The sequence below is a fragment of the Lepisosteus platostomus genome, chromosome 28, assembly GCF_059453375.1.
Source record: "Lepisosteus platostomus isolate fLepPlt1 chromosome 28, fLepPlt1.hap1, whole genome shotgun sequence".
Taxonomy (NCBI): Eukaryota; Metazoa; Chordata; class Actinopteri; order Semionotiformes; family Lepisosteidae; genus Lepisosteus; species Lepisosteus platostomus.
In genome coordinates this window covers 10,758,225-10,902,403 of record NC_142638.1, presented here as the reverse complement: position 1 = coordinate 10,902,403, position 144,179 = coordinate 10,758,225, and the positions used below count along the sequence as shown (strand labels likewise).

General features: G+C 40.3%; 1 protein-coding gene and 1 pseudogene across 6 annotated transcripts; one reads left to right on the top strand and one right to left on the bottom strand.

Moving 5' to 3' along the window:
* Positions 1 to 37,366: 37,366 nt before the first annotated feature.
* dnhd1 (dynein heavy chain domain 1) lies at positions 37,367 to 112,965 on the top strand. Of its 6 annotated transcripts, XM_088622599.1 has the most exons (44): positions 37,367 to 37,437; positions 38,482 to 38,981; positions 40,598 to 40,795; positions 40,897 to 41,100; positions 42,237 to 42,347; positions 43,826 to 43,982; positions 47,953 to 48,204; positions 51,843 to 51,986; positions 52,481 to 52,586; positions 53,258 to 53,496; positions 54,020 to 54,260; positions 54,358 to 54,515; positions 55,496 to 55,621; positions 56,049 to 56,325; positions 56,814 to 56,941; positions 57,145 to 57,343; positions 58,254 to 58,345; positions 59,121 to 59,337; positions 59,578 to 59,703; positions 62,279 to 62,376; positions 62,946 to 66,234; positions 66,711 to 66,834; positions 69,602 to 69,794; positions 70,258 to 70,543; positions 71,317 to 71,426; positions 72,639 to 73,270; positions 73,492 to 73,724; positions 75,094 to 75,283; positions 75,640 to 75,742; positions 77,619 to 77,768; positions 79,308 to 79,517; positions 80,260 to 80,691; positions 81,129 to 81,558; positions 82,315 to 82,401; positions 82,847 to 83,023; positions 86,547 to 86,725; positions 87,453 to 88,430; positions 89,778 to 89,955; positions 93,603 to 93,740; positions 94,689 to 94,887; positions 95,554 to 95,645; positions 105,751 to 105,879; positions 106,895 to 107,484; positions 111,716 to 112,965. In XM_088622599.1, exons 2-44 carry the CDS (start codon positions 38,569 to 38,571, stop codon positions 112,073 to 112,075), a joined length of 12,975 nt encoding a protein of 4,324 aa, XP_088478725.1. In that variant the 5' UTR covers positions 37,367 to 37,437; positions 38,482 to 38,568; the 3' UTR covers positions 112,076 to 112,965. The 6 variants fall into 6 exon arrangements, with proteins under 6 accessions (XP_088478725.1, XP_088478722.1, XP_088478721.1 ...); XM_088622596.1 differs by having other exon boundaries at positions 69,632 to 69,794; positions 71,317 to 73,270; XM_088622595.1 differs by having other exon boundaries at positions 71,317 to 73,270; positions 79,326 to 79,517.
* On the bottom strand, positions 112,636 to 126,406 carry LOC148638895 (ribosomal RNA-processing protein 8-like; annotated as a pseudogene).
* Between the last annotated feature and the right edge of the window lie 17,773 nt (positions 126,407 to 144,179).

Genomic DNA, 144,179 nt, shown 5'->3' with positions numbered 1-144,179 from the left:
GTAGAAAATACTTTCAGAGAAAACAATGTTTCAGGTGTGAAGAATACAGAGCCCCAATTCAATTGCAGCCTAAACCTTTCCCCACACACCCTGCCCCTGCTGCGATTGTTATATACACAAACAACACACTGAAATCTTTACAGTGAAGAAAGATGTGAAGACGGGGGTTTGAATTTAATCCTTTCTGTAGGGGGTTTAGACTTCTAAGTCACAACCTGGGGTTTATGGCAGAAAAGGGGGTTAACTGATAAGGAGTGCAGATGCAAGCTAGGAACCCCCCTGGGTGTAATCTTAAACTGACCATTTGTCCAGAACATCGTAAACTGGCCAAATACCATGAACCCCCCTCTTTACCATCAGACCGAGTGACGTCAGAAACGGAGAAGAAGACACTATATAACCCAAAAGTTTGTAACAGTACGGTGAACAATACTTCGGTTTTGTTGTTTCTTGCGGGAAACAAGACTTCGGCTTTATTGTTCCTTGCATGCAATAAACTCATCTGTTTTACTTCATCTCGGGATCAAGAACCTTATTCGTTCTGTTACAACAAATTTGGCGTAGTCGGCGGATGCTCCAGAAGGCACAGAACTTCCCATCGGTAGGAGAGACGGTCAGCGCTCACATTACTAAGAGGTAAGGACTCCTCTTTTATTTAAAAGTCCCGACTCTCTCTGACCGATTGGGAAATCTCTGCTCCCTGTGAGAATCGCCCGAGATGACGGAGTAAACGTGAGTTTCTGAATTCCTCTGGCCCGGGGAAGACACCGGTGTATGTAATGGGTTGTTTGCTGTAAGCCCAGAATTTGGTCTGGCAGGGGTTCCGCGGTATTGTGTACAGGCATTCGAAGCTGCTGTATGCCTTAATTGCGCGTGGAGTTTTTGAACGGGTTTTGGATCCTTACCGTGAAGTTCAGGACTGGTGTGGGCCTTAATTGCGCCCGGAGTTCTGAAGGTCAGAACTGGTTTGGGCCTTAATTGCGCCCGGAGTTCTGAGGCTCAGGATCGGTGTGGGCCTTAATTGCGCCCGGGGTTCTAGAGCAAGTGGTGCATTAAATGCACGTAGTTCAGGACTGGTGTGGGCCTTAATTGCGCCCGGAGTTCTGAAGGTCAGAACTGGTTTGGGCCTTAATTGCGCCCGGGGTTCTGGAGCTGAGTGGTGCATTAAATGCACGTATAATCCAGGATTGGTGTGGGCCTTAATTGCGCCCGGGGTCCTGAGATTAGCTACGCCTTGATCGTGCACGGATTGGCATGGCGTGGTTTTTTGTTTTAAAGGAAACAGGAGTAGAAGAGATATATATGTATGTATGTTTTTGGTGTTTTCCTTGTTTGTGAAATACATATACACACGCACAACACTAACATAAACACACCTCATAATAAAAGAGCAAAGCATTAAGTAGCAGGATTTAAAGGACGTTGAGACCCGAGAATCGCCCTGATTGAGCTCAGTGCGTAAATCCACCCCGGGGCAAAAGCAGCGATGCTGGCGTTCTGGGGATGGTGAATTTCTGATCAAGAAAGGGGGTTTTCGAGGCTTTGTTCCTTACCTGTGAACAGTGTGGTGTAAGTCCTCTAAAGTCTCTGAGAGGCATTTAGATCTGGAGGTAACAGACGCCCTTAGCTGAATGAGTGCAGTAATGCACAGGTTTTTCCAAGTGAAAACATCCCCCTACTGAATGAGCTGTTACCTCACACACGACAAAAGTAAATCTTAAAGAAACCAAACATGTGTGCTAATTGGGTGTTTGAGAAAGTGGTGGAAGTATCTGATTACATATCGGAAAAGTGTAAGTTGACTGAAAGGGAAGAGAAATATAGGAAGAAGCTGAGTCTGTCAGAAGGAGTTTGGGGAGAAGATGCCTGTAAAAAAGCGTATGAACATTGGAACAAAAACAAAGATTTAGTTGTAGCCCTGGTGATCGGCCGACACCTGAGGTGGCAGATTAGCATGAAGGAGAAATCAGAATGGGATAAAAAAGAGAAGGAGTTCACAGAAAAAATAAAAGCGTTAAATGAGAGGAAAGATAATTTATTCGCGGCAAAAGAGGAACTAGTAAAAAAGCTAAAAGAGGCAGTACAGGAGAAAGAGAAACTAAAGAAGGAATTAACTCCTGGTCACGCTGCACTGGTTAATGTGCTACAGCCGGCGACTAAGTTATATCCTGCTCTCCCATAGGGGAACAGACAGGCAGGAAATGAAAATAATTGGGATCAATTCCCACAGTGACCATATGGAGACGGGGGGTCTGAGTGGGATGACACCTGGTACAAGTGTGATAGAGACGGAACAGGAACTCCCTTAAACAGAGGGCGCCCGCAGACCTGTACTCTCACCCTAAGTGGGAGAGGGCCTGATGTAGCGGGGGCTGGCGCTGTTGATGACAGCGTCACTCTAAGTGTCTAGCACCCCGTCGAGGGGGGTCCGCACTCGCACCTACCTTCCCTGATTCCCCCATACGATCAAATCCAAAACCGGGAGATATTGACCGGTGGGCTAAAGTACCGCACCCAAAATTAGAAATGCAGCGAACGTGGAGTGCGCTTCAGGAATTAAAAGGATTATTGTAGAAGTAAAACAAGAATACAGCACATTGTAGTACGAAGAGAAAAATATATTCTCGATGTGTATGTGTGTTTTATGAATTTGTGTGCCGGCATGTATGTGTGTAACTGTGAGTTTTGGTATACTAAATGACGGTGTGAGTGTGTTTAGCCAGCGGGACTGGCTAGAGACGTAACTAAAGAGACTTGACGAAAATCAACTTAAGGAGATTGGAAAATATAAGAGCGTCTGAAACGTATAAGTACAGTACAGGTGGACGTAAAAGTAGTTAAACATTTTTTGTATTTTTATACAATTAGTTGCAATAGTGGAAACAATTTGGTTTTATTCGAATGTCTCGAAACCAGACATGCTGAAACGCTGTAGGTTTAGAATCGAGACTGGGGAGAATAACGTCTTGGGAGAAGATCTGTTTACCTAACGATTAGATCCTGTAAATCCCTTGTAGCCTCCCTAAGTCTGTCCCAGTCCAGTGGTTAAAAATGTACTGTTAATGGAGTGTTGGTTTCTCTGTTAGGGGATACTGGAGCACTACTGTCATGCTTCTTTCACTCCTCTGTTCAACAGTGTGCTATAGATTAATGTATATGGGAAGACGGCAGGAGGCCACAGGAGTATTGGGACAGCAAGTTTTACTTGCCGAGTACCAGATTTTAATGGGTGGTTTTATCCCAGATCTATTGGGTTGGAATATTATGCATTACAAAGAATGACTATCCAGAACAGGGTATCACGTGGCTTCAACTGACTGTGATCACTCAGTATGTTGATGGTATTCTGAGTGCTTCCCCTGACGAGGAAACCCACAAGTCTGAGTTGCTTCAGCTTTAGAGTGCCTAATAGAAGCAGTTATGATAAGGCCCTTTTGTGTCTAGCATTGTGAAATTTTAACAGGGCCTGGGTGCAATGTTTTTACAGGGTGAGCACAACTCTTAACAGATCTGCTTAAGGGGGGAGTGCAGTACAAGGACAAGATTGCCTTGGTTCACGCAGCAAAAGCCGCCTGTAATAATTTGAAACAAGCTCTCTTACAGGTGCTGAGACTGGGGTTTCCTCAGATGGATCAACCATTCCTTTGTATTATTGCAAGTTGCTGACAGAGGCCACCCAAGGAGCCCGCGAGCAGGTCCTGGAGGCGTGGGGACCACCACCTGAAGGAGGGCACAACCTCATCCCAGGAGAGTGGGTGTGGATCAGGAAATTTCCTTCACAGGTTCTCCAGCCCAGGTGGGACGGACCCTACCAGATCCTGTTGACAACCGAGTCTGCGGTTCGAGTGGAAGGAAAAGATCGCTGGATCCACGCGTCACACTGCGATGAGCCTCATCCCCAGTTACAGACTCAGAATGAAATCATTTCTGTTAATAACGATAATTGTTGCTGTAGGACTATAGTTGCTGTAGGGATTAATGATCATCTCACCCACAAAGGAGAACATGGAATGAATTCCTTTTTAGGCCTCTCCTATCTGACAGCTAAGAAAACCAACCAAAGTGCCTGCTGGGTGTGTGCCGCATTACCCAAATATGTACAGGGAGGACTTCCTATGGGGGCCATTCCTTGGCGTCTCGAGGAAGTCATAGGCATGATCATTTGGAGGGATAATTTAGGAGATTTTAATATGACAAACTATGGGGGTTGCCATAACACGACTTTAACCTGCACAACATTACAATATCTACAGGAGCGAGGCTTAGAGCCCACGAGTTTCACAGGCTCTTACGCTCCTAAATATAACAGAAGCCATACACCACCATACCTGACTCTAAATAAGGAACGTGAGGGAAACATATGTTTTCAGCACGCTAATGGTCTGCACTTGGTTGGATGGAGTCGTTGCAACCTTACCATCGCTGCAAATATATCCACCTCTACCTTCCAAATTCCAGGATGGGATCGGCACACCCCACAATTCGGTATAAGCTTCTTATTTTCAGAGGCATGGGGAGCGCCAAACGGAACATATTTCATTTGTGGAAAACGAGCCTACCCATGGTTGCCAGCCCAGTGGTCTGGCTCATGTTATTTAGGATATGTGGTTCCTCATATCTGTGTTCAAACCCACAGCCCCTTCGGACCTAACCACAGACCACAAAGAAAATTGGCTGATTGGGAATATTATTTAGGTATAATATTTCCACAAGCCGGCATGAACTTTCTGAGTCGAGAGTTAATTCAAATGGCCTCGACTTTAGAAGAATTAGCAAATTCTACCTCATCTAGTCTGAAGGCTGTTAATGATGAGATGGTAGCCCTCAGAACAGTGGCCATGCAGAACCGACTAGCTTTAGATTATGTACTGGCGGCCCAAGGAGGAACTTGTGCAGTAATTGGCACTGAATGCTGCACATATATTCCTGATAATTCTGAGCACATCTCAGATCTGGCCCAACACATTTACAATGAGGGACAGAAATATCAGGACTATTATACTGAAAATTGGGGAACTGGGTCTTGGGTAAAGTCTGTGTTTGGGGCCTGGGGTGGAACCTTTTTACAGTGTTTATTTGTAGGAATAGTATTGTTTATATGTATAATTGTAATCATCACGTGCACAAAAACATGTATCACATCTTGCTATAACCGTGGAACGTACAATGTCATGGCAATACATACCTGTTCGCCAAGAAAGGAAATATCTGCCCTGACATTGTATGTATAAAAATAGGCTACACTGACGTATGCCATATTTTATAAGGGGGGAATGAAGAAAGATGTGAAGACGGGGGTTTGAATTTAATCCTTTCTGTAGGGGGTTTAGACTTCTAAGTCACAACCTGGGGTTTATGGCAGGAAAGGGGGTTAACTGATAAAGAGTGCAGATGCAAGCTAGGAACCCCCCTGGGTGTAATGTTAAACTGACCATTTGTCCAGAACATCGTAAACTGGCCAAATACCATGAACCCCCCTCTTTACCATCAGACCGAGTGACGTCAGAAACGGAGAAGAAGACACTATATAACCCAAAAGTTTGTAACAGTACGGTGAACAATACTTCGGTTTTGTTGTTTCTTGCGGGAAACAAGACTTCGGCTTTATTGTTCTTTGCATGCAATAAACTCATCTGTTTTACTTCATCTCGGGATCAAGAACCTTATTCGTTCTGTTACAACAACAGTATATGGTCAGGTGTTTCGCAGACATAGGGATAGTACATAATTCTGACTTTATAAACTCACACCTGGGATTCGATTAAAAAAAATAAAATTGAAAAAAAACTGCACCAGGTACTAGATCTTTTATACTGTATCATTGTGCAGTGGTAGACTGTTAGTGGACAGTGCATTATTTTGTCAGCAACCTGCTAATCTGCTTAACACCTGTAGAAAACATGATTTATTTACTAAATAAAAGTGTTTCAAATGTTTAATTAAGAAGTGAAAGAACTTACAGCTTACACAAAGACTCAAAGACTCAATGTACATAAAAAGTGTTTTAAACTGATATATATATAAAGTCTTTTCATGTTGATTTAAGTGTCCTTCTTTCAGTTGGATTGCATTACTATTGTTATGATTTCTCTATTATTATTGAATCCATCAACTCATTCACTTGTGATTATTTTGGATATATTTTGACATGTTCCTTTTAACTCGGAGTTTGTAATGGTGCTGAGAACGAGTTAAGCTTTGATGCAGTACAAATAAATGTATTTCCCATAAGCTATACTGTAGTGGCTTTAAAACTACATTGCGCTGTTTGCATGCATCTTTGTTCAAGTTTTAAAACTACAATATGGAAAAATAAGTGTTATGGAAAAACAGGAAATTTGATTGCTGGTTACCTTATATTTATTTTTAAAAATGAAATAAAAAATAAAATACAATGACATGTTCCTGCCTAACAAACATTGCTTGAATTTAAAAGCTGTAAAAATGGTTTAGATAGCAGAAAGTCACCTTGCTCTTACAAGCGGCTCTGTTAAGCAGTTTGTGTCAACACTAGATTCGCTTTGAAAGAGTTTTAATCAACTTTGTCAGTCAAAAAATGACCACGGGAACTTTTCCTTCCACCCCGGTGCAAGTTGACAATGCGGGAAATGTTTTTTTTTTATTTTACTGGGAGAGTGAACATTGAGTGAGCACTGGGGTGTACGGTGACACTAACAGAGTGGGATTACTGAGATGGATAGTTTTAGTAAATATGTTGACAAATATCTGAATTTTTGCAAGATAAAATTGTATCCAGCTGTGAATCATCTACGTGACCTTGCCCCCGTGAAATTAAGGGAAAGAGGTTTAGTGGGCGGTGTAGTGACCATAGAGTGTTTTAACACACTGTGCAGTATAACACTAACAAGGAGTGTACCTTTAAAGCAGATAAGACTTCATCAAACTTTTTCGGCTCTGCCTCACCTGTTCCCATTTTTAACCATTCTGTGTCCGAATAGCTGCGAGTTCCAGGTTCTGTGTCATTTGTTCACAAAGTTATTGACATCTAAAACATTGTGTCTCATAAATAAATATTTTAATAAGCGAAGTTATTAAAACTGAAGAAAAAAATGACCCTGAAAAAGATACAAGAATCTTGAAATTATTATTAAATTAATACTGTTAATAATGACCAGACACATTATTTGCATCGTCCTTGGTTTAGATTCTCTTTGCATCCTCTCCCCTTTATAATTGTTGTCTCACTGTGCTTTCACAAACAAAGATGTCCATGGAAGCCAAATGCTGTACAATATCTCTTGTTGACATCCAGATTCTTTTCGTCTTTATTATTTGGTGTGAGAGAGTCTTCTTGATTTCGGCCATAGTCCGTCTCTTTACCAAAGCTATAGTGCAGTAAATTGTCTGTCCCGACAAATGGTACAGATAAATGTGTACTATACTGATGAGCTAATATCTGGGAAATGTTTCTTTCCTTGAGTTGAACACAATATAAAATACTGAGAATTACAAGAATAAGCCAGGAAATATGAAAGACGCATTAGCAAGTTAATGAAATTCTATTAAAAAGCACGGCGTGATTTTCTCTCCCAGCCTCAGCAGCAGACAGTAAGCACAAAGCAACCCATCAATCCAAAATCAACAGGTTCTGTTTTATTTTGGCGTCTTGTGTCAATTGTAAGTATTTTAGTCACAATATACATTCCCTGAAAGACTAACGACAAAACCTAGCACAAAGTAAGAACTCAAAGCGATTTATAAGTTCTGGGAGGAAAAGCTGTTAGAACAAATTTGCAACAATTTCATTAACAGGCTGTTTTATGTTCTTCCTAAGATTGTTGAGCACAGTGGGGGACATTCGGGAATGTGATTTCACAGATATTTTTGTTTTGTATTGCAATGTCAGATTGCGAATATGTTCCCAAAATATTTTAGCTGCTTGGTTACATGACTCCATATTAATATTACTATCAAGAGATATTAAGTCAGTACAACTTTTATGAAAATCAAGTATTTTAAACATTTAACTAAAAGTAGTTTTTAACTATCTAAACCATTTTTTACAGTTTTTAAAGTCACGCAATGTTTGAGTTAGACAGGAACACATTATTGTATCTTATTTTGTATTTCATTTTTAAAAATAAAAAAAATAGTTTGCCCATCGTGTTGATAGGCTGTTCTCCAATTAGTGCAATTGTAAAAAAAAAACATTCCCCCCTCCCTTGTTAAACTTAAAGATTTCCATTAAGAAATGCTTAAACACAAAACCATCACGTGTCGATTTAAGTGTCCTTCTTTCAGTTGGGTATGTATGATTAGCAACACGGGGTCATTGTTATGATTTCAATATTATTATCAAATCCCTCAACTCGTTTACTTGTGGTTATTTTGGAAACATTTTGACATGTTCCTTTTAACTACATTGCTACTGTAGCAAGAGACTAAATTAAATGCTTGGAGTTTGTAATGTAGGCTGCTCTGAACGAGTTTAACTTTGATGCAGGACAAATGATTTCCCACAAGCTATACTGTAGTGGCAGTACTGTTTGAAATGATTTGTTGTTATTAATAAATCACTTAGCTTCAAACATGTTGTGATATTTAGAAATATAAAAAATCCCAATATAGTGTCCATAATATTTGCTATTTTAGTTTTTCAAATAAATGTTTATTTGTTAAAAGAAAGCTCATGGTGACAGCTGGGTTCAAACCTCCGACCTCCAGCATGCAAGGCCACGACTAACCCATTACACCAATGCGCTGCTTGACAACTGTTGCTTAACAAAATGTTTTCATGTAACCATGGGTGAATGAGTCAAATTAATGCAAATGTTTACAAAGAAAGTGTACTACTGTGATCATTTGAGCTATATGAATATAATCATATCATTATTAATTTCTTTAGATACACGATTCCATATTATATTTCCTATTTATCAAATTGTAAAAAGTATGCCTTTTTTTACTGCGATAACGAGAGGAAATATTCATAGAAAAAGTTAAAGCATTATAACTTTTTATGAAGTATATTAACTTATTTTAGTCAGAAGGAGCACATAAAAACTTTTCCAAAATGAACAAAGTATGTAACCAAATGAAAGACTGATGCTTCAAATGTTTAGGAAGAAATTGGAATGCTGGTGTGTATTTTTTATTTAAACTACCAATACCAGCCATATACAGTTTACATACAGTAATATGTTTATGTTGCCAAAATTATATAGTTTATGACCTTCAGATGCATTATGCTCCTCTTCTTTTTATGCTCAGCTATTAAAATTTCCCTTTAGTTGTAAAATTCCATATTAATATTGAATATTAAACAGATTAAAACATGCACAGTAAAGAGATTAAATGATTAAATTGTTTCATCACTAACAACCAATGCACCACGAGTGCCCCTGTCAGTCATTTTTGCCATCCAATCATGTACTGCGGTACAACACGGTGAACTGTAGATAATTTTGCTTGGTACGGGGTTGTACCGTGCATTTTTAATGGCTGCATCTGTAGTTTAATGTAAAAATATGCATCCTCCTAACCTCTCTTGACTAATCTTTGAAGTTTCAACTAAATTTCAAGCACGATTAAGGTAATGTTGTGACCTGGACATGCATGACCATCTCTGAAACAGGTGACAGTGACGATAATACATCTTCAATGGCCCAATTTAAAAGTCACCTATAGTCAGTCTAATATACATTTAACATTTGAGCACATTCTTAGAATGATAAATTAACTCAAACTCGTTAAAAGGATATTGGGCATTTCTTCTTTGTTTCCAATCTGCACATTTTAAAAAAATGTAGTTGAATACATTTGCATACCTGTGGGCTCCTGGCTGACAGATTCAGTTCCCAGCACTGCTCACGATGCTGTTGTTGGACTTGTACCTTCTTCAACTGCTAAGCTCCTAGGAGCTGATACAAAGCTGCAGAACATTTTTATTACAGAGATTCACTTTCAATTTCCTACAACAGGTGCTGTATATTCACTTACATTTCCCATTACTTTTAATAATATTTTTACATTTAAATGGTGTGTACAAAAATGTAATGAGATTATTTTCTTCAGTACTAACCCAGCTAATGTGACAACACAATGCAACACTGTTCCACTACATTTCCTATAACTGTGCAGTGAAAACATACCCTGGACCCTGTGCGAGACTGGCGCAAGACTGACACAAGATAATATTCTATTACAACAGCCATGGAACAGTGTCACAATGTCGCCACAATGATATAAGATTAGCTTGGTTAGCACTGAAGAAATGTATCTCATTACATTTTTGCACAAATCATTTGAAGTAAAACGTACTGTTAAAAGTTTTTATATTTGTATGTTATTACAAAGTATGTTATTACCTCTTACAGGAAATTGAAAGTGAAAGTGAAAGTGAATCTCTGTAATATAAAAGCTCTGCAGCTTTTTATTGGCTCCTTGGAGTTTAGTAATTGAAAGAGGCATCCAACAACAGCATCGTGTGCAGTTCTGGGAACTGAGTCTGTCAGCCAGAAGCCCACAGAAGCACAAGAAGAAAATACTGATTACATTGCTCACAGAACTTAACACTGTAAATAAAGGTAAGCAAGAACAATTCAATTGTCAGGAAAACTATTTTTTGTTAATTTGTGAAATGTGCAGATTGTTAGTAAAAACACATACACTACACTTTGTTTATGAATTTGAATTGTTTTTGTAGTTTATAATTGTAAATTATTTCATTTAACTGACTATTTAGAATGCACTAATGGAACTGTGCAACAGATCTGTTATTGTGATTGTTGACACAATCCTGACACACCCCTGTGTACAAATCTGTGATTGTTGCAGCTGCACTTCAAAAACAAATTGTGAACATTAATGCAGTGTCACATAATGTAAAATAAGTCGTATTTTTGGCATTGTTGTCTGTAAACAATTTTGTTTATATTAATTGTGTCAGGGATATGAAGTGTTTAACTACACCTAAAAATAACTCTAATCTTAAAGGAAAAACAATGAATTACTCAAGTGTTGGTCGGGCTGGAACTCTACATGTATTCAATTTCTTGTCAATTGAAGCAGCTACAAATGTAACGGTATGGTCCAGGCTGCCTGGAAATTATTAAGATTCAACATGAATAAGAATCAAGCATTCTTTATTTACAAAAATGTAATTGCATTTTACACCAATAAAAATAAATATTGAAGAATTTACATATTGAATTGATGCTACAGAAACGATAAATTGTTGATACAATGTTTCATCTGGTGATTCGGTAATAAATGAAAAATGCAGAATTTCTAAACTCCTTCCCATGCCCCTGAAACCTTTCTTTACAAAAATAAAACTAAAGATTAGATGGACAAATAGAAGGCACGTAAGCAAAACAAAGAGTGGAAAGCCAATCCTACCAGGTTTCATCTGCATAACAGACTGAGGTCTAGCTTGTATAAGAGGGGCTCAGAGTTTCAAAATACTTCAGATGTGGTTGCCAAGCTTTAATAAGATGTAATGGTGGGCCCATTAAGTGTGTATCTAATTTGGCCCAATTTAAGGAATTGCATCACGTCTGAACTATTGAACAAATATGGATTGGGCAGTTTGCTTCTAATGAAAGATTATCAGTTGCAAAAGCCAGGCTGTCAGATTGTGTTTATAAGGTATTAGAAAGTAATAAAAATGGGATACCAGAAATGAACTGACCTAGGACAAGACTAAACATTTGTATGAGGGCAGCAGGAGTTTGTCCAATTCTGTCACATGTCAGGTCCAAGTTAGGAAAGACTTTGACAAGCTTAGAACTTGATAATTAAACTGCATGAGACCATGCCTGGCACAGATGGAGGAAGAGTGAACTTGAACTAAAATAGATTCCCACTGGCTTAATTGAATAACTGTGTCCAGTTCTTGTTCCCAAAAAGTTTATAAACTATGGACAAGACTGGGCAATCTAATGACAGAAAAAATGAATAAATCTCAGATATTAAATCTCTGTCAACAGGTGAGTTTTCAAGAAGATAATATGTCAGTTTAGGTGGCGAAGAGAGAGGTACTGGGTAAATTGGGTGTGTATGAAGAGTTCTACTTTAAATATCAATCAGAAGGCAAAGTGTATCTCAGCAGGCAACAGGTGCACAGAGCACCTAGAGGAAATTCACATGAACACAGGGAGGACTTGCCAACTCCAGCACCCCCAGTCCAGAATTGAACCCAGGGTTCCAGTGCTGCAAGACAGCAATACTGACCACTACACTAACACATCTCTCTTTAAGCTCTTTATATGACATAATCATGTTTTTTCAAACAGATCTTGACTTACTGTCACAATCTAGTATCTATGCAATTAAGAAATCTCTGGTCTTTCAGAGAATGGGGAAACTAATGACTGGTAAATGCAAAGACAGGGACAGTCTCAGGGAAAAAATATCTAGAGTGGTATTTATCTCTAAAAATATTTCAGTCTGGGAAATAATGAATTAGATAAAATCTGGATCAAAGATTAACAAAGGTTTAAATCTCCAAGGATTGCATGCAGGATCTTTAACTGATAGATTTAGCTCCACAATAAGAATTAATCTTTACTATTTGAAACTCACCATGAAATTACTGTTTGACCATTACATACTATTTTGGATAGTCATTGTTGAAAAAACAAAATGAGAAAATAAATTTATGATGAAGATAAAATATTTGAGAAAAGCTGTTTTGCATATTTGAGAAAAAGAGTAGTTATGAAGCTGAATGTAAGACTTGCCATGTGTCAGAGATAGTGTAGATAGAAGGATGTAATGGTTAAAGCAGACTTAGAGATATTGATACAGCTACAGCAGCAACAGTCTAATGTATAGTTTAGAACCAAACTAAAGTCTCCCCTATGTATTAAGTGATGAGATTCCAAACAGGGCAAAGTAAAATAAAAAAAATAACAGAAAACATTTGTAAAAAGTTAATTAAGTTGCTAAGAGTATAAATATTTGCTAAGATTACTGGAACATTGAACAGTTTACCCAAAACTATTACATACCTTCCATTATGGTCTGAGCCAACTTGGAATATAATGACAGGTATTGTATAAATTGGCTTCATTACTCTGCTCTCCTCCCCACTGATCGCTGATGTGTGGTGAGTGTTCTGGTGCACTATGGCTGCCGTCACATCATCTAGGTGGATGCTGCATATTGGTGGTGGTGGAAGGGAGTCGCCATTACCTGTAAAGCGCTTTGAGTGGAGTGTCCAGAAAAGTGCTATATAAGTGTAAGCAATTATTATTATTATTATTATTATTATTATTATTATTATAACCTCGTGAAAAACAATTATCATCATATGTGCCTTTGTCCAAGAAGTTGCCCAAGAATTAGAGTGGAAAAACTGGTTTACGACTCCTCAGAATTCTAAAGACGTATGAAAGTTGATTTCTAGTAAAAAGGCAACATGTGTTCCAAATTGTCAGAGAGGAGTTAACACTTTATGACACTTCACCGAAATGTTAAGTCCTTTACCATTCCAGTTGGTAAGCTTTACAGCATCTTCACTGGCTTTTATGCTAAGCTTGAAATTAGATATATGTTAAATACTGTTAGTACAGTATGTGCAAAGAAGATCACTACACCCTTAGCTTGACAATACACACTGAAGTACGAAAAGGAGAATATACAGAATACTGTCTTTGTCCATTTGCCTGTTTTAGAAGTATCTATATATTGTACTTTGTGCGTTTATGTGTACAGTGCACAAACATAGCTTTCACTATTAAAATATCATAATCAACAACATCTTTCCAACACACTGGGGGGATAATTGATGCTAGAAAAGATGTATCAAAATGATGCTAGAAAAGACACCTTTAAAGAAAAGACGTCATATTTCCTAAAGATGTTCTCGCACTGTGATGGATCTTTCTCCAACTCGTCAATAACCTAGAAGAAAATTTCTCTCACAGATCATCAAAGACCATGAAAACTCAGAGATCAGAGATTAATTGCTTGCAATGCAACAAAAAAGGTAGTGGCAGTGAGAGCTGGGGTACCAGAGTTTAAAGTTTATACATGTTGTGCTGATATGATCAAATCAGTGAGTTAACAAAGTAAAGCAATTTCATTTTTCTCACTTTCCTGATGCTATATTGCAGGCACTGCAAGACAGTGCTTGTCACTTCCCACACTCCTCCTCACAAATGCAGTGGCATTCCCAAACCTTCTGTTTCTCACTTTCATTCCCACTGAAGCCACCACATGCACCTGGTTCCACAGATTCTCGCTCCTGAACCAATTATCTAACCACATCTCTTTCCCTTTCGTATTTAAACCTCTCTCACTCACCAACCCATGCTCACTATTGATAAGCTTCCTGTAGAGTTCTCTAGTGCATGTTCTGACCTTCTCGACTGATTTCCCGGTTCCTGATCTTTACTCCTCCCTTTTCAACCACGCTTTTCGGATATCATTTTTCTGATTCTCTTTCTCGGATTTCTCTGGTTACCAGAAACATTGCTTCTCCTATCGACCTAGCCTCTGGATTATGTGTCTCGGCTTTTGTCCCTGTGCTACTCCGCATTCTGCAGGGGTCATGGTAATGCACAACGATCCTCTTATTCAACCTATTGGTTCCTGACAGTGCTGTGGTGAGCTGACAAATCAGATTGCAAGTGCAGAGTTACGAGACTTTCCAGAGGGTTTCGGAAAGCCAAGGGGTTCTTGCAAGTGGGCTGAGTGGAGGTTGGTAGTGAGTTGAGGAAATTGGAGAAAAGACAGAAACCATATCACGTGGTCTCTAGTGGAAGTCAACCAGACGATGCTTGGGAAACTCATGTCTCACTATAGAACTGCTACAGACCAAATAGGACTTTGGCCATGTTTTCACACCAATGACAGTTTTGTTATAATAATTAATAAACCACAATAAACAGGATTATACCTTTTTTATGGCTTCATAGCATAGTCGTTCAGCAGATTTTCCTTTTTCAGAATCCTACACAGGCTTACCCAGAAGATCGATATTCTTATCAACGTCAAACACCCTGTTGAATTTCCCGTTAGTAAAGTACCAGGTGTTGTTGTCCACTTGGATGAAATCTGACAAATTGAGTCTGTAGTGGTCAACATAGTAAAGACCCATTATGAAAATATCACAAGATTTACAAAATACGGAATGTTTAAATGTGGAGGTGAGATGGTAAATAACAGGAAGTGAACCTCTGTGTTAGTTTTCAACAGTATCACAGACAGATGTGATCACATATTAAATTATAATGCTTCTAGAAGGGTTCCATAGGATGCTACAGTATGTCTCATAATAAATCCAACAGCAGGACAAGACAGGTTTGTCTAGAATATTGTTTACTGCTCATATTACACCCATTCATTTTATAGCTGCTTTTTCCAATTCACGGTTGTGGGGTTATCATAACTGCTTCACAGCACTGAGGCCTTAGGTTCAAATCCAGACCTGGGATGCAATCTGCATGGAGTTAATTTGTTTTCTCTGTGTTCCTCCCACATTCCAAAGACGTGCAGATAGATTAATTGGTTTTTAGCAAAATTGACCCTGGTATGAGTGTGTGTGTGTGTGTGTGTGTGTTCGTGTCTGTGTGTCCCATCCACGGTGGATCCCATCATGCGCCTGTTGCTTGCTTGGATAGGCTATTCCCCCCACAACCCTGAGTTGGATGAAGTGGTTAGAAAATTGATGGATGAATGGTCACCCTGGATGGACAATTTGAGAGTGCACCTTTCTTCTTATTGGTCAGGCAATTTCCTAGCAGCAGCAATAACCTAATTAACTCATTCTAGCAATTTAATAATAATAATTCCTTAAACTTATATAGTGCTTTACTGGACACTCCACTCAAAGTGTTTTACAGGTAATGGGTACTCTCCTCCAGCACCACCAATGTGCAACAACAACCTGAATGATTCAACAGCAGTGAGAGTGCACCAGGTTCAAACCTCCTTAGCATCAGTGGGTTGTCAGTTGTGAGGTGCAGGGTGATATTTCTGCTGCCCTTATCAAATCCTGAAGCTAGCACTCAGGGAAACATGATGAATTGAAGGAATTCTCATCACGCCCAGCTCTGTGTGCCAGCTTCTGCTCTCATTCCTGTAGGTGAGAATGCCCCCACCCACTCGGTCACTGGCTTCCAAGACCAGGACCTGTGCAGAACAAGTCACTATGGATACAGCGGAGAATAGTAACAGGACTGTGACAGGCCTACCTCTCAGCTGCTGACTGATGAGACCTGATCAATGAAAAAACTCACACTGGAAAGCAAAATACTGTGAAGAGACTTTATTCCCAATATACCTTGGCTATTAGAAGTATCCACCTCACTTGAACTATTCAACTTGAATTATTAATTGTATAATAATATAAAATTATGATGTTTGTAATATTGTCAAATAAAGTCAAAGTGAAAACAAAATTGTACAGATCCTCATGAATTAATTATAAATACAATTACATAAGTGATCACTACCTTCGCTGGGACACACATATTTAGGTTCTGGTGCAACTAATCGTCTTTAGTATTCACATAATTAGTTGAGTGGAGTCCATCTCTGTGAAATTAAGGAGTTTCACATGAGCTAAGGTTTAAATACTCCTCTCTGCGGTTTGGTCCCACATTTGATTAGTACAGCTCTCAACAAAAATTACATCATGAAGTCGAAGGAATCTTCAAAGCAAATTTGGAATTAGGGTTATTGCACTAATCAGAGGAGGGGTATAGGGACATTTCCAAGCCACTCAATATCCTCCAAACTATAGTAAAGTCTATTATATAGAAATGTAGAAAATCGGTACAACTGTGAATCTGTGTAGAACAGGCATCTGAGCATCTGGGCAGGAAGAACACTAGTCAGGGAGGCCACCGAGAAGCCTTTGACAACTCTTAAGGATTTACATTCTTCTATGGCTGAAATCAGAGAATCAGTGAAAACAATTGTCAAGATGCTTCACAAATCTGGCCTTCATGGGAGAGTGGCAAAATGAAAGCTGTTTGTGCAATAAACCCACATCAAATCTCAACTACAGCTTGCCAGAAGGCATGCGGAAGTATTTGAGACCCAGCTGAAGAAGAATCGGTGGACTAATGTTCACAATCTGTTCCTGTTCAACATTATGGAGCTTTTACAATTTTGCAAAGAACAATGGACAGTGTCCATATGTGCAAACCTGATCGAGATCCAAGCAGACTCAGGTCTGTAATTTCTGCCCAAGGTGTCTTTACCAATTATTGACTCATGAGGGAGAATACTTATGCAGTTATTTTCTCAATATAATTAAATCAAGTGGATCTGTAGAATTTTGCCTCATGAATCCCTTTATATACCAAACTAAATCTAAATGAATCACATGTGAGAATGTGACTCAGTCGCCTTGCTAATTATCTAATGTATCCAATAATTCACCACATGTAACCCTATTTCTTTATGTTTAATTATATTAATTATATTTATTTATATTAAAGGACAAAATTACCCCTAGTGGCGAGCCAACTAAAAGTACAATATTACTGCTGACCGGCAGCAATGAAATATTCCTGCTGGGATACTGGAAACTGATTGGCAAGAATATCAGTGCTGTTGAAAAGCAATAGGAGCTGCTTCTTATGAAAGCTGCCTCCTGAAGTGTTGGAATATCATATGTTGTGTCCAGCATCCTCCAGGAGTTTTTCAGCGATTAATCCAGAGATCCCTGCTCCGACGATCACAAAGTTCTTCTGGCAGCCTTTCCTAGGGAGGCCATGCTTCACGGTGTTCAGCAGCTGCTCGTAATCCTTATCTGGGAAGCACCGCTCAAGGGCATGTCCTTCTGCTTGTGCATGCAGTAAGAGTGCCAGAAGGCAGTCCAGCCAGATGACGTGGGGGAAAAAGAGCAAAATCAGACTCAATCTTTGTTTAGGCAAACAACACAAGGATTAACAGGTACTATAGAGGGCAAAGGAGTTACAAAAATTTGAACACCCTTAAGGATTAGCAAAATTCTTATACAGTAAACTGCATTTGTTTAAACTGCAGTGATTACATGGCTGTTCTGATAACAGTGTTGCAAATTGTATGCATCTTCATCACAACACACTGAGTCCCCACTCTGCTTCTCTCCTGCTCCTGCCCTCTCTCCACTCCTGGCTTTTCTTCTCTCCTGCTTTATCTACTGGTGATTTTCTTCTCTTTCTCACACCTGAAGAAGGCTCTACAGCCGAAATGTTGTGTTTCTTTTCTTATCTTTTCAACATGGAATAAACCTTTACTTGTTCCATAATGACATTTTAATCCACAAGCCCAAGTGACTCAGATGCCTACAATATCTGAGGCGACAATACTTCTATAGTTGCTTAAAAGCTAAATGCATGTGAATGAAACCAATTTCCTTTGTATCCTTTTGTATGAAAGGATATTTTCAGTGATTAATACAGATGAAATCAATGAAAGACATTGTCCTTTGAGCTTACAACTGTTTGAACAATGAAAGTAGAATGTGGGACCAACAAAAAGACAACCAACTACACCATGTGGCAAACAGCACCAGCAACACTTTTCAGATTTGTCCATGTCATGTCAAAAATGTAGATGTTTGTGTTATTCAACATTTATGTTCTCTTTAGCAGAGATCCATTGCATTGATAGTCTGTCACCACACTTATAAAATCTGGAAAGGTTTAGTTTTACATCGAAACATCAATTTATTATATACAGATGCAACCACTCAGAACGTGTGGTATTTCTTCCTAATACGATAAAAGTAGTTTGGTGCATTGCAGGATGTAATTTACTGGCCAAAGACAATCCAAAGGTGGCACTTGTGGTGCATTCAATGTTAGTGAAACAATTGCTTCATTTTATCAGTTTCTCTACTGTGCATGTTTAATATGGAATATTAATAGGGAATTTTACAAAAAAACAGAAGTACAACACAATATACAGTATCACCTACCTGAAGGTGGAAAGGGTCAGTTACTAAATTCCTTGGCGTCCATATCACCGAGGACCTCACATGGTCTCTCAATGCCACCTGTCTGATCAAGAAAGCGCAACAGCGCCTGTACTTCCTAAGGTGGTTGAATAAGGCTAAGATATGTCCCCAGGTCCTCACTAACTTTTACAGATGCACTATAGGAAGCATACTGACGGGTTGCATCACAGTGTGCTATGGCAACTGCAGTATTGCTGACCGCATAGCCCTACAGCGGGTGGTGAAAACTCCCCAGTCCATCACTGGGGTTGCCCTCCCATCTATACATGACATTTATGACAGATGGTGCTTGAGGAAAGCTCTAAGCATCATCAAAGACCCCACACACCCCAGCTACAGACTGTATGACCCTCTACCATCTGGAAAACGGTACCGGAGCATTCGGGCCTGAACTACCAGACTCAGAGACAGTTTTTACCCCCCAACTATCAAACTATTAAACTCCTAGCCTTTCTAACCTTACCTCTCACCTATGATCTGAACCTCACAGTGCCTTCTTTCTTACCAAAAACTCAAACACACATTGAAATCTACCTCTACCTTACATGTCAAAAAGCTCACTCCCCATAATTTTATATCCTTTTATCTCACTGTTGATGCATGTTTTTGCACATCTGATGTTGTTTTGCACATTACCTGTTACCTTTTGTTGTTTTGCACACTGCCTGTTGTTGTTTTTGCACACTGCCTGTTGTCTCTGTCTTTCTTTTATTATACAATTGTATTGTTGTTGTTCTTGTTTTTTGTACTACTTATCATCTGAGAGCTAGCTTAATAGCATTTCGTTATACCATATACCTGTATATGAGTATAATGACAATAAACTTGAACTTGAACTTGAACTTGAAGAAACCTCAACAGCTGGAAAATTGTGCTTCTTTTCTACGTTTTTCACACCACCCAGAGTAACACCCAGAGACTTCCACTACAATTTTCAAGGAAACTAATGCTTTCTACCATTTTCTCCCCCAAACAACAGATTACCCTTTCTGACAACAACATCAAAGAAGTTAAGGAATTTTTACGGCTAACAGCTCCATATCATCTTCCCTTTATTCCCTAACCTCATCAGATCCCTCATCTCCAAATTTTACCAGTTTCTCATTTCAGAGAAGGATAAATCTTCTTCTACAGAAAAAACATCAATACCCCCTACTGTAATGAACTTGAACTTGAACTTGAACTTGAACTTGAACTTGAACTTTATTGCCATATGTAACTGGTACTGGTACAATGGAATTCTTACTTACAGAAGTCTCTCGATTGTAAAAAAAGTGTAAAAAACAAAACAAAGTTCAAACAGTGCATCAAGACAATGTACAAACAAACAATAGACAATGTGCAAGTAAACATGTAGACAGTTTGAATGTAAACAATACAGACGTGTAAACAATGACTGGAGATGTGCAATAGATAAGAAATCATAAAGAGGTAGATGGTGATGGTGTAGGTGTGGTCCGAGGGGGATGGCTAAATGTGCTCACTAGTCTCATTGCTTGTGGATAGAAGCTATTGAAGAATCTAGTGGTAAGTGTTCGTATGCTCTTATATCTCTTGCCTGAGGGCAGTGGGGTGAAGAGCTCATGTCCGGGGTGGTGACTGTCCTCTGTGATGGCCAGAATTCTACCACGGCAGAGGTCCTCATAGAGCTGTTTAATCTCGGTGAGACCGCAGCCGATGATCTTCTGGGCCATATTGACCATTCTCTGCAGTGCCTTTCTTTCTCGCGAAGAGGTGTTGCCATACCACACGGTGATCCCGTTGGTGAGGACGCTCTCGATGGACGCTCTCGATGAACAGTTCTTTCCGGATCCTATGCGGAAGACACAATCCTGAATAGTGAGGAAACACTGGGGAAAAAGTCATGCAGTTATACGGGGATAAAAACAGGGGGTTGTGTCCATGCAGTGCTGGTGACCCGGGGAGGTGTAGCTAAGGCAAACAATCCAAGAAGAAGTCCAACGGAGAAACCAAAACTAAGCAAAAGTCCATGGCTGAGTAATCCATCCAATACAAGGGATTAAAAATAGGTGCCGCGTTGTGACCGGCGGGGGGAACAGGAACAGGAGCAGGAAGCTAAAAACATAACAGAGCCAGGCGCAACAAATCAGATGCAAAGCCAGGACCGACGTCAGCGCCTGGCTTTTAAGGAGGATGGGAACAGGGGATAGGTGCAGGGAATTAGGCAAACAAGGAAGAGCCGGAGCACCCTTAAGGAGGAGGGACTACAATCATGACACCTACTACCTCCACTTATCCTAACCTTGTTGTTACCATAACCGCAGACCTTTCCCTTTCACAGGATGAGCGATCTCTCCACAGCAAAGGTCCCAATTTTGTACTGAAACCCGAAGAAGGCTCCACAGCCGAAATGTTGTTTCCTTTCTTCTCTTTTCAGCATGGAATAAACCTTTACTTATTCCTTTGTAACATAACATATACCTAATATAACATATAAATGTAATGCAAATTTCAGCAACATGTAGTCAAGAAAAAAATTACTTTAAATTTCGATTATGAAAAATATATTTCACACATACTATACTGTAGTGGCTTTAAAGCCATAGGCAGTGCTGGATTAAATGGCCAGATAACAGTAGGCAGACTATTTTCTAAGGCCCTCCCTCATAAGTACTTGTACATATGTGTACATATTTTGACACATTGTAAACAAAGTCCCCGATGAAATACATGCATTCTCTTCTGTTTGTATTTTTAAAAACACCATAAAGAAGGCACACACATTTTTGTTAACATTCATTTACGTGTCATATTTTTTTGGCTTTTCAGTGTTAGCCCTCGATCACATTCTCTGAGATGGGATGTGAGAATCTCCCACTGCTGTGTTGAGGCTGAGAAGAAGTTGTATAAACGTTACATGAAGCCTAAAAATGAAACGGCTTCTGTGCAACAAGTCCCAACTAAATTAAGAGAATGAGCTGCGCATGGTATAAAGTCAATGAAAGGATTTTCATTTCATATTCTAGCCTGAGGTCCAGAATATTTATATACCATATTACTGGCATTTTCATAGCTTTGGCCACGACAGTCGAGCAAATCAATGTTATTTTCTTTCAATGCTAATTTGAGTGCTGTCTCCAAATGTTCTGCGCTATGACCATGCAGTGGTATGAATTTTAAAAACTTCTAGACAGGCTCACCAATTTTCTGTTGGACATAATGAATTATCACAGTGAGTTGGTCAACATGTGTGATATCTGGTGTTCAATCGACGATTATTGAAAAATACTTGCTGGCTTTAACTTCCTCTACAATTGAATGCCGGACGTTTTCAGCCATCAACTGAATGAACTCATCATAAATGGTTGAGGACAAGTAATTGGTATTTCCCCTGCCTTTATTTCCATATTTTGCTAAATGCTCTGACAACGATGGATCAAAGTGACTAATTAACTCTAAACATCCCAAAAAGTTCCCATTATGGGATGCCTGTTATTCCGGCGGAAAGAAACTGAACTGTTGCCACTATATGCTTCAGAATGTTGTGCCAGTAAACCCTCTCTGATTTAACTTGCTGTAAATGAGAATCAATTTATGAATTTCTATTTCCAAATTATGATAATTTAAGAATGGCACTGCAGTGATCCACTGAATGTTCATGTTCTTGTAGGTGACTAGAGCAGTTTTTCCAGTCATTAAATGTGGTGGTAAATGCACTTTCTCTTTTAGAAAACAATTTTCTGCAATAACAGAAGACTGAGCCCCAAGAAGGTGAGTACACTAACCATTCTCTCGACAGAATTTCTCCTTTTCATTTTTTATGAAGAATTGCTCCTTAGTTAAACTTCGGCTAATATCTCCGTACTTCCTAACTGACCCTGAAAAATCACCAATGTGGTATGGTTTAGTAAATCGATCGGGTTGGTCAGCTGCGGGATATACGTCATATACTGTAAGTCACCTGTACTAGCTGGTGCCTGAAATGGATCTGCATGCTACAGTGAATTACTTCACTTGCTAAAGTACATTATTTCCAACAGTTTTTCTACTTTATTAATGGTATTAGTGGTATTATGGTATGTTATAATATATAATGGTATATTAATGGTATTAGTGGTATTAAAAAGACAGTGACCTACAAACATTTAAGATGAGTGGTTCTATGAAACAATCACCAATCTTCAGTGTTTGATTTGATCTACCTCTCCCTTCTTCCTCCCTCCAGGACATCGAGGTTGGGATGCCCTGCAGAAAAGTGTTGTGAGAAAAGTGGAGGAAGGGTGCTTTACCTGACCATCATGTTCATCATGTTCAATCTGCAAATGATACTACATTTGAAGATTTACACTGTTTAAACTTGAAGACAGGATTAGCTACAAATGATTCAACAAATAAAAACAGTGGGGTCTGTTAGTAAATTTAGTTAGTAAAAATGTTAGAAATAAAATGTGAGCAAAGTAGTCAGGAAAGTTTTTGAGTTAAAGAATTCTATAATATGCACAGATATCGTACATCATATTTCCCCTTAGCAGACAGCAGGGCTATAGGTTTTCTGCCACCCTTAGCAAGCAATTTTTTGTTCTTCCTGCTCAATATATTTTTTGTTGTTTTTTACCCATTTTGTTTAAATTAAACAAAGAAAATTTATAGTTAGTGAAATAAAACAATTTCCTTCTAATGTATTTGTTTAATTTGAACAAAATCACAGTTTCATACATTTTTGGTTAAACTACTGTCTTTATCTTATCTTATATACATACTGTAACAAAGAAAAACATTACTGCCTTCTAATTCGCCCAATTTCTCAAATATTAAAAAAGATTATCATATGAGCTGGATTTTTCTACTTTTTCTACTTTTATACTTGCCTAGTCTAATTTGGTTAAATCTATTTTTTTGCTGTGGTACTTTCACTTGATGTTAATGCCAATCGTGATAAACAATTTTGGGACATGGTGGATCTCGAAATTACTGAAAACCGATGCAGGAAATGTTTAACAGCAATAGGAAATGTTTAGTTTAATTAATGTATTTTTTCTTAGGATTAGAAATGTGTTGCTGTGCTGCAAAGAGTAGCAGTTGTGCTGCTTCATCGTTCCATAGATAATTTGTTTCAGCTCCACTTTAGCGGTACAAGAGAACTGAACATATAAGTTCTTCTGAATAATACACACAAGTTTGATAAATAGATTTACAGTGCCTTGCGAAAGTATTCGGCCCCCTTGAACTTTTCAACCTTTTGCCACATTTCAGGCTTCAAACATAAAGATATAAATTTTTTATTTTATGTGAAGAATCACCAACAAGTGGGACACAATTGTGAAGTGGAACGAAATCTATTGGATTTTTGAAACTTTTTTAACTAATAAAAAAAAGAAAAGTGGGGCGTGCAAAATTATTCGGCCCCTTTACTTTCAGTGCAGCAAACTCACTCCAGAAGTTCAGCGAGGATCTCTGAATGATCCAATGTTGTCCTAAATGACTGATGGTGATAAATAGAATCCACCTGTGTGTAATCAAGTCTCTGTATAAATGCACCTGCTCTGTGATAGTCTCAAGGTTCTGTTGAAAGCGCAGAGAGCATCATGAAGACCAAGGAACACACCTGGCAGGTCCGTAATACTGTTGTGGAGAAGTTTAAAGCCGGATTTGGATACAAAAAGATTTCCCAAGCTTCAAACATCCCAAGGAGCACTGTGCAAGCGATCATCTTGAAATGGAAGGAGTATCAGACCACTGCAAATCTACCAAGACCTGGCCGTCCCTCTAAACTTTCAGCTCAGACAAGGAGAAGACTGATCAGAGATGCAGCCAAGAGGCCCATGATCACTCTGGATGAACTGCAGAGAACTACAGCTGAGGTGGGAGAGTCTGTCCATAGGACAACAATCAGTCTTACACTGCACAAATCTGGCCTTTATGGAAGAGTGGCAAGAAGAAAGCCATTTCTCAAAGATATCCATAAAAAGTCTCGTCTAAAGTTTGCCACAAGCCACCTGGGAGACACCCCAAACATGTGGAAGAAGGTGCTCTGGTCAGATGAAACCAAAATCGAACTTTTTGGCCACAATGCAAAACGATATGTTTGGCGTAAAAGCAACACAGCTCATCACCCTCAACACACCATCCCCACTGTCAAACATGGTGGTGGCAGCATCATGGTTTGGGCCTGCTTTTCTTCAGCAGGGACAGGGAAGATGGTTAAAATTGAGGGGAAGATGGATGCCGCCAAATACAGGACCATTCTGGATGAAAACCTGTTGGAGTCTGCAAAAGACCTGAAACTGGGACGGAGATTTATCTTCCAACAAGACAATGATCCCAAACATACAGCAAAATCTACAAAGGAATGGTTCACAAATAAACGTATCCAGGTGTTTGAATGGCCAAGTCAAAGTCCAGACCTGAATCCAATCGAGAATCTGTGGAAAGAGCTGAAAACTGCTGTTCACAAACGCTCTCCATCCAACCTCACTGAGCTCGAGCTGTTTTGCAAGGAAGAATGGGCAAGAATTTCAGTCTCTCGATGTGCAAAACTGATAGAGACATACCCCAAGCGACTTGCAGCTGTAATCGCAGCAAAAGGTGGCTCTACAAAGTATTAACGCAAGGGGGCCGAATAATTTTGCACGCCCCACTTTTCATTTTTTTATTAGTTAAAAAAGTTTCAAAAATCCAATAGATTTCGTTCCACTTCACAATTGTGTCCCACTTGTTGGTGATTCTTCACATAAAATAAAAAAATTATATCTTTATGTTTGAAGCCTGAAATGTGGCAAAAGGTTGAAAAGTTCAAGGGGGCCGAATACTTTCGCAAGGCACTGTATCTATATAATAATGTTTTTTACACAAAGAAATATGATACTGTATGCTTTTAAAGCAACTACAGTGTGGTATAATATATATTTTTTAGATTCAAAATCTAAAATAAAATTGTCTATTTCCCAATTACTTTTCACTTAAATTAGCTTTAAGACAAAAATAAATTATTTTAAATCTTTTAACAATAAACCATTTTTATATATCCACCAGAGTAATCTTGCTTTGTGAAACAGCCCTATTTTTCCAATAGAACAAGTAGTAGGTTTATTCCTTGCTGAAAAGAGAAAACACAACATTTTGGTTGTGGAGCCTTCTTCGGTGTTTGCTGTTTACTGATCAACCAAAAATACATTTTCTCAAATTATAATTTTCAGTACATTGTGCACCCTCCCTTTGCAAGGATAACAGCCCATGTGACTGTCACAGTTCTACGCAGGCTTGTGCCCTTGCCGCTTCATCCTGTCGGTTTATCCTGCAACACCTGGGCGCGAACCCGGACACAACAGAGAACCAGCCGAGCGTGTTAAAGGAGACCTCCCCCGGCCCAGGTGACTGAGGTCCCTGCTACGCACAGGGAGGGCGATGACGTCACCATGCCCAAACTAGCTCCGCTACACACAGAACCCTTTTCTATAATATGTTATATGTCACATATGTCACAGGTTTTCAATGGGAAAGAAATCCAGAGACTTAAATGGCCAATTGCAAATATTGATTTTGTGGTCAATTAACCACTTCTTTGTGGATTTTGATGTATTCCTGGTGCTTTTGTCTTGCTGGAATATCCGCTGTGTCAATCTTTAAGCCCCCTGGCAAAGGACACCAAGTATTTGGCTAATGTGGATGCTGCACATTGGTAGTGTTGGAGGGGAGTCCCCATTACCTATAAAGGCTTTGAGTGGAGTGTCCAGAAAAGCGCTATGTAAGTGTAAGCAATTATTATTACTATTATTATTATTACTATTATTATTATTAAAATGTCTTGGTTCTTTGTAGACTTCATGATGCCAATGACCTAATCAAGGGCCCCAGGACAAATAATCGTTAAAATGAACGATCCATCATCCTATTTTATAGTATGTACTGTATAATCTTCTTCTCTGCATAAAGACATCCCAAACAAAAATTATCCTGAAACTAGAATCACAACGTCCCCCTTCTTTCAATGACAGACTTATTTCCCTCTAATCCTCTCTATTCATTTGCATGTTTTGACTTCACCTCTCTTGACTGCATGCCACCTGAGTGTCGATGCTGCTTCTCTCCTGCTCCTGCCTTCTTTCTATTCCCGCCTTTTCTTCTCCCACGCTTTATCAACTGCCTGTTTTCCATGGGAGGCTACAATATATTTCCTTATGACAGATTAACATAAAAAAGGAGAATGTTAAAGCAGATTTAATTTTATTTATAAGGATCTTTAGATAGTTCTAATAATTCTTACACCTGTTTTGAGAAATAAAATTAAACTATAACAAAAATCTTTTTCTCTGAACAATTGCTTTAGAATCCAAGAATATATATTTTATATTTTTTAGTATTAAATATAGCTTATTGTCTGTCTTGTGTATTTGTAGGACTTTCTTCCTCATCTTTATTAAGGATGACAATAATTTTGGTGCTGACTGTAAGTAGAATAAGTATACCAACCGTGTTTTCTATACTGGATGCCATATTGAGTACTTTCAATACATTCTGGTTTGAAGAATTGATTAAATTATTTTTTAAACATATCAACATCACAAGTTAGTCATGTTGGCATTTCTGATGCTCTAGTGGTGTCTCAAACACATAATTTGAGACACAATTTGACATATCCCCAATAAAGCATAATCTGAAACTCACCCACCTTCCTTGTTATCGAAGAATTTAATCCAATGTACAGTAACTAAGTTCTTCAAGAGGAACAATTGTAGCTCAGAAACTTTTAGTGTATTTTACTTGAGAAACTATGCAAGATTCCTAGTAGTATTTAAATCCATGTTTTTTAAGGAAAGAAAACAATTTGGAACAGATTTCAAATTAAAAAGGAAATCTGGGCTAGGTTTCATCATACAGTATGTATTATTTTCATCATATGTATTACTCAAAGTCAAAATAAATCATACAATAATGTAATTATTCTGTTTCACTGATTCAGTGGTTCTAATTTCTGGAACTTAAAAAGCAACTGGATATTTATGTTTTAAAACTACAGCAGGGACTTTGCAATTGTTACAATACCAGCATCTCACCACCAGAGGGCACCCAAACCAATAGTACATACTGTACCTCATTCACTGTGGGGAGGTGTAGGTTAATCAGACCTCGTTAACCCATCACCATGCCTACCCTCCAACCTACATAAACCCTGCTCCCTGTTTCAAGTTTCCTAAGTATTGGATTAGATTTTGAGAGCTAAACATCTTCTCCTTGAAATATCATCCTGGGACTCTTCTTGGTTTTTTGGCTTGCATTTTTGACCATGACTTCTGGACTTTGTCTTGGATACCTTTTATCTAGTTTCACTCTTGGCTTATTGACCTCTTTTGCTGGTCTTTTGATCTCAGCTTCAGAAATTTCTTCTTTCCCAGTTATTGTTACCCACAAAGGGTCCATCCCTTGCAATTAGCTGTCCAAGAGCATAACAGCAATCGTGTTAATTGGTCTAATTCATCACTGTTTCCAGAACGTGAGCTGTTGAGGTGTTTAAGGTTCCTTCTAAAACTTGTAAGACGGTCTGACTTGTAAGACTCACATCTAAAACTTGTAAGACTCACATCTTGGTCATCAATCATTTATATTGTAGTGTTTATTGCCTATACCAGTGGTTCTCAAACTTTTTGGACCAAGTACCACCTCTGATCAAACCAAAGCATCCTGGTACGGCCTACAAGTTATCTTCTCATAGGAACCACAGAAATTCTCAATGACCAACATGAGTGCGCGCACACATGCACTCACACACACATATAATAAATATAATAATCTTCTTCTTCTTCTTTTTCACAGCCTTAGTCCCAGACTGACCTAGGGTCAGCTGCTTTGGTTGCTCTTCTCCATTTGTCTCTGTCGAGCACATCTTCCTCACTCACTTCACATACCTCCATATCTTTTCTCACACAATCTATCCATCTCTTTCTAGGCCTGCCTCTTCCTCTGTTACCTTCCACCTCAAATTCCATTACCCTCTTTGTTACTTCCTCAACGTCCCTCCTCATGATATGTCCATACCACCGTAACCTCGCCTCTCGCATCTTCTCAACCACATCCACCACCCTACATCGTCTACGGATTTCTTCATTTCTGATCTTATCCTTCATTGAAATCTGCAGAATCCATCTCAACATCCTCATTTCAGTTCTTCTCATCAAGTTCTCTTCCCTCTTTCCAACTGCCAAGCATTCAGCTCCATATAGTAGTACAGGTCTAATCACAGTCTTGTACATTTTGCACTTTAACTTTCTGGGAATTTTCCTGTCACAGATTATTCCAGTTATCTCTCTCCACTTGTTCCATCCAGCTTTCACTCTTTGTTTTACTGCCTCCAGTGTTTCTCCTCCCTTTACCAGTTTTGATCCAAGGTATTTAAAGTCATCAACTTGTTTCAGTTTTCCTCCATTTGTCTCCTCAACATTGGTCATAGTATCTCCTCTTCTCTCCATTACCATTATTTCAGATTTTTCTGCATTCATTTTCAGTCCACCCTTTTCCAGACTCCTCTGCCATTTGAACACTTTCTCCTGTAGTTCTACTTCTGAGTCTGCCATCAGTGCCACATCATCAGCAAAGATGAGTTCCCAAGGCACTTCTGTTCTTACCTCCTCTGTCAGTGTGTCAATAATGTTTATGAAAAGGAAAGGACTTAGTGCTGATCCTTGGTGTACTCCAACTGTGATTTCAAACTCTTTTGTCTCTCCCTGTTGTGTTATCATCTTCGTAGTTGCATCTCTATAGGTTGCTTGAACTAACTTCACCATGCTTTCTGGTACTCCTTTCTTCCTCAAGCACCAATACACCACCTCTCTGGGCACACGGTCATATGCCTTCTCCAAGTCCAGAAAGGCCACATACAGCTTTTTCCCTTTCTCTAGTGTCTTCTCCTGTAACTGTCTCATCACAAAAATGGCATCTGTTGTGCTTTTCCCCACTGAGAATCCAAATTGTGAGTTGTGGATCCTGATTATCTTCCTGAGTCTCTTGTCCAGAATTTTTTCCAGGATTTTCAATCCATGTTCCAGAAGTTTTATTCCTCTATAGTTTTTACACTCCATTGGGTCTCCTTTCTCCTTGTAGATGGTAACCATACTGCTTTTTGTCCATTCTTCTGGAATTCTCTCTTCCTTTGCAATATTGTTTAGCAATCTCGTCAGCCACTGAATCCCCTCTTCATCGAGGTTCTTAAAGTGTTCTGCTGCTATTCCTGATGGTCCAGTTGCTTTGCCCACTTTCATCTCTTTGATAGCTTCTGTCACTTCCTTTACTGAAATTTCTTGGATTGGTCCACACACTACATCTGCCTCCACTAGGTTCTCCCTCTCATTTTCTACATTTAACAGATTTTTGAAGTACTCCAGCCATCTTTGCTTGATCTGTTCTTCTTTAATCAAGACTCTGCCTTCTCCATCCTTGAGTACCGCCACCCGGATAATATCTTTTTTCTGTCTCGCTCTATGTTTAGCAATCTTGTAGATTTGGTCCTCTCCTTCCTTTGTTTCAAGTTTCTCATACCATTCTTTCCAGGCTCTTTCCTTTGCTCTTGCTACACTTCTTTTTGCTACCTTCTTTAGTCTCTTATATTCTTGTAATTCTCCAGTGCCATCTTTCAGTGCCTTGTATGCTTTTTTCTTTTCCTTCAGTGTTTCCTGAACTTCCATATCCCACCACCACTCTTCATTTTCCCTCGGTCTGCCTCCTCTTGTCTTTCCACAAACCCTGGTAGCAGCCTCTTCTAGGATGTGGCTCATCTCAGTCCACTCTTCTTCAACTGAAGGCTCCTCTGTTTCCTCTGTGTTGTTTTTCATTTCTTTCACCAGCCTGTTGAAATCTACTTTGTTTTCTCTCAGTTTCCACACTTTTGTTCATGCTGGGTGTTTCCTCTGCCTTATTCTTCGCTCCTTCAATATTGTGATGTCCATCACCAGTAGCCTGTGTTGTCTGGTAACAGCCTCATAGGGCAGGACTTTAGCATCTTGGACTTTCGCTCTATCAATTCTTCTCACTAATATGTCATCTATTTGGGTATCATGGCCACCACTCCTGTATGTCACCTTTTGCTCATAATTCTTCGTGAACCCTGTGTTCACTGCAAACAATTCAAGAGCTTGGAGTGTTTCTAGTAGCCTTCCTCCTTCTTCATTTCTCTCTCCTAGCCCTCTCTGACCATGTTCATCTGGATAATCTGGGCATTTCTCTCCTAAATGTGCATTGAAGTCTCCTCCAATTACCACCATTTCATTTCCTGGGATTCTGCTAATCACTTCTTCGAGATCTTCCAAAAAGCTATCCTTTTCCTCCTGTGGTCTTCCTACCTGTGGTGCATATACAGAGATGATATTCCATAACCCACTCTCAAAAGCCACCTGTACATTGATAATCCTGTCTGAGTGTCTAACCACCCTCACTATCTTGTCTGCTAGGTCTTTGCACACTATCACACCCACTCCATTCATTTTGGTACTCTTTCCAGCATATAGAATCTTGTATCCCTCTCCTAGGTGTCTTGAGCTGTTTCCTTTCCACTTGGTTTCTTGCACACACAAGATCTCCACTTTTCTCCTTGCCATAGTTTCAACCAATTCTCTCCCTCTCCCTGTCATGGTCCCCACTCTCATTGACTTAACATTCCTTCCAGGCCCCTTCACCTTGTTTCTTTTCTGTAGCCCCCACTCTACAGTTTTCCCCACAGTAGCATAATTTCCATTAGTACCCTGTTGGGACACAGCACTAATGGCGGACGTTGTTAACCCGGGCCCCGGCCGATCCGGTATGTGCTTTGTGTTCTTTGCAACCATGGTTTTGGCAAGATGGTTTTACGTCGGATGCCCTTCCTGACACAACCCTTTTAGTCGCCTCTTACGACAGGCAGGGATACCCAGGAGGTATTCTGATCCCCCTCCCGAGGGATAATAATAAATATAATAATAATAAACTTTATTTGATATAGCGTCTTTAAAAGTGGCTTCTCAAAGTACTTTACAGAATGACAACAGGAACAACAAACAAACAATAAAAGGCACCATTTCAGTGAGAGGGGTGAGCCTGTTTAGTCGAGCTAAGCAGATGTGAATTTATTGGTCGAGCCTTGATACAAACAGAGTCTAACAGATTTTAAATCATCAGGCATTTTCTTGACAGCCAAGGCCTCGCTGTGGATGCTACACTTCATATCTGGAGCAACCTCTCTAATTTGTGCAACTACAACGCCGTTGGCTTGTCATCGCTCTAGAACAATCTCCGACGCATTTTATCCAGTCGATGCCATTCACTTTGATAAATTCATTCAAAAACTGAAATAATGCTCTCCTGTAGTTCCTGTTGGTAGCAGCTTACAGAACAGAAAGTCCTCATGGGACATGCCCTCAAACTCATATCGAACATAAACGTGCAAATTGGCCAAATCAAAGGCATCTACAGACTCATCTAATTGCAGTGAAAAGATTTTCTGCTCATCTTAACGCGCTCTATCAGCGCACTTTTGACATCATCTGCCAAATCAATAATTTTATGAGTGACCGTGTCTTCCAAAGGGGGCAGCAGGTTGAGCTGTTTAGCAGCTTTTTCTCCACACATAATATGAGTCAGCTCTTTTGCCAATGGTAAACACAATTTTTCACGAATAGTGTGGGGCTTACCTGCCTTGGCAATCTGCAAGCTTGCACTTTTCCCCATTTCCGTTTCAGGAGTCCATCTCAGAAGTTAAAAGAAGTTTTTATTTCATGCGTATAGGAGCTAAACACAGAGACCCTCAGTGTATTTTTCTCAAATTAACCTAAAACAGTCCTTAAATATTTTTCTGTTATCTATCATGCTTTCCTGTGCTCACAAGTTTGCCAGTGTTCCAAAACCATGCACATTCTCCTACCTCCCTACTTGCTGAAGATAACTTTTTTTATATACAATTGGTCACTTACGTTTGTACCACGCATTCCTATACAATGGTATAGATTACATAGTAGCTCTTGTGTCCACTCAAGTATTAGCGCGCACTGTATCATAGTATGTAGGCTGCGTATTTGACACATAAACTAATTTTATTTAAATAGAAAATATGAAAACCTGTCCCAATTTTTCAGTGCACACAACAAATTTCCAGGGTCATCTGGTGTACCACCTGGGGGAGCTCTGCATACCACAAGTGGTACGCGTCCCATAGTTTGAGAACCACGGGCTGATACTAATGTACGCTTCAATTCTGATCCTTGGTGGTCTCAGGTCCCAGGGTTTTCAGTTTGTATCAGTTCTTAATTGCTCACTTAACTCTGTATTTACATAACTAGACAAATTTCACCTACAATGTCATCAGGCCTGAAGGGAATGATGTAAACTATAAATCCTTCTGGACTTCAGCACTTATGGACATTGGACAACCAACAGGAGCTGACCCTGTAATGGAGGAGGAAACTGCTGTGAATTACTAAAATAAATTTACTGCAGAGTTCAGCACATTTTCTAGATCTCTTTAAACCAACATCTGAAGATGAGAAAAAAAAAAGGTTCTGTTAAGATAATGTCCAACTAAAGCTGGTTATGAGCAGAGAGATACTGTACAGAACTGCAATAAGGTCAATCTTCAGACCAGCAAAGCTGCCTTTTCTTTTTTGCCAAAGTGCTGTTAAGTGCACTATAAAGTGTATAACTAACCAGGAGGTCAAAATCAGAAATGGAATACACCATGTGAACGTGTGAGTATTAAATAGAAATGTATACATACAATATGAAGAAAATACTACATTGTTGTCAGGAGCGAGTGGATGGACAGTGAGCGGGCATAAATGTCAGACTCGGAGAAGCGCCAGTTCCCCTAGCAGCCCAGCGACCCCCGAAAGCACCTTCTGTGGGTGAGCAGCAGCTACCAGGGGCTGAAACGGCCCATCAACACCACCGGTGGACACAGCCTTTATCAGTGATACCCAACTGCGGCCTACTCGGCGGAGGAAGGTCCTTTTCCTGCATCCCCTCAGTCTTGATGGCAGGAAAGAGATGCCAGACCAGCAGGGTCCAGCCGACCACCCCTGCACCAGCCGGCACCGGTGCAACCGAGCCTTTATAATGCGGAGGTTCTATGGCAACTTTTTGAGGCCCAGTTCCAGATGGCGGCCTGGGCAAATGCCTGGTCTCAGTTGGAGATGGTGGGACACCTCGCCACAGTCCTGGAAGGGAAGGCCTGCCAGGCGCTGCTGGATGGACCCGGAAACCAGCAATACAACTACATGGCATTGGCAGCGGCCCTCTGGAGGCGTTTCAGCGGGAGAGGGGAGGTGCCGGGATTGCTGCAAGCGAGGTTGGCCCAATGCCGCCGCCTAGCGGGAGGGCCACTGGAGCCGGTTGCCACAGACGTGGCCAACTTAGCCCGCCGGGGTTACCCTACTCTCCCGCGCAAGCAAGAGGAGGCCCACCGGGAGATAGCGCCCCAGGCGTTCCTCCGGGCCATTTTGCCACGTGATGCTGGCTGCACCAGTCTCCTTGGAGCAGGCCCTAGCTCTGGCTGAGCAGGATGATGCCATGTTCGAGGAGACCGGAGGGAACCACCGGAGGGGCACTCCCTGCCGGGCAGTGGAGGCCCCGACGGGGAGGTAGCACCCAGGGAATCAGACAGAGAGGAGGAGACGGCCAGCGCAGCAACGCTGGGGGAGCTATGTCGGCGGGTCTTGTGCAACCGCTATGGGGCGAGGGGTGGCCTAAAGGGGGGAAGGCCACCCTTGAACAACACTACCCCACTCCGGAGAGCCAGGAGGAGCACTTCACCTCGACTGCCGCCGTAGGAAGAGTTGGTCATAGCCAGGGTTTATTTCTTTCCTGCCTTAACGAGGGCAGACCCTGCCAGGCCCTGGTCAACACCAAGTCGACCATCGCCCTGCTGCGGCCAGGTGTCCTGCCAGGCACAGAGGCAGCTGGACCCCCAGGATGGGAAAACACCAGCCTGCGCCTGAGGAGGGTGATGGGGCAGTGTGCAGAGGTCCTCGGCAAGCGGGCTCTCACCATGCAGTTTGGGGCTGCAAGGGTAAAATACCCTTTCTACTTCACCCCAATCCGAGAGGACTGTATCCTGGGGTTGGACTGGTTGCAGCAGGTGGGTGGTTGCCTTGACTTGGGCTGGTGGGAGATGGTGGGGCAGGGGGAACAGATCCGATTCGTGGCAGGCAGGTCGGGAGGTGTCTGGGGCACAAGGGCAGACTGAAGCGGGAAGCAGAGGCAGCAGCGGCGGGCATCGCCAGGGCCTGTCGGAGCCACAGGTCTTGGGGCGAGCATGCCGGGGCTGACTCCTGGGCCACCCGGCTGGGCGGTTGACGGGGCGGCTGCTGGGGGGGATGCAGGAGCCAAGCCCGACAGGGAGATAAGGCGTGCTGTGGGGGAGCTGCAGCAAGGGCCTCAATCGGGACCAGCAATGGCGGCTGCGGTCTCTCCTTGCCGAGAACAAAGATCTGTTCATGGTGAGGAATGAGGACTGCACCTGTATGGCTCTCAAATGGCACGAGATCGACACCGCGGATGGGTGGGGACTAGGTAAGCCGCTGACCAGTGCAGCTGACCCATTGCTGCCCATTATGGCCAGCAGCCATATCACCCTGCAACTCACAACTGGTAACCCACTGAAGCTAAGCAGGTGTGAGCCTGATCAGTACCTGGATGGGAGACCTCCTGGGAAAAACTAAGGTTGCTGCTGGAAGAGGTGTTGTGGGTCCTTATGCCCCAGTATAGTGACGGGGACACTATACTGTAAACAGGCACCGTCCTTCGGATGAGACGTAAAACCGAGGTCCTGACTCTCTGTGGTCATTAAAAATCCCAGGGCGTTTCTTGTAAAGAGTAGGGGTGTAACCCTGGCGTCCTGGCCAAATTTCCCATGGCCCTTACCAATAATAATCCCCATCTATTAATTGGCTACATTACTCTGCTCTCCTCCCCACTGATAGCTGGTGTGGAGTGAGCGTTCTGGCGCACTATGGCTGCCGTCGCATCATCCAGGTGGATGCTGCACATTGGTGGTGGTGGAGGGGATCCCCATGACCTGTAAAGCGCTTTGAGTGGAGTGTCCAGAAAAAAGCTATATAAGCGTAAGCAAGTATTATAATTATTATTGCAAAATGGATGTACAGAGTGGTGAGATCACCCGGATTCTTGTAAATAGTTCCCTGGTTTCTGACCCCTTTTATACGTGTACCCAATTGCCACCCTATCCCTGTGTATCTACCCGAGTAGACCTTAGTGTGTTGCACTCTCTCTCTTTGGCTCTCACGTGTTCTCTCTCTCTCTGCTCACGTGTGGGCAAGGTGATTGTGCTGGCTGTGCCAAAAAATAAAAGCACTGTTTTTTATTCAACAAGTGTCTGAATCACTGTGTCCGTCTTCACCAAACCTGAAAAAAATACAATATTAACAGAACTCTACAGTTACAACTGGCTGTCATGCACAATTTAGTCCATCAAAGAACACAAATGCCAATCAACCTAGCCAGCCAACATGTCTTTGGACTGTTGGAAGTCACTGGAGAACCCAGGAAAAAAACAATCTGAGGACAGGCTAAATGAATGACAAAATGGAATTCCCACGTACTGTAATCAAACACAAAGTAAAACAGCTCACATAAGATGTGGTAGCAGTGTAGCTAAGGATCTGCACCTGCGGCTTTCAGAGGAATCCTACTCTGTTGGGCCCCTAAGCAAGGCCCTTAATCCCAACTGCTCCAGGGGCACTGTATAATGGCTGACCCTGCACTCTGACCCCACGCTTCTCTCCATATCTGTGTGTCTTGTATCTCATGGAGAGCAAGCTGGGGTTTGCGAAAAGACAAATTCCTAATGCAAGAAATTGTATACGGCTAATAAAGTGGTCTAATCCCTAACTCAGACTTTAAAACCAGAAATTATCTTTTTCAAATATTCCCTAATGAGTAGAATGTGGAATGACAGGCCTTTTCCTGATAAAACAGGAATGTCTTGCTGCTTCCTGCCTGCTTCCTTGTTAAACTGTGATTTTGTTTCTGTCATTCCATAGAGAACAACTTGCATGCCAAGTTTTATTTTGCACTTTATATTATTTACTACAGATGTTATTTCTGGTTTTAATATTTCAGTTACAAATATTAAAATATAAGCTTTTGATTGTTCGATAGATAGGATAGGATATTTACAAGAACTTGAAAATGTTTTCAATTTAACGATCTCAATATGTGAGTTTTTTTCTTACTGTTCCATTACAGACTATTGACATTCATTTTCCATTGTAATTTATGGGCATTCCATTTTGTCATTCGTTTTAATCTGTCTCTCAAATTCAAACATGAATAACGTCACACTTTCTTTATATGGACAATATCTTAACCCATACATTCAATGAAAATTCAGAATGTATGGCATCGTGGTCTTAAACTGTGTTTTTTATCCTGTATTGAGGAAAAGTAAAAACACGAGTGGAAATTTAACCGATTGTATCCGTCGGTCACATGAAGTTTGAGCCTTCAGAGTTGCCATCACTCGTACTGTATGATGTTCGTCGCTCAGCAACCGGTGTAAACAGCCCAAAGACGTTAGAGGGGTGAGAATGAATTTCAGTCTTTCTTTAATAAAGTTTTATAGATGTTTGTAGACAAATTAGTTCTCAATTTTTATTTAACGATTTTTAGTTTTGCGTTCCGCAGTGGACGATGTACAATATTATGCCCTTCATGACTTCTCTTTGTGAATGCAAATCAGAATTACAGCGAACCTATTTTTCAACCGTTATTTAATCATTTTGAAAGCCTGATTAATTTTGTATTCCTTTTTAAAATGTGATTATTATTTATAGAATACATCATATTATTACGCTAAAGATTTTTGAGGATCCCGTAATGCTGGGGCGTTTGGTCCTGACTCAACGGCTGTTCATCAGCGAATCGTATCATAATTTCTATCCCAGATTTAACATCGGCTTGTGAACTCTGGTCGTTGTTTCAGTGGATCCCTTAGTGTAGTTTTTTTTTGGAAAGGGTTGGCTGAAATGATGCCTAATTTCCCTAATTGTTCAGAATACCGTAACATCTCAAACCAATACTCAAAATGAGTGAAAACGTAACGAAAATCTATTGCATTTCTGTAGTATGAAGGTTTTACTGTATATCCCAGCATTTTATTAACCTTCATTTCATTCTAACATTCTTTTCTAGGGGAGCTGACAAGTTGCTTAATTTGAATTTTTGCATTTTTTTTTTTATACTGAGATGTTTTTGGATTTTATTTTACTTATGAAATGAAATATTGCTGAAATAAATACAAGTTTATCCAATTATTAAGTAAATTAAGGCTTTAGCTGTGTAACTGAAAATTTGGCTGGAACAAAAACCAACAGATGTGTGGGTCTGCAGGATAAAGTTTGGGAAGCCATGGTCCAGATGAGAAAAGCCATCTATTATTAAAGCCTTCTTTTTTACTTTGTTACAATTGTTACTGTGTTTCTACAGTGTTTCTTCCGTGTTTTTCACTTCAGCTTCAGTGTTTTTGTGTTTCAGTTGTTTTTTCTTTCATGTTTTTCTGTAAACTGAATGTAAGTAACAGTTGGTGCCTTTGAGGGACTTTATTTAAAAATAGTTGTTTTTTTTAGGCTGAAAATCCAGGGATACCATCGCAGCAGGGAATCAAATAACAAACTTTTTTCTGATTGTGACATGCTCATTCCCAGAGAAGAGCAATGGCTGCACATAAGAAAGATAAAACTCAGTCTCAGGGCTCATTTTTTCCCAGTAGCTCTGCAAGATTGGGCTACACTGGGAAGAGAGATTCTAAAATCCCCTTCAGGAATTTGCACAATACTACCCCCAGATCTTTACCTGTCAATGAATCAAGGGATACCTCTTCATGCCCTCATCTGTCACCCAGCTGCATGTCTTTACCCCAACTGGGACGCTCCCTGTCAGCCCGTGAGCTGGCTCCTATCCCAGCCCTGGTGTCCCTGGCAGAGCTGCCCAGATTGGTAAGCGCAGTGGGCCCAGAGCTGGCCCTTGGAGAGGCCATTTGGAGGGAGGGCCCTGGGCTTGTGGCAGCAAGTCTGGGTGTGGACATTCCTATCAACACAAAGCCAGGAATCTCTAAGGAAGCAGAGAGGTGAGAGAACACTCTCTTCTTATGTGGTGGATAGTTCCTTCTGAAAAAGGTTTCCTTCCTTCTTTCTCTAGGTTTGTTAGCCACTTTTAACACACAATTTCTTGCTTTTTTTGTCTGAGCTCAAGAGTATGGGAAGGTTCTAAGAAACTCCTTAACTATAAGAAATATCTAAATGCTTCTGTAAATTCATCATCAGATTCACTAATGACTGGTTATTTTTATATTAATTGCTCAGAATGGTTTACATTTAGTTATTGTGATCAGGTATTTGACATTTCTGATGAATGTGAAATATGAAATTAAAAGATTGGTTTCTAATTAATGAAAAAGTTCATGTTTATAACAGTCAAAGTTGTTATAGTTGCAGAAAACAAAAGAGGAGGCTGTGAGCTAATTGCTCATAGTCATAATACTGTATCTACAGTACATTTACAGGTAGATCTCAATTAAAACATTCTTAATTTGCACATTTTTAAAGCTCTTTTAAAATATATTCCACATCTTAATTTACAACGCATTAGTTCTCACTCTTGGCCAAGTTCAGCTGCAGGCAAGTTGACAGTGTTCGAAACAATACATGCTCTGCTTACCCAGTTGTAAAACGGGATGAATAGAGTCACTTGGGTGACACACAGGCAGCTGGACAATCTCAGTGTATTTCCAGCCATCATTTTTTTCTGATTGTGTCATGTATACTAAATGTACAAAAAGGCCTTTATTTTCCTTTGAAAAACAAAGTTAGCTTTGAAAAATCTTAAAAACAAAATTCAATGCAAAAATGTGTAAATAAAACATTATACCTGTATGTATAAATAAAAATAATTATTTTTAAAAACCAATTGAGAATTGTAAATGTTATACAATAAAATAAAACTAATCTAAAACTACAAATTAACTAATGTTCTGAAAAGAAGAAAACTTGATTTGTGATGTTATTTTTAAGATTTTAACTTAGGTGGCTTTAACTGCAGGTTAAAATGACAGTGCAAGGTTTTTCTTTATGCAGCAAGGACTCTGTGTTTATTTTTTCAAAACCAAAAGAAAAACAAAGATTTACAAAAATGTACAGATATATGAATATCTTATAAATGTGTGAAATTGTTTTTATTTAGGAGATCAACCTTCGGACCACAAGTAGATCCTTGAACCCATTCTTCCCAATTTATGTGTATTCTAACAGGGAAGTAGTTTTAATGTATGGGTTTTATAATTACATTTTTGTACAAGCAATTCTGCTGCATAAATGAGAACTATCTGTATTTGTAATTTCTGATTGTTCAGATATTTTTATGATGTCTGAGATTTATACTATAAGACTTAACAGTGTGTAGTTAATTCATAAATGTATAGAACATATAAAGAAATAGATACTGTTTAGGAAGGCATGTGATTTTTGTATGTAATGCATGTTTTTGGAACTAGCTAACACTTCCCAGTGATGCAAAATAAAGTTTAGTTTGAAACAGATTTTGCAAACTCCAGTATGTTTACCAGTTAAATCACAGCAGATAGGGAAGTATGAATACTATCTATGTTAAAAACAAATTATAATTACTACAGTAAAAGTTACATTTTTCCTTATTCTAAAATAAGTTGTATGTTGGATCTGTTTCCAGCACTGCTGCTATAACACTCTCAAAAAGAATTGGTGGTAACACCTTTGCTACAAAAGATGTTAGACCTACTGCGAAGGATGTTAGTCCTGATGGGAAACCTCTGAAAGGCATCGGAGTGGCAGAGCTTTTTATGAGGAACAGGCACCTTGGAAAACTGCAGTTTCTGCATCTGAACATTGCTAGCACTTGCCCTTACAGGTACATTTTTTCTAATATTTCTTGTCCAGGAAGTAGATGGTACTTTTCTATAGCAGTCAATGATTTCACAGATGTAACCTCATGTTCTTGTGTGTGTACAGGCCCTACGATCTTCATGTTGTGCAGAAGAGCAAGGCAAATCCAGAGCACTATGTGTTCTCACCCTCTTCTGTGCTGCATGTGCAGCCCAACCACAGCTCTGATCTCACACCCCTGAGGGACTGGCACCGGGAATCTATACTCTGGAGTGCTCTGCAGAAAATTCCTTTCTTCCGGAACTTCCTCATCCGCAAGACATTTACATGGCAAATAATTTTCTCTTTTTTAAATAAAGTGGTGGCTTGCATCATAGTCAAATGCCAGGTGTAGTTAGTTTTCTATTTGCTTCTTGCATATTTCCTCCCTAAATGCACTACTTATTAAAAAATTAATTGGCACATTCTTAATTTACTGTTTTAGGGACATGCCACTAAGTTGAAATGCATGCAAAACTAAAAATTGTAGATCCTCTTATACTGTAACAGAATATGCACATTGGAAAGAAATATAAAAAAAGATATATACAGTAACTTCTTAAGATAAATATCAAAACTTTCTTCTCATGTCAGATCTTAGTAACAGGTGTATGCTGTGATATCTTCAAAGCATCATAGGAATTGATCATTTCATAGGTGACTACAGAGCTTAATATGAGTATAGAACTTTTGTTTTGGTATCCTTGGTACTTTGGTATTCTTTGCACATCCATGTTAGAACAAAAATGTTTTTGTGTTAACCCCCACCAAATTCAAATCAACATAAATATTGGGTCATATTAACCTGAAGTAAATTGATGTAGTGTAAAGTTAGTAAATGGGGACATGTCCCTATATGGAAAGGGAAAGCAAGGTGTTTGGATACTTCAGTTCTACTTTAGGACTTCAAGACAACTTTAGTTCAGCAAGATGGTTCTAGACACCCTTGTGCTTCTGCACAAGACTTATGCCACTGCAGTTCCCTGATCTCTAATGTGGAAGACTGGCTTGGCTGCAACAGTCATCTGTTCTGAATCTAGGTGATTTTCACCTGTGGGGATTCCTGAATGACTTGAGTATTCAAGACAAAATCATGTGTGGGTTAGAAATTAATTGAATAGTTAGCTTCAATTATAATAATAATAATAGTTTTTTGCAGTTTCATCACATGCATCTTAAGGTGCATTGCAGGACATGACTGTTTTCTATGGATATAGAAAAGGTATTAAATGTATTTTAAAGGTATTAAATGTGTTTTAAACAGTATAGTCTTTCAGTGTGAAGAGTAATTGCTATATTTATTAGATGCGTAACTTACATTATTATAATATTACAACTGTGAGTAACAGTCAGTTCTTTTTGTTATGGTCTCTACTTTTAAGTTGGTGTATACACATGTTGATATGTTTGTGTTGTGTTTCACACAGCTGGCACAGAAATGTTCGTCAGCTCCGTCTGCATAAAAGATGTGAGTCCTTACAGCGCTTCCTGCTGATAGCCATACCACAGTTCAGAGAGGCCCTTCTTCAGCTGTCCAGGTCCACACATTTATTCATATTATTTTACCTATTGAGCTCTGTTTTCTGTTTAGATATGTGTGTGTTGGTGACTACCTTGGTAGTACATTTATGATAATATTTGAATAATCCTCTTTTAACATATTATACAATAAAAGATGTTGATTGAACAGAAAGTAGCCTATTAATTGTAGCAGCGACTCCTGAGATTTGTGGATTTCTGCAGGCCTGCAATAATTTTAGTGAGGGACACGACACTCCACCAATCCATATTACTTCTTTTTTAAGGCACTGTAGAGATTGCAGTATCTCAAAAGACTAATAAATCTAATGTCTCTGATGTCACAAGTGGGCACCCATATGTCTTCTTTCTTCCGGTGTGGTACAAGACTTATAGATGCAATTCTGTGCCAAAAACAACAGGTGAATTCAAATGGGGAAGGTCTTAAATAGAAAACAATTAGAATTGCATAAATAAAGAAAAACTTGCTATTTGTGAGATTACATTTTTTACCTTTTTTGATTTTCAGTCTGCTGTTTTACACCAGTGAATCACGTGACTTAAATTTCTGTTTGGACTGCGTAATTGGTTATTGAGTGTATTATACATTGGTGAATGGAGCAATACAGGCTAAAAGCAGCATGGCTCAGAAATGGTGTATGGATTTATTTTTTTATAAGTATACAGAATATATACAATTGTATTAAAAAATGAATGATAATCACAGAAGCTTATAAAAAAACAGCAATTTCTAATTTACAGTATATGTTCTTTAGTGATGTGAGTTTTTTTTTTCCTGAAACAATTAGATAATTGGAACAGATAATTGTAAGAATGCTTTATAGCCATTAGGAATCAAACGAAGCAGTTAGAACTCGCAGCACACTGATACATATTATACAATATGCAATTTCTTAATACAACACAAAGACATACAAGACTGACTCTCTGGCAGCTTGGTATCTTAAAGTCTTGATTCAAACAAAAAGTATCTACATTGTCAGATTACCAAGGCTTGATGGAGAGAAAGGAGAGGATCAAAGAAAGTGAGCTGTGCTATACCTATTAAACCAGGAAACCACAACTGTTGTGACATCACCAGTTCTAGTGTCTTTGTCCACCTGGCAAGTGCCTCATTGGTTTTTCATCTTTTGGATAGTTGAACTTCTTACTCAGAGTCTTAGTCAAGATGACCACCCTCCCTCGAGATGTTGAGCAATTCGCCCTTAGGGAGGTTTAGAATAGACCATTTTCCTTGTCTATGTTATGGATGTAAGGAAAATGGTGTTTATCAGAAAAGCCCCTTTGAGCTGCATTCCCAGTGCGTTACTCAGACACCTAAACTGCAAGGGATTTTGCATGGTCAGGGCAACAAAAAATATAATTAATTATTCTTAATGTATTCTATACTATTTCTAGTGATTTTTTAAGGCAGCTTCAGAAGATTTCAAGGACAGACAATAACTGCCAAAAATTTGGTTTGTCTTGGTATTTCCAGACTTATTGAAGAACTGAAGAGAGTTCATTGGCTGCCTCAGGATGCCTCCCAGTCCTACACACTTATGGAGTTCCAGAGCACTCTCTGTAGGAAACATCAGGAGGCACGAGGACTGCTGGAACAATTTCTGCACTACCGCACTCTCATACTGCTCATGGTACATTTTCTTAATTCCTGCATATTTGGGAAACAAGATACTTTACACTGAATTGGTCTTTATACTTTGCATGTTTCAGAATATAATTTAAATTATTTAAAATGTCCAAAACTCAATTACAGATGCAGCCATTCAAAATATATGATACAACCCCATACCACACGAAAATATCTACAGTTCACCGCATTGTAACGCACTACTTGATTGGCTGGCCAAAATGACCAACAGGGGCACTCGTGGTGCATTGGTTGTTAGTAAAATAATTTAATCTCTTTACTGTACATGCTTTAATCCACTTAATATTGAATATTTATATGGAATTTTACAACTAAAGGGAAATTTTAGTAGCTGAGCATAAAAAGAAGAGGAGCATAACGCATCTGAAGGTCATACACGATATTAAGATAGGAACATAAACATATTATGTAAACTGTATATGGCTGGTATTGGTAGTTTAAATAAAAAATACACACCAGCACTCCACTTTCTTCCTAAACATTTTAAGCATCAGAGTCTTTCGTTCGGTTACATACTGTGGTTATTTTGGAAACGTTTTTACGTGCTCCTTCTGATTATATTAAGTTTATATACTTCGTAAAAACGTATGTTTTAACCTTTTCTGTGAATACTTACGCTCGTAAAACACATACTTTTTAGAATTAGATTAATAGGGAATTAATATGGAATCGCGTATTAAGAAATTAATAACGATATAATTACATTCATATCCCTCAAATGATCAATTTCTTTGTAAATGTCTTCATCAGTTTAACTCATTTACCCATGATAACATGTGTGGTGTAATGGCTTAGGCGTGTGCCTTGCATATTGGAGGTCAGGGATTCGAACCCAGCTGTTGCCATGAGTTTTCTTTTAACAAATAAACATTTCTTTGAAGAACTAAAATAGGAAATATTATGGACATGATATTGACATTTTTTATATTTTTAAATATTACAACATGTTAGAAGCTAAGTGATTTACTAATAACAATGAATAATTTAAAACTGTGCTGTACTGCCACTACAGTATAGCTTGTGGGAAATACATTTATTTGTCCTGCATCACAGTTTAACTCGTTCAGAGCGGCCTACATTACAGCAACCTGCGCAGCCAGGAGAGGCACTTTTCAGGAGATGAAGGTCTGTTTGGAAACAGCTGACGTTTCCTCCAGCTAGCGTTTGACTCCAACAGACCTTCATCTCCTGAAAAGTGCCTCTCCCGGCTGAGCAGGTTGCTGTACCTGGTGGAATGCGTATCTCCACAGATCCCTCCGCCCCCAGCAGAGCACACATTGACCCCTTGCACACCGGCCCAGAACACTCCATCCCAGACTCTCTGCTCACCTCCGGCCAGGAATTGGCTGGTGCTGTCCTCGCTGTCTATCTCCCCTCAGGATGCACCGTCTACACAGCACAATTCATAGGTGACAATGCAACGTACAGTTCTCCCAAATATCCAACTTTTGCCCATCAGTCAAGAAAAGGAGGAGAGATTGTATGTGCAGTTCATCGGCATAGATGGGAAAGCCAGATCCGACTGCTACGCTGCTCTTCTGTTTCGAAATCTTGTGACTTTTGAAATTTACTGGGGTTGGACCACATCCGTGAATTTAGATGGGTCCAGAGGCAATAGTGCCATGCCTTGCAATCTCCGGGAAACCATTATAGGCATGGTGAATCGGAGATTCTCAAAACTTACTTTGTAGTATTGGAAACGAATAAGTGATCAGATCAACTAAATGCTTCGCAGAAAGAGGCGCTCTTTTCCTCTGGTTTAACAGTCTGCGACACAATGTATCTCCTCTCTAACTTTTCAGTTTACAAGCCATCCAAGGTGATATGGAAGATGAATAATATCTTCCATATCACATTAAATTTGGAAAGCTTTTCACATGTAAATCCACCTATTTTCTAACCGCTTTATCCAGGACGGGTAACAGGTTCACCCCTCCCCCTTCCCTCTGCCTGTCTGACTTGTTCCCATTTTTAACCATTCTGTGCCCGAATCGCAGCGGGTGAGAGAGAGTAGGAAGAGACAGAAAAAAGAAAACCCTGTTTTTTTATAGTCAGAAGGCTTCATCTGATGTATAAAAAATATAGCATAATGCCTTCTCACATTATGAAGTCACTTGGACCTGGGATCCACTTTATTCAAACTAAGGTTTCTAAAAATGCAACCAGGTACTAGATATTGTTTAAATAAAAGCTGTGAAATGTAAATTGCGATCATTAAATCTGTAGGTTGCAGGCTCTGTGTTATTCCCGTTTTTATTTAATTATTAATATAACTTAACATTGAATATGAAAAACACAAAAAGTTAATATAGTGTACATATTTACTTTTTTTTTGTTAGATGAAAAACGGAACCGTGTATTGAATTCGGATCGCCTACATAGAACGAACAGCTTAAAAAATAAAACATGTTTACAAAGAAAGTGGATTACAGTAATTCTACCAGCTATATAAATACATATATTTAGATTCTTAAATTAATATCATTATTCATTTCTTTAGATAAACAATTCCATAGTATATTCCCTATTTAGCGGATTCTAAAAAGTATGAGGTTTTTTTACTGTGATAATGAGTGCAAATATTCACAGATTACTTACTTACAGATTACAACAGAGTTAATTACTTAACTCACTTAACTTTGAACGTGTTGTGATATTTAGAAATACCAACAAATTCAATATAGTGTCGAGAATATTTACTATTTTAGGTTTTCAAAGACATGTTTATTTGTTAAAAGAAAACCCATGGCAATAGCTGGGTTCGAACCCCCGACCATTACACCAACATGCTTCTAAATAATGTAACGCAACAATAACTTCAGCTGTAGCTGAAAAGAGCTGACAAAATGTCTTCACATAATCACAGGTGAATGAATTAAACAGATGCAGACAGTTACAAAGAAAGTGGACCACAGCAATACTTTGAGCTTACAGCCTGTCAAAGGTCATTCATTATTAATACTACTAATAATATCTTCCATAAAGACTTTGATGCATAAAATATTTATGCATAATTAAAATATTTATGATGAAGGTGGAAGGTTGTGTACTTTTGTCCAACTGAGCAATCTTGCTTATGTAAAATATACAGACTTTTTAATGTTTAATGATTAATATGCTGTAATACACAGTTTAAAATTATTAAAAGTTTACAGAGTATAAAACTTAAATTCTTAATTGGAAAAAGATTGTCCCTCAGCAATGACCAGGTTTCAAAACTGGGCATTTTCTGGTGACAGCTCAAATGCTGTACATGAGACATTAAGCTTTATTAGCTCCACTTGGCAGTTTTACAAAGTGCTTCCAGATACTATTATCATAACATGCGTTATGATGCGTTATGATGCACCATGCCTACCGCATTTTGACACGGCATACTTCACGCATTTTGAATGGTCGGATTTGTATATGTATCCCCGGATAAAATAAAGTCAAGCATAATGTGTCAACTTTTTAAAATTAAAATCAGAAAAAAATATTTTCAAAAGCTTTCTTAAGAAAAGGCTTTTTGAAAACTACATTCTCTTATCCCCCTCTACGTATTGTGAAACACACAGTGATGTTACCTGGGGTCATGGTGTGTTTCTTGTCTTCTACATCAGACACCCTTGCCCAGGCGATCCAGCTGAGGTTGATCAAGCCCTGGCCTGTATTTAGGTGGCATTTTTGCCCATATATCACTACTATTTATTCAAAGCCATCTTCAGGGTCTTGCTCACGCCTGTTATGCCCAAAAGACTGTAGGTGCTACAGAGGGATTGACCTGATCAGGAGCTTACGCTGTGCTTTCCGTCAGTTCCCAGGTGACACTGATTATCAGCATTCTTTTAAGATACAAAGGGAAGAGCTGTTACTCTATTACTGTGTTGAAATTTTGAAGATAAACTTTACCTATTACCTAAACTAAAGGGAAGTGTGAGGACACTGCTGGTTTCTTCTGGTGTTTTATGCAGGTCCAGGAGGACAGTTACAGGGTGTTCCAGAAACTGCAAACCCAGCTGGAGCACTTCAGGTTAGGTCTTGGGAGGGAGCCACTGTACCTGCAGGTTGCCCAGCACAGGGCCCTGGAGCAGAACCTTGAGCAAGCTGAGTGTGTCCTGCAGCGTCTGGGAAGCCTGGCCTCCCTCACAGGCCATATGATAGTCCACACCATGGTCACTATTATCGAACGAGAAGTCACTTCCTTTGTCAATGACGTCATGAAGGTAAAGACACAGGAGTTCTCTCATTATATACAAAACACCCTTGTTTCCAGTTTCTGAAAGTGTAGCAGTGATAAAACATTGCAAATGAGAAGCTTGCAGTGCCACCAGATGTCCCCTTTTGTATATCTATGTTTCTAGTCAACCTCTTACCCACCTTTTTGTGATCTATTTTTTAAGTAGACATCTAAATCCATGATTAATTTGTTGGGGGACAGAAGGGTCTTGCATTGTTTTGGGTTTTATAACTGTTTCAGTTGTTTCCTGTAAGAGAGTAATAATGCTTCATTATTTTATTGTTTGTAACACTGTTAACTGACATGAACAGTTCCATAAACACCTGACATAAAACTGACATGACATTGATTTTTTAGAGCATTAGACAATTTGGCTCCAGCAGTGTGGAAAAAAGCCAGTGGTGAATTCTAACCATCTTCTTTGCAGAACATAGTCACACATGGCTTTCACTAAATGGCTGAGTAGTAGTGAATAACTAGAGGGCCACTATAGATACATTGGATTTAGTCAGCTAGGAACATAGCAAAATAGTGACTTCCTTATTTTTTCTGTGCCTGGTATTTAGAAACAATTCATGACTGTCACGCCCTCTACTTACCGCATTCCCACGCGGAAACGCACCCACACTAATTGCACTCCAGCCCTGAGCACTTCTGTTAAACGGCACCGCCCCTGCAATTCGGCCAAATACGAAACTACTTCAATCAACGCACCTTCCTCCTCATACAGTACTTAGAACCTTCTGAACCCTCTGCTCTTCGGCCGGTATTGGTTGAACTTTAGTTCACCTGCCTCGCCGTCGTATCTCCTTGCCTTCTGACTCCTCGTTACCTACCACGGATCTCTACCTTGGACTGGCCTGCTCCTCGCAACCTAAAACAGATTCAACGCTTCCTTGGTTTCGCTAACTTCTACAGGCGTAGAAGGAGGAAACTTAAACACCTCTTTACCACAGCTTCCCTGCTGCGTCATCCTGATCCCTCCCTTCCGTTTATAGTACAGGTGGATGCTTCGGCATACAGTGTTGGGGCTGTACTCTCTTAACGCCATGGTGAGAAGAACCTTCCACATCCCTGTGCTTTTTTTTCAAGGAAATTATCTCCTGCTGAGGTCAACTAGGATGTGGGTGATCAAGAGCTCCTAGCCATTAAATTGGCCCTTGAGGAGTGGAGACATTGGCTCAAAGGAGCACAACACCCATTCGTGATTGTTAGTGACCATAAAAACTTAGCCTATATCCAGTCTGCTAAGCGTCTGAATCCTAGACAGGCAAGATGGTCTCTTTTCTTTTCCAGGTTCGATTTTATCATCATCAATTAGGCTCGAACAACCTGAAGGCTGACACCCTCTCTCACCTACATGATCCCCCAGACCTCATCCAGAATCCTGAGCCCATCGTCCCTCCTAGCAATATCCACGCGATTGCCCACTGTCCTATTGACCACCAGGTCCGACGTGCCCTCGCCAACATAACTATTCCCCCCCAATGCCCTACTGATAGACTCTTTGTACCTGACCCACTTCTTTCCTCCGTCCTGCAATGGGGTCACGACTCCCGCTAAGCTGGCCACCCCGGTTCCAACCGTACTCTGGACCTTATCAGCTGTGAGTTCTGGTGGCCCTCCATCAAGCAGGACATCTCTGATTATGTCCGGGCGTGGAGAAGACCAGCCTTCTTACAGCGGGGTGTTTTGGACCTGGTACACACAGGGCGTTCTCCAACCCCTTCCCATTCCGGATCGCCTGTGGTCCCACTTATCTGTGGATTTCATTACTGATCTCCCCAAGAGTCATGGTAATACTACCACAATGGTGGTAACAGACCGGTTCTCCAAAGCAGCACATTACCTGCCCTACCTTCGGCCAGTGAAATGGCTGACCTCTTTGTCCGACACATCATCCGCCTCCACGGTATACTATATGATATTGTGTCTGACAGAGGCCCACAGTTCATCTCCAGGTTCTGGAAATCCTTTTGCAAATCCTTAGGCACCACTGTTTCTCTCACCTCGGGCTACCATCCGGAGGCTAATGGTCAAGCTGAAAGGACAAACCAGAGCCTCCTCACCTACTTGATGTCCTACACCACTTCTGCTCAAGACGATTGGTCTTCTCTTCTCCCCTGGGCAGAATACTGTATGCACACAACTCCCTACTCACCTCAGCTACTGGAATGTCCCCCTTCTTCTGCTCATTAGGATATCAACCCTTACTCATCCCCAATACTTCTGCGGCCACGGATATTCCTTCGGTCCGCCATTACTTTATTAAAGTTCGTCGTATCTGGAAGTCTGCCAAGGCCGCTCTCCAGAAGACCTCCCTACGTCACGCCGCAGCCGCCAACTGCCACCGCCGCCCTGCTCCTCGACTTAGGAGGGGTCAATTTGTATGGCTCTCCACCCGGAATCTACACCAAGGTCAACCCTCTAAGAAACTCGGTCCTTGCTTCATTGGTCCGTTCCGCATCCTTTCCCAAATTACCCCGGTATCCTACCATCTGGCCCTTCTTCCTCACTCAGGATTCACCCCACTTTTCATGTCTTCCTCCTGCATCGTTTCTATTGCTCCCCTCTTTCCAGACCTCAACCCCGACCCCTTCGGCTGATCGATGGTCTCCCTGCCTACATTGTCATCAAAATCATGGACTCACGTTGGCACAATTGTTCACGACAATACCTGGTCAACTGGGAAGGTTATGGTCTAGCGGAGAGATCTTGGGTTCCCGAAAAGGATATCTTGGACCGTTCGCTCATCCTCGATTTCCACAAGACCACCTCGCAGAAGACCACTGGGGCATCCGTAGCCGCCCGTGAAGGGGGGGGTACTGTCACGCCCTCTACTCACCGCATTCCCACGCGGAAACGCACCCACACTAATTGAACTCCAGCCCTGAGCACTTCTGTTAAACGACACCGCCCCTGCAATTCGGCCAAATACGAAACTACTTCTATCAACGCACCTTCCTCCTCGCACAGTACTTAGAGCCTTCTGAACCCTCTGCTCTTCGCCCCGATATTGGTTGTACTTTAGTTCACCTGCCTCGCCGTCGTATCTCCTTGCCTTCTGACTCCTCGTTACCTTCCACGGATCGACTTCGCCTACTGTCTCGCCCCACGGATTTGAAAACCCACTTGTTGATGACCTTTGGATCTGCCTACTCGACTTTGACCTCAGCCTTGCCCAGCTCTGGTTTGGATACCTTCGCTCTTGCCTTTTTCCTCATGGACCTCAGAACCCGACTCGGACTGCCTCTCGTTTTACTCCTTAGGTACCGCATAGGGTCCATCCTCCTGTTTACTTAGCGGGTCATCCCTGACAATGACTTAATGTTGTGTGTATATATAATAAAATCCAATAACACATATTGGAAATATTGTTGATTTTGTATATCAAAAAAGTGATCAATATCAAAATTTTTCACTGCACATTGTAGTGCAACAAATGTGTTGATTGCAAATCTGGCATATTTTCACTTTCAAAGAAATAAAAAAATAATCTGTTAATGTTTCATAAGTGCGTTTTTTTGCAGGGCCCTATATATAAGTAAGTTTCTTGATACATGAATCAAATTATTGATATTTTTAATTTCTCCCCCACTTTCCTCCTTCCTTGAATCTTTCAAGAGTGGACAACCTGGCCGAGTTAGCCTTTTCCAGGCTCAGCTGGTGTTTGGCACTGAGAGTCAGCTGACTTTGTTTCCACCTGTCACGCTGTTTGAGGAGACTCTGTCAGGGGCCTTGCAGTCAGTGGCTAATTCTGCTCTCCAGGTGAGAAAACTCAGGGCAGCACAGATACTGGCTTCTGTTGAATGAAAACCATTTATCACACAGAACATCAGATTGTTGTGTGGGGAATAATAATATTTTTTAATAAAATTACATCTGTAGACATATAGAACTGAGAGCTTTACAAAATGGTCATTAGGAGTGGGACACTGTCACCTTGTGCTTGCAAAGCAAATCACAAACCAGAAGTTTTGTTATTTTTTTGTTATTGTTTTGTTTTTTTTAATAGAAAGTTTCCTATTAAAGAATAGAATTTTTTTTTTTAAGGAAGAGAGTGCTGTAGGGGAATTTAGGTTAAGAATAAAATTGCACTCGTAAATGAACCACATTTGTTAAAAATAGACTACATTGGAAGATACAGAACAATAATTCGATTGATAGATATTTAATGTTTTTTGGAAAGGATTATATAATTTTAATTTAAATCCTTCAATTTAAAGAAGATAAATGTGCATTTTTATTCTTTTGGACTCAAGGTATTTGACTCCTTCAGTTACACGGAAGATATAAAGGGGTTCCTGGCAGCAAGTAACTCCACAGTTTGTGCTCCCAGGGGGCCACAGGAGTGGAGTACCTCCAGAGGTGAGTGTATAGGAAGACGGTGATACATGCTAGTTAAACCTGTGGATTCATGCTTTCAGAATTAAAGTTTCACTGCAGTTTTGGATTGAGGTTGAGGATCAGAAATCTATCCTACAGCAAAAACATGAATCAATTGGTGATAGTTCTAATCTAGTCTGTTCACTATTTTTAATACAGTAATTTATCTTCAGTGTGGAATATATAATAATCTAAAAATATTTTATACTATATCATTATATGATTTAGTGATATTGTGAAAATATTTAAGTGAACATAGTGGTGCTTACTGTCCACCTTTGAAGTACTGCACTTGAGTGGGAGGTTGCATTACTTTGTTTTTCAAATGTTCTCTATTTTCTCCTTTTCTTACCACTATACAAGAAAGTTACTTTTCTAGTCTGACAGTACAGAGGAGAGCAGCCAGGTAAATTCATGGTCAGAAGGTAATTTTGTACTCAAAAACGTTTAAGGGTACTGAATCTTTTAATTTTGGACCAGAGAAAAGTACAATACTTTATTCAAAAATGAATGCTGATCTGCATTTATCAAGTGAAATCAGTTGAATTTTCAAGATCAGCAACAATATAATGACCCCAGGGTACAACTGGAAGTTAAGCTTAGGAACAATGCCTTCCACAAGTCTTTTATTTGAATTTCCACATTGCTTTCAGGTCTAGGGGACACAGAAAACGAGCTGAAGGATATTAGTCCTCTCAAATTTCCTCCCAAGCTGGACTGTGGGGCTGCTCCAGATCCTGGGCTGGTTTTGTCCACTCTGGGTCCTCTAAGAGTCCGGGGACAGAGGCTGAAAGCCCAGTACTACCCACTGTCCAGGTGCCAGCTGGAGTGGCACCTGAGTCTCAATCCACAAGTGCAGGAGGCAGAGAGAGAGCAGGAAAGGATGATAAAGGTAGCCTACTCTAGGAGGCTTTAGGAGGGGAACAGTGATTTCTTCCAGTGCAAATATTTGCGTTATTCAATAGGTGTACAGTAGATGGGTCTTGTTATAGTTGTCAACACAAAGGCATACTTTGTTCTGAAATTTGATTGAAAACTCAATGTTCTAAAAAAGGGTTTCAGGCACACACAAGAATACAGAGAATTCAGAGCCCCACTATAGCCAAACAGAAACTCCACGCTTTAATTGAACTCTGGGAACTTGGTACCCAAGACCTGAAAGTTGCCTGCTGGATGCCTGCTTTCAAATACAGATGAAAACCACCTCAAATAAAACACATACTGTAGATGAGCCAGAGAAGAAGCATGTTTATTAATTAATGGGCAGTAAAATATGCCAGGTCTTTTAAAGACTTAAACGTAAAATAATATTATCATGAAAGAAAAGCATAGCTTGCATATACCTGCCTTTTATATATATGTGTGTATGAATGTGTAACAGTTCAGCGTGACAGTGTGAAATGTTTTGCATACAGAAGGCTCTCAGTGAAGTGCAGCAGTTCTGCAAGGATCACAGCTGGCTGTCTGATATTCACCATTTCATCAGCCTCTGGAGTCCCAAGTGCCTGGAGGGCTTGAGGGGCTGCACAGCCAGTCAGTATGATGAGCGTATACAGGTGATCAGAGGCTGGACTGACAAAGTAAAGACTGTACCACAGAAGTTTACCACCACAAACAAGATCATGACTGTGGAGTGCATAGATGTCCAGAAGATAGGTTCGTGCTCAGGATTAAGGAGCCTCTTTGTGATTTCTCTTTGTGATTAAATGAGAATGATGTTTGAATTACATTTTGTGCTGTTCTCCCCATGCAGAGCCTGTGCTATGTTCAATTCATGGAGACATTCTGAGTCTTCTGACATCTGAAGTGGAGCAGCGATCAGAGACCTGGATGTTGGAGTTGAAAAGGGCAGTGGGGACTCTGCGTGTGGCAAATGCTGATTTCAGTGCTTTTGCTCAATATGTCAGCATGGTACTGTGATTGACATCTTTGCACTATCCCATAGTTTCTCTTACCCTAATCTCATTTTGTATTACAACTGTCGCAATTCTGAGTTTTTAAGTCGTAATTCAGATTTAAAGTCGCAGTTCTGAGTTTTTAAGTCATAATTGCAAGATATAAAGTTGGAATTCTGAGATTTAAAGTCGCAATTGTGAGATACCATAGCACGTTCTTTTTTTTTACTCCCTGGCAGAAACGAGCTTCCATAACTCTATACATTAGGGTTGGTGGTAAAATTTACATTTTGATATATAAAATTGCTATATGCATAACACTGTGAAAAGATCTCAAGTTTATGTTTAATGCTGTGTGGTGGAAAAGAGGTAGTTGACATCGCATTGGGCGTGGTCAGTCTCCCATTCTCCCCTGTCACGCCCCTTTATAAGCCCTCTTAGGTTCCTTTTCCTTATCTTACACACACTCTCCTCCGACAGTGGTGATCACACTGACCCCCTCATCGGGGCAACAGGATACATGACTCCACATTTCGTTACTTCTGGGCCTTTTGTCTTCAAAGTCTCAAGTTCACCAAGTTGATCCTGTTGTCCTCACTGCTAGGAACCTCCTGCTCCCAGATCCCAACACAGACCCTCCTGCTCCTTCAGATTTAATTCACATTTATATCAACAGAAGCTATAATTTGTATAATAATAGGTTTACATTTTATTTTTGGGGGGGTGCTATCTGTATGGAGGTTGTATGTTCTCCCCATGTTCATATGGGTTTTCACCAGACATTTCCTCCCAAAGTACAAAGATATTCTGGTAACTAGTTGACTTTTGGAAAAAGTAACTCTGGTGTGAATGTATGCGTACTTGGATAAAGTACTTAAAAGGAGGATAGATGGATGCTGGTGAAGTTTTACTCATTCCAAGTAGCTCTTAAAACATCTGTTCTGAGGAGTCCGAACAGTTGACAAAATGTGAACGCAACTCATTCTCCTCATTAAGGTGAAATGCTACCAGAAAATGTTCTATGACCTGCAACAGCAGTTGGACTATGTGCACTCCCTTCAGGAGACCATCCGCACGAACTACCGGCAGCTCAGCAAGGCTGAGGAAAGCATGGATGAGCAGGTGAGGGAAGAGAGAGCACCATCCATCCTTAACTTAAGATGCAACGGATAGGTAGACCATTAGTTTACAGATCAGATTACTTCATAATCCCCTTTAGAGGAACAGGAGACATCAACAAACATGAATTCCTGCCTTACATAAAGATATATAGGTTTCTGGAACAAGGTAAACATCCTTGTTTCTAAATCTTTTTTTAAAGCTTGAGAATAGATTTTATAGAATCATTTTTGAAACACTGTAATTGTGAACCACCATCATCAGCCTTAGCTGGTTTAAGTCACTTCGAAAAAATGTAATCAAAATGAAAATTTAGTCTTTATGTTGACTTAATACTTCTATTGTATTTCAGACATTTACTTTGAACACTTTAAATGCTAAAAGCAATAATTACTTATGTGATATTGTTCTTAAACTTTTTATTTTCCAGATGCTGGACTTGTGGGACAGTTTTGTGCCTCTTCTGCAGGTCGCAACTGAAACAGTCAGCACACGGCTTCCCTCCATGGTTGAGACCCTGAATAGCATCTATACCTCTTTGTCTGAGGAGCTACAGGGCCTTGTGTCCACTGCCACCACAGGCCAGTATCTGCAGCCTTCCCAGTGTGCTGCAGTAGTGCTGGAGGAGCTGAAGGGAATAGCTCAACAATTCCAGACTGTGGCAGGGAAGCTATATGACCTGAACAGGACTAGCCAGAGCCTGACAGGTCAGAATTAGCCACATCCTGACAAATGCTTTCAACAATAAGTTATGCTGTTTAGTAATGAGACTAGTGCCCTGCTGAAGCTAAGCAAATTATTAGAACTTAAAGAAAAATGTAATAAGAATTTATGGAATTCCTTTTTTTGTGTATAGTGTTACTGTAATTTTAAAATTCACTATTATTGTTTTGTTTTAAAAAAAATCCAACATTTTAAGCTGCAGTACAAATATTGCAAATAGTACAATATTAATTAGAATGTAGATGTTTGTAACTCTAAGTCCTATCAACATCACAGCATTTGGCTATACTCCAAACATAAGGTGCTTCTGCAAAACTAAAAACCTCATAGTAACAAGCTCTTTACTGTAACCACTAGATCACCTTAGACGCTTGAACGTCTAAGATATTTGTTACCATGGAAGAGTACAGACTATAATTTATTTATTTATTTTTTTTGTAGATCAAAACTTTAAACCTTTCTTGTCTGTTAGGAAGCCCACTGGACTTGTCTTTCATCCCTTCTACTGAACGGAAGTTAGAGGCCAGAAAGGGTGTGTGGGAGCTCCTCAGCCAGGCCACAATGCAGATCAATGAGTGGAAACGCATTCTATTCAGTAAGGTATGTAAGGCCCTCTTTTTATGCTCTTTCATTCTAGAATGCATAGTGTATCAGTAAAAGTCTGACTGTCAAAACTCCAAACCCCATACTCTGAGGCTGGTGGCCATTTTAGTGCATTGCAGCCATTATAATTTTTAATGGACATATTGTATAATTTTCTCTTGATACTCCTCTGGTCTGAATTATTCTCCCTCTCCTTGCAGTTTGTGGTGGCACATGCACAAGAGAAGGTTAATGATTGGCTCAATCAGGCATCCTTGCTGGTTCAAACTCTACCGGCCCAGGACAATGTCTTCAAAGAGACCATGCAGCTCATTGAGAACTTCAGCCAGCAGCTGCCCCTACTGCTCAAGCTCAGCAGCCCCACACTCAAGCACAAACATTGGAGACACATTTTTAAAGGTCAGCATGGGACTTCCATCCCTGTGAACTAAAACAAAAATAATAATAATTCCTTACATTTATATAGCACTTTTCTGGACTCTCCTCCACCACCACTACATTGGCAGCACCCCTCTGGATGATGCAATAGCAGCCATAGTACGCCAATATGCTCAACACACGTTAATTATCACTGGGGAGGAGAACAGAGTGATGAAGCCAATTCATAGAAGTGGATTATTAGAAGACCAAGATTGGTAAAGTCCAAAGGGAAATTTGGTCAGGACAAATTGGGATTTTTAATTATCACAGAGTCAGGACCACAGCTCATATGAAGGACAGCACCTTTTTATAGTATTACATCCCCGTCACTATACTGGGGCATTAGGACTCACACAGATTGTAAGGTGAGTGCCCCCTACTGTCCCCACTAACATCTCTTCTAGCAGCAACCTTAGGTCTCATCCAGGTACTGGCCAGGCTCACACCTGCTTAGATTCAGTGGGTTAGCCGCTGGCAAATTCTTATTCTTATTCTTACTCTCTTTAGCAGAGGTACAGTTTATTTTAAAAACAACTCATTTTAGAGCTCATTTGTAAGCCATGTGTAAGTACTAGTACAAAAACAGCTTGTCAAAAAACAGCTGTAGCAACTGTTTATATATTATACTGAAGCTGTGTATTGCTAGAAAATAAGTAATACTGTACATAGCAAATACAGACCTATTAGTACAACTAATGTAAGCCTGTTTCATGAAGGCTATAGAAAGGGCATTTTTTAATAAAGTAATACTATGCAGCCAATATACTATATTTCTGAAGATGTATATTATTATGTTTATACTGTTCCTGTTAACAAAGGTAGATTGTAAGTTGTAGAAGATAAGTGAATAAACAACAGGTCAGCAAGTGATGACTTTGTCCCTCAACAGGACTGGGTTTGATGTATGAGCCTGAATGGCACCTCACAGTTGCAGATTTGCTCTCCAAAAGTCTGCTGGAGTATCAGAACAGCATCACCAAGGTAGTCCCACAATTAACTTGAAATTCAACCTGGGAAACTACAAAAACAGAATAGCATTAAAAATAAAATTCTATTGCTCTTTCATGTTCTGTGAGCTGCAAGGCATTTGAAAGCCACAGAGTTCTGGTTGTTCCAAACTTGCTCTACTAAGACATGAAGAGATAAAAAATATTTAGATCTTTCTTTTTCTGCTTTAACATCTGACAGCATGTGAAAGATGAAATAGATCATACTGCAAATGCAATTTGAGTCTTCAGCTGTGTGATTCATGAAAAATGATGGAAAATTTGTATAAACCTCTGTAGGCATTCAAAAGCATATACTTATGTTGGCTGTGACTTATATATTGGACAATAGTAAATATACAATTTAATATGTACATAAAACATTATTTAGAGGTAGCGCATACTGAGGAATTCTTAACTTTAGTTACCCTATAACAAGAGAAATCTGTCTGTACACTGAACATTCTGAGAACAGGGCTGGGAATAGAGAGTGACTATTCATTTAGTCTTTAACTCCCTACACATCTCATGGAGTGAAGTCACTCCAGGAGGAACTTCACATTTCTTCTGATTTTAGTATGTTCTTGTGTTTTTTTCTTACCTCTTTTCAAGTCACCCTACAGTAGCTGTGGTAGAACTTCTCAAAAGAACATGATAACATTAGAATGGTAACAAACAAGAGGTTATTCAATTCATCTAACCCTACAGATAGGACTAAGACTTACATGTATATCTTAGTTTTCACTTAATCCTTCATATAATAATTTCAGGTCTGGCAAGATGCGAAAGCCGAGGCGGACATGGAACAGGCATTCAGGAAATTGCAGAGGAGGTGGAATGTGGAGCACTTCCGCTTGGCTAATTTCATTGTGAAAGTGTGGCAAGAAGATCCACCCCCTGACCGCTCTAAGAGGCCACCTAGTGGTCGCCTGCATGATGTGACAAGAAAGCAGCACTATCAGGACAGTGGCACCTTCACTATTATAGGTTAGCTAATCAGATCTTTCTTCCCTTTCCTGAATGAGTACTTGGTTCCAGTACTTGGACTGGAATTTGGTGTAGCAAAATAAATTATGTTATTTAAATAAGTGGCATTAACAACTGTGAGAAAAATTATCATCCTGATTTGCATTTCATTTATTTGATTGGCTTATTTTAGGCATCTGTAGTCCTTTTCTTTGTGATTGTAAATTATGCTGCTAGAAAGCCCCATTGTCTGACCTCCAGGCTTTGAGAATCTCCTGGCTCTTGCTGAGGACAGTGTGATGACGCTCTCCAACATGATGCTATCTCCTCACATCTCAGAGTTCCGACAGGAGGTAGAGAACTGGGTGCACCTTCTTCAGGAATTGGGTATGATGAAGTAACAAAAATAAAGACATGGCAACATAGACTTGTTTAAACTCTGTCTTCTATTCTAAGGTAGTTTTTAATATTCATATGCTTGTTGTTTCAACTTTTTGAAATATAAAAATCAAATCAAAGTTTATTTATCAAATGCACAACAATACAGCATGCAGCAGTAGTTGCTGGCAATGAAATGTCTTTTCTGCGAGCTCACAAAAATCACAAGAATCACAAAAATCATAAAAACAACAAAAACAAAAACTACAAAGGCACAAAAACCACAACATGTGCTGAATGACTAGGTATTTGAAGTTCAGACAATGACAACTGTCATCTAGCATTTTCTTTTTGTGCTGTCCATGTGACATACTACTGCTGTACCGCCATACGTCTCACAATATGCTGAAAACCATAATATAAGATATAAGCAGGAAAAACAGGTCAATTTCTCAGACAGAGTCCCTTCAGTCTGTCTTTTTTTACTAATGGTGGACATAAAAGTTGTTTCCCCTTCTCCTAATATGAGAGTAAACTGAATAATTATTTTTTTTTGGAGTGCCACACAATCTGGGTTTTGCACAATATAATTTATAATGGAATCTATTAGGTTACAGTTTTAAAGGTTTTGGAGGTTCTATGAATATGTAAATGTGTCTGCCTTGGGAACTACAATCAAGAACATCCCCGTTGAGAAATGTCAATATTGCATTACATCACTTCTGCTCTGCCTTGTACTGTCTCATTAAATGCATATTCCACATTGACACTCATTTACATTGCAGGTCACAGCAGAAGTGAGGCATACACAGTTTGCATTTCTAAATACTTGCATTGTAGACCATTATAGGATTATAGGACGTACTGTATATTTAGTGATATAAGGGCTTTGTACTGAAACCATTAAAATTGGAACAGCAAATTGATAAGTGCTTTGACAACTTATCTTATCAACTTATTTCTAGCAATATACCTGAGCGGTTGGTATAATTGGAGGCACGCAAATTATTTGTTCTCTGGCACAGCTTTGTTGAGAGGAGTAATAATCCAGGCATGCTTAGTTAAATAAATATCTATTACAATGACAAAACACAAACTACACTGCACAACATAAAACACACAAAGTTACTTTATGTACAGTATTTACAACAAGGTGTTTCAAAGACCTAACATTCTGGTCACCCAGAAAACCCCATACTACTACTAAGCATTAAACTCTTAATATGCCTATAGTGGCCACACAAGAGAAGTGCTGCCTTCTAACTAAATATAAAGCAGTTAAATCTCTCTCTGTACCCCAGATGCCACAATATAAATGGGAGCGTATATCCTAAGCAGTATAGATGATTCTAACCCACAACTTACCTACAGTAGGTATACTAAGATAAACTTTAAAATTGTTTCTGCTCAAGGGACCCCCCCAGGCCTCAGCAAACATACTCTCTCCTTTGAATATTAAAGTGTTTACTCTTCCTTGTGTCATAAACTTTATCTAAAATCTAAGAGACACTTCTAAGTCACCTAAAGCTGTAACAATATGTATTTACTATTCTGAACTAAACTTTATCAACTATGTCTGGAGTAATAGTTTAACTATTCATGAATTGTAATAGAAATATTAAAGCTTTTTCAACATAGATCCATTGGCAAAACGTTTCTTGATAAGATTTGAACTTCCTGAAGAAAATGGCTCTGTGTCTGGGTTTGTCGTCATGGTCTGATTTGTCAGCTGCTGGCTCTGTTCAAGGGGTATCCTTGAGAAGAGACACAGAGAAAGGGAGTTTTCATTTGTCATTTAAAACAGCCAGTGCACAGTAGTCTGATTGGATCCTGTAGCAAAAAATATGGGTGGAAGGAAGTTCATTCCCACTATTGTGCTTTACAGTACACATCTTTGCAGTCATGTGGCTGGTCGTGTCAGATTGCCAAGTTAGATAGAGACAGAAAAGGAGAGCAAATGATAAGTAACATATAGTAAGAACAGTTACAAAGAGAGGATGCCATTCTAGCCTGTTACGTAGCTAGTACTCAATTGATACAAGTATCTTATTCAGCTGTTTCTTGATACAAGACAGGGTATCATGTAATGCTGGGTGTCATTTTAAACACTGGGTAAAGAAGAGCATCCTCTTCTCATTTTTAAATACATTTCTACTTTGTCATCTGTCTCACATTTTACTCTTTTGAAGTCTACTGAGTTGAACCTTGTCAATGCTTTTAAGGATTTTGAATACTTGTTTCAAGTCTCTTCGTAGTCTGTTTTGTTTAAGACTGAAATTTATGATTTTTCAACTTTTCAAAGTAGGACATTGCATACTGGAATGTATCTGGTTTCTATTCTCTAGACTGATTTCAGACACATTGACCACAATTGTTCCGAATTTTTAAAATGATGCCTTACTAGTGCTTTATGCAATTTTAACATAGTATGTACATTCTTTGCCTTACACTAAATATCCTAAAATTGTTTTGCCCTTTTAACTGCTTCCCCATATTGTCTAGTTTTAGAATATTATGTGTTAATCGGTTCAATCACATGAATTGATTTACTTAAGCTCTTTTTTATTTTATTTATAATGTGCAGAAGAGCTCCTAGGTTTCTGGCAGCGATACCAGCAGGAGTGGGTTTTCCTTAGCAAAATATTTTATGAAACTGAAGTCAGCATTCAGAAACCTGAGCTGGTAAGAGAAATTTGGCATTTATTGAACAATCTTGTACTGTTTTCAGTATTTATAATAAATAATATGGTCATTCTAAGGCTATCTTGCATTTAGACACCTATTTACTAACCCTAGTGGAAGATTAGTTACAATTAATGGATGTTGTTTTGCAGGATATATTCCTCAAACTGAGGCTCTAGCTTATACCATCTACTAAGTAGTAACATAAAAACTGTAGCATGTAATTATCTTGCTGTTCACCATATGTAAGAAGGATTAACTTGATTATTTGAAGTTGTCTTATACTTATAAGTGTTGTGTGATATGTGTGTATATATAAAGAGACAATGTTTTTTGGCCATGTTACAATATCTACAAGTATCTAGACTGTATCTTATACAGGTCTATAGTATATAGCTTTTATAATTTATGAAGACAAGTACAGAGCTTTTACAGTATATTATTTATTTATAAATAATCATAAAGTATTATTTTAAATGTATTACAAAATCATGTGTCCATAAAGACAGTTTATTTCTGTATGGTGTGCAAGCCATTAATAATCAGCTCTTACTGTAATATATCTCCAGTTTTGCAGATTCAGAACAGTAGATTCAAATTACCGCGATATGATGCAAGCTACATCCTGCAGCCCTAGGGTGCTGAACATAGTCCGACATGGGAAAAAGACTGGCACACCAGGGCAGTTTCAGGGCCAGTGCTTAAGATCCATCTTTATGGAAGAGCTGTCCACAATGGAGAAGATCTCTAACCAGCTTCTTTTCCTCCTGGATTCACCCAGATGTGAATTTCCAAGATTGAATTTCCTAAGTGATGGAGATGTGATAAAGCTTTTATCGCTACACCCAAACCACTCTGCACTTCTGCCTCTGGTTTGTAAATGCTTTCCCAGTGTCAAGGAGCTGGTACTCAAGACCCTTGATCAGCAACATCACACCATGACCAGCATGGACCTCTCTGACTTGCAAATGTCTGTGATAGGAGTAAATGGAAACCTGGGGGAAAAGCTGCCCTTTTCTTCTCCTCTGCCATCTAACTACAATCTTTTGGCCTGGCTAAGTGATTTGGAACAACGAATGAGGGAGGCGGTGTTCCGCCTGCTGTGGGACTGTATAGTAGCCAGGATGACACCTGCACCAGTGACGCAGACAGAAACATGGAACCAATATAAAAGATCAAGTGATTCAGATGAGTTTAATGACCCTTCATGGGATCTGACTTCCCAGTTTCCTTTACAGTGCCTTCTAGTGGCAGAAGAAGTGTTGTGGTGCAAGGAAATCCAGAGCTCTTTCCTTAACCAAACTGTTGTCAAGAGGACCAGACTGAAAGCACGCTATGCTACCAAACTGAAAGGCTTGATCCAGATTATCCAGGAACACTCCTTACGCTATGGAGAAAGTCTAGATTCACAGCGAGTTATGTCAGCTTTCAAGGCTTTAGTCTTACTTGCCATGAAACACTGTGATCTGATGTCGAGGTTTTTAGAACAAAAGACTGAAGTTGAATCATCCTTTGAGTGGCAGAAGCTGCTAAAATATAGTTTGAATTCAGATCCAAAACGTGATCAAGAGGACTCAGACCTGGTAGATTCTGGGTTGCATGCAAAGTTGTGTTATGTTGATGTTCTGGGTTCCCATATACCCTATGGTTATGAGTATGTGGGACCTGATGATTGGATGATTGTGAACACCCCCTCCTCTGATAGAGCAGTTTTAGGGATACTTCTTTCCTTAACCAGTTATAGATCAAGTTTAGTAATTGGACCCAGTATGTCAGGGAAGAGCAAAACTGTTGTTCACTTAGGCAAAGTTCTAGGTCAACAAGTAGTTACTTTGCAATATACCCGAGAGATGAGCCCCAGTATTGTTCTCCAGATGCTTAGCGGTGCCATTCAAACTGGAGCTTGGCTGGTTTTGGAATGTGTGAATGTCATGACCCAAGGAGACCTTTCCTTACTTGGGCAATACTTCTCTGACATCCAGCGTTCTCTGACTGCATTGCAGAAAAATCAGCAACATATTGCAGAATTCCAGGAGCAGATTCAACCACATAATGAAACACTTCAGTCTTCAAGTTCACTGCTGCAAAATGGTATTAAAGAAGATTTCTTAACCCCTCCTTCAGGTTATATCTGGGGATGTAGTCAAAATCCTTCTGAAATAAATAATGTTACACCAGTTAGGATCTCTCAAACAAAACCTTATGAACCTCAGTCTTTTGGGCTGATATCTTTTGCTGGAAGAACTTGTTTAGCTAAACATGGCTATGGATGTGTTCTCATTATGTCTGGTTCCACTTCAGAGATCCCTGAGAATCTCCGTGTTGCTACTAGGCCTATATCATTAATTCAGCCGGACTACTTAATCATTGCTGAGGTTTCACTAGCAGCCCTTGGGTTCTCTGAGGCACAATCACTGGCCCACCGCTTGGTCTGCCTCCTGACTTTGGCCCAAAAATCACTTTGCCTTCCTCAGTTTATCAACAACTGTACTAGCTGGCTTGTGGTTCTTAAAAACATCATAACTACTGCAGGGATACACTTACATGAACATCACCTAAAGGGTAGTAAAAATATTAAAAAAAGCTCAACCAAGGTCATAGATCACATATGTGAGCCAAATGAACAAAAAGACCAAACTGACCTAATGTGGCAACCTGAAGAACAGAAGAAGGTCTCCAAAAGCTTGTGTTCTTCAAACTTCAGAAGATCTTCCATATCTACACTACTGCTTGAGGCACAGGATGAAGAGCAAGCTATTCTAAAAGCCATTTCATTAGTTGTTGTTACGGCCATCTTAGACCCTGAAAAAGTATCACATTTTCAGAGTCTTCTTGAAGATATTTTCTCTGCTTCCCCCCTTCAGGGAACAGAAACAGACGAGATTGCAATTCTGTCCTCTGCAGTGACACAAGAGCTTCAGGAGATAGGTCTGCACTCAGATCAATGGACCATCAAGAATGTCCTCTCCCTTTATGAAGCACTGAAGCTGTCAAGAGCTGTCATCCTTGTGGGACCAGCAGGCAGTGGAAAGACTGCCTGCTACAGGACTCTGGTAGGAGCCTTAAGAAAACTGGCGGTCAAAACAGAGGAGGAAGACTATAATGAGGAGTGCATGCAAAGTCCAGAGTCTGTGACTTTGAAATCTAAATGGAGTTCTGTGGACACTATGGTTATCTTCCCCAACAGTGTTTCAGAGGAGGAGTTTTCGGGAATTTGTAATCATGATGAGCAGCATGGCAGTTGGTGGAGGGCATTTACAAAGATATTGAAGGACTCTGAAAGACGAGATTTCTCCACAAGAGAAAGACGAAAAAGCCAAACTCATAAAGGAAAGTGGGTGGTGCTGGATGGAGAGCCCTTGGCTGAAGGTTGGATGGATCAACTTAGCACTTTATTTGATCTTGAAGATCCATATCTGTGCTTCTCCAGTGGTCAGAAAGTGAGACCTTCTCCTGAACAAGTCAAGTTACTCATGGAAGTGACAGAGCTGGCCAGTGCTTCACCATCAACTGTGACACGGTGTGGGATAGTTTATCACTCTGGGAAGGAAGTCTGGAAAGCCATATGGAAGGCAGAACTGGAGACACTGTACCGGGAATTCTCTCTGGATCAGACAACTCTGAGACTGTGGAATAGGCTGGCAGAAGACCTGTTCTCAAGCACACTCAGCTTTCTTAAACACAAAGCACTTTCCCCAGTACTGCTTGAGGGCAGCATCCTCAGTGCAGACAAGACAACGGCACATGGAGTGCAGGAAGTGATGTCATTCACCAGGATTCTGCATTCTTTCCTAGAGCAATATCTCATTGGGAAAGGCAAAGCGCTGCTGGCAGGACCCAGGAACATAAACAAAACTGGTAATGATAGTGATAATGAGTTTTCATCATAATATGAAATATTGTTTATATAGCTTCTTAAAAACCTATGCACAGTTGTTAATTTATTATCTATTGTATTAAATTATAGTTACTTTATACCTGAGATTGAGATTGAGTCACAATTGTGACATTTTCCTAGATCAGACTGTGAAAAGCTTTAGAATGTTTATATAATTTATTATGAATTATTTTCTTCTTAATATTGTTGTTAGTGTAAGATGTTGTTAACATACTTACTGAGGTGTTGTCCTTTGCCTCGCTAACTAGCCTCCTCCAGTGCATCCTATCTGTTGTTAACAACATTATTTTGTATGTGAATTAATTAAAACACTTTAAGTCATGATTACTAAGATTTATTATTCATAAAAATGTTTGATCATCTACTAAATTGTGGTACATTATGGAAAATAGAGGGCACTATGGTGTCAGTGACAATTTCCTCTTTATGTTTGAAGCTGAAAGTCCTTCAACAACTAAGTTGGAAGACCCTGGAAACCTATTATCTCAGAAGCATCTTCAAGCCAAAAACATATTTGTGGTGTCATATGTCTGGGGTTTTGGAGGACATCTGCATCCCAAGTAAGATTTAGGTTCTGTATGATTTGTTTAAACCATCTTTGTACTGAAAGTGCATTTGTAGTGGTTTCCAAAAAAAACAAACTTATTTAGTGTGTGCAAACATCTACAAGCTCTCTGTCTCTTCTACAAGAACTACTATTGCTCAATAATGGCCATCAGAGGTGATAAGAGAAGTTCCTTTGAGAATACAGTAATACATTGCATAGTGCTGTTGCTGTTAACACTGATTTGCCATACTGCTCTTTCTCCTTACAGTTATTTAATCAATTCAGGAAAGACACAAACACCAACATGTACACACTCACACCAGAGTCAATTTTTCCAAAAGCCAGCTAAGCTCTCTCTCATCCTAGCATTACTCCCGCATCAGCAGAGTTCGCTTGTCAGCACACCCGTCTCCATTTGGTGGTTTGAACCAAATCTTTGAGCTGACGTTGCCATTAAATGCAACCGAGAAATACTCCAACCGGCGCGTCACTCCGCCTGCCGTCGGGGGGGGAAGGAGAACAAAGTAATGTAGCCAATTCATAGAGGGGGATTATTAGGAGGCATGGGATATTTGGCCAGAATGCCGGGGTTACACCCCTACTCTTTTCGATAAACACCCTGGGATTTTAATGACCACAGAGTCAGGACCTCCGTTTTAGACGGCGCTTGTTTACAGTAAAGTGTCCCCGTCACTATACTGGGGCATTAGGACCCACATGGACCGCACCCCCTTGCTGGCCCCACTAACACCTCTTCCAGAAGCAAACTTAGGTTTTCCCTGGAGGTCTCCCATCCAGGTACTGACCAGGCTCACACCTGCTTAGCTTCAGTGGGTTCAAAAGCCAACTAAGCTCACAGTATATATTTGGATTGTAGGTGGAATCCAGAGCACCCAGAGGAAAACCATGTAATCACTGGGAAAACGTGCAAACTCCATGAAGATATTCCCACAATTCCCACAATCCTTCTCCTATTGTGATTCTGCTAGAATACAATTTTTGGTTACATAAATTATTCTGTAACATAATTTGGAACATAGTTTGATTTTATCTGGGTTTCCATTAGTAAGTCACTTTGAGTCCTTAGTGCTGTGAAATCTTTTCTGCATATTTTTTGCTTCCTTCATTGACTGAAATGTTTGTTCTGTGGATTCATAATAGACCCATAACTTTGCCAAAACTGTGCAGACTGTGTTTCACTTCCTCCTTCCCAAATATTTTCATAACTCCTCTAAAGGCATGTCACTTTCAGCACATCAGCCATGCAGGCAGGTTAGAAAAATACTCTGGAGTCATTGTAGAGCAGTGGTGCTTGTTGATGAGTAACTCAAATGATGAGGTCTTTGTTGAAGAGAACAATTAGCTCTGTCCACAATCACTACTTTCTCAAGCATTTTTTTGCCATAGCAGTTTGGAAAATAAATCTGTCTCCTCTCCTTCAGTGATGCCCAATATCTTTATATTTTGCTGGCAATATTGTACCTCCAGATCATTCACCCTGACTTGGACAGAGTTGTTAGTAGAGTGTAGGTCCTGACTAATTTTCTTGAGAGTCTGTATGCAATTGTCACAGGCAGTCAGGACCTTATCCACTTTCCATCCCCTGCTTAGCTCATGTTGTGCCATTTGAAGGGATAAAAATAAGTTGGTCTCAATAGAATTAAGACAGTTGTCAATAAACTTCATTGTGTTGTCAACCACCTTCTTCAGTTCTTGAGATTTTATTGCAGCATGAATAGGTGTATTTGAGTCAAGATCTCCTGCCTCACACACACGTTCGTTCAAGAAGGTGTCTGTCACAAATCGCACTCTGTCTCACAAGCACACAAGCACATTGCCATGCACAGCAAGCACTCACGCCCTAATTAAGATCACACTCTTTTCCTATTTAAACCCCCTCTTCCCATCTTCCCCTCGCTCGCTATTGAGGACTTCCCAAGAAGAACTTACCCTATATACCATTGTTGTTCTACTTACTCTGCTTTTGGCTTTTGCTCACAAACCTCGGACTACTCCTTGCCTTGTGATTCGGATACCTTCTCTAGATAACAAAGATTCATGTCTTTGGCTTCGCATAGGGTTCTTTTGTTACCAACAGACAACCCCCTGACTGTCAGCTGGTCATCTGTCTCTGACATCTTTTCACTGTGGGTTTTGGGCTGCAACACTTGTATACACTATTCAGTGCTGAATAAGGAAAAATATTAAATTATCACCTCAAACAACAATCCAACTCTAAATAACAGTAACTGCAGCTAATTTGAAAAAATTGCAGAGGAGCTCAGAAAAATGCTAATACTACATTGCTCTCCTGCTTCTCTGTGTGTGCTACTGTATATGTCTGCTCGCTGCAAACTATAGTTGCTTCCATTAGTCCCCCACTGCGACCAGGTTGGAGGAGTGAAGACACAGTAATTAATCTTTACAGACTCCAATGAATGTATTAATGCATAGCCAAAATTGATATGCCTTTCTGTATAAAACAATTTTTTAAATTATATGATATGTTAAAAATATTAGTAATGCCATTACTAATACAACAATGATGTCCTCATACACTCATATACAAGAAAAGGTGCCCATGGGAATGCATGCTCATTAAACCCATGTAAAGACTACTAAGCTACTAAGTGAGGTATTAATATCATTCCATAATTAAAGACATTGATATGAGGTTGACAACATGTTTTGGGTCATAGTTTCCATTACTTTTGATATTACTATTCCAAAGTACTGAAGGCCTGTCCATAAGGATGTATGCATTACTTCTGGGTTTGCAGATATTGGTTGAGGTTTGATGCCTTTGCCAGGAAGTCACTCTATGAGAGCTGGTACAGCATTGAAATACCCCAGGAGGGGACTGTTTATGATTACTTGATTAATCAGAATGAGGGAACCCTGGAGATGATGAACACTGGACTTTTAAACAGCAGGATAAAGACCCCTCCCTTGTCATACTCTATACCACCACAGGTCAGTAAGTCACTACAGCTATGCTATAGAATTGTTTTACACATTAACCCCAAGTAAAAGGAATGTATGTATATACAAAAGATTACATTAAGGATATGATAATACTATGTGCACATTACTCGCACTATGAAGAAAAGGAAATTGCAAGTTTTCTAGCAGTGAAATAAAATAATTTGAGACAATCACTATCAGGGGGCACTGAGAGCATTTTCCTCTGGAGTTAAATTTTCTCAACATATTCTAAATTTCCTTGTGAAAGTTGAAAGGTTCAGATCTAGAAATGAGGAAAAATGTCAAATAATTTATTTACCATGGTGGAGGAAGTTCATACTGAATTTGCCTAAATGGAAATTCATGAACAGTGGTTGTTTATAAAGAAAAAATAAAATTAAGAGTAAGCATTAGCAGAACATATTTTGTAATGAGTAGAAGTCCTTAACAGTGGCACTGTGTTGTATTCCAGTTTGAGAAGTATGCATATCTGCTGGATGTACTGTTGGATTCCAGACAGCCAGCCCTTTTAGTGGGAGAAACCGGGGCTGGAAAAACCACCTTGTCCCAGTCCCTGCTCAACTACGAACGTCCCCACGTGCGGCTCCCCATTACCCCCTGCCTCAGAGCTGCTGACATACGCAATGTGCTGGAGAACATGTGGAGCCCCAGGGCTAAGCTCTCAGCAGCAGGACTGTCCCCTGCGGGAAGCAAACAGTCTTGCCTGTTCATAGATGACCTCCATCATACCACATGTGGTAAGTTCTGTTGGGAACGAATACTGTAGGAGAATCGGAGTAAAACTTGGAGCACATACTGTACTTCATTCACCAGTATAATTCTGGCATTCGAATGCCAAATCCAGTGCTAATTTTGAAAACTAAACAATATGTTTTCAGGTATAGTACATCTTCTTAAGCAGAAAATCGTCATAACCCAAAGAAGACAAGAACTGTACCATTATTCTAATAACTCCTTTTTAGATGTCCCGGCAAAAGCTTAGCTACCATCCTCTCTGACTAGATTGAGGAACAATATCTTTAGTAGAAAGAATGACAAGGTGCAGCTGGCTTTGATAGTGTGATGCTTCACACAGAAGAGTGTTTGTCACACCAAGCATCTCTTGTACAAATATAAGCTACTGTATAAGCAGGCAAATAACATTCAGTTTAAACTTTTACATTAATTTATAAGATAATAAAAATAAAATCCCCACTACTCTACTCTGTAATATGATGTGATAATTTTCTCCTAATTAAGAAATAGGATTTCTACTTTGACTTGGCTGTTTGGGGTTAGATTGAATTTATTTCTAGTTATGCAATGTAAATTAATTGGCAATGGAGCAGAATGTTTTGTGGTGTTCTAATGTTTTAAACAAAACCATTTTTATGTAGTATTCAGTCTTGTATGAAAAATGTACAGAGCCCTTCTGCTTAGTGATCAAATAATGACACTGGTTTAAAGTCCTAAAAATGTCTTTTGTTCTGTTATGGAGAAGTTTTTGAGAATTGTTCTGTTTGACTTACAGATGTTGGTTCAAAAATTTCATCTGTGCTGGAGACCTTACGACAGTGCATGTCAAAGGGTGGTGTGCTCACTTCAGATGGTTACCACTTCAAGCTTTTTAACTCGGGTGCTGTGAGTTATTTGGCTACCTGTGTTTCGCCTGAGTGCTGCAGTTCTATGACAATTTGCATTTCTCCCCGTTTCTTCCGTCTCTTTTCTGTGCTCACCTTGCCAAGCTTAGTCACAGAACACCTATTGTCTATACACTCTCCCAGGGTGTTACACTGGCTGAAGGACTTGCACATCACTGCTGTGTCACAATACACAGAATTAGCTAGCTGCATTATTGGGGCCACTGTTGATCTCTACAGTGCTGTGAAAGAAAACTTTCCACCCCATCAACAACAGCCATACCTTCTGTTTTCCTACCATGATCTCCAGAAGGTATTCCAAGGCATGTTTCTTTGGACTCCTCGTACCACAGCACGACAGTATCCTCAAGGAAAGACCAGCTCACTGGGAACAGATTCTGCCCTGGGTTTTGCCAACATTTCCTCAACACATGGTTCTTTAGCTGCTGTTCTGAATATTACCCGTCTCTGGATTCATGAATGTTTTCGCACTTTTGGAGATCGTCTCTCATCAGAGAATGAGAAAAGAGTTCTAGCATCTTTGTTAAATAAAGTTTCACAGAAATATTTCTGCCCCAAAGAATCTGATTCTCAGAAAACCAAAGGGGAAAATGAGTCATGTGCAATGCCATCAGAAAACGATCAAAACTCAGAGAAATCAGAAATCATCCTTCCTCTGCCTGACAAAGATGATCAGAGTGAAGATATCATTTCTTCTGATTCAGAGACCTGTCAAGTCCAGTCTGAAGGTACTGTGGGTGACTTGACAAGTGTAGAACTCCCAGCATCCTCACTGAAGACTGAGACTGAGGAGTTTGTGTACTCATCTGAAGAAGAAAGTAGTGCAAGCACCATCACTCCCATAGAACCCCTGGAGAGTAATTTAGAGATATGTAGTGATGAAGACGTGAAAAAGATTCCAGCTGAAACATGTGATAAAGACAATATAAATACCAGCTCTAGAGATGATGAACGGAAGTCTTTATACTTGAAAGAATCTTTTGCTAAATCCTTGATGACAACTACAAAATCCACCTTTTCTGATAGTGTGCAAAGTTTGATTTTACAGCCATCTCCTCCTAAACAAGGCAAGCACCCTAGAACAGCTGATAAAAATATAAAAAGAAGAGACAACTTGGGAATATATTTTAAACTAAGCATTGTTAATGAAGTGCCAAACCAAAAGATAACAAGTTTTCTTCTCCCCATCCAGTTACTTCAGGGTGTTGATGCAAAGGATATAATCTTCAGCACAAACTTCTGTGAATCATTGCAGTCTCCCACTCAGCAGTACAGCCTCAAACGTAGCTCTGTATATCAGGAAAAAGATATGGATCTTCTTATTCAACAGCTGTCCTCTTTACTGCAGTGGCAGTGCCGAGAGGAGATGATTGACAAAGGTTTTGTTTCTGGGCCTGAATCTAAATTAGCTATCTTCAGAGAGAGAGTACAACAGCTGACCCATATTCTAAGAGTCCTGCTGTTACCTAGAGGTCATGCAGCCCTTTTTGGAATGGGCAAGGGCACTGGCCGAAAGACACTTGTACGATTTGCTGTAAGCTTCTCTGGCTACCGGCTGTATGACGTAAATCCCAACAATGAGACAGAGGTCAGTGAAATCCTGAAGGAGGCCAGCGACCACGCTGGGGTCTTTGGTGGAAGAGTAGTAATTCTGGTGCACGAGGAGGTCAGTCAGTCTGTCCTAGATAAGCTCTTGGCTGTGATGGCAGAAGGCACTTTTCCAGGTCTCTACAACAAGGATGAACTGAGTGCTGCAGTGCAGAAAATAACAGCCTTGACAAAGAACACAAAGAACAGACTCGGAGAAGAACAGGTGCTAGAAAGGTAAGACCTAGAACGTAAAAGCATTTCGATGGTGTTTTATTTCTTTGTTTCTATGTGCACATTATATTTTAATCTAAACAATTAAAAATCCTTTGGTTTTTGCAATTAATCAAATCTTAAATGGGGTAAAGATATTACTTCACTATATGACCAGTGTGACTTTTTTAATTGGAAGGTGTTGTTAAGCTAAATTAAATAATTTGTCTAATATATTTATGTAGATATTATAAACATGTACAGAAGAACCTGCATGTTTTCATCATGTTGAGCCCTAAATGCCAAAAACATGCTGAACCCCTAAAAGAAAAGATGCTTTCGGAGATCTTCCTAAGCAGACTGCTAAAGCTGTGCAGTTGTGTGGAGCTGTTCCAGCCCTTGTCAGCTGAAACTCTGTCAGAGGTGGCTGCCAGCCGTCTACAGGATGTTATTCTGCCACCTGAAGAGGAAGGCAAAGGTCAGTGTTAAGATAGTGGACAGTCCCAATTTATCTTGTTGATGTTCCTGTCTGGAATAAAGATGTACTATATACAATGCCTTGAAATGTTATTCACCCCTTGTACAGTTTTCACATCTTGTTTCTTTAATACATGCAATCATAACACTTTTAAGAAGCACTCATTATATGCAAACACACTCCAAACATTCAAAGCAAAAGAATTAAAGAAATAGATAATTAATATAATAGAAAAATGAAGAAGTGATTATTGCATAAGTATTCAAACCAATTGCTGTAGCAAAATTAGTGCACAAAATTATCTTAATAAGCCGCCTTTTGAGGTATTCTTGGTCTTCATCGTCAAATTTTAATACCCACAATAAGCTGAGTGGTCTCCATATGGAATAATACTGTGTTCACATTTTCAGAATAAATACCCTATCTTTATAAGGTCCCTCAGTCAGATAGTGAATAGTGATTTTCAAGCCAAATTTGATGTTGAAGACCAAGAACCTTTCAAAACAACTTAGGGATAAAGTGATCCCATGATTAGCACACCCTATTGTACTGAACACCTGTCACTGAGCCTGTAAAGTTGTCTCCAGCCTGTCATTCCCCATGACGCCGATACAGAACTGGAAGCGTTCATTTTGATACAAAAAGAAGACCTACTGCAGATAATGTGTAGTGGGTTCTTCAACAGACAGCAAGAAGAGGCTCACTCACTAGCTAGATTCTTTGGGATCCTAGTCTGTTGCACGGCTAATTTGAAAGTTATACTTCACCTTCATCTCTGCTCTGGGGTTTCATCCCAGATGTTGAGATCCTACTGTAATGCATCATATGTGATCCTATTTACAAACAGTAGTGGTCTCAGCAACTTTGGGTGGCAGGTCAGCTTACATTATTACCCTCATTACTTCTAGCCTGCCACATATACATTGTGTCACTGTCTTATTTGGTTAATAAATCTGTTTGACAAGTTTGACTCTGGTTTTATCACTCTTTCACTGGAACTATGCCAGAGAATATAAAATATATAAATCTTACAATTAAACATTAAGAACTCACCTGCCATTTCTCATATGCCTCAAATTGTTACCTGCCTGTACCACACAGGGACATTTTATTTAATCACTCTCTTATTTGTAACAGTGTTCAAAAGAGCAGTTCTCGTACTTCAATCTGTACTAGTCTACAGTATATTTCAATACATTGATTTTTACTATAAAAATACAGTGCATTTGATTAGTACACAATCATTACCTTCTCTTTTCAATGTCTGACTAAACATATTACCTTTCCTTTACCCTATATCTTAAAGAGCAAAATGCATCATTATTATAGCAGTTAAGAATTGATCCAACATTTTGTTTAATTTTTCCAGGTGAGGAAGCATGTTCATTGGAAGTTCTCACTAAATCTATGGCCACCATTCACCAGTCTGTCTTGAGATATGTTACTCACCAGGTACCAGGACTGCACCTCTTCAGTCTGCAGGTGTTTTTGGAGTTTACAGAGCACTTTCGTGATATATTCACACATCTGTGGCAGCAGGCCAGGGCCCAGGCCAACCGGTGAGTAGATATGAGTTTTTTACATGGTTTCAACACAATTGAACAACTCTCACCCCTGAACACACATGTAAAATGCTTGTTTTTTTTTTTGTAAAATGCTGTTTTTCTTGTAGAATGCTGGGATACCTCTCCCATCCATTTTCTCTCTTCATTTTTACATATCAGTACAAAACAGTACCTGGTGAATACACTGTGCAAATTGTCAACTTAAGAAATTATGAATTTGAAAATTGACACAACTGATATTTTAGCTGGTGTATTAACAGCAATCATTAAAATATTTGGTTGCCATTTGGGAATAAAAGTTGAAAGTATTAATTCTCTTAGAAGAAACCTGCATTGTTTACTTCTGCCAGTGTTGCAACAATCCTGAGAAGACTGAAGATTTTAACAAATACAGCGAAACAATCCAGCCAGGAAGTGCTTTTTGTTCGGAATGAGCTTAAGGTAGCACAGGAGGTAAGATTGTCTGGGATACATGTACTGTATATCCACACCTTTTCAGAATTTGCTATCTAAAGAGCACAGCCCCACTAAAAATATGCTTCGAAAGTGTTTTACTGGGGTGTTTTGTGACATAATGTGAAATAAAATCACTGTTTTTGGAAGTACAATAACTGTGAACTATAATGATTAAGTAGAGTGATTACAGACGTCCTGAACAACCCAATCTCTTTCCAGATTTTAAAGATTTTTTAAGAGCAACCTATTTTTAATAGGGTTACATTTTATTGCTTTACAGTTTGCAGTCATGAGTCACAATTAATGTTTCTTAGGAACAAGTAATAGGTTTATTCCATGCTGAAAAAAGAAAGAAAACACAAAGTTTCACCATGGAGCCTTCTCTTATATAATACTAATAATAATTGCTTACACTTATATAGTGCTTTTCTGGACATTCCGCTCAAAGCACTTTACAGGTAATGGGGATCCCCTCCACCACCACCAATGTGCAGCATCCACCTGGCAGAACTCTCACCACACATCAGTTATCAGTGGGGAGGATAGCAGAGAGTAATGAAGCCAATTCATAGAGGGGGATTATTAGGAGGCCATGATTGGTAAGGGCCAATGGCAAATGCTGGGGTTACACCCCTACTCTTTTTGAGAAACGCCCTGGGATTTTTAATGACACAGAGAGTCAGGACCTTGGTTTTATGTCTCATCCGAAGGACAGCGCCTGTTTACAGTATAGTGTCCCCATCACTTTACTTGGGCTTTAGGACCCACATGGACTGCAGGGTGGCCCCACTAACACCTCTTCCAGCAGCAACCTTAGTTTTTCCCAGGGGCTCTCTCATCCAGGTACTGACCAGGCTCACACCTACTTAGCTTCAGTGGGTTGCCAGTTATGAGTTGCAGAGTGATATGCCTGCTGGCTATATACACAACCTGCCCCACACATTTAAAGCAAAAAACACAAAGAAATAAGTAAATAGACCATTAATAAAGAAAAATTGGAAATGTTTTTATTGCATAACAATGCAATGCAATCAGATTGAAACAATTTCTGTCTTAAGCCTAAATTCATTGAAGTATACAAAATTAACTTAACGAGCCACACAATTAGTTCAATTTGCTATATGCTATATGCAAAAATAGCAGTTCACTTAATTACAGAATTAATATACTTTCTGTAAGGTACACTTACTGTAGTTGGGTAGTAAGTTTAAAGCAAAGATTTAAATATGATGTACAGAAAGCCTTCAGGCTATGTAGAGATAAAATGGTATAAAGGAGAAGGGTAAAGGTGTCTTTGAGCATTTGAAATTGAGCATTAAGAAGTGGAATACACCCAGACATTGGCAAGATCAGGGTTTTCCTCCAAACTGAACAGATGAGCAAGGAAGAAAATGTTAAGGATTGCCAACTGCTATGCTACAACAGCAACTTTGAAAGTGTTTCAGATAACAATGGCTGAGATGGAAGAAAATGTCTATGTGTTAACAATATTCTGGTCACTGTCTAAAGGACGCTTGTATGGAACTGAAAAAAAAATCTCAAATTCCACATGGGGTTTGCAACAAAGCAACTCAGTGATACTGCAAGCTTGTGGCAAAATGTACGTGATCAAAGAAGAAAAAATATTTTTATTCAAATACTTTTGCAATAAATATATTTAACTTTCTTTTTCTTTAGTTTGTTCTGATATCTTCTGTAACTTACACCTGTACAAGTCTTCGGTTAACATTCAGATTTTGAATAAAATATTAAATTAAAAAAGATGTATGCACCATTTATATTACATTTGATAAGACTCAAGTTAAAAATGAATATCCAAAAGATTCAAGATGGCTTAGCAGCCTCTTCTCATAGTATTTTTTTACACATCTAGCTTCAGCAGCAGCTCCAGCGTGAGGTGGATGCTCAGAGGATCCTGTGTGAGCAAACCAGGCAGCGCTGTCTGCAAGAGGAGAACATTCTCTCTGATCTCTCAGAGCAGCTGCAGCAGGCCCTGCATGAGTCCCAGGAAGCTTTCCAGCAGGTCTGAAAGTTTCCCACTCTCCTAACACAGCTACACGGACTATACAGACATTTACCTGTGAGAGAATAGAGCACAGTGTCGACTGTTAGGAAAATATTCTTATAATCCTCCTGCTCATACCAATCAAAGTGAAACAGAAGACAGTGTCTCTAATAATCACCATTCACAGTTTGTTCTGTGGTGATGCTCCAAATTCAACCTATGATCCCTTTTCCCCAGAACCTGGAGTTTCATGACAATTTTGGTATTTAGGCAGTCCTTATCCTAAAATTCCCAGACCTAAAAAAAATACATGTGCTTTTTATATGAAACATGGATTAGTCATCTGTGCCTACTTTTTTGTGATTAACATAAAAACAATGAAACCAGTCTTTTGGAGGAGCCTAGTGTTCTCCTGTATTACAATAAGATTTTCAGAGCCTCCACTGCTTTAAAACAATGGCAACAATCAAATACAAAACATTGCATTTTTAAAGCTCAATCCAAACTCTGCCACTTGGCGAGGTTGCTCTGTGGCTAAGGATCTGTGCCTGTTGCTGAAAGGTTGCTGGTTCATATCCTGCGGCTGGTAGAGGAATCCTACTCTGTTGGGCCCCTGAGCAAGGCCCTTACCCCCAATAGTATAAATGGCTGACCCTGTGCTCTGACCCTCAGCTTTTCTCCCTGTCTGTGTGTCTCATGGAGAGCAAGTTGGGAAATGCAAAAAGACAAATTCATAATGCAAAAAAAGTATATATGGCCAATAAAGTGATCTTATCTTAATCTTAAAAATCATATTTGTGTTATTAAAATTTCAGTCTGCATAAACAAATTTGACCCCACGTTTAAAAGTCCTTCCATCCCATTACTAAGATATCATGCAAAGGTAATAGGTAATAGGTTTATTCCATGCTGAAAAAAAGAAGAAAGAAAACACAACGTTTCGGCCATGGAGACTTTTTCAGGTGTGAGTCTGAAGAAGGCTCCACAGCCGAAACGTTGCGTTTTCTTTCTTCTTTTTTTCAGCATGGAATAAACGTATTACCTGTTCCTTTGCAGCCTAAGCATGCTGAAGCAGCTACCCACCTGAACTAAGATATCATGATGAGCAGTAATGATGCCTCCGACTTGTGGTCTTCATCTGGACCCTGATCCAGAACCTGCTTCAAAAAATGAATAAGAAGGACTTTCAAGTGCTTCATCAACTATAGCATTTGTGTAAAGTAGTGGTTAGGGCTTTGCCTTTTGTACCACTCTTTATTTGGTTTAAAATCCCAGGGTTATAATACCACATATTAGAAGCTCTCTCTGTAAGGATGTATAGGACTACATGATTTATTTCAAAATGACAAATCTGTTGAACTCTCATAGAAGGACACATAAACAAATCTTGGCAGGTGCAAACTAATAAGACCACTTATGATTAAAAAAAAATAATTTAATTAAAAAAATAATTAATTAAAAAATAATACTTCTTCTTTGAATTTCATATAAAGATATTATTCAAGTCAGAGCTTATGAGCAGTTAGTGGAAACTTTGATCCTGCTTTTTCCATTGAGCCCATTCCTGGTCCCCAGGTCAGTTCCCTCTACCAGGCTGCACTGGATGCTCTACATTCCCTGACAGTGGCTGATATTGAGGAAATCAGATGTTATCGAGTGCCACCAGATGGAGTTGTTATGGTGATGAATGCAGTATGTTTGATGTTTGGAAGGCCAAGAAACTGGGAAAGCAGCAAGCAACTCATTGGACAGACCAGCTTCTTTCAGGTAAGAGGTGACTTAAGGGATTCCTGAGAGAAAAGAACATGTTTGATCTTAATATGACAGAGCAGGAACCACATTTCAGAGATTTCACATTTCAATTCTAATCGTTAGAAATAATACACATATAATTTAGGAAAACTGATTTTTCAGATCTGCTTCTCTAAATTTATCATGTATCTTCGTCGGCATCTTCAAAATCCTGCATATAAAAACATTTATTCCTGGTAAGAGTTACAACTTAACAAGATGAATGTCTATCTCAATAAGCATTAACGGCAACGTAAACCCACTTGGACAATAATTGGCAGTTTGGATTGTTACAGCAAGGCAGGACTACACCCTGACCAGTCAATCTAAGGAGAAACACAGAGAAGCACACAGGGACATTTTAAAGGCACCAGTTTTAAAGATTAGAAGACACTTCACCAGTTCCTGTTATTTATATTTGTAAAACAATCTAAAGTTTCTTATTAAAGTAAACTAAGGTTGAGAGAGAAAAGATGACAGGACTAAGATGTTAAATGTGTGTGTATATAAATAAAATAGCTTTGTTCTCGTTTCCCAAGGTCACATTTTCATCAAGAATATAGAACAGTGCATAAGATGGAATCATGTTAACAGCAAGCATGCAAAATAAATTTCTGTGTCTCTTAAATAGGTCAGAAGTTGGTTTTTTTTGTCCTCTACCAGGGCAGATTGTTTTCTGGTGATGTTCCATATTCAGCCTGTGATCCTTTTTCCCCAGGACCTGGAGTTTTATGACAAGTCTGGCATCACAGACTCCCTGTTTACAGCACTGGGCAGGATTGTTGTGCAGCCGGAGTTCCAGCCCGCAGTGGTTCGGGAGGCAAGTCGGGCCTGTGAATCCCTCTGTCTGTGGGTGCATTCCATTTACCAATATGCCTCAGTACAACGACACTTGGCTCCGCAGCACAACCGGGTGCATCAGGTGGAGGAGCATATGGTGAAGTCCCGCATCAGGCTAGGCCAGGAGAGAGTGCAGGAGGAGGCAGCTAGGGAGTGTCTGGAGGAGTTGGAGAAGCAGTACCAGGGGGCATCTCAGCATGTGGAGGAGCTTACCGTGCAGCTACGCCATGCAGATGCCAGGGAAAGGGAGGCACACAGTGCTGCCCAGCTGATGCACAGCCACATAACAAACTGGACTGCTGCTGCCAAGGTAAGTTCTGCCACCTTGACTGTTCTCTTTGCAGTAAAGCGCACTATAGACTCACTATTTAGCTCAGATACTGTATACTGTAGTTAACTGGAAAAATAAGTATTATATCCTGCAGTATGTTTAATAATTGACCTATGTCCTATTATTCATGTATGTGAAAGGCAGCTCAACACCTTTACATACAGTATGTCCTAATATCAGAATATTTGTACCACAATATTTCCTGGTTTAACAGAAGTGAACATTTTTTGCATTGTTACCTAGTTATATGCATTTATTTGGGTGGATAAAAACAAGTTCTTCATTCATGAATTTCTGACTTCCCTTGGACATTCACATAGGTGAAGTGCTTTTGCAAACTTTCCATGAAAAAGAAACAATTTTAGTATACATGAATTTGATGCTCATAATGTTTGGAGCCCATTGTTCTTCCACAGAAAGCAACTGAGGATAATCACAATGCTGTAGGAGATGCCCTGGTCCTGGCTGCTGCTGCATCCTATCTTGGCCCCTTTAATCCAGACATCAGGCTAGAGATGTTGGAAAAGTGGCAAGAGCTATGCCACACAGGAGGGATGCAACTGAATCCTAGGGATCAAAGGCACGAAGTCCTACCCACCACAGTGCCCCCTGTTCCTAGGAACATTGTTCTCATCCCAGTGAGCAAGGAGCTGCCCTTGTCCAAGGCTCTGGGAGGCTGTGTTAGTGCATCTGAAACTTTCTCCCACAGACCAGTCTTGCAGCTAGTAATCAGAAGATCTAGGTGCCCATTTGTCCAGCGGTGGCCACTGCTGGTGGGATCAGCACAACAGGCCAAATCCTGTGCAGAGGCCATCCTAGAGGAGCACTTGTCACATCTGGACTTAGGTAGTGCACAGGAGCACATTATCCTTTAACTATTCAATTCTGCTTTAGCCAAGACTTAGTGTATTTTGGGCAATGCCCATACAGTATATTCCTTCATGCTTAGGAAGTTAAGTCAAAGTAAAAGCATAAGAAGTTGTGTAAAGCTCAAAGCATGGCACATCCATGGACTTTGTATAATAGTCTAAGAATGTGCCATGCTTTTAGGGGTCATGTAATTGAAATTCTTTCCTTACGCATTAAGACTCCATTAAATGAGATTACACACAACCATGAGCAATTCAAATCACATATACAAAACAATCATTAAAAGCTCAGTAGCATCTTGCTTTTCTTACTATAGCATGAGTCTACATTATTCATAAATCATTTTTTAAATAGGTGGTGATAAAGACCAGAAAGTAAAAGGGGCCATTTTAACTGAATTAACAATTAAATGATTTTATCCTTCCTTCTATACAAAGAAAAAGACATTATTGAAATTAGGATTTTGGTCATAGCAAAACCTACATTTAAGAAAGCCTCTGAAGAAATCAAAATTATGTTTAGCCTTCATAAGATTATTTCTTCAGTTTTTTTCTTAATAAATACTAACCCACCTAAATGTGTTTAAAATATATCTTAACAACTGATCATTATTTATTCTTTATATATCTTCTTGAAATGTGAATCATGCTTAGACGCATTGTGCTCAGTTACAGTATACAGAGTGTTTTAGAATTTTGCTGTTTGCTGAAGATGAAAATCTTTATCTACCAGAGAGCTCCTCACAGCCTGACACCTGGATGGTCCTGTGTGCTGATGACCCTACTCTGGTGGAGAAGATACAGAAGGGAGCTGAGAGGGGTGAGGGTGAAAAGACCAGGGGTGACCACAGTCTGACAGAGGGCTTCAGTCATTCCCCAGTCCCAACAGAATGCTCAGAAAACATTCTGATATATGGGGACAGCAGCCAAAGAAGTTGCTGATTAAGAGAAAAACCTGCCATTTATTCACTGACAGTTTTGTCCAATCATAGAGTTATATTCAATATTTTAAGAAGAAATTTAACATTGCCTTTGTGGTTATAAAACTTGGTCTAGGTGATTTTTATCTTTATGTCACAAGTTTGTTGAAAAGATGAATCACCTGTGAACAGGACACAAATGGTACGTTTAGATGTTGGAAATGCCATGGACTATGTAGCATCATTTTGAGAGTTTTCTATTATAAGAAATACTATGCATGTACAGTATATAAATATAAAGAGTACAGAACAGCAGTTGATGTTCTGCGTGCATCTCCTCTGCAGGTCTAGTGGTTCTGGTGACTGACGTGGAGAGAGTAGTGCTTTCTCCAAAACTCCTGGACTTCCTGCAGAGAAAGCCAGAGAAATGGGCGTCAGGGCTCAGAACAGACTCTATGGCAGCCCATCATCACTTTACATTGTTCCTCAGCACTCATCTGCCAGTCAGGGCCCTGGCACAAGGTGAGAAAAGCACTGAAATCTTTAGGGGATGTACAGTATAAACATCCCCTCATGGCTCATGAGGGGATGGAAAATATCTCATTTTCTAGAGCCAACAAAAGACATGTTTTTTTATCCCCAAGGGAAAAAATTGTGAACAGTTAGGAAATATCCTGGGTTTATTAAATCTTAAGTTGAGAAAAGAAGAGACTTATTTTCTGAATGTTATTTCTGAAAGCAGAGAAAATGTCATTTTTCCCAAGGTGGAAATATGAACCAGAACTTATAGTAGTTTATTCACATTTAACAGTGTGTAATATAAAAGTCATGATGGTTAATGTGCATGCTTTAACCCAGAAGAAAAACTGCTGAAAACAGGAAAATAAGTCCTTTGAGGAAATTTGAATTGTAAGGAAATTATCTACATTTTCATTTAAATTAATTTTCATTGATCTACATTTTTCATTTTCATTTTTTTTTCAAAGTATGTGTGCTGTACACACTGCCCTGTGGAAGAGAAGTAATAACAGTATGTCTGCCACTAGAGGCTGGCTGGAAGACAGACTCAAAAATGTCTGTAACTGGTTCTTGCTGTTGATTGTTCATAAAGTTAACTGAATAGAATTCCCACACAAATGTATGTGCATTTAAGTGTACCTGTGTATAGCATAGAGTCAGTAAGATTTTTTTATGATTTTCATGGAAATTGAGGATTCAGTTTTTTTATGCTATGGGGGACTGCTGGTTAGGAATGTTTATTCTGTTATTTTAATTAAACTCTAATGAATCTGGGACCCTCCTGTACCCCTTGAATTACATTGGGGTTGGAATTTTCATGTGAAAAGGTTGCTGGGCCATTTAGTCTGAGCAAACAATACTGTCCCTGGCATGTTCACTTAGCTTAATGGGGCTACCGGTTCAGATGACTCTTGACTAGGATGCTTCTACTATAATACAGAATAACTTTTTAATATTGCCTTTTATTTATTTTTTGTTGTACCAGTAAATACTGCAGCATAAGCCCGAAACTATATCTTGTCTCCTCATACCCTAATGCGAAATTCTCATAATTGAATTTGAATCCCTAATCATTGAGTAGATCATACTATCTTTGAAGATCTAGGAAAACATTTTTATTGTCCTTTCAACACTTTTTTATTTGCTCTTTTAGTTATATTTTCAGACATATGTTTATATAAAAATTATTAAATGTTTGATACCAGCAGAGATCCACAGTCTACAGGTAAACATCCCTATAGCCACAACTGCTTACATCCTCCTAGCATTCTTGTATAGTGCATTGCTTTCTGTAGCATTGGCGTAGCATGTGGTGTTTCATAAGGTGGGTTATTTTTTCTTGTATCCCTTTAATGTTTGGAGATAAGGATTAGGAAATGCTGAGGTTGTAAAAGCCACCTTCCCCTTTTAATTGAAATGGTTCAGGCCATCAGATCCAGGGAGGCGTATTGGCCTGATAATGTGGGCATCACACTACGTGACTTTTTCTAGGATTTTCAGTCGTAGCCTTCATTTACATTTCATTACATTCATTTAAGAAAATCAGAGCGAGTTGTAGAGAGTCGCAGCGCACACCCATTACCGTCAGTTGTTTAGTGTGACACCCCTAGCGACTAAATTTGTTCTCTATTTATAAAGAAGAATTATATTTTTGAAGGTGTTTATTTGTGGAAAATAATGTCTGTTTTATTTTCAAGATGTTTACATACTTGTTTTCCATGTTTAGTTGTTTACTTTCGAGCGGTGCTCCTCTTTCCGGTGTGCTCCACATTGATTGGCTGCCAAAATGAGGCGACCTCACTGTACTTTCACAGCACAATACAAGATTTGGAACCATGAGAAAAGCCGTGAAGGAATTGTGTAATTAGTCACCCCCTTAGATTCCTAGTATAATTTGACACCCTCTAAGACAGAAAAGGCAGCAAGATTCAGCAACTGCAGTTTTTAAATTAGTTCTCCGACTAGAAGTCATGTCGCGTTGTGTAACCTGCTTTATGAACTGTATGTGTATTGGAAAGACATTCCCTACTGTAAAAATGATTGTAGGACATTTTTTCTGCAAATCCCCCAGAATCCTAGAATTTTAGCCTGTTGTAAAGGGATTTGTCATGCCCAGACCAGGCCCAACTCGCGAACTGCTGTTGCCCAACAATAACATTCCAACAAGCTCAACCTGCCACTCAAACTAGATCGGGACGCCTTTGAATTAAGACAACACTTTTTCAATAAGGATTCCGATGCAGTTCTCAATCATGCTAATTTGACACTTAATCGCTTTATTTAGTCACTTAGAACCACAGTATCGTTGTTCTGTCAGTTTAACCTCAACCTCTGTGCGAGCGGTCGCTGCTTTTACAAGAAAAAAGCTTCTCCTCCTAGGTCTTTTTTTCTCTTTTCCCTTTTCCTTGAATATTTTTCATCACCCTTTTTGTTTTTTTAACTTCTTTTTGTACTATTTTTACAACGTCATCTCGCCGGCTTCTTCCTTTTTAGTTTACGGCTTGAAGCTCCGCTTTTTTAAAAGAGACTGATAAAAGAATGCTTTATATTTATGTAATTCGTGCAGGCTAACATCTTTCAGGTCAGTCCCTTTCTAGACTGTAGAAAACGTGCCTTGTTATCATTGCCTAACATGATATTAAAAGTTCTATGGTGACCATTAACATTTTAAACAGGGCCCTCCTTTAAATATAATATTTATGATTTCCTTTGCATTTATCCAGCATAATTTATCTAATAAGATAAGATAACAGTACAATTAAGATATAATAGAGATTAGCAGAATGGTAACTAAATAGAATATAATATAGAATTGGTAGTCTGAACCAAGAAGTCAATAGAATGAAAAGAATTACTAGATCAATGAATTAAACTGCTTCATGTGACCTATTTCAGTGCCAATCAAAGTGAAGTGTTATCAGGTTGTTGAAGACTTCACTACATAATTAAAGAGCTTTAGCACAATTCTGATCTTACTTTTTACCTTTAGTGATGTGCATTACTTTATCAAATAATGGACATCTGTGATTCTGATTTTTAATCAAGTCTTCAAGGCAAGATTCAAAGTATTTATATATCTTACTCTGTTCAGCTCTGTTATTACCTTTATACAGTGGTTTCATACTGTACCCTGGTTTCATGAACTTGTTAGTATTAGAGAAAGAGGGTATTTGATTTTGAGTAACCATGATAAATGTATCTACTGATGAAATGTTTAAAAAAGCTTTTATTTTTTTATAAATTTAGATAGAACATGACAAATGTACAATTTATTTGCATAACTGATATAACTAAATACAAAAATGCATACAAACAGACATTAGTATTGGAAATGAACTTTAGCTTTCAGAGAATCTGGACTGACAATAAGTACAAATATTTTTTAAAGCACTAGTAATAAAACACAACTCTAAATTATTTAATTATATTTGTTATGTTTAAAATGAGATTATACCAAAATTGTACTTTCTTGTAGTATTCTGTCCCTGAGTGTTTTTTCACTGTTTCTCCTTCTCTGTTTCTTCAGAATTAGATTCTAATATCTTAAAGGTGGTGAATGTAATTGACATTAGTTTGAGCCAATCAGAACTGGAGGAGCTCCTCCTTAAAGAGCTTGTGCTCTCAGAGTGTCCAGAAGTCTGGGGCCAGAGGAGGACAGTACAAATGGAGAAACTGCAGATTGTGAATAGAATGCAGGAGGTGGAGGTATGAAATGAAATGAAAAGCTTGGATTGGGCAGTAAGGTGACAAAAATAAATGATTGAAATGACACACTTTATTTTCACAGATATGGATATATGCATTGAGTCAGGTAATAAGTACAGTAAGTTGAAGAGGGTCTGTAAATGTACCTCTATTTTCAAATTGGATTTTGAGTGTTTCAAGAATTACAAATGACTCATTAAAAATACTCAAAACATAACAGGGTAAACCCAGTATCTTGTAGTTGCTAGTTCCAATTACAGTTATACCACTGCTGCCTGTGGTCAGTAGCTTTATGTATAAAGGAAATAGTGTTTTTTTCTGGATGACACACAAATAGAATTAGAATGCCACAAAAATCTGTATTAGTACAGCACTACTTCCTAATGTATGTCAAATGATCCAGATTCAGACAATTAACTGATCAAGTTCATAGACAATACCAAACAAAGATCATTAGTATGGTACCGCAAAACCAGCAAAACCAAAAATAGAAACAAAATTCAAGGCTGGGATGGTTTTCTCTGTATATTTATAGCAGAGAAGTTGAATACGATATGGCAGTTTAAATATGAGTACATAAAGGAGAAATTTCAAATCTATTACAATTATTAGTTTTATCTGGAGAGGAAAACCAACTTGGAAGATTTCAATTTTCTAACTTTCATACAGTGGATTTCCCTTCAGTTCATATGATATTTAATTTAGTCTGATTTCTGTCTCTCCTCAGGATTCTTTAGTGGAGTACATCCTCCAGTCTCTCACACCTCTCCTGGAAGACCCTTGTTTCCTCTCCCATGTGTCTGAATGTCAGAAAACTATGTCCGTCCTGCATCAAGACTTAAAGGAGGTGTCTGTAGAGTTGCAGCACCATTGTGTACTACTGAAGGACTTTGATGGAGTCGTTAAACTTGGAAGTGCTCTGTATCAAGCCCTGCAGGAAGTCTCACGGCTCTCTCCCCTTTACTTTTTTCCTCTCCAGCCTTTTCTACAGCTGTTCAAAGTGGCATTGGGCCACAATGGGAGGACAGAGGGGGCAAATGGGGGAGAGTTCACAAGCGCCACTATGGCAGAGATTACACACAGGATAGTGTCTGATGTCCTGTCCCACTATCGGCCATGTCTGTTCCAGAGTCATGCCAGATTCTTCCAGTTGTTAGTTTCTGTAGCTCTGATCAGGCACAATGATGAATGCACATCCCTGGAGCAGCAAATCTTCTTAAAAGGCCTGAAAGATGTGGTCAGTTCTCTAGATCTACATAGCACCAGCACACATCTCGTCAAATGGGTAGATGAGCACACCATGAGGGAAATATGTTATTTGGAAAATCTAACTGCTTTTAAGGGCTTGAGCTCTTCCCTACTTCACCTGTCTGAGCAATGGCAAGAGTACTTCAAGTTTCCCTCATCCACTGTGATTGGACCTGTCCCCTGCTCCTCTTATGCTCAACTTTCTACTCTTCAGAAGGCAGTACTATGGAAGACATTGCATCCTGAGTGGCTTTTTGCTGTTGCTGAGGACCTGGCTTACACCCAGTTGGGCCAAACCCTGGCATCTGTAGATTATGCAACTACAGAGATCTCTTCACAGCTCTTGAACCTGCCGGCAATTCCAGTTATTTTTCTCTTGCCACAAAAAGGAGATCTGGGTCCTTCAACACATCCACTGTACTGGATAGAGCAGGCTGTGAAGACACAGGCAAATCAGGTAACCAAATTGAGTCTGAAGTAATGAAAACATCAGGGACTAAACGGTCCAGCTTTATCATTTACTTTTAGAAAGCCATTGATAACCTCAGGTTCACAACAAAAAAAACTGACTAAGATCCAGACAGCTGTCCGCTAAACTGATTAAGGATTGCATAGTTAAAGGAATATTGTGTAAATATTTGGGAACTTCATGAGATGTATTTTATATAGTACCATAAAAAAGTATTCAGACTCTTGCATACATTTCAAATTTTGTTGCTTTAAAACTTGCAGTCAGGACATTTTGAAGTAGGAATTTATATTTGTTATATACATAACCTACTCCATAAATTGAACAAAAAACAAAAAGAAAGAATTAATAAGAAGGAGAATGGAAAGGTGTATTGGATATGTATTCAAACTATTTGCTTTGGAAAACCTAAACAAATATAGGTGGATATAATTACCTTATAGGTGTATATAATTACCTTAATCAGCTGCACAATTGCATAGCCTCTGATTGTGCAGTTATAGTTCTTCACATGATTCTGTCTTTAACATATAGTACATTTGTATGTTAAGTCTTAATTCAAACTTAAGTCAAAGACCTGATAATGAAGACTAAGGCACTTTTAAATTGTCAGGAATACAATAATTGAAAACCCACAGATCAGGAGAAGGGTGCAAAACATATATATCTCTGTGACTATCCCCTAAGAGTACAGTCTACACAATCATCAAGCAATAGATGGTTCATAATACCACATAGACACTGCCTCTGTAGGAAATTTATGAGGCAAAACTGTGAGGTTTAAAAGCTATTTTATAATATTCTAATAATTTAATTGCAGGATCACGTTTTTTTAAGTACTGTTCCTAATGTGCTTAAAAAACATCTGGTTATTGTTACTATTCAGACTCTGAACCTTAATTCTTCCTCTTTTCATTGATAATGGTGCCTTTCTCTGTTGTCAACATGTGTCTCCATGTTAACAGAACAGTAACTCCCCTCTTTACATGTTAATGTTCTAAACAATTGGAAACGTACTACATACAACAACTAACACTAGGGTTTGAGTTAAAGGTGTGGTTCAGGTTATGGTTTGGGTTGGACTACATGCAGTTACTCTACATGTTGATTATTACCACATTTATAGCACTCTGTTAGTATTTTATAAATATATTTCATTTCTAAATCATTTCTATTTGCAACCACTATAGTTAATACAATGTACTGTATAATTATAATGAAAATTTATAATGAAATTATAAAAAAGTTATCATTTATAATGAAATGTTTAATCAGCCACAGATTTAGCACAAAATACATATATAAAATATAGAATTAAGCTTTTCTCACTTTTAGGTGAGGATCCATGTAATTTCTTTTGGCTCCCATTGCCAAAGAGAATCTACTCTGCATACCCTAGACACCTGCACCAGGGGAGGTCATTGGCTGGTCTTCAACAACTGTCACCTACTGGACCAATGGGACAGTGAGTTAGTCTCCCAGCTCTCCAAGTTGTTTTCCCAGACAGCCAGAGGTAAGAGCAATATGCTATGGCAATAGCACAGTATAGATTCAAAACCAGTAAAAATTATCCAGCTTTGCAGATTCATTGTGATGTATGAAGCAGGAACGGTGTAATGTTGCCACAGAGAATTTTTAAAAATTCAAGAGCAGTTTATAATGAAATTTAAAAATATATATTTATTACAGTATTTAAACCTTTGCTTTTATCGGTGCAATAAAAATTATCACTATCACACACACAAAATTGGCGTTCATTTCAGTCTAGCCATTAAAGATTTTTTTAATCAACCGCTGAGTATGGCTGATATATTTATTAAGTTTAAACTGCTTTAACATTATTTATTTTTATTAAGGTGTCTTCCATGCCTTTCTGTGAATCTAATGCACATTTTTAGTGATATAGGCTACTCCAGTGCCACTTCAAAATGTATTAATTTACAACAGTCATATTTACACTATGCTTAAAAGCTAGCAGTGAAGCTTATTTTTGTATAACACTTTAAAGTTAGAAAAAAATGATGATAGGAGATAAAGTTTAATAAAACAATAAAAAACAAGGGTGCTAGAAGATGTAAAGGGACACAGACATCAATTTTACCTAAAAGCCTCTGAAAAAGAAGGTTTTTAGTCTGGATTTGAAAGTACTCCAGGATGGTGACTCTCTGATATCCTTAGGGATAGAATGCCAGAGCTTTTGAACATAGCAAGTGAAGGACCGATTACCCATAGTATACAGTTAAGCTTGGGGGACAAAAAGAAAACCAGAGTAATACAATTATGTTTTTGCAAGGACAGGAGCAGAAAGATAAATAAGACTTGTACTGAAGTCCTAAGCTATGTAGAGCCTTATAGGTGAGCATGAGGATTTTGAAGTCAACAGAAAACTTGCCAGGAAGCAAGTGTAAGGATTCCAGAACTGGAGTAATGTGATCATGTGGACACAACTTGATCAGTATTCTGGCTGGCAAAACTTGTTCAGTGTGGATTAAGAAACACCAGCAAGCAGAGCAATAATCAATTTCAGAGAAGACGAATGTTTTGACCAGCTACAGTCCAAGACAATATAAGATATGATAGTCTGATGACTATTTCAAATGTATGGTTTGAGCAGTCAATCATCCTTCCATGAGAAAGTCACAAACAGTACCAGTATGTCTGTAAAAGGTCACAGCAGTCCCCAGCCTATCCAACCATCCAAAGTATGTGTCTTTGGATGGTTGGATGATACTAGACCAAAATCTCCAGACTTATTTTCAATTTTTTCTTTATTAAGTTCGGCAGCACACTGGTCCAGTGGTTAGCTTTAGAAAGCAGCTAGAACTATGGCACTGGAGCTCTGGGTTCCATTCCTGGGCTGCTACCTGCCTGGAATTTATATGTCTGCTATGTGTCTGTGTGGTTTCTGCTGGGTGCTCCTGTTTCCTCCCTCAGTTCAAAGACAAATTGGCAGATTAATTGGCTTCTGGCATAATTGTCCGTGGTGTAACGTGTCTGTGTGCCCTTTGATGGACTGGCATCCCCACCAGGGTACCCCGCTTTGTGCCATTGCTTGTTGGGGAAGTTTCCTACTGCCCGGGACCCTGTATTGCACAATGTGTTTAGAAAATGGATGGATAGTGCTGAATTGAAAAGCTGGTTAATAAACTACGAGCTACTGACACCAGCTGTTCATCATTTAACATTGTAAAATATTACCACCAGAACAAGCCCACTAGAGAGTGTAAGGGACAACAAGGAACTGTTTTTTTTTTCTAACTTTTGGTAGGGGTGGAAGATGCAAATTTAAAACACCTTCAAGTAAATTTAATTATTTAAATTAAAACTTTAAATTCTTAAAGAAGAGAAACATTATTAGTATACAAAGTGGAATAATATTTTACAGCTACTGTGATACTTACAGAAGCTTGTTAGTACCATGGAGAAAAACAATTGTGATTAAATGAAATAATATTGCATTTAAACAGGAAATGTTTGGTGTTTATACCAGACAGTATTGTGTTAACATGACATACTTTTGCGTTTATAAAAGGGTGAAAATTAATTTGTGAACAATACTGTGATTGTTGGTCAGTTGTTGGATCTTTAAACATAAAACCCTCAAAAGCTTTTAGACTATACACAGCAAAATGCAGGAAGAAGAAACAGTATTTCTGTGTCCATTTGCAGACCTGCATGTAAAGAGAATTTGGGGAATGCCAAACAAAAAGAGTAAGATTTCCACGACAGCACACAACCAGTTATACATTTTATACATTGACAGCTTGCTGTTTACTGTAAGCAACGATAACAGTAAACAGTAAGCCAATATTAGGTACTGTACAGTATGTCTTACTTTTAAATCATCGCAAATGTACTCCATTCAATGCTAGGCAAAAACCTATGTACGGTACATTTCTGCATTTTCACATCAAGGATAACATACATTTGGAAATGGTGAACATCACAGGACGTTCTACTTCATGTTTACAAAAGATGTACAGTAATTACATGTACAGTACATGTAATTAAACTTATTTAATTAATGCATGTGATCAATTAAGGCCTGTTATCAATATTCATCTGTTGTTAAAGTCAATGTTTTCATTTGTATGGGACAATAATATTTAATATATCTGCAAGGTATTAATATAGTATGAAATATTGTTAATGAATTGTCACCTTTTAAACCAATGTTATCCTGTTTTAATGCAATACTGTCTTGATAAATACAAAAAATATTTTTTTCTCTATGGCGCTTATAAGCTTCTGTAGATACTAAAACATAAAAATATGTTTATCTTGAAAATAAGCTAATGAAACCTTACCTTTCCATTATTTAAAATATGATAAATAAGCATGAAAATTAATGAATGGCAAATTAATGTAATTAATACTGCAAAGTTAAAATCATAATGAGATGGTGTATCCTGCTAAACCTTTAAAATGGAACAAAAGTTTCTGAAGATTAAATTTCTATTTAAAAGCTTTTATGATAAACCATGTCTAAAACCATTACTGAATGGTAAAATACATAGTGCTTAGTTCAATTCATCACTTACTTAAATACACTCTTTATTTGGGGCTTTGTTAATGAGTGTGGACCATTCATTAATTTTTCATTATCATTCATATGTTCATTATGCTGACAGAAACAGTGTCATGATATGCACAAGTTTCAAACTGATAATGCAAAAAATATACAAAAGAAGAAAAAAAAATTATCAGTGGTCCACACTCATTTACAAAGCCAAGGCTCCCAATTCAAGAAACCTCCCTCACTGGAGTGTATTTAAGTAAGGGATTTTGCTGATTCCTCTGTTACAGATCTATTTGTGAGAAATGTTCTAGTGATAACGGATTTGCACTATGTTTCTGGAGCTAACCTCTCAAACTTGTTTTTGCATTTCACCATATCATGTATTTTTTTTAAAACACAATAAAGATAACTAGATTATAATAAACAATATGTGATATATATGGTTATATTGCCTTATCCGTCTTTACATTTTAACATAAGGTGATATTTTTTAATAGTTCATATCAACTTGTAATGTTGATGAAATTTGAAAAATAAGATTTAGATCAGCTCTTTTTGCATTGCTTAAAACCTTGCTTAGACACAATAGATGTTTCAGATGCAGTTAAGACTGACTAGCTTTACCTTTTATTTTTACTCAGGTAAGCCTGTGGACCCCTGGAAGGAAGACGCAGATGATACAGCCCCTGCAGCCCCTCTAGCGTGTGGAGAGAGACCTATCCACCCGCAGTTCAGACTGTGGTTCATCACACGGAGCGATGCTCCACAGTCTATCCCAGGTGTGCAGGAGCAACATGTTACAGATCTGAATTGTATCAAAACTACTGTACAGTATATCTAAAAGACAACCACTCAAGTATCCTTAAGAAAAACTTTACAGACTTTTTCCTAAGTACTGTAAAGAAACTAAGCTTACTTTCTCATTTCATCACTTGGTCCCTCTTTTTAGCTCCTTTTTTAGCTCATTCATTTAAAGCAAAAGTATAATGTATATATTCTTCAATAATTCATTTTACTGAAAAAATCTAAAGACCTCCCAATCTATGCAGTCCTTATTAAAATTGAACTTTTAATTTCTTAAAATGTTTAACTTTGTTTGAAGCCATTCCTAAACCAGGTATAAAATTAAATCACTTTTATTTTTTAATTTACACATCTTGTAATTATAATCATTAACCATAACAGGTGATATACTTTTATTACCAAGTAACATATGCTCAGCAAAATAATTTGACAAATCTAACTATATGTTTGCATTAATGGGGAGTGTTCTGGTACAAGATACCTAACCCTAACAATAATCTACAGTATTTGAAAAATTAGCTAGTTACAGGTTATTGATAAGGGGAAACATAGGTTAAGTCATTTTGAATCAACGATACTTACAGTTAAAGACAGCTATCATTTATTATGACTTGTTTCTTACTGACTCAGTGGTAACTTCAAATACCAGGTCTGTCTTTGTATGTGGACAAGTTGAAAAAGTGTGTATAGTTCTAGAAGAAGTATCTTTCATATTTCCAATATCTCACTAGCTCAATAATCTTTACAAACTGTAAACATTCTTAAATTAAATGTGGACAATGCATATTATTAATGGCCTAAAAACCATGCAGTAGTATTAGACTTTGTTTGACATAGACTGGGAAGTTAATCTTAGCCCTCATCTCAGCAGTATTCAGGGTAGCTGCAGGTATGTAACCCTATCTGGCCTCTGTGTGCTGCAGCTGCTGTGAAGGCCTGTGCCTTGCGACTAGCCTGCGACTCTCCCTGGGAGCTTAAGGAGACACTGTGCAGCTCACTGAGGCAGGCTGCCGCTGGTCCCTGCCCCCCTGCTGACCTACAGATCCGCTGTGCTGTACTGCACTCTGTCCTGCTGCAGAGACAGAACTACCGTCAGATTGCGCAGGGACATCTGCACTGCTGGTGAGAGCCTCCTGGAACCTGCACCATTGCCACAGTGAAGAAAGTATACTCTGTGTGCTCCTGAATCTTTGATTTCATGGAACAGTGCAGCTAAATCTGCCATCTCCTAACATCTCATATATATCAATGAAGACCTGCATCATGAGGAATTTCAGAGCATGTGAAGAGTTTGCAGATACTCTCAAAGAATCAGTAAGCTTAATTTGCTCCTAAGCAAAAGGGTTTATCTATTTTTTTTTCTTTTTAAAGCTGCAATCTATTTAAACAGACTGAAACATACTGTACCATGTTTGGGAATTTTGGTTTAAATACAATGTCAGTTTAAATTTTAATTATTGCTGCAACACTTTAAAAACTTTTTCACATGATTTTAGTCTTCAAAAAATGGTTTAAATGTTTAAAATAAAGATTAAAGTGATTGTGTTATTAAACATTAAATGGTGAATACATGTTAAAATATTTTAGATTCTTCATATGATCGAAGCTAAACCTATTATATGAACAAATCCATTCACAACAGTGTTTTCCACAGAAGTGTACCACTGCTAGATTAAAGAAAAGTATTGTTATTCAGAGACTTACTACCCTAACCTTTGTTGTATGTATTGAAATTACATATTACATGGCTAACAAATTTTTCACTCTTCTCTTCTGGTTATACTGTAGGACCCAAGAGGATCTGTTTGCTGTCTTGAATGCTTGGGAAAAGATTGAGAGACTGTGTGAGGACCCAGTCCAAGCCCTGGAGTTCATAGCAGGTAGAAACGTATACCAAAGGCTCAGGAAGCTGAATCTGGTTTGTCAGGTGGACAAATACAGTTTTACAAGGTTATGGTAAATCAGTTATGAATTTTTTTCTTAATAATTGCTGTCAGTGTGGGCAGTGGGTTTTGCAAATGATATCATTAAGGTTTATGACTGTTCCAATATATCAAACCCTGTTTGTTTTGACAAGTTGTTTGTTGTACTGTGTAGTGTGCTCTCACGAGGCACCATTTCTTTAGGGGTTTGGGCATTTACGTGGACAATTATTAATTGTAGCCGTAAATTTCAAAATGATTCTTTTAATGGCTTTAGAATCCAACCTTGGTCAGTCACAAAGAGTTACACATACAGATGCAGCAATTCAAAGTGCGCGGCACAGACACATACCGGAGGTAATTGGCTACGGCCTTGCGCATCGTGACGCACGATGACGCAAAATACCACGGTACGTGATTGGTTGACCAACAGGGGCACTCGTGGTGCGTTGGTCAGTCGTAGTAAGATTTAAATGTCTTTACTGTGTCCGTTTTAGTATTGAATATTTATATGGAATTTTACCACTGAAGGGAAATCTTAGTAGCTGAGCATAAAAAGAATAGGAGCATACTGTAACGTGTGTGAAGGCCATAAACTATATTAATTTTGGAACATAAACATACAGTAAATGGCTGGTCTCAGTACTTTAAAGGAAATATACACACCAGTATTCCATTTCTCCCTAAACATTTTAAGCATCGAAGCTTTTAACTAACGTGATACCGGAGTCAACACGCATACTTTTAGAATTTGATTAAAAGGGAATATAATATGGAATCGCGTATCTAAAGAAATTAATAAAGATATAATTATATTCATGTACCGCAACACAAGCCGGAATCCAGACGGAGCCATGACTTTTTTTTAACAAACATTTCTTTGAAAAAATAAAACGTTTCCCTGGGTCAGAGATTAAATAAAACTTCACTCGCACCAAACAAATTTATATTTCTAAATATCACAACATGATCGAATTTAAGTCATTTTAATAACAATGAATAGTCACCTATGCGTTACAATATAAACATTTATATTGATTTAAATCGCGTTTTGATTTAAATCGCAAATGCATGTTTAAATATATGTGTTTTTTTATTCACAATCAGACAAATGCTACATAAATTGATATCTTTGTCTTCTAAGCCTCTTAATAAACGTTCAGCATAGCTTTCTCCCCGTTTAGATTTATTTTTCTTGGGATCAAACGTGGAAAGATTAGATTGTAATAGTTTTTATTTTTTACATACATTTTAGAAAAGTGTAATCTATACTAAAAAGCTGTACACCACCTGCTATAAAGATACATATTGTAATACTTTGGGGTTCGGATAGGACAGACACAAGAACTCAGACTTGCGGAGTTAAAGCAAGTTAAAGCCTTGATTTTATATATCACCTTTAAAAGTGGCATCTCAAAGCAGTACAGTAGATGTAAAAACAGTTAAAAGGACCACAGATTAGAAAGTAAATACCCATCACTGATTGTACCCATCTGTCGTGCTAATAAAGCACCTTGAATTGAATTGAATTGAGAGGGGGGGGGGAGGGCGAGCGAGACAGCACAGCCAGGACAGGCAAATAAGATACACTCCATAGACAATCGCAACAGCGACATATCATAAAACGTTTGCACATATAGTTAAATTATTAGTTGTTTTTCAGGAAGTTAAAAAAACACTTGAATTACTTATCCAGTCTCTCGAAATAAAATTATTTTTCAAGCAATGCAACTAACGTAGGGCAACGTGTTTTTTTTAATCCAACATTGAGAGCCACATCTTAAATCTTGTCAGTCAGCTCTTTTTTCTCTATTTGAATTGTGGCGATTCAAACAACTTGGGATAACAAGTGGTCTCAAAGTCACCGAGCTCACAGAGCTTCAACAACAGATGACAATTTCCTTAGTCCTTCCTTAGTCTTCCTGAAATTGTCAGATTATGAGTGAATAAGAGCATTTTATTAAAAACACGTTTGCGTTTGTTTGGGAGCTATATTATGTATTTTTCATATGTAAGATATAATGATGTGTTCCTGCTTACACATCGCACGACTTTAAAAGCTAGAAAAACAGGTTTCGTTTCACATTATCTGGCGAGCCTTGTTTTGTCAAAGGACAGCACACTCTCTCTCGCTTGCCCTAAACAGTGAGAGAGAGAGGGGGCTGATATGTGAATATGATAATGTGAATTCCATCAAGTCAGGCACCTGTGAATTTGCAGAGCCGCATCCCATCCACTGTTCCTCCAGAAAGCTTATGCAGAAGTGAAGGAATTAAATATGGAATTAATATGGAATTGAATATGGAATTTAACCGGTTTCACAGGTATTTTCAAAGTAGAAGGGGGCGAGATTTCCAGCGAAAGACACCCCCCCCCCTCCAAAACCCAGTAAGTACAGTACTTACTAGTTAAGAAAGCTAGGTGTTAGCATAAATTATTAGTAATCAATAATATTAAATTTAGCTGATAATAAATTCTATTCTACTCTGAGAATGTAGGGGGAGGAAGAATGCCTGTGGTCTTTTCACTTACTGCAATATTATGGACACTCAATTGACTTTTTTAAAAAAAAACCTTTTTTTTACAGCTTGTACAGCACCCTACCGCGCCCACACGCCAGCATTATATTCTCATGTACGCGTAGAATATGTTCATTGTCTTCCAATGAAAGAAGGGTTCCTTTCGCCGTAGTCGGGAGACATTAGAAGCTTGCCACGCCCGGACTGTTACACCAATGCATTAGCATGTTAAAGCAATTTCATTGAGGAGCCTAGCTTTCTTAACTAGTAAGTATTGTACTTACTGGGTTTTGGAGGGGGGGGAGGTGTCTTTCGCTGGAAATCTTGCCCCCTTCTACTTTGAAAAAACCTGTGAAACCGGTTTAATTCGTCACAGCCAGCACCCCCGCAGAGAGGGGGGTTGTACTTGCAGTGCATCGGTATAGATGGGAAAGCCAGAGCCGACCGCTACGCCGCCCCCGTGTTTGGGGTGCTTATCATTCTCAGTGCATAACAAGGAAGATTAATAAACATAAACATAATCTCATGGTTAAATAGTCAAGTCTAGCCATGTGTGAGTCTAGTCTCACAGAGCTTCAACAGCAGATGACAACTTGTGAGTTCCATTAAGAATGATCAAAAGCATTTCATTAATAACGCGTTTGCGTTTGTCTGGGTGCTGACAAAGTAAAAAACAATTACTTTTTGACAATGAAGAACTGTGTGTGTCTCTCTCTCTCTGCTAGCATTTGTAATAGTTTTTATTTTTAAATACATTTTAGCAAAGTAATGTACCATAAAAGTATTGTGAGACATATTTGGGTTAACATGTTCAGTGTTCAGTGTGTGGTAATTTGTTTGGTGCGAGTGAAGTTTTATTTAATCTCTGACCCAGGGAAAAGTGTGGTGTGGACAGCTGAGGAGAGAATGCAGGCTCGCCCTGTGTCCGTTATTCTTTTTGTCTTCTTCTGGCTTGGTCGGATAGTTTTTGTTTTTGTTTTATCAATAAAGTTTGATAATCGGCCAGTGAAAGCTCTGTTGTCCTTCACATGAATGCCTGAAACATTGTACCGAACCCAGGATTTTACAGTATTTTTTCTTTAAAATACCAATAACAGCAACATACAGTTTACATAATATGTTGATGTTCCAAAATTAATATCGTTTATGACCTTTATGACCTTCGTTATGCTCTTCGTTTAAGTCTAAACAGGAACACATCATTATATCTCATTTTGTATTTCTTTAGGCCCAGCCTAAATAAACGTTTTATTTTTTCAAAGAAATGTTTGTTAAAAAAAAAAGTCATGGCTCCGGCTGGATTCCGGCTTGTGTTGGGGTACATGAATATAATCATATCTTTATTAATTTCTTTAGATACGCGATTCCATATTATATTCCCTTTTAATCAAATTCTAAAAGTATGCTTGTTGACTCCGGTATCACGTTAGTTAAAGACTTCAATGCTTAAAATGTTTAGGGAGAAATGGAATACTGGTGTGTATATTTCCTTTAAAGTACCGAGACCAGCCATATACTGTATGTTTATGTTCCAAAATTAATATCGTTTATGGCCTTCACACACGTTACAGTATGCTCCTATTCTTTTTATGTTCAGCTACTAAGATTTCCCTTCAGTGGTCAAATTCCATATAAATATTCAATACTTAAACGGGCACAGTAAAGACATTAGATATACATATACATACTGTATACAGTACAGTTTGCATACAGTAATAAGTTTATGTTCCTAAATCAATCTCTTTTATGAGCATGTGAAAGGCACGGTGAATTGGAGATTCTCAAAAATTACTGTACTTTGCATGTTTGGAAACAAATGCGTGATTGCGAAATGCTTTGGTGTAACTTTTACAAAGACAGTCAATGAAAAAAAGAATGTGGACCAGGGCAATACTTTGAGTTTACAGCTTGTCCAAGGTCATTCATTATTAATACTATTAGTAATATCTTTGTTAAAGACTTTGATGGCGATAGCTCAAACATGAGAGGTTGAGCTTTATTAGCTCCACCTTGCGGAAATTCCGGATACTATTATTTTACTTGCGGTACCACGTGGTATTATGAGGTACGAATTTACGGTAACTCGCGGTAGGCTGCATCAAGCGCACCGCAAAATAATGCGGTATTGCCCGCTTGTTTTGAATGGCTGCATCTGTACCAAGAGGACATACCTTCGGTATATCATTCATTTAGACCGTTTCGTAATTGAACTTGGTTACAACTTCTACATTAGATACTCAAAACAAGTACATAACTCTTAGGAATTAAATTGATATCAACTGGTTGGGATAACAATTGAATTCTCGAGCTGTAATGCAGTGAAGTTGAATACTCATCCAATCTTTGGGGATTCAGATCTCCTGCAGGCACAAAGAAGCAGCCAGGCTGTGCTGTGCGGCTTGCGACGGTGCGCTGCTCTCTGAAGACCGGCTAGTTAGTGTTGGCTTTAACTAGCGAAGTTTGTGCACAGGAGAAAAGATGACTGTGGGTCCCAGCAGGTCAGGAAGAAGACCGGTTTGTTCCTGATGAAGCGCTAGTTCTACTGTTGCACACAAGCATAAACCCACTGTATAACACCGACAATCATGCCCACTGGTTGGGGAATAAGATTTAACCCTGTTGCATAGGAAGTCACCTGTAGGCTTTTCCCTAAGCTTTCCAGCTTTTGCTGCTGTCGATAAAGTCTGTCACTACCCTCTGGTATCTCTGACACCTGCCTTCTTGGGGCAGTCAGGGTGAGAGTGCCAGTAGCAAACAAACCTACCAGAAATAGCAAATGCACAACAGTGGTGGCAGCAATCAGTCCTCCCAAAAGTCTTTTAGGGTGGCTGATCCCAGTCATCACCTTCTGAGTGACTGTCGCCTTTCTAAGCTGGCGCAGCATGTACATGGTGTCTTTCTCAGTATGCCATGTGGCATCTTGGGCACCAACATCCTGGAAATCTGGGGAGATCTGACGCAGCTGCTGATGCTGCTCCTCCGTTTCCAGGGCATCTGCTTTTTTGATTTGTACATGCCTGTGCTCTAGGAACCCTGCTGGGGGTGGTGCAGCATTGGAGCATGCCTGACCCTCAGCTAAGTGGTCATCTGGAGCACCTGAGTTATCTGGGATTGTTACCCCATTCTCACTGTTCAGGTCCACCCTGCACCCCTCCTGATTGAGGAATCCCTCTATCGGCATGTTTACAATCGTTCGCTGGGGGCCGTTGTAGGACACCTCCTCGCTCCCCCCTTCCCTTGCTAGGGGTTCAGGGAGCAGACCCAGCACTGGGATAATCAGTTCACAGCCTTCGAACTCTCTATCACCCACCAGGCCCATGTCAGTACAGGCGGGAATTCTGACACCCCCTTTTCCGTGTTCTGCACTAACAGGTGGGTGGCTTGACCATCCAGCTCCAGTCTGGCTGAACCACTGTTGGTCAGACTCAGACTGACAAACTGAGCTGGTGGCTGTGAGAAAACCTGCTCAGCTTTCATTCTCTGTCCCTTCTGGGGGACTAGGTGTGTTGGCAACCCTGCCGTTGAGGCAGGAACAATCAGGTCAGTCTCACTCACTACCTGGGAGTTGTGAGAAATAATGTTACCTGACTGCAGGTTCCCTGGGTCACACCAGAGGGAATCGACATCTGGGATCAGGTGTGTCCACAGCGCAGTAGTCCCAGTGTCCAGCTGGGCTCTCTGTCTAACCTGTGAATGTTGTACCGGGGGCACCTGGCGGTGGCCCTGTGACAGCTGCTCAAGCAGATCCTCACTAATAGAGGACCTCTCAGGGCTAAGGTTGAGGGCTACATCACCAACCGGCTCTCCTGCCATCTGGATCCCTTCCACCACTGCAGGGTGGTGGTCCTGACCCCTCTTGGGTGACAGGGTGCACAGGGAAAGCTCCTTTTCATCACCAGGTGGGAAGATCAGCTCCTCTTTAGGAATGTAAAAGGGGTGTGCTTTACCTGGTGGATCAGGCGGCTGCTTGGAGCACCGCTCCTGTGGCAGGGAAGCTGTTGGGACCTCGGCCGGGGCAGGACTACCCTGTATATTCGGGGAACGAGAGAATATTTTTATTTCTTGTCCAGAGGGAACAGAAGGAATCTCCGCATGGGCTTCTGGGTCCGGTAGGCTCTGTGTGAGCACAGTCTGCCTCTTGGCCCCCCTTTCCTTCTGTACAGAAGGCTTAGGAGCCTTGACCTGTTTCCACACTTTGCCTTTCTGGTGATCCACCCAAGGTTCCACTCTGAGTCGCATGCCCTTCTCTTTTTCTACCCGTTTGAGCTTGCCACATGACATCAAACACCTTTCAACCTCAGTGTCAATCAGTGTCTCACTGTGTAAGACATCTCCCATGGCAGTCTTGAGGTGAAAGCCTCTTGCTTTTCCTCTGTGTTTTACTGCCTGCTCTGTGACTTCAGGGGTGGAGTCAGCACTCGCTTGGGAGTGGCTGACCTCATCCAGGCAGGAACCCTTCCGCTCAGTCAGATAGACTGGGCAAGGGGGCGGGTCTCCACCTCCTCCAGTGGAGAGTATCAGCTCATTCACGCTTCCGGCAGCCTTGGGGAGCGGTTGTCCCTGTCCTAATAAAACTTGTTCAAGCCTGGCCAGGCGGGTGGCTACTGAATTTTTTTGTTCAGCCTTCTCTAGCCCTTTCCCTTCCCCGGTGTTCTCATGGCACTTAGGACGCTGGGTGCGGTCCTGTGTACCTGCTTTGGAACGGGGCTTAGCCAGCTCAGGAGCCTGTGCTACTTCGAGCAGGAGGGGATTCACCCTGCTGGCTCTGGTGGCGAACACAGTCGCTTTAACAGCTTTTTGCCCTGCAAAATAAGTTAGTCTAAGTCTCTCGTAATTTTCGCAAGGGGACTTGTCTCTCTCGTGCTTAATGTTAAGGTCAGCAGCTATCGCGGCAGACGGGTCAATAAGCACACTGTATTCTTGGATAAGTGCTTGACAAAGCTGTTCAAAGTCATTTAAGACTTTCTTCATCTGCCTAGCCATCCACTCATGTACAGCTCTGCTGGTAGTTTTCCTGAACAGAAACACTTTCTCCTGTTCTGTGGCGTTTGGCAGGTACTGCAGGGTATACCTGAGGTCTTGAATATAACTCTCGATATTATTCTCTGACACTGCGGGGTCAAATCTCTCCATGTCCTTCCCTAGCTCTCTCAGAGAATGGAGATTTATCCTTCTAGCTTCTCCGCTGACGGAGATATGGCGGAGATCGTGGTCAGACTTGTCGCTGCTAGAGAGAGTGCTTAATAGCAACTTGAATTCAGACCTTTTAGCAACCATCGCTAAACTTAAAGAGTATTACTTTTAAGTACGAAATCACAGTTTTACCACAGAAAACCACAAGATCAAGTATGCAATCAACCCGGTAGATTGCAAAAGATCACAAAACAATCAAGCACTGCTTAAAGAGCAAGGGGAACTATTTGTCTTTCGGCTTTCAGCACACTGTATTGTCGTGTATGAAACCCGCAGCGTTTTATATGAATTATTCCGCTTGGTTGACTCATTTCAGTCTTACCAGGCCCACCCAGGGACGCCAATTTATGTAGTGTGCTCTCACGAGGCACCAGTTCTGTAGGTGTTTGGGCATTTACTGGGACAATTATTAATTGTAGCCATAAATCACAAAATGATTCTTTTAATGGCTTTAGAATCCAACCTTGCGATATAACTCAAACAACACACACACACAGGTACTAATACACGAGGATACATTTATTAATACATAGAATATGCATGTAAACCTAATAGATCTTATCGTGAGGGTTATCAGAATACAAGAGGTATATATTCAGTCAGTCACAAAGAGTTACACATACCAAGAGGACATACCTTCGGTATATCATTCATTTAGACCATTTCGTAATTGAACTTAATAATAATAATAATTAATAATAATTGCTTACACTTATATAGCGCTTTTCTGGACACTCCACTCAAAGCGCTTTACAGGTAATGGGGACTCCCCTCCACCACCACCAATGTGCAGCATCCACCTGGATGATGCGACGGCAGCCATAGTGCGCCAGAACGCTCACCACACATCAGCTATCAGTGGGGAGGAGAGCAGAGTAATGTAGCCAATTCATACAGGGGGATTATTAGGAGGCCATGATTAGTAAGAGCCAATTGGAAATTTGGCCAGGACACCGGGGTTACACCCCTACTCTTTTCGAGAAGCGCCCTGGGATTTTTAATGACCACAGAGAGTCAGGACCTCGGTTTTACGTCTCATCCGAAGGACGGCGCCTGTTTACAGTATAGTGTCCCCGTCACTATACTGGGGCATTAGGACCCACATGGACTGCAGGGTGAGCGCCCCCCGCTGGCCCCACTAACACCTCTTCCAGCAGCAACCTTAGTTTTTCCCAGGAGGTCTGGGAAAACTTGGTTACAACTTCTACATTAGAGACTCAAAACAAGTACATAACTCTTAGGAATTAAATTGATATCAACTGGTTGGGATAACAATTGAATTCTCGAGCTGTAATGCAGTGAAGTTGAATACTCATCCAATCTTTGGGGATTCAGATCTCCTGCGGGCACAAAGAAGCAGTTGCAGGCTTGTTGCTGTCCAATCCGCGCTCTCTGCCTCCGTGCCACGCTGTGCTGTGCGGCTTGCGATGGTGCGCTGCTCTCTGAAGACCGGCTAGTTAGTGTTGGCTTTAACTAGTGAAGTTTGTGCACAGGAGAAAAGATGACTGTGGGTCCCAGCAGGTCAGGAAGAAGGTTCGTTCCTGATGAAGCGCTAATTCTGAATACTGATTCAGCTGTCCACAGTTCCGACCTGTTCACGAGGCTTGCTGCTGATGCTAACCTCGGGTGGATCCTTTGGTTACTCGTGGCAACCTCCGCTCTCGACTCTTAGAACAAAGCAAAGTTCTGGCACTTGGACACACTGGCCGTTACATGGTTGTCCGGGCTGAGTCTCAGGATGGTCAGGAGGCGCGCTGCGAGAATGTCCTGCCCTTGGGAACCTTTCTTCTCCTTGGCCGTCCTGCCCTGGAATTGTCTCGCACCCCTGGAATTCTCCTGAAACTCTGTGTTGCCTGTTTTTACCTGGAGGAACTTCACCTCGTTCATTGGCTGAAAGTTTCGTGGGCATCAGAGACCCACGTGGGTTACTCGGCCCTACCAGGCCCTGATTGGTTGATCAAGGTGAGATATGAGTCACTTACTCTTGACAGTTAGGAATGCAGTCCAGATGTCCATCTGGCACTCCCTAGACAGATAGGCAATGGATGAGCATTGATCATGATAGCCAGGCTTAGCTAAGTGCATCCCCATTTGGGGGCTGTCCCTTATCAAAAGAAAACATCTTTAAATCAGCCTGCATGAATAGCTTCTCTGTGGCTGCACCACAGAGATGGAGAGAGAGATGGGGCCTCATTTGGGAAAGCCCAGCAACACTTAATTCTGTCTTATTAACAAGCATTGCCGCTACAACAAGTTTGGTCTGTTACGGGAAACATGTTATAATTTCTCTGGTGTGGATCCTTTTAGTTGTGTTCTCTGAGATTTCTTCATCAAACCTGTCCTACCTACAGGGTCACTGGTGTATGGTGGACATGCTGTGGACAGTGAAGATCTGGATGTCTTGCAGGAGGTGGCTAGGTCCTGCCTGTGGGGCAGGGGACCTCATGCCCCAGAAATCATTGGGATTTCTGGCTGCTATGGTATGAAAATTACAATTGTGATATTATGAAGACCACTGTTCTAAAGGAGTATAAAAAAAATACACAGTAAGGGACCTGATTACCTGTGGTTTTTCATTCACATGTATGTTGTTTTTCTATATTTAACACTTCTCAGCTTTAAATTCTGTGGTACCATAAAGCCATTTCGTATCTAGACTGACCTTTTGTTAATCACATGACAATCAAAATGTGGTTTCAGGGGACGGACTTAAAAGAAAATTGTGCACTGACATCCTAACTGTCACGCCCTCTGCAGCCAGAGGGCGCTCCTTCTCTGTCCTGTCTCTCATTTCCGGTTCTTTGCTGTCCTTCTGGTGTTTCTCTCTCTCTGGGGCTATATATTTCCAGGTCTTTCAGTCTGCCTTTGCTCAGCATTGACGTTCGGATGTCCTGAGACCCGCCTAGCACCAGGTCGCCCCACGTCCGCTACCTGAGGGCATAGGTTTTTATAAGGCATTTCCTGAACAGCTGAGCCCGGGCTAACCCCCATCTCGCCGCTACGCATAGGGTCTATTTGCTTTCCTGCCATTCTACAGTTCGTCCTTTCCAACATCCGTGACACTAACATGATGGTAAAGGTAATAGATATGGTCACGATGCAGGTTTGAAGGAGCCACGGCAAATGCTTGTAAAAGTTGATGCCCCATGTGAGGGGGCAGAGAACTGGCATGAGGTCAGCTTGGAAGGTTTAAAGAAAGAAAAACAAAAATGCCGCTTTACAGTGGGGACCAGGCTAAAAAAAAAAGAAAAAGGAAAGAAAAATAAATGTAATAATTTGGATTTGAAGAAGTCACTTCAGACTGGACTAGAAAAAGGGGGGTCTGCGATGGAGAAAACAAAAGTACTGGGATTATTGAAAGGGGGACTAACTGAGTTTTGGAAAAAAATTGGAAAAAATACTCCACTATGTCACAGCATGATAAGGTTAGCTAAAATCTCTATTTATAACATGTCTAAATTACGTATGATGTGCTGAGTGCTCTTGTGGTTGCAGGTGCGTCCCCCAGGCTGGCCATGCTGCAGGACTTGGAGCAGAGAGTCCAACAACTGGCATCCAGCTCTGTGATCCTGGGTCTCAGTGCAGGCTTGGTTAGGGAGCTCATTACAGACAGGAGTCAGATCCTAAACAGCCTGTTGGAATCCCAGATCTCCAGGCTGTATGTGAGCGACCAACCAGCAGCACCTGATATCAGTCAGGCCAGAGAGAGGCTGCAGGCTCTGAGGGAGAGTATGGACAGGAATGAGGAGAGCCGGGGAGCAAGGGTACATAGGCCCCTGCAGCAGTTTGTGCAGAAGGAATGGGACAGCATCATCTCTGTTGTGTCTTCTATGCTATCTGAGCTTAGCCAATCAAGTGGCTGTAACAAGACATTGAGCTCCTGGGATTCCTCTCAAACACTGTTCTTGTTGCATCAGTTGGAGTCCCAGGCAAAGCTGCTAGGAGCCTACCTTTGGGAGGAGACACCCCCTGCAGTCTACCACCTTTCTGCCTTCCAGAATCCTAAGGGTTTCTTGGTGGCTGTGTTGCAAGAGCAAGCCCGAGCTGAACAGAGGGACATCAGCAATTTTTCCCTGCAGTACCAGGTAAGACTAATTTGCCACCCACTTCCACAACGAACCTCTGAAAACACAGGACCTATACTACAAAACCAGAAAAGGAAAACTCTTAACCATTTTTTACCCTTGGTTATATAAACATTTTCACAACAATTACGTATTTAAGTCCAGTGAAATTTATTACCAGAAATCCATGCTGTAATAAAGGCAACAGATTCATCTCCTTCATGCAAAGATGAGGTTAACTAAAATATTATATTCATATCTTGAATTTAATTTAGCAACAAAAAAAATAGTGCATTTATACTAAAACTGGAATCAGATCAGTGTATTCTAATATGGAATCAGAAAATGTTTCCATTTCGTTCTAACAATATTGCAAGGATTCACAACCCAGGTCCATTAGAAACAATACAGGCAGTCTTCCAGATCACCCTTAAATCACCAGTTTATATAAATTTAAACAGAGCAGCTACAATGGTCACTATTAAACAGTTCTAACTATTTATAAATAGATGATTTACAAGAGTCCTTTAAAATATAATGGGGCCCATTAGGCTAGCAACCATTTTGATAGTTAGAACAAAACAATTCTAGTGTAGGAAAGTGTGGCAGATCCTCCTTAAATGGTAGCATGTTATCGAACAGCAAATTAATCCCCTATAGTAGGGTCTTTGCACCCTACTTATTGCAACCTGATAAAAGGGGGAGTAACAAAGTTTAAGGATAAATTTGGATCAACCTTGGTTTAATAAAACTTGTCCCACTTAGTCCCTAACCTTCTGCTTATTCCCTTTATGTCTAAACCTAATGACTGTGACCTGTACATGTCCTTTCCTAGCTTAACCTTGGAAAGGGAGAGTGAACTGTGCTTCTTTAAGTCATTTTATAGTGGGGTGAGAATTTGTTTGTCAAATTTCCCTGACAGCACCAAATTTGCCAAACATCATCTACAGCTCATTACATGTGCAATGTATTGGTGCACCTCCAACAGCCAAACTACATCAGAGGTAAATAGATTCTGAAAGAAAAGGTTAATCTACTGGACCCTCGGGTACAGGAAAAAGCGAATAGCAAGCCTCCTGAAAAGGGGGACCGAATGGTTAAAGGACAGTCTTGAGGCTGCAACGTTTGTGCAGAGTAAGTGCTGTCAGCAGAAATATGTAAAAAGTGAATACAGCAGTGCCAGTGAAAACCTGGGGTGAAGTGAAAAAATGCCAAAGACCCATCAAAGTGGCTCCTCAGCTTTAAATAGAAAATTAGGAATTGAATAATAAGCTAAGTAACTAAACACTGATCCTGTCAGAAAAGCAAACCCTGGAAAACCATGAGCCCCTGTTAGAATGTGACGGTTTCCCAGGGCAACCGTTGGCCGAAGGAAACTATCATGACAATATCAGTGCAAAATGGATGGCAAGAGCTTAAACAGATTCTGCTTAAGGCACAGAACACGTTTATCCCAATACTAAGCAAATCAAAACCTAGAACACCTTATCTCACATAGTTCAACAAATTACAAAATGTAAAAAGGAAAATAAGCACTTTGAGAAGTGATTAAAAATAACAGGACCCTGTTAAAGAAAAAGTGTACAGTGAATTGTGAACACTGGTTAAAAAGAATAATAGAAAGGCCAAGAGAGATAGAATAGAAAGGGTTATTGCAATGGTGACTGAAACATATAAAAAGTTCAATACTGCAACAGTAAAGGAGCATTAAGGATTAAGTAAAACATATCCAATGACAAACTTTTAGATGATAAAAGGGAAATTGCAGATATGCTGAGTATTAAACTCAGGTACTCACTAAGGAATAAGTAGACAATATGCCTCATGCAGAAGAAGGAAGTTCTTTAATAAACATTATTGGCATAGGAGAAATAGATGTATTTCAGGGATGGAAGTACTAAGGATGAATACATCTCCAGGATCTTACCAACTGTACTCAAGGAAACAAGAGTCAATGAAAGCATTGATAAAACGCTTAGTTGCTTTGCTTTCACTCAAGAAAAGGCTGGAAGAGATCTTTGGATCAATTAACAACTACAGTAAATATAAAAAGTCTACACACCCTTATTGAAATTGCAGGTTTTTGTGATGTAAAGCCAAAAATCAAGATAAATCATGTCAGCCATTTTTCCATCTTTAATTTGACCTTAAACAAAACAAATAGATAATTATTAGGAAAAATAATTGAAATTACAAAACCTACAACACCCTGGTTGAAAAGTGTGCACACCCTTTTATAATGGGGGCTGTAGCTGTGTTCAGAGTTAATCAATCACATTCAAAATCATCTCCAAAGGTAAGTAACATGCACCTGCCATCAATGGAAGTGATTCTGATTAAAAGAATAAAAATCAGCTGTTCCTGTAGGATTTCCTTGAAATGTTCGCAGTTGCATCCTACTGGGATACTCATGGTCTGCAAGGAGCTGACAAAACACCTACGGGATCTTATTGTTGAAAGGCACTGATCAGGAGAGGGGTATAAAAGAATATCAAAGGCATTGACTGTACCATGGAGCACTGTGAAGACTATCATCAATAAGTGGAGACACAGGGACATTGCCAAGATCAGGACAACCCTCCAAAGTTGATGACAGGACAAAGAGAAAACTTATCAGGGAGGCAACCAAGAGGCCTACAGCAACATTAAAGGAACTGCAGGAATTTCTGGCAGGTACTGGTCACTCCTTGCATGTGACAACAATCTTCTGTATTCTGCTTGTCTGGGCTATGGGGTAGGGTCGCAAGACCATTTCTCACAAAAGTAGAACATCCAAGCCCATCCAAATTTTGCAAAAAAAATACATCCAATCACCCCAAACCATGTGGGAAAATGTCTTATGGTCTGATGATACAAAGATTTTGGCCTTAATTCTAAAAGATATGTTTGGCCCACAGACAACATAGCTTCTTGTTGTCATGTTGTCCAAAGAACATCATGCCTATTGTAAAGCATGATGGTGGCAGCATCATGCTTTGGGGCTGCTTCTCTTCAGCTGGGAAAGGGGTTCTAGTCAAGATAGATCGGATAATGACTTGCTCCAAATATCAAGATATTTTGGCACAAAACCTGACAGCAGGCCTCTGTCAGAAAGCTGAATATGAAGAGGTATTTCAACTTCCAATATAACGACCCAAAGCACACATCCAAGGAATGGCTTCAGAAAAGGAAGATCAAAGTCTTGGAACAGCCCAGTCAGAGCCCAGACCTCAATCCCATAGAAAACCTGTGGAATGACCTAAAGAGGGTTGGCAGATCCCCTGGCAATTTGAAGGAGCTTGAACTTTTTTGCAAGAAAGAGTGGGATAAAATTGCAATGTCCAGGTGTGCAAAGTTGATATAGACTTTTTCTCAAAGACTTACTGCTGTAATAAATGCAAAAGGTGCTTCCAAAAAGTATTAGTTGGGGGGGATGCACACTTATGCAACCAGGTTGTAGGTTTTTTTATTTGAATTATTTTTCCTAATAATTATCTATTTGTTTTTCTCTTGAATTTTGTTGGTTGCAAGGTTACATTAAAGATGGAAAAATGTCTGAGATGATTTATCTTGATTTCTGGCTTTTATTTAGAAAAAACCTGCAGTTTCAATAAGGGTATGTAGACTTTTTTATATCCACTGTACCAAATTGAAAGGCCTCCTCTCATTTGTAACATTTACCTTACGTTCTTATCCTATGAGAAGCATCTTAGTCTAAGTCAAGGCTCAACCGCCAGCCTTCCCTTGGCTGTCGGCTACCCTTGTTCTTCCCAGACCAATAACCCTTAAATCTCACAGTGACTAGCCTCCCTCCATAATTAGACAGTTACACAAATTCTCCTGTGTTTTTACCTATCAAGAGAACTAATTGCAATCAAGCACAGTGATTTTTATCACAACAAAATGCATTATTTTCTAAAATTGTCTCTAAGACACACACCCAAAACACAAACTGGAACGGACAGCTTGGAGAGACATGTTCCAGTTAAAAAAACATGGAGTGCATTTCATCTTTAATTTGATAGTTTATTATGAGTCCTTGCAGGTTGAGTGCTGTAAAATATAGTCTGAATAACCGAAAGCTAAACATCTTCAGTAACCTCAACTGCTATCCCTGTAAACTCTCCAACTGGTAGGTGGACAATGTCAAAAGATAAATGGTCAGTATAGAGAATAAAAGAGCTGAGGAGCAGTTTTAAATGGGATTACCTGAAACACAAGAAAACTTGCATTGTCTATATATGTCCTTTACAATCTTCTATTTTTTGTATAGGTCCTCAAAACCAGTGCCATTCCGTCATCTCCGCCACACAGCGGTATCTACATCACAGGCCTAGAGCTGCACAGTGCACTGTGGGATACACGTCTGGGTGCTGTCCAGGAGACACCGTCCATCCAGCCATGCCAGCTGCCGGTGGTGTGGGTCAGAGCCACAGCAGACATCACCACAGCAACCAGCAGCCCTTCCTCTTTTCCCCTGTACCTCTGCCCTGTGTACAAGGACTTGATCCCTGGGGATCTCATGGACACGGACATAATCACTTACATCCCCCTGGTAGCCAAGCTTCCCCCCACCCTCTGCAAGATAAGACGAGTTAGAATCATAATCAGGCAACTGACCACAGACCTTTAAATAACAGCATCTTTTACTGAAATAATCTAGGCTAAATAATTGTTTTTAATATAAAACAAATGACCTTTCAATAAACTTGGAATACAGTGAAATTTAGGAACAATTTTGAAAAAGTCTTGAATCTAACATTACATTTATAGAAGTCTCTTGGCTCACACATTTACACAGGTATTTCATCGATTACATATGTTACTATTTAAGATTAGCCCTTTTCCACATTTCACAATTAGATATATACACACATACACATTTAAATGTTTTTCATATCTAAAATAAATATTACTTTGAAAATACCTGTAAACTGTAGTCACCTTCCAATCAAGTATTATGGCTTCATTAGTAACCCATCAATTGACAAGATACATTTATTATTAAAGATCACAGTCTTATAAACGTGATAGTTCAATGTCTCTCTGTGCTGTGAGTATCACTAAGACATATACCGAGAATCCCATCCATTAGGGGCTATGTGTCCACTGTAGTTAACTGGGGGGGGGTGCCCATTTTGAGCCACTTTGAAGCCCATTTGGTTTCCAAACTACACTGTCAATTGTCTTTCTTCATCTCTTCTTGTACATGCAGGGCTTTAGTTCCAGACCTGCTGTATGGCTTTTCCCTTCAGATTCTGTTGTCTTGATTAACTCAAAAGTGTAGAAATAGCAGTAACTAGTGTCCTAAAAAAGAGAAAAAGAGAACACATCAGATTATAATTAAAGGCAGAGCAATTACAAAATGTACAATTGTGTGACTTAAGCTTAGAGACTGTTTTTTGGAATAGTCAGTTACATCTCTTCTCATCAACCCCTGTAAACAGAACTCTGTATTGTTAATCACATTGGATTTCAGTAAAATCTAAATAAAATTAAAAATATTCAGTATGTATTCAATAATCAAGGTAATCAAATCAATGAATTATTTACAAACAGTACAGCACTGATAGCAGAATTTCTGTTTCACATCGGTTTTCTTGGCTTTATCACACACCGGTTTGAATGAAGACTGTATAAACACCCTTTTGAAACCCTAAAACCTCTGTCTATCTGGCATTTTTCACAATTTAGGTCTCATAATGTACACTATAAAGTTCAGCATCTGTTGGACAAGTATCAACAGATTCAGAGTTGGGAATCACCTTTGACTGCAAACTCTAACTGCAAACTCACAGGCACTGTATTGTATGGCAGACCAAAGTTACCATTTCTCAGGACAATTCCGGATCACCCAGACAGCATCTTGTACCTCCAGCAACCTTATTTACTGTATCTCTTGCAGTAAATGCCCAGCCATCTACATTGGAGAAACAGGAAGGAGACTCGGAGACCGCTTCAGAGAACACGTCAGGGCTGTGAAGATTAAAGATCTCTCCAAGCCCATTGTTTCTCATTTCACCTCTGACGGCCACGACCACTCTAATCTCTCCGTCTGTGTTCTCAAAGACGGTTTTCCGAACTCATACATCAGAAAGACCACCGAAACTAAAATTATTCTGCAGCTAGGATCACACATTCTCCCTTCCCTTAACGACAGACTACTGTTCTTTTAAATTTTCTCCATTCATTGAAAGTTTCATTTCACACCTCTCTGCACCCATTCTGACTTCACACCTCTTGATTGGCCTCTCTTTCTGTCCCCTGCTCCCGCCTCTCACTCCTCCTCCCTCCCAAACTTTGTTCTCCCGCTACTTTACCTTTGCCTACTACCCTGTCTCTCTCACACCTGAAGAAGGCTCCACGGCATGGAATAAACCTATAACTTGTTCTAAAGTTACCATTTCTGACTCCTGACCACCTTAACTGTTTAGTCAACAGCATGCAGCCACTTTTGATGAATCCCTGTGACAGCTAGGTAGCTCATAACCAATCAGTATTATCAGAGTGAAGCCTGAACCCTGTAGCTCAGTGTAAGTACATTGACATATGATTGATTCAGAATCCCTGTCACGGGACATGCATAAGTCATAGATAATTGTAGTTGTGGTTCTACATTAACATTAGAAATTACACTAATTAATTGGCACAGTGGTTCTCAAACTTTTTGGACCAAGTACCACCCCTGATCAAACCAAAGCATCCAAGTACCACCTACAAGTCATCTTCCCATAGGAACCACAGAAAATCTCAATGACCAACTTGAGCGTGCACGCACACTCTCACATACACATATAATAAAATTAGAAACACTTATAAACATAGCACTGAGCACTTACCATTTCAGTGAGAGGGGTGAGCTTGTTTAGTTTAGCAAAGCCTTGCAATACCAGGGATGAGGGCAGTGAGCTTCAAACACAGATCTGGCTCAGCATCCATTTTGCTGCTGTACTTTGTCTTGATTGCAGTGAGAGGAGAGAAACCTTTCTCACAAAGGTAGGTAGTAGCAAAAGGCATAAAAAATTGCACAGCCTTTAATGAGAGGGCTGGGTATTCACTCTTTCTTTGGATCCAGAAATGCAACAGTGACTGTCGTTTCAATTCTGACATCAGTCGCATCAGATAATAACTCGAGCAACTTCTCTTGCTCAGCACAGGAGAGATTCTTGGGTATTCCTTCGGCATCAACAGTAAAGGGGTTCCTGATCCACTCTGGTGTGGCCTCAACTGGAAAATACTCTGAGAACTGTTATTTTAATGACAAGAGGTGCACTGCAATCACATCTCAAACAGCAGCATCAAGTTCCACACCATATGTGTGCAGATGGTTCTCCAGAGTTGGGAAAGCAGACACTATACCTGTGTCGATTTTATTAACAAAAAGTATTTTTCTTCATAGCAGTGATCTTGTCAGACACATCAAAACTTGTTAAAGAGAGCCCCTGCAGTCCCATATTCAGCTCATTCAAACGTGTGAATATATCAGGCAGGTAGGCCAATTTTACCAGCCACACTGGATCATCAAATAGACTTGCCAAGGGAGATTGCTGGTCATGCAAAAACATCTGTACCTCAGAGTACAACTCAAAGAGCCTCATGAGCACTCTGCCCTTTGATAACCATCTCACTTCAGTATGTAGCAAAAGCTGCACATGTTCGCTGCCCATTTCATTACAAAGCACACTGAACAGACGTGAATTCATTGGTCGAGCCTTGATAAAATTCACAACTTTGACAACAGAGTCTAACACGGATTTCAAATCCTCAGGCATTTTCTTGGCTGCCAAGTCCTGTAGTTCTTGTTGGTAGCAGCTTGCAGAACAGAAAGTCCTCATGGGACATGCCCTCAAACTCATATCTAATGTAAACAAGCAAATCCACCAAATTGACGACATCTACAGACTCATCTAATTGCAGTGAAAAGCATCTGCTCATCTTAACGCGCTCTATCAGTGTACTTTTGACATCGTCCACCATATCAATAATTCTACGAGTGACATGTCATTCGAAAGGGCCACCAGGTCGAGCTGTTTAGCAGCTTTTTCTCCACACATAATAAGTATCAGCTCTTTTGCCAACGGTAAACAAAGTTCTTCACCGATAGTGTGGGGCTTACCTGCTTTAGCAATCCGCAAGCTTGCATAGTAAGATGCTTCTTGGGTTTTGGAAATTGGAGTGGCACGGTTCCTTATGGTGGACTTGCGCTGCTTCAGATCTTTAAGTTTCCTTTGAAAAAAATCAACAGGCTTATCCTTCAAGAGCGCATGTTTCGTGGTAAAGTTCCGCCTTAAATGTGCTGGCTTCGTGCTTTCATTGCTGAGAATCTCACAGCACATGACACACTGTGGTCTTGGCTCTTCCTCTGTCCCGGTGTAAGTAAATCCCAAATTTAGATAATTTGGATCGTACAGCCTTGTAGCCATTTTCCGACGCTTGGTGACATTAGCAGGTTCAGCAGCTGAGTTTGTGTCGGTGGCCGATGTATAATCCTCCTCAATCTCAACAGGTGTGCATGATCTGTCGGAGCTGGCATAATTACTCTTGGTGTCTATTCCTTTCAGCCAGGACGTAATACTTGTTTTTTGCAAAGTATTCATTTTCAATCAATTGTTGATGAATGTGGCGGTGTTGGAGAAATATTTCCCTTTCCCCTTTAAAGGCAGTCAGAAGTCCATCTCAGAAGTTTTTATTTCATGTGCATGGATGCGAAACAGAGATGATGTATTTTTCTCAAACTAACCCAGAACAGTCCTTAAATATTTTTCTATCACGCTTTCCCATGCTTACAAGATTGGCGTGTTCCAAGATCACACACATTCTCCCACCTTCCTATTTGCTGGAGATAGCTTTTTTTAAATACAATTGGTCACTTACTTCATAGCATGCATTCCTATAGAGTGGTATAGAATTACATTGTAGCTCTGTGTCCACTCAAGTATTAGCGCACGCTGTGCCATAGTATGTAGGCTGCGTACTGTATTCGACACGTATTAAAATAGAAAATATGAAAACCCGTCCCGATTTTTCAGCGCACACAGCACAGTTCCAGGGTCATATGGCGAACCACCTGGCGGCACTCCGCGTACCACTGCAGGTACGCATACCACAGTTTGAGAACCACTGAATTAGCACATTAGTCAAGCGGATGAGTTTTCCCCTTTTGTGCTTTTGTTTCTTTGTCTCTGTTGGTTCATTAGTATTCTTGGGTATGCTTTAATATCCAAGAAAAGATGTGTAATAGACTAATAGAAATACAATCAACCACTTAATGCCAGCAGTTAATGAAGAGCTGGCATCCAAGGAAGGATTCATCTTGTTTATTGTGTGATAGTGTCGGATGTAATAGGAAGCTGCCTGAGCACCAGCAGAGCGCTTGTTATTTTCTGTGCGGTGTGCTGGTGTGTAGTCGTCTGCCAATGTTCTGTTCTCTAGCAAAGGCGAGAATCCTTTCATAGATCCAAGTAAATGTTTGTGTTGCTGGTGAGGGGAACAAATTAGTTTCTATGATGAACCGCGTCTGCAGGCGCGTGGGGATCTTTAAAGCGCAGCCTTGATTAGCCTCAGGTGTGGTAGCTGCACATTCCCACGCGTTGCGGAGTGGGGAGTGCAGTGGGAGGTGTGGTCCACTGTCACAATTGTAACTGGTTGATATATGTTTGCGGTTACTGTTGTTTGTTTTAGTTGCTTAATGTTACTTTAATTAACTTAAGCCCAGTGAATTAGTACTTACATTATCATATAAGGGAGGGTTATTTATGGCTTTTAACTATACGTACTAATACTGTAGTACATTATGCAGTAGTAAAGGAGTGGATTTGGTTATATGCAAATTTAGCTATTTACAATGGTTCTCTGAACCGAACCTTCGAAAATGTGGACAACTTATTGTATTAAATAATCTTTTATTTCAGCTACCACTAAAATTGTGATTTTCAAAAACCTTTTCTCAAATCGCTACCCATATCTTAGAATGTTTCCTTACCTTTGTGACTAACTTGAACCCAAGAGTAGACAATGCACTGTAGGGGTTTTGTGCATTTACTGGGACAGTTATTTATTGTAGCAGTAAGTCACAAAATGATTCTTTGATGGCTATTAGAAAACCAACCTTGCAGAAGAACTCAGCAACGCACACACACAGATATTAATACACGACAATACATTTATTAATACATAGAATGTGCATATAAACATAACAGATCTTAAGAGTGAGGGTTAGCAGAATACAAAGGGTATATACAGTATTCAATAACGAACAGTTACAAATACCAAGAGGGACATACATTCAGTAGACCATTCATTTATATAGTTCTGTTAATGAGCTTTGATTACAACTTCTACACTAGATACTCAATAGCAAGTACATCACTCATAGGAATTAAATTGATATCAACTGGGGTTGAGGTAACAATTGAATTCTCAAGCTGTAATGCAGAATGTTGAATACTCATCCAATCTGTGTGGATTCAGATCTCCCGCGGACACAAGGGAACAGAGGCAGGCTGTTGTTAAGTCCGATCGGCGTCCTCTGGCCCGGCGTGAGGTGGGGGAGAAGGAGGGAGAGATGTCTGCTGCAATGCGCTGACAATGACTCTCTGAAGACCAGCTAGTTAGTGTTAGCTGAACTAGCAGAGATTTTGCACATGGAAAGTGACTGCGGGTCCAAGCAAGTCACACTCTTTAGATGGGAAGAAGACCGGTTCATTCCCGATGTAGTGCTGGTCCTGAATCCTGAGATTCAGCTGTCCACAGTTCCGACCGCAGTTCATTCGTTGATCAGGTGAGCGTTCGTGGTGGGTTCACGAGGCTTGCTGCTGGGCTAACCTCAGGTGGATCCTTTGGTTACGAGCGCCGACCTCCGGTCTCGACTCTTAGAACAAAGTAAAGTCCTGGCACTCGGACACACTGGCCCTCACATGATTGTCTGAGATGAGTCTGAGAACGTCCTGGAGGAGCCCCTTCTGGGTCTTGTGCTGCCTGTTTTATCTGGAGGAACTACGGTCATTCATTTGTTGAATGTTCCGCAGGCATTCGAGACCCACGTGGGGTTACCCTGCCCTACCAGTTCCTGATTGGCTGATCGAGGTGGAGGATGAGTAACCATGCTCTCTGACATTAAGGTTGTAAACAACCTGGGATGCGACTCCCAAGGACTCTCACAGACAGTAAGGCACCAGAGATGACCCTTTGTTAGGGTGGTTGATGTGTCTCAGCCTTGGGAGTTGTTCCTTATCAGGAAACTCTGTCAGCTAGAAAAACACCTTAAATGTGAACCAAATGGAATGGGCTCTCTGTATCCAGCCCCACTGAGATGAGGGAGAGAGGCACTGGCAAGGGAGCAGCAAATTTAATTCCTGTATTTTTAATAAGCCTTGCCGCTACAGCACTTACTGTAGGAAGCTGCGAACATTCTCGAACCTGCTGGCTACCTCAGTGATCATCAGGATACCACTGCACAAAGAAGGGTGGTATGAAGTTAATGACAAAACAATGTTAGGCTGCCCACAGAAAACTAAGTTCTTGGAAAGGCAGACAAACTCCTTTGGCAGGTATTCTTAAACATTATACATAAGTTCTTCTTATATGTTTCAGAGGCTTTCAGTTGACAACCCTTATTTTTAATTGAATTGCCAATTCATCAATCAATGAAGTACTGACAAAACCTACCACACAAAAAGTTCACATTGTAATAGGACAGCTTTATCAGACCTAAAGTTTAAAAGAATACAATAAACTTTCATTCTCTTGGTACTGAAATTCATTAAAGGGGAGGTTTTGATCATAAATATTTAAGAACACTGCTCTGTTTTCCTGAGAAATATAATTTGTGAAGGAAATTCATCTGTAAGACACCTTTCTCCACCAGTTAACATAACCAGTTTTGGGCATAAATGTAAAAAGTATTTATAACAATGCCTTGCCAAAGTATTAAGACCCTTTATACATTTTCTAATGTTGCTGGATTAAAAATTATAAATATTTTTTCCAATTGCAAACTCACATGCTCAAACATGAAAGACAAAATTAGTAATTTGATTGCAAATATCTTTAAAAAGTGAAAAACTGAAATGTGCTGCTTACATAAGAGCCACTTTTGCCACAATTACGGCTTCAAGTCTTTCATTGCAGGTCTACCAGCTTTACACTCTGGGTAGTGATGTTTGCCCATTGCTCTTGGCAGATTTTCTCCAGCTGATTCAAGTTTCTGGGAGAATGGTTGTGGACCACAACTTTCAAATCATGCCATAGATTCTCAACGGGGTTGAGGTCAGGTCTTTGACTGAGCTACTCAAGGTGATTCACCTTTTTATTCTTAAGTAACTCCAAATGGTGAATGGTGAATATTCTACAAGTTTCAGTTTTTTAGCAGACTGCAACAAGTTCGCTTACATTATTTCCATGTTCTTTCCTCCATTTCTTTTTCTTTCAATTTTAAAAAGATTTCCAGTCCCTGTTAATGAGAAGCATCACCACAGGATGATCTGTCTTTGTTTCATCTTACTACAAACCCTTTCCAAAATCTTAGCTGGATACTCTTGTGATATCTGGCAAACTTCAGAGCGGTTTTGTGATTGTTCTTTTTTAATAACAGTTCCTTTCTTGCGCCCTCTGATACAGGTCAGAGCTCTTGATTTGATTTGGTAAGGTCAGGTCAGGTAAGGTAAGATTTTATTGTCCCCTGAGGGAATTTTTTATGGACACTCAGCACTCCTGTACATTTTAATAGAATGCAAACTGAGAAAAACATTGCACATTATTCTATTACAAAAAATAAAAAAACTGCACATGTGCAGTATAACACATAACATCATGTAACGTATAACACCACACAAAACATATTGCAGTCAAGTGGGTGGTAAGAGTCAAAATTGTGTTTATCCTTGACATTTGCATTGACAGATTTAATGGATAGTGGAACAAAGGAATGTTTGCCAGAAGGAAGAAGTTGATATTCAGAGTTGTGGATGTGGGAAGGATCTGATATAATTTTTCCTGCCTGTTTGATTATGGATTTTTCACAGATTGTCTGCAGGGAGGGATGCTGTTTCACTCCCATGACCTTCAAAGCTGTCTGGATGAGGCGGGTAATTTGTGATTTTAAATGAACTGATAGATTACCAAACCACAATGTAATACCATCTCTGATAATGCTCTAGATTACAGCACAGTAAAAGTACTCTTAAATGCTACTGCATTACTTTCTGTCTAACCCCAAACACTCTTAGTCTTCACAGGAAATATAAGCGCTGCTGGACTTGGGAGCAAACACTCAACATGAGTAGTCCAGCACAGGTTACTGTCTATGCGTACACCTAAGTTTTTATCTTAAACTTAAACTTAAACTTAAAGAGTCGATTTGAGTGATGCAGTTGACTGAAGCACCTTTACTTCACTCTCAGCCACTGAACTCTTTAGGTCTTCCAAAGTAACTGTTGGCCTCTCGGTGGCTGAGAGTCTCCTTGTTTGGATGTTTAGTTTTGATGAACGGCCTTTTCTAGGCAGTGTCTGGGTGGTGTAATGCCATTCCACTTCCTGACTGAACCAGCAGTGCTTACTGGGATATCCAAACAGCCATTTTTGTGCCCCTTTTCCTAATCTATGCACTTTTTAACTTTAACTCCAATTTCCTTAGATGCCCTTTATCCTTCATTTTTGTACCTTTCCTTCAGATTCACTGCCTGCCAATGATCCAGAAACAGACTGGGGTGACAGTCACTTCAAAGTTGCACAGGCAGAAGCCAGTGGTAACGCATCTATATCCTCATTAGTTTCTTGTGTAAACTTACAGCTACTTTTGAACATTTTTAAAGAAAGAAAACACAATGTTTCGGCCATGGAGCCTTCTTCAGGTGTGAGAAAGACCTGAGGTAATAAGCAAAGGTAATATAGCTGGAGAACAGAGGCTGGGAGAGAGGAGGAGTGAGAGGCGAGTGCAGGGGACAGAAAGAGAGGCCAATCAAGAGGTGTGAAGTCAGAATAGGTGTAGAGAGGTGTGAAATGAAACTTCCAATGAATGGAGAAAATTTAGAAGAAAAGTAGTCTGTCATTAAGAGAAGGGGGAAGGTGTGATCCTAGCTGCAGGATAATTTTGGTTTCTGTAGTCTTTCTGATGTATGAGTTCGGAAAACCGTCTTCGAGATGCATCCTGAGCCTCATCAGGAAACAAAATCTAAATGCCCCAGAAGTGATTTGAATGCATTTTGGGAGGGAGGAAGAGAGGAATCAAGGATTACGGTTTACAAATTGTGGCTCAGATTTGTGTTGCTTTACGGACTTTGGAACTCAGATAGAATAAGTATTGAGAGAACGGTTTGGAAGATAAACGGATGGAAGGAATGGAGAAGAACTCCTGGAAAATTAAGAAAGAAAAGTGTGGTGTGAGTATACATAAACTTTTCCCACAAAATTTTTGTTTGTGACACCACAGGTGACTAAGAAGTGTCTCTTGAATTTAAGATAAAGTTTGTAACACTTGGCAGAGTAAACACTTCTAGCTTCAAAGCAGAGAGGATGTGTGCTGAAGTCTGGTGGGTCCCTTCTGCAAAAATGAATGTAACGTTTACCTTAGTATACTTAGGTAAGTTGTGGGTTAATGATTGTCAAGGAGCAGTACAGACACACACAATCTAAGATCACATTAAGTGCACAAAGAGAGAGGAAGAAGAAGAAAAATAAGGGGAGGAGAGATAGGAGTCTGGAAGAGTGTAGACTTGAAACTTGTGCCAGCAAGAGCCCATACTTCATGATCATCCAAACTAAACCTGACTGGAGTTAAGTATTTGAACCTCACTAGAGAGAGTTGTTCTATGTTTTATTGAGTGTAGTGTGGTTTGTGTCTTGTCATTGTAATAAATATTTGTTTAACCAAGTGTGCTTGGATTATTACTCCACTCACCAAAGCTGTGCAAGAGAACAAAAATTGTGCCTCCAATTACACCAACCACTTGGGTATATTATACTGAAATCACAGTTGGGGGGAGGGAGGGTTTAAACAATTTATTTCACTTATTTACCTAAACCACTTGGTCAAATCCTGATTTTCACAATTTTCTTAAACCCCTATTTGTTTATAAAGTCATTGCCATTTGGAAATGGAAGCAAATATGTTTTGTAGAGTCAGCATTTTCTTCTTCTATCAGAATCTGGTCATACAAAAAGTCTTGTGTAGCTGAGCAGACTAGATTGACCCTGCAAGGGTGTTCCAGTGGTTGTGATGTGCCACACTGCACTCTGCCCTCCCAGCTCTGCTCTACTAGAGGGCAAAAGAGTGTCCTACCTTATCACCAGCACACAGTTAGCCTCCACCAAAAAATCACCAGTATTTGTCCCCATGAGGGAGAGACGTCCACGAAGCCATCTGGGAGAGGGATCTGGGAATATATGTACAGAGAAAAGACCTGTGAGAGGAAATGTTCACTGAGACATAAACATAGTGACAGGTGAGGAATCTATTATATTGCATTACTCTGATTGCATTTGCTTGAATAAACGTGACTAAAGGATTTAGTTTAAGCACACTAGGGCTGAGTGCAGCCTTCTTCATTTGAAGGGTGAGAAAAGCAGAGGGAGAGGCATGAACATACACGGGCCATGTCACAGACAGTAACAAGATCATTGATGGGCAACAGGTCAAAGGAATGCACTTTGTTTTTCACCCTGCCTGCAATCTTACAATTGCCACAGCCAAAATCAGCAACAACCATTGAAGAGGGCCTGTAAGACGAAGAACAAAGCCATGTTATAAGCAGTCTCTTTTAATGTAGGCACATCATAAGATAATAACTAAAGAAAGGTTTCAAATGAGAAGAGACCGGTTGGTCTCTGAAGCTCATTTGGCTTCTAGTAGTTTATTAATTCAAGGATCTCATTCAGCTGTTTCACTTTTGTGTTTAACTTCAACGAAATGTCTGGTCACTTTGTTTAAGACCCCTCACAACTTAAGTTAAGCATTGGTCAGAAAGAAAGCCTTGCCCAGAATTTAAAATATAGTAAGCCCCTGGTTTAATGGATTAATAGGGGGGGAAGGGTGTCCTTTATTGCTGAATGTTTGTTAAATCACAAATGAAATTTTTTCAGCCTGCAAACACACTATTACATGAGCAAAATATATACTATATATTCTTTCTGGATCTTTTTACTTATTTGTTTTTCATTGCACAATAAAGTCAATGAAAATTGTTTTTATAATGTTTCGTGTGTTGCATACAAAACAAACACCCAGTGTCAGGAACTGACTTACCTCTATAGCACACTATTGATATTCCTGAATTTTAAACCGATGTTTTTTTAATTATAGCTTATTTTATTTCTATTTAAAATTCCTATTTAGCAGATTTTGTCCAATGAATCCGAGTGTCATGCCCAGTACACCTAGAGGGCGCTCTACTTCTGTCCTGTTCCTAGTTCCCTGTGATTATTCATGTCTTTCTGGTGTGTCTTGTTGTGTATCCTATTTACTTCCTGTTTCTGGTCTGCTCCTCACTCAACATTGACGTTAAGATGTCCTGAGACCCACCTAGCACAAGGTCACTCCTGTCCGTGGCCTGAGGGCATAAGTTAATATACGGCATTTTCTGAACAGCTGAGCCTGGGCTAACCCGCTTCTTGCCGCTACGCATAGGGTCTTTATCGCTCTCCTGCCATTCCACTGTTCGTCTCTTCAGAGTTCCATGACACCGAGAACTGTTCAAACCAAGGGCTTACTGTATTCCTGTCAGATCTCCTTTGCTAAAGACTAAATAGATTCAGTTTCTTTCACCTGACTGTGTAAAACCATCTGAGGCCAGGAATTAAACTTTTATTCTTTTAATTAATTATAGAGCATCAATGCATTTTTTAATGTGGCTACTACAACTGTATAGTGTATTCTAAAAAAAGTATATTTTAAAAGTAATTAAATCAGTTGTCGTAAGTCGATTCCTCAAGCTCAGTTCTTATTTTGAACTTTGCAAATGTGCCAAAATTACCGACTACATCAGAATCAAGATCATTTACTTGTAACACAGAGCACAGTGGACCTAGTCCTGGATTTTCTGGATCTTTTAGAGAAGTGTTCAATATGTGGAAGCAAGCAAAAGTTAATGCGCACTAAAAAAGGGATATGAATGAAAACTAACAGTAGACTGCAGCATTCTATCATTTCAAAGACTGTCAAAAGTCCAAAAACGTAATCAAGTATTTCCAATAAAAAATAAATGCCGATAGCAGACATAATGCTTTAAAACAGGACAAAAAAATTGTCAACAAAGTAAATGACCACGTAGTCAACGTATTTACCCTTACACTTGCTCTTTAAAAGGGTCTTCTAACAACAAACATTTAATCTTGCAAATATTTCCCTTCATTTCAGATTGTCTTTTATTTTTGTATACTTAAGAAAGGATCCAGAAATCCACATAGTTTTACTGTCCCAGAAATACTACAATGATAGCTTATCACTGGAAAAGCATTATAGCAGCAATGAACTGCAATAGGATATTTTCAACCCACACTCCACTCTGCACCCTGAACAGAGAACCTTGACTTCCCTTAAAGGTTCCCTTACTTCACTTACTTGTTGCAGAGATAGCTGATGATGGAGTCAACTGGATTGCTTGGCCATCGCTCCACTTGTGCAGTGAATCCCAGATGATCGATGTTGAAGGCTTGATGTTCCTGCTGGAACATTCTGTAGGCCTCCTGGCTGGTGGAGGTGTACAGCTGCTCATTAATGAAATGGAAACGTGCAGATTTCAGCTGTTGTTCCATGCACGCTAGCAAGGCAGATGTTACTTTCTCCTCCTTTTTCTCCTTTTGGCTCACTCTGGACCCTGTTATCTTAGATTCCAGCACCTTGCGTATCTTCTGCAGTTTGGCTTGCTGTTTTTTAAGATCTTTTTTCCTTTTCCTTGCTGAAATGGCCCACAAACCACTGGTTTCTATTTCTTCTTCATCCGGCTGAGATTTCAAAGCTGATCCTGCAACACCTCTGAATGCAACTTTTTTGGCTGCTGAGCCCTCAGGTTCTTATTCTGCTCTTGCCATTGGCTGACCTGGAGTGAAGAATGTGTTGTCTTGCTTTTCACAGCAGAGTTTTCCAGACTTCATGACCCGTCTTCTCTAACTACTGAGGCACTGCTCACTTGTCCATCTTGCCAGTATTTGTTTTACATTTTCTTTTGTTCTTCATCTTATTCTTCCACTGCTTCCTGCTGACCTTGGACTGGCCCTCATCCTTCTTCAGCTGCTCTGTTTTGCACTTGTCTTATCATTATGCCTAACACCTACACAATCTCAGGAGACACTTGTACAACACTGTTCTCACTTGGAAATCTTGAGAGACTCCTTCTGAAATACTGAACCCCACAAGGAATCATCTTAATTCTTCTAACTTCTAACTATGTCTGGAGTATATTTTTCATAAGTCTTGTCTAAGCCATTCATTTCTTGCCTAGTGAATCAGTTCCTTTTATATACCTGATGTATAAATGTTCTGCATTATGCAGTATATGCATTAATCACTAAGTCACTGGGTTGAAGTGGGCTAACTCTGTCTGAAAAAAAGAATGGGAAACCTTTCAATTAAAAATGCACAAAAAGTTATAAAGTCTCAGTTAGATACAGGTGCTCAAGTTAACGTCATTCCGCTGCATGAATATAACAAGTTTTAAAGTGATGTTGTGCTACAGCCCACTACTCACAGACTGTCAGGTTATGGCAGCAAGCAACTTCCTGTAAAACTTCCCTGAAATGCAAGTACAAGGACAGAGAAATTAGTCTTATCTGTGACCACCCCTACCACTGAGACAAAGCCAATCTTACAAGATTTTGCAGATGTCTTTACAGGAATTGGGCTTTTTGTGGGTGAGTGCACTATCCACCTCAAACCAAACGCAGTTCCTGTAGTATACCCACTGAGACGCATACCACTTGCACTGCGGAGCCGTCTTAAGGAGGAGTTGCACAACATGGAGAAGTCCGGCATCATTGCCAGAGTCACAGAGCCAACGGAATGGGTTAATGCACTTGTGGTGGTGGAGAAACCTCGCACAGGTAAGCTCCGAGTATGCCTTGATCCAAGGGATCTGAACAAGGCTATCAAACGCCCACACTACCCCTTACCAGCGTTTGATGATATTACGACAAAGCTGGCTGGAGCATGCTACTTCAATGCCCTGGATGCTAGATCAGGTTACTGGGCTATCAGGCTCACAGAAGAGTCATCAAAACTAACCACATTCAACACGTTGTTTGGGTGCTACAGATTCCTACACTTGCCCTTTGGGGTAATTTCAGCTCAAGACGAGTTTCAGCAGAAAATGGTTGAGACATATGAAGGCCTCGAAGGCGTTACAAGAATTGTGGATGAAATCTTGGTCTATGGGAGAACCAAGGAGGAACATGACAAGAAACTTCGCACTATGCTACAATGGTCCCGAGAGTGAGGAGTCTGACTCAACCCAGAGAAAAGCATGATCTGCGCCACTGAAGTCAGCTATTTTAGACATCTCCTTATCATGGATGGGATCAAGTCAGATCCAGCTAAAATCGCTGCTGTGAAGGACATGGAACCTCCCAAAAGACAAAGGAGAGATTGAAACAGTACTAGGCATGGCAAACTACTTAGCAAAATTTTCCCCTAGCCTGTCTGACATCAATGCCCCACTGTGTCACCTACTAAAAGAATCCAGTGAGTTTGCTTGGGATGCACAGCAGGAAAAGGCTTTCCAGTAGATGAAGGACCTTATCATTAGGGAACCAGGTCCAGATCTGGCATACTTTGACCCCAACAAAGAGCTCCGACTTCAAGTGGATGTATCACACCATGGCTTGGGTGCTGTTCTGCTGCACGAAGGTAAGCCAATTAGTTATGCATCTAAATCCCTAAAGTGAAACAAATTATGCTCAGATCAAGAAAAAGTTATATGCCATCCTGTTTGGATGCAAGTATTTCCATCAGTATGTCTATGGTCGTCACGTTGTTGTGGAAAGTGATCACAAACCACTGGAATCCATCATGAGAAAGCCATTAGCAGCTGCACCCCCTAGAGTACAGAGGATGATACTACAGCCCCAGAGGTATGACCTCATAATCCTCCATCGCCCAGGGAAGAGCATTCCTGTCGCAGACACGCTCTCCAGGAAGTCACTATCCTGCCAGGATGACAGCCTCAGTGAAGGAATGGATGTGCAAGTATACACAGTGTGTAGCAGTCTACCAGTGAGCGACACAAAGTTGAATGAAATACATGCAGGAACTGCGAAAGATGCACAGCTCGCAAAGCTGTATAGGAAGGATAGCCTGAGGAGAGGAGAAAGTGCCCCCAGAGCATTACTGAATTTTGGAATCAAAGAGATGAACTGTCACAGATGAATGGCATCCTTTTCAAAGGTGAAAAAATCATTATTCCTGCCTCACGCAGAGAAGAGATGTTGTCACTCATTCACACAGGGCATACGGGTATGGAGAAGTGTAAACAGAGAGCCTGTGACATCATGTTTTGGTCTGGCATGTGTAAACAAATTGAAGAAATGATTTGAAAATGTTCCATTTGTCTTGAATACCGCCCAGCACAGGTAAAAGAGCCCATGATCAGCCACAGGATACCAGACAGGCCATGGCAAGTTATAACAACCAACCTCTTCACCTGGGACAATAAAGAGTACATGATTACTGTGGATTACTATAGCAAGTACTTAGAGCTTGACAGGCTTTACAGTACCACATCCACAGCTGTAATACATAAGCTGAAAGCAGCTTTTGCCAGACATGGCATCCCAGAGTCTGTGATATCTGACAATGGCCCCCAATACACATCTGCCGATTTTGAAACTTTTGCTAATGCATGGGGATTCACCCACATCACATCAAGCCTACATTATCCTCAAGGTAATGGCCTTGCAGAGAAATATGTGCAAATTGCAAAAGCCCTGATGGAAAAGGCCAGAGCTGACAAAAGAGATCCTTACTTCAGTCTCTTAGAGTAACGGAACACCCCACAGCTACTGATGAGCTGTCGCCTGCGTTCAATACTCCCAAACACCAACCAGCAACTTCAGCCCCAGACCATCCGCTACAAGGATGTACTTGCGATGATGACACAGAGGCAGCAGCACCAGCAAAGGTATTACAACAGGTCAACCAAACCACTCCTCTACTACAGGAAGGAGACATTGTCTGCATCCAGGAAACCGACCGATGGAAGCCAGTGGTCGTCATTCAGCCAGCCAAAGCTGAGAGATCATATTATGTGCGTACTGCAGAAGGTCGGGTGTACAGAAGAAACTGTCGCCATCTGCTCAGCACAAAAGAAATACACAATCCGCACACTGACACAAGCTCTGACTGTGATAAGCAGTGCAACCTCCAGTACACAAACGCTGAACCACTCATCCCAGAAGTGCCAAAGGAGGCAGATTCACACTCCGCCTATTACCACACTAAATCCATACGCGTGATGCAGTTTTAAACATAGGTTCTGAAGAACATGGAGTTCTCAGGAACTCCATGTTTCCTAAAAGCTACAGAATAGCAAGCTCTCTTGGCAAGATTCAAATACTGAGCTCCAATCGGCACTTTTCAGATGATCTTGAAGTAGAGACTTGCCTGGCACAAGTTAAAAGTTCCATCTGTTTTCTCTTTCTTGTGGTGCCCTGTTTTTCCCTTTACATCTCATATGGTGTCTTTCTGGACTTTTATTGACACTTGAAACTAAAAATAAAATAAAATCTATAGACATATTACAGACATTTACAACAAAGTCATATCATAAAATATTATGTATACTGTAAACATATTGAGCATTATTGGGAGACTATGACAGGAGATCACATACTGGGCTGCCAGTTCAACAGAGTTCCCCCCTCCCTCTCCCAGTAGGATTGGGACTTGTTGTGATTCTGGCCGGTGTTTGAACTCTGAGATTATATTTGTGAAATAAGGGAAGAATGTTTCTCTAATCCCAGAGTATCTGTCACAGTGCAGTAGGAAGTGCACTTCTGTCTCTATTTCTCCCCACTGGCAGTGGGAGCACAGCCTGTCCTCTCTGGGCAGCCAGGTCTGCCTGAGTCGCCCAGTTTCTATGGCCAGGCTGTGGTCACTGAGCCTGTACTTTGTCAGGGTCTGTTTCTTTTTGCTGTCTCTTATCTTGGTCAAATATTTGGCTAGTGTGTAAAAGCTTTGCCCCGTGTGAGGATCGAATTCACAACCTCCAGATTATGGAGACTGACGCTATACCTACTGCACTAACGAGGCACTGATCTGTCACTGAGAACACTGCTTAGAAAAATGCTAGTTTGTTTTATTCTGTTTCTAGAGCAAAAATGGGGAGTTTGCTCCATTTTATGGCCACTTTAACTTGGTGTCTCTACCTTTAAAATATTAGTTCCTGTGCTGTACATTGATCAGATCTCAGACTGAACATCCCCAAGCTTGTAACTGAACAGCTCAGTGTCCAACTACCAGCCCCTCTACTGAGTATACTGGGTTTCTCTAAACAAAGAGAACAAGGGGGGAGGAACCTGATTGAAAGCAAAGGTGTCTTTCCAATTATGTTAATTTCCAATTAAAATATGACCTTTGTCAGGAATTGATTATTTCAATTTTTTTTGGTCAGAGACTAAATCTTTCCACCCTTGAAGTTTAATCAGATATTATATTAGCTGAGCTGGGAGTGACTCATGTAACATATGGATTTTAATACTGTGGCATTACGCAGGGGCGTGTTCACTGTGGAGACGCAGCCCTGGATTATGGGCAGCTCTCAGTCATGAAGTGTTAAACTCACAAGACTATAAACACTCCCAAAGCAGAGCACGTGCTGCCAATGCAAAGTGTCTTCCTTAATGAATTTGCCAAGCTGAGCTGTAAACACGTTTGTGCACTGTGAAGTTCTGTGAAGAAATGTCTACTGGAACTTGGTTCTGCCTCATTATGCACATTAAACACAACTTCATGGAATGATATTCCAGGAGTCCCTTTTGTATACAAACCTGGGGGCTCAGTTTACCTCACGTTTTCCTGCAGATGTAGTTCCTGTTATCTGATGGCATTCTAATGTATTCTAATGACTTGAAAGTTACAGAGATATTTTGTCATTGCTTTGGTTAGTGCTGCCTATCAGGCAACACCAGGTTAAATTATAAAATGTAATGAAGTTTCTCTTGTAGCTGCAGAGTAATTCCAGTAAACGTCACTGTTGCAAACTAGAAATACATTGACTTTCAGCTTCTTTCAATACTGTGGTTGCAGAGTCTCCTCCCCATCTCTCACTTTTGTGTCTGACTTTTGTCAGAGTGGCTCATCTCAGTCAACAAACAATGATACAAAATAAACTTCAGATCCAAACACAGATCACATTTCTGATTTTTGGGTTAAATACTGATAAGCATCAGATTTAGTATTGTATATTGATCTATTTATGTATATTTATATATATATACTGTAGTGTGCTGCATTGTAGTTATCAATTAAAGTTACTTGCAAAAAAGGAAACTGCATTGTAAGAGGTTTAATGGTGCAGTGGAGATGTGAATACATTTATTACTGATTGACAACTGTTAGATGTTTGAAGGCCACATTGTCTCACAAATACCTACTGTAAAACAAGCTAGCTGTAGGCAGACAGGATTACAGTATTTAGTTACAGTATACATTTATTGTACAGTCTACATTTAAAATCTAAAACCTCGTTGTTTAAACCAGTCATCTACAATTTCCATAACATGTGAAGCATCCTGGACACACTCCTGCAGTCAAACTACATGTGTGGTACCAGCCGCACATTTCAGATACTGAATGAGAACTTTAAACACTGCAGAAGGAACTAAAACAAGCAAGAGGCCACAAAGAGATTAAAATGACACCACCAGGCTTGAGAGGAGCTGGACCCAGGTGGTGAAAATAAATAAATTTCGACTCTCCCATCTGAGATTCAAATTCCTCCCAACAACACAACAACTGACAGATTTTTCCCCACTCCTCTCTCTAAGATGAGATGTGTATCAAAAATCAATTTGATATTTTTGGAGCACAGATACTGTATGTATTTCTACAATGTGAACTACTAAACAGAGTTTCTCGTCCCGATCTCAGTCCCCTCAAAACTCTCAGAGCCCAGGGTCAGCACAGCTGCAGGGAGAGGTCCCAGTCACAGCCCCAGAACTAGGAATCCTCAGGGAGTTCAGGCTAACGGAGTGATGATCTCCAGGCTTTGGAACAGGATCAGGATGCCTGGCTCCCTAGGAAGAAAGAAAAAGACTTTGCTGGGGAGCAGGAAGAAGACTGAGAAGAAGGAAAGAAAAATAACCAAGACAGCCCAAGAGAAAGGGGTGGGGAAAAGAAAAGAGTCTGGCCTAATAAAAGAGACTGGCAAGAGCTGTACTCAGACTATAAAACATTCTGCAAAACTGCTTGGATTCAGAGCACCACAGGGATACACCTTGTGTGTGTGTGTTTGCTGTTCTCTGGAAAAGGCCCTTTTCAATTTGAATTAAAACCCATTTCAAGCCATTGCTAAACTGTGTTGTGACTTCTTGCATCTCTAAAGGGTGTATAGCATAAGAATTTATTCAAGAATAAATGTGAAACAAAAATGCTAAAGCAGCCTTTTATTTTTTTATTCACTTTGATAAGCTAAGATGAATAATTTTTACAAATTTGAAATAATTTCATTGCATGTGTCCCGTGGAAACCCACACAAACATACAAACTCCACACAGACAGCACCCCAGATTCAGAATTGAACCCAGGGCACCAGCACTGCAAGGCAGCAATAGTAATATTGAATATATATATTATTATATATTATATATTATATACAGACTCAATGTTGTTCAGTTCTCCTGTAGCATATCTGCTGTTCTTCCCAGTCATCAGCCTGCTGATGAGCCAGAACAGCTCCTGTAGAGTTGAGGGAGGTTTTTGTACAGACGTGTATCACTGTGTGAATGGAGTGCTGTAGCCCTGCTGACAGTAATAATCTGCATCTTCAGCCTGGACTCTAGTGATTGTCAGTGTGAAGACTGTCCCAGAGTAACTGCCAGTGAATCGATCAAGAACCCCAGACTGACAGTTTGTTGCCCAATAAACCAGGAGCTGTGGACCAACATCAACATCTGTATTGGACCAACATCAGTTCCCATGTGAATTACCCGTCTCTTGGCTAGGTGACGTTTCTTTGGAAAAGGGAACAGTGACTTTCTGCTGATCTGATCCTCCATTTTGTGTGCCACCACTATGTTCAGCCAAATGCTCGACAATGAGGCATCATTTAAAATATAAACGTGAACTGAGATGGCCAAAAAATTATCAAAGTTGTTCGGAAACCTTTGCATCTAGAGGAGCTAGTGAGCAGAAAGGGCCGCACTATCACAATTCACACAAACTCTCGTTCTCGTTTGTGGCGAGAGCAGCATTTTGCGCAAATAAAAGGCAGTGTTACAGTATTTTCACAAAGATCATAAATTTGTGCTTTATTCTTAATTTGTACAATTTTGTTATACCTTCAATGGTTTTATTTTGTTGCTGAGATTTTATAACCGGTCTGTGAAATTGGGGCTGCAGCTCCCCTTTAAAACATCAGCCATGTAAATAAAAAACAAGAACAGACTATAATTCCAGACGTGACACACAAGAGAATCACATGAAATCATATCCACAGATATACCGAAACAGTAGGGTATACATCTATGAACTGTAGTGTGATCACATACCGCATAAAAAAATACAGTATGATACTATATGGTTTTAAAGTCACAACAGTACAGTATGTGTGAAATATTTTATAACCAAAATTTAAAGCAAAATTGTTTCCTTAATTACTTGATTTTGAAATTAACATTAAGACATCTGATATCTTTTCTTCTCTTTCAAAACCATGTCTTGACAGATGGTCCGATTTACATGCTCCCTTCCAGCCCTGTGCTTTACCTGGAAGCAATATGGCTGTAGAGCTAAGTACCATCTTGTTTTGCGAGCATTTTTATCTTTCATGCTATTTATCCAAATTAGAGGATGATGATCTGTAACCAAAGTAAACTGCCTGCCAAGCAAATAGTATCTGTGTTTCTAAAGCCCAGTTTTCAATTGTTCTGTATCTTGTTTCTCTGGGAAACAATTTCCGGCTAATATATAGAATTGGATGCTCTTCCCCTTCTTTTCCCTGACAAAGGACTCCTCCTAAGCCTAAATCTGATACATCTGTTTGTACAATAAATGGTTTAGAAAAATCTGGACTACTAAGGACTGGTTCAGAACATAAAACCCTTTTTAAATTGTCAAATGCTACTTGACATTCATCTGTCCAATCTAACTGTTTTTTTTCGATTTCTTAATTAATTCTGTCAGAGGTGCTGCAATTTCTGAGAAATGTGGTATAAACCGGTGATAGTACCCAGCTAATCCAAGGAAAGATCTAACTTTTTTCTTGGTAATAGGCACTGGCGCTGCTTTAACCTTTGAAATCTCCAGCTTCACTTGGCCGTTTCCCACTATATATCCCAAGTACCTTGTCTCTGAAGTTCCTAACACACATTTCTGTGGATTGATGGTGAGACCTGCCCTAGCTATTTCCTCCAGCAGCAATTCTAAGTGCTTTAGGTGGCTCTTCCAATCGGGGCTATAAATAACAACATCATCCAGATAGGCAGCAGCATAACCTAGATGACGTTGCAACAAACGATCCATCAAATGTTGGAATGTTGCTGGTGCCCCGTGCAACCCAAATGGCGTCATTCTGAATTGGTAAAGGCCACGAGAGGTACAAAAGACAGTTTTACATTTTGACTATCTAATTCTAAGGGAATTTGCCAATAGCCTTTAGCTAAATCCAAAGTAGATATAAATTTAGCTCCACCAAGTAAATTTAGTAATTCATGTATTCTTGGCATGGGGTATGTATCAAATTTTGAAATTTCCCTGAAATCAACACAAAACCTGATTTCTCCATTCTTTTTAGGTACAATAACTACTGAGGAGCACCATGGACTAGTAGAAGGCTCAATTACTCCTAACGCTAGCATTTGCTCAATTTCCTTATCTACTATGGGTTGTATTTTTTCAGGAATTGGCTTACGTTTTGTCCTAATAGGGGAATGCTGTTCAGTATCTATCACACGCTGAATTACATCTGTTTTTCCCGACAGATTGGTAAAAACGTGTAAATTTCATCAGCATTTGATCTAGATCAGTATGTTGCTTAGCCGTGAGATTATTACCTCTTGGAATATCACGATTTAACCCTACATTTTCCAATCGAGCATAAGCTTCTTCTGCCATATCCCTCTTTAATTCAGGCAAAATGGTCAAAGTTAGGTTTTGCTTTCTTTCCAACCAAGGTTTTAGAAGATTGATATTAAAGATTTTTTTCTTTGTTGCTGAAAGAGCAATTTCATAATCTACAGGCCCTACTTGTCTTACTACCTGATATGGGCCTTGCCATCTTGCCAGTAGCTTATTCTCTGTAGTAGGTAGTAACAGCCATACCTTTTCTCCTACCTTGAGCCGTCTTTCTTTTGCATGTCTATTGCACCATTTACTTTGATTGACTTATGCCTGTTTCAGGTTTTCCTTAGCCAACTTTGTATAACTAGCAATCTTTTCTTTCATATCGATGATATACTGTAGTCAATTATGTTGGTGGAGTCTGCAGTATCACCTTCCCATTTCTCCTTAATCAGATCTAATGGACCACAAGGCTGTATAACATCTCAAATGGAGAAAATCCTGTAGATTCCTGAGGCACCTCTCGATAGGCAAATAGCCGGTAGGACAACATCTTGTCCCACTGTTTAAGCTCTGTGTGGACATATTTTTTTAGCAAACGCTTCAATGTCTGATTCATTCTTTCCACCAGTCCATCTGTCTGAGGATGATAAGGGCTTGTCCTGATTGCTGAAATATCAAGCAGTTCATACAGTTCCTTTAACAAGGATGATGTGAAATTGGTACCTTGATCAGTTAAAATTTCCTGGGTATACCCACCCGACTAACCAACCTAACTAATTCCTCTGCAATCCTTTTAGCAGTAGCTGTTCTCAAAGGAACAGCTTCTGGATATCTGGTCATATAATCGACGATGACTAATATATATTTATTACCCTTGGAACTGGGAGACAAAGGACTTACAATATCCATTTCAATTGCAAAAAATCGTTGTAATATTCTTGCCAAAGTCTTATCTCTACCCATGTGTCCAACTAATGGAATTTCGTGAGCTATTTTCAATATATTCTCTCTGAACACCTTTGGAACAACCAACTGCTTAATTTATTTCCCCATTTTCGGATGTTTACAACTCCTATACAAAATTCCATTCTGTACATGGTAAAAAGGAAACTTAACATCTTTAAAATCATCAGAACACTGATGTTCAAAAATTTCTTTCAATGTTTTGTCTTCTCTTTGATACTGGGCAATGTCTATCGCCTTATTTTCAGGTCCCAACAACAGACTTGCCGATCTCAGTCTTTTAGCCTTCTGCTTTTCCCCCTTGGATGGATGCTGCTTTCCTTCACCCTCAAACATCTCAGGAGAAAAGGGGAAAAGGTCCTCTTCTGCCAAGTGTGATGTTTTTTCTTTTTCCACCTGGCTCTGCGTAACTACAGACACAGGGGTTCCTTTCTTTGTCAACAAGTCATAGAAAAAAGGAATATCTTGTCCCAGTATTACTGGAAAGGGTAAATTTTGAACTACACTGTAGGCCTGTAGTCATCTGTATCTCTTTATCGGCAATTCTCATTTTAATATGTTTGTCCAAATTTACCACATCTATAACATTGTTTCTCCTGCGACACTGTTTCCAAGGCCCTTTGATTATCTACTCTTTTCACGGGCCAAACAGTCTTTTGAGTGGATACTTGATGGATCTCATTACCATGGATCTCTGATGATCTACTTCTCTTCGAGCCAGAGTATAATCCTCAGCTAAGGAAACAGCTTTCTCCAAAGTGTTAGGACAATGCTCTTTAACCCAAATCAAAACATAATCTGGAAGAATAATCATGTACATGTCTAAAATAAGGATCTCTGTCATCTGTGCAGTGGTTTTGGTACCAGGATTGATCCATCTATTAAATAGCTCCTTTAATCAATTGCAAACCTCTCTAGGTCCTTCTGCATACCGATAGTTGAAGTTTCGGAAGCGTTGCCAATATGTCTCTGCGTTGATGTCATACCGTTTTAGAATTGTATCTTTCACTTTGTCATAGTCCTTGGCTTCTTCAGTGTCCATTCCACTGTAAGCCTTCTGTGCTTTTGGAGCAAGCTGCAATACCCAGTGTTCCCATGGCCATTGGCATGATTCAGCCAACCGTTCAAATGTAGTGAGGTATGACTCAATATCATCCTCTGGCATCAATCTCAACAGTTTTGAATCTCTCCGCACAGGTCCAGGGTGAGGTTCTGCTTCCTTCAGAGCTTTCAGCAGCTCACCCCATTCCTGTCGCTGCTGGTTATCCCAGCACAGTTGTTCCTCCCGGAACCTCTGCAGTTCTTACATCCGTTGTCTCTCATCCTTCTGTCGCCTTCTTTCATTTTCCACCTGCTGTACAGCCAGCCATTTTAAAAGTGATCCTATATCTTCCGGTGGGTCAACAGACAATCCAGCTGGTGTTGTAGATTCTTTAACAGCTGGTTCCTTCATGCCCTCGGTAGCTTGCCGGAACTTCTGTGCTCGAGTTTGAACCAATGTGTCTTTGGGTCGTGCACCTCCAGTAGCCGCCAAGGTCTCTTCCTCCTCTGCCATTCTTCTTTGCTGCCGTAGCACCTTGCTCCAACGTGGCTCTCTCTTTAGGGTTGTGGGAAGTCTGTGTGGCTCAGTTTATTCTGTTTTCCTCGTTTTAGGACTCAGTTTCCAAAGTTTTGTTTTGTGCATCCTACGCACCCACAGAATTTCTTTTCAAGCTAATTTCCCGCTCCTGACACCATATGTCACCGGCCAAATTACCAGGTTTGGCTCAAAAGAAAAAAAACTCCCAAACTTGACCAAAATAAAGTATTTAATCATCCAAAAAACGTATAATCTTTTTATACGTTTAAACATTTTAAGTCATGCAACCTTGATATATTCACTTAAACAAAACAACTAACCTTACATCAGTTATTTATAGATGGCTCACCAGTCACCTTTCCCTTTAAGATCATTTGTGTGATACTACAAACAGGAAAGGTGACTGGTGGCCATCTTGATCAACACAATACAATACTCCAACGGGGAAAAACACTGCAGTGATTTTTTAGTGAAACAAAAAAAAGGGTAAGTATCATTCACACTACATTCATTAATAATAATAATTAATAATTGCTTACACTTATATAGCGCTTTTCTGGACACTCCACTCAAAGCGCTTTACAGGTAATGGGGACTCCCTCCACCACCACCAATGTGCAGCATCCACCCAGATGATGCGACAGCAGCCATAGTGCGCCAGAACGCTCACCCCACATCAGCTATCAGTGGGGGAGGAGAGCAGAGTAATGTAGCCAACTCATAGATGGGGATTATTAGGAGGCCATGATTGGTAAGGGCCAATGGGAAATTTGGCCAGGACGCCAAACCCCTACTCTTTTCGAGAAACGCCCTGGGATTTTTAATGACCACAGAGAGTCAGGACCTCGGTTTTACGTCTCATCCGAAGGACGGCGCCTGTTTACAGTATAGGGTCCCCGTCACTATACTGGGGCATTAGGACCCACATGGACTGCAGGGTGAGCGCCCCCTGCTGGCCCCACTAACACCTCTTCCAGCAGCAACCTTAGTTTTTCCCAGGAGGTCTCCCATCCAGGTGCTGACCAGGGTCACACCTGCTTATCTTCACTGGGTTGCCAGTTGTGAGTTGCAGGGTGATATGGCTGCTGGCAAATTAGAGGGAAACATTAGAGTATTTCACATTCAGTAAAAAAAATAAAAAATAACAAGCACTCTGTCACATACCCCCGTCAGGAGCAAAGATTTGGTACCAGGAGATCAATCAAAAGGCTTAGAAACCCGCACAAGAGAATTCTGCAGGAGGCTTCTCAATAGTGACCATGGGTTGGTGTGTGAGGGAACTTAAAATACTTAAGGAAAAGGGATGTGGTTGGATAATTGGTCTGGGAGTGAGAATTTGAGGAATGTGGTGCACGTGGGAAGGTGATGGGTTCAATTAGGAATGAGATTGTGAAGAGTGGGGAGAGTGGAGCGTGACAGTACCCCCCACTTTAGGGTTGGCTCCTGACGACCCTATGGAGCACTTACGAAAGAAGTCATTAATGAGACTGCGATCCAAAATATCTCCCTCACAGACCCAGGAACGTTCTTCAGGGCCATAGCCCTCCCAGTCAACTAGAAATTGCCAGCGGCCCCAGAGCCAGCAGGTATCCAAGATCTTATTGACCATGTAGGATTGATGAGTCGTGGTGGGGATGGAGGTGGTTGAGGCCGGGAGAAGGGAGATCTATTGTAGAGTTTCAGGAGAGAGACATGGAAGGAGGGATGCACCTTGAGAGTCGGAGGTAGGGCAAGGTGATAGGTTACGGGGGTGAGCTTGGAGATGATGCTGAAAGGTCCAATATAACAGGGTCCCAATTTACGTGAAGGCTGTCTAAGGGGTAAGTTCCTAATAGACAGCCAGACGAATTGTCCTCGTCGTAATCTGGGCACAGGTCATCGATGACGGTCTGCGGCAGTCTTCTGTCGCAAGGAGGTTTTAAGAAGGGCAGACCTGGCACGTCTCCAGATTTCCCCTAAGGAAGATGAGGCGTGTCTGGAGGTAGGAAATGTCTGAGTCAGGGATAGAGTCCAGGAGAAGGGAGGGTTGGTATCCCAGGGAGCAATAGAAGGGAGACATCCTGGTGGTGGAGGAAGAGAGAGAATTATGGGCATATTCAGCCCAAGGGAGGAGAGCGACCCAGTCATTTTGTGAAGCGGAGACGTATGCTCAAAGGTAAGTAAGAAGGTCCAGGTTGGTTCTTTCTGTCAGTCCATTGGATTTGGGATGATAACCAGACATGAGAGACGTGGAAGTCCCAAGAGATTTGCAAAAAGCTCTCCAAAATCTTGAATTGAATTGGGGTCCCCGATCTGATACGATATCTGCAGGAATGCCATGAAGTCTGAAGACGTGAAGAATGATCTTGAGCAGATGGAAGAGCAGGAAGGGGAATGAAATGAGACGACTTTGAGAACCTATTTACCACGACCATGATGGTAGTCTTACCTTGACTCTCGGGGAGATCCGTCAGAAAGTCCACGGAGATGTGGGACCATGGTCTTTTAGTGGTTGGAGTAGACCGGGATTCTTGAGGAGGAAGGATTTGGACATGGCACAGATGGAACAAGTTGCTGGTTACTGCACATACCCAGTAACATCAATCCTCATAGAAAGCCACCAGAGATGTCTAGAGATGAATTCCAAGGTACATTTGACACCGGAGTGACCTGCAAAATGTGAATCATGACCCCAGTGCAGAACAGTAGAGCGTATGGCGTCAGGAACAAAGAGTCTGTCCGGAGGGCATGGTGGGGGAACGGTTTGGTTGTGAAGAGCACGTCTGATCCAAGTCCCATCTAATAGCAGCCACGATTCTCTCAGGGGGTATAATAGGTTCAGGAGGGTCCAAAAAGCCAGGAGGGTCATGGAGGCGAGATAGGGCATCAACCTTTACATTCTTGGATCCCAGTGTATAAGTAATGAAAAAGTGGAACCTAGAAAAAAAAAGTGACCAGCGAGCCTGGCGTGGGTTCAAACGTTTGGCAATCTGTAAGTAGGACAGATTTTTATGATCTGTAAGAATAGTAAAAGGGTGTAAGGCCCCCTCCAACCAGTGTCTCCATTCCTCCAGGGCGAGTTTGATAGCCAGGAGTTCTTGGTCTCCAATGTCATAATTGGTCTCGGCCCAAGACAACTTCTTGGAAAAAAAGGCGCAGGGGTGGAGGATACCCTTCTCTCCATGATGTTGAGATAATATGGCGCCGACTCCGTTGGCTGAGGTATCTACCTCCAGAATTAATTGAATGTTGGGATCTGGGTGACGGAGGAGGGGGGCTGTAGTGAACAGTCTCTTGAGGTGAAGGAAAGCTCAGTCTGCCTCAGGGTTCCATTTACCTTGATTAGTACCTTTTCGGATCAAGGTGGTAATAGGGGAGACAACAGAGCTAAATCCTTATAAAACGGCAGTAATAATTGGCAAACCCCAGGAACCGTTGAACTTGTTTTAAATTCTGGGGCACAGGCCAGTTCTGTATGGAGTCGGTCTTGACAGGGTCAATTTCAATGCCTAGGGGTGAGAGGATGTAGCCAAGGAAGTGGATTCTGGAAACATGGAAAGTGCATTTTTCCAGTTTGGTGTAGCGTTTGTTCTTTATCAACCGGTGAAGCACCTCACGCTCATGAGAGACATGCTCCTGGAGACTGTGGGAAAAAATCAGAATGTCATCCATGTATACCAGGACATATTTGTGCAAGACATCCCTAAAGATGTAATTCATGAAACCCTGAAAGACAGCAGGAGCATTAACCAGTCCAAACGGCTTGGTATTCATAATGACTGTGGGTAGTAATGAATGCCATCTTCCATTCATCACCCTCCTGAATGCGGATCAGATTATAAGCACCTCAGAGATCCAATTTAGAAAAAATAGTGGTGCCCCAGAGTGATTCCAAAGCCGATGAAATCAGAAAAAGGTTCTTAACAGTTATATTGTTCAGACCGCAATAATCAATGCAGGGTCTGAGAGAACCATCTTTCTTTTTAACAAAAAAGAAACCGGCGCAGGCAGGTGAGGAAGAGGGGGGGATGAAACCAGATTCCAAGGATTCCTGAATATAGTCCTCCATAGCCTGAGTTTCATCCTGGAAGAGTGAATAGACATGGCCTTTTAGGGGGGAGAACCCCTGGAATTATGTCCATGGGGAGTCAGACGGGCGATGAGGCGGGAGGGATGGAGCCTTCTGTTTACTGAAGGCTAGGTGGAGATCCGAGTAGTGGGAAGGAATCTCGAAGAGGTTATCTTGAGAAATACAGTAAATGGAAACTCTCAGAGGGAGCCGACAACAATGCGAAAGGCAGTGGGATCCCCAGGCTGTGAGTTCCCTTTGTGACCAGGAAATGTGTGGGTTGTGCGTCTGTAACCAAGGAAAACCAAGGACCAGTGGGTGAGAAGGGGACTGGATGATAAGGAACTGAATGACTTCCTGGTGGGTGGCGCCGATGCGGAGGGTGAGAGGAAAGGTCACTTCACCAGACCAGGGGAGAGAGGGGAACCATCAAGAGTGAGGAGTCGAATGGGAGGGGTGACCAGCAACCAGGGAATGTTCCAGGACAAAGCGAGTCTAGAAAGTTTTCTTCGGAGCCAAAATCAACAAAAGCAGAGAGAGAGGTCTGTCCTGTAGTCCATGAAAGAGTGGCCGGGAGAAAGAGTCCAGACCTGGGAGAGGAAGAAGTGACACTGGCCGTAGCAGTGGGTGGATAGGAGCAGGGAGGGTGACTGGGGCAGGAGGCTCGGAGGTGATCAGGGGAACCGCAGAAAGGGCAGCGCCCTTCACGAAGTCGACAATCTCTCTTCTCAGAGGTCAGTCTATGGAAGGAAGGCAGTTGGGAGGGTGTGGGAGGGCTTTGATTGTCGGACCTCCGCTGTTGAAACCTGATCTCAAGTTCAGATACTCGAGAGATGAAGGCTTCAAGTGACAGGAAGTTCAGGGGCAGGTGCACCATGTGATCCTTGAGTTCATGATCAAGATGGCGGGGCGCATGGACGCAGCGGCTTCATTAGCTCTCAAACAATGGTGTTTTTTGTTCGTTATTCTTACGTTTTTTGTCACGTTATTTACTCAAAACACTGAAGCTTACTTCTCCTACGACCGGAAAACATTACTGGACATCAGAAACAACTGCAGGGATTTCTCCTTTAGTTCGCTCGACCTGGATTACATCAGCTCGTCCATCCTCTACACCGCAGACCCGGAAGCCACGGAGCAACCTGACCGTGTCCGCCGGGAGAGGAGACGGCGCAAGCGGTGCGAGCGCAAACAGAAATGCGGTAAGAGAGCCGGGCTGCAAATAAGACTAAAATAACAGACCACCTATACCCAGCCTGTTCTTCGCTAACGTACGGTCCCTAGACAACAAACTGGACGAAATAAAACTCAGGCTCACTACTCGCCAGGAAACAAAAGACTGCTGCACTCTTGCGTTTACGGAAACGTGGCTTCACAACAACATACCGGACTCCGCCATTCAGCTGGATGATTTTTTAACTCTCCGATCGGACAGAACAGCCGCCTCTGGTAAAAATAAAGGAGGAGGTCTGTGTATTTATGTCAACCAAGCATGGTGCAGAGATACTACAGAAATCGCTATCCACTGCTCACCCGACTTAGAATATTTAATGGTAAAATGCCAACCCTTCTACCTACCTAGGGAATTCACGTCGGTCATTATTACTGCTGTATACATACCTCCTAACGCTAATGCTAAGGAAGCAGTCAAAACGCTGTCCAAAGCTATAAGTAAACAAGAATCAGCACACCTTGATGGTGTTTTTATTATTGCAGGTGATTTTAATCAGGGAAATCTGAAATCAGTCCTGCCTAGCTACCACCAACACGTTGACTGCCCCACCAGGGGAAACAACACACTTGACCTTGTTTATACTAATGTACCCGGTGCTTACAAAGCAGCACCTCACCCCCCTCTTGGACAATCTGACCACATCTCCCTGTTCCTACACCCAGCCTACAGACGACTTCTCAAACACACCAAGGCTCCAGTTATAACTGTAAAAACATGGACCAAAGAGGCAGAATCAATGCTTCAGGACTGTTTTGAGTGCACAGACTGGAGTGTGTTCAAAGATGCAGCCTCCCATGGATCCCACATTGATATTGATATGTATGCATCAGCAGTCACTAGCTACATCAGCAAATGTGCTGATGTTGTGGTGAGTGTTAAAAAGATACGCAAACTCCCGAATCAAAAACCTTGGATGAACACTGAGATCCGCTCCCTGCTCAAAGCCCGTGATGCAGCCAAATCTGGCAATGAGGAAGAACTGAGAGGGGCTAGGAAAGAATTAAGAGCTGGCATAAAATCTGCCAAGAAACAGTACAAATCCCAGATAGAACACCACTACAACACCAACACTAACCCACGACGCATGTGGCAAGACATAAACATAAATCCAATCACAAGCTACAAGAGCAAAACAAGCCCTGTAAGCGCTACTGACCCCTCTCTTCCAAACAAGCTTAACACCTTCTATGCACGCTTCGAAGCTCAAAACCCTGAACCAACCACCTGGACCACTGACTCCCCTGCCACCCCACCCCCCACACTATCGAAGCTAGATGTGTGGAAATCACTAAGTAGAGTGAACACACATAAAGCTGCTGGACCTGATGGTTTCCCTGGCCTGGTACTCAGAACATGTGCCTGGCAGATAGCTGATGTCTGTACCGACATCTTCAACATGTCCTTGGCCCAGGCCACTGTACCTAGCTGCTTCAAGACAACCACCATCGTGCCAGTACCGAAAAAATCAGCCCCCACATGCCTAAAAGACTACCGCCCTATTGCACTCACCCCCATCATAATGAAGTGCTTTGAAAAACTACTTATTCCGCACATTAAAGCCAGCATTCCAAAAACACTGGATCCTCTCCAGTTTGCCTATCGCACAAACCGCTCCACAGAGGATGCAATCTCTATAGCTTTACACACCACACTAACCCACCTGGATAAAAGGAACACCTATACAAGAATGCTTTTCATTGACTTTAGT

What these genes read in the sequence shown, in the direction of transcription:
- dnhd1 (XM_088622594.1), top strand. Translation starts at nt 38,569, where the DNA reads ATGGCTGCACATAAGAAAGATAAAACTCAGTCTCAGGGCTCATTTTTT. An exon ending in GCTAGCACTTGCCCTTACAG is followed by an intron (nt 40,796 to 40,896) that starts GTACATTTTTTC and finishes GTGTGTGTACAG; the next exon opens with GCCCTACGATCTTCATGTTG. An exon ending in ATCCGCAAGACATTTACATG is followed by an intron (nt 41,101 to 42,236) that starts GCAAATAATTTT and finishes TGTTTCACACAG; the next exon opens with CTGGCACAGAAATGTTCGTC.